The 144179-nt window shown below is 42.4% G+C and overlaps 4 protein-coding genes across 4 annotated transcripts; 1 reads left to right on the top strand and 3 right to left on the bottom strand.

The window, feature by feature from the left end:
* The first annotated feature begins 11672 nt into the window (after positions 1-11672).
* Positions 11673-19056, top strand: DYNLT3 (dynein light chain Tctex-type 3). The gene is made up of 5 exons (XM_084226290.1): positions 11673-11776; positions 12788-12829; positions 14640-14763; positions 15691-15768; positions 16844-19056. The coding sequence occupies exons 1-5, from the start codon at positions 11747-11749 to the stop codon at positions 16918-16920; spliced, it is 351 nt and encodes a 116-aa protein (XP_084082416.1). The 5' UTR covers positions 11673-11746; the 3' UTR covers positions 16921-19056.
* Positions 19057-30206: 11150 nt separating this feature from the next.
* Positions 30207-51621, bottom strand: CYBB (cytochrome b-245 beta chain; the record flags this gene model as incomplete). The annotated part of the gene is made up of 13 exons (XM_084224086.1): positions 30207-32307; positions 33020-33144; positions 34333-34479; positions 35296-35458; positions 35741-35994; positions 37348-37440; positions 38342-38471; positions 42007-42197; positions 42974-43119; positions 44057-44141; positions 47598-47708; positions 49108-49203; positions 51577-51621. 13 exons carry the CDS (start codon positions 51619-51621, stop codon positions 32181-32183), a joined length of 1713 nt encoding a protein of 570 aa, XP_084080212.1. The 3' UTR covers positions 30207-32180.
* An 11511-nt stretch (positions 51622-63132) lies between these two features.
* On the bottom strand, positions 63133-77709 carry XK (X-linked Kx blood group antigen, Kell and VPS13A binding protein; the record flags this gene model as incomplete). Its single annotated transcript, XM_084226400.1, has 3 exons — positions 63133-63990; positions 68988-69250; positions 77465-77709. The coding sequence occupies 3 exons, from the start codon at positions 77707-77709 to the stop codon at positions 63164-63166; spliced, it is 1335 nt and encodes a 444-aa protein (XP_084082526.1). The 3' UTR covers positions 63133-63163.
* An 8177-nt stretch (positions 77710-85886) lies between these two features.
* On the bottom strand, positions 85887-117225 carry LANCL3 (LanC like family member 3; the record flags this gene model as incomplete). Its single annotated transcript, XM_084226197.1, has 5 exons — positions 85887-86095; positions 87133-87340; positions 88285-88482; positions 89255-89378; positions 116680-117225. 5 exons carry the CDS (start codon positions 117223-117225, stop codon positions 85936-85938), a joined length of 1236 nt encoding a protein of 411 aa, XP_084082323.1. The 3' UTR covers positions 85887-85935.
* Positions 117226-144179: the final 26954 nt, after the last annotated feature.

Consider the following 144179-nt stretch of genomic DNA (forward strand, 5'->3'; position numbering starts at 1 on the left):
CATGCCTTTGAATGGCTTTCAATTAAACAATTTTTTTTTAATATTTTTTCACTCTCCATGGCATGTCTCTCATATCTTCCCCTCAAAGTTGTGTCTTCTTCCATGTATTTTCTCCTGATTTTGCAGCATCAGTTAGCATATTTTTGGCATCTTTTGGCCCTTTGCACTGCACGGCATGTCATCCTGGTCCTTTTGCCCATAGTCACCAAGTTTTAAAATTTTCTCTTTTTCTTTCTTGAATTGCATTTTCTTAAGTGATTGCTCCATTCCAGAGCATTTGTAAGTCCTTCTTTTTTGTTTCCAGGCTTTCAATGGGGTCCAATTTTGGCAAGCCGTGCTCTATGTTCCTGCACTTGATGGCATCCCATGCCTTTGAATGGCTTTCACTTAAGCAACAATTTTTTTAAAAATTTTTTTTACCCTCCATGGCATGTCTCTCATATCTTCCCCTCAAAGTTGTGTCTTCCTCCTTGACATTTTTCCTGATTTTGCAGCATCTGTGATCTCAGCTTTGCATATTTTGGTCCTTTGTGCTGCACCTCATTTCCTTCCAGAGCATTTCCTGGTACTCACTAAATGTCCCAATTTTTGGATTTTTGGGGTTTTTTTCGGGTGCACTTCATTTGATGCTATCTCCTTTGCAGAGTGTTTGTGAGCCTTTCTTTTGAGGTTCACAACCCTGGAGTGCTCTGATGATTTTTTCCCCCTCTTTTTTTTAGTAGGAGTCTTGGCGGCAATTTAAAATTATGCTATTAATTATCATTTTTATGAAACGTCTTAATCTTTAGAAGCATGGGAAGTTTTCGCTTGGAATTAAATTAAAAATATTAAAAAACCCTATTTTCTGCTGAGAAACTGGTTAGTTGTTATCAATTTTTAAATACCAGCAAGACAAAAGTCTTTCTGGGTTTTTGTGCTTTTTTCCCTCAGGTGAATGGAATGAGTGTTCACTGGCACACATCACTGTTCAACATTTTTGTCAGTGGCAGTGTGGCTTTCTTGAATTTACTGCTGGAGCACGGAGCCAACCTATAACCACCCTGTGACCTGGCATCCCCCATCTACGAAGCTGGTAAGAGAGGTAACCCCACAGGCATCAGCCTTCCTTTCCATGCTGCTAGCAGCGTGTTGAAGTGGAGGAGAGAGATAAAGAAGATAATTTTCTTGGTTTGGGTCATGTAAAATATATTGCTAATTGGTCTTTACATGAGGGGTGCTGTTCTTCCCACCCCTGCTGCTCCTCAAGGGCAGGTCAGCTCAGCTGTCAGATCCTCTGAGTTCACCTGGAAGAGAATGCATTGTCCAAATCAGCTGCCTCCAACATGGACATTTGAGGGAGATGTCTGGCTAGCTTCAAAAGGAGTGGAGAGAAACATGGAGTGATTCATCTCATCTTCAGCAGACATCTGAAATGAGTCAGATAAAATGTGAGCCTGCGAGGCTTTAGCCTGCTGTGCTGAGCGTGGCTTTTCAGCTCCTGTTTTGCTGGCTGGATCCATTGGAGTGGATGAAAGTATTACACTACCACCTCTTGACAAAACATTGAATCTTTGCCAAACTACACTACTGCAACAGAGAATTTGCTGAAAAAAAAGCCTGATCTCTGTGAGTTGACTCTTCCTTTATCCCTTTTAAGGTCATGTGCAATGCATCGAACTCCTTGCGCCCCGTGGGGTAAATATAGATCACAACATCAAGCACCTGGGTACTCCACTTTATGTAGCATGTGAGAACCAGCAAGTGAACTGCACCAAGAAGCTGCTTAGTCAGATAAAAACAAAAATAAAGAATGGTGTGCTTTCGTTTCTTGCAACATCTATCTTTGGATTATCTTTGCATCAAAGATTTAAGGGAGCCCCTGCTTTGGGACCAGGGGATGTTTTACTCCTGATAGCAGCTCTGGTTAAATGTGGTAGCAGGGTGATCAGGGTTTTCTTAACCCAGGAATTCAGCTTGATAGCTCCCAACAAAATAATGGGTGATCCTGGATTTCACATGGCTGATTGTGCCTGGAACACGATATCGTTTCCAGTATCTGTTCATGTGATGCTGCATTAATTTGAAGTGAACAGGAAGAAATTTTATTTTTTAATTTGTTTTTTACCTCTTCTTTACCCAAAACAATTGACTCAGCCACTTTTATATAGTATTTCTGCAAACATGTTTTGATTTCCAATGAGTTCATAAAAAGTGGGAGACATTTACAACACAGAAGAAGGTTCAGCACTGTATCCTTTGCTGTAAGTCTAAATGCTTGGGTAGTTACACAAAACCACTTCTTGCTATCTACAGTAGTACAGGTCTTCTAGCCAAAGGGGCCATATAACCTAAAGTGGCCACATAGTTGGCACAAAAACGATGGATCAACAAAGTTACTTTAGAAAAAACAAGCAAAAATCATATACATCACATTATAGTAGGTCACTGTTTAGTACAATGACCTCTTTTGGGAAGAAGTCAAATACAAATTAATTGAAATATTTTTAATTTAATCTAAATTAAATGTTTGGCAACTATTTTATTTTTTCTGCTAAATTTTTCTGCTGCCTCCTGTATATGGGAAAGTGTACTGTAAAAACATTATAATTTTGAATTAGTTCTGCAGCTCACCTTTCTTAGGGTGTTTTAGGAGCCATTAATCCAGGGTAATGAATGGGAGAACCCTCATCAGGGGTGCTTATGCCCTCTTCTACCAAGGACCTCTAGAACTTTTCCATCATCTCGTTTTTTCCCACTTTGGCTTTTGGAAATCTCACCAGCTTACGCCTCCAGTACAGAGCATGTTGAAATCCTGACTTTATTTTAAGGGATGGGAAGCAGAGGTGGGACTACACTTCTGTCTTGCTCCAAGAAACCCTTGGGCTGGGCTGTGGGTGAAGCACCTCCTCATGCACCATTCCTCTGGGATCATTTTCTTATTCACAGCCCTGCTCCTCACAGTGAGAGCTGTGCTCGTGCAAGCGGCAGCACCAAGCCCCAGCGAGAGGGAGCCCAGCTCTGGGTGCAGGCCACAGCACCTGTGTGTTATTCAGAGAAACAGCAGCTGGGGCAGTGAATGGAAATGGGCTGCTGTGCTGTCATGGCTCTTCTCATTGTTGTTTGCCCCTCCTGTTGTTCAGGAGCAAACGTGAACAGCGGCAAGGGCCTGGACTCCCCCCTGCACTCGGCTGCCAGGAATTGCAGCGTGGAGCTGGTGAAGCTGCTGATGGACCATGGAGCAGACCTCTGGGTGAAGAATGCTGAAAACAAGAGGCCAGTGGAGCTGGCCCCACCTGGCTGCCCTCTGGGTCAACTGCTCCTGCAGAGAGAAGGTGCCCCTTAGAACCTGTTTTAGGGAAAACCCACACAGACTATTGCACAAGGCTGGGCTATTCCAGGCTGCTCGCACTAGAAAACTGGGAATAACTGAGCTTGCCTCCATTTGCTGACATAGGGACAGTTCAAGTGCCAGAATATAGTGGTGAACTAACAGTAATAAAGATAAGAAAAATAACCCATCCTGAACCTCCAGATTTTTAATCTTCTGCATCAGGAAGCAATCATCTTGAGCTTGCCATTTAATGCAAAATAGAGATTAGGGTGAATAAACAAGCAGAAGACACCTTAGAAATTAATGGTAGCTTTTTTTAATTGCCTAAAGCTTTGAATTTAGTGGGAATCTGTCAGTTCCCTTGTGTCAGACAGCAGTAGATCCAGGGGTGTCCCATGGAGGGGGCTGACAAATGCAGGCAGCACATCACCTCTGATGGGAATTGAGGCTTGGTAGGGAGGATGAGGTTTGGGATCTCTGGTTATACAATGGATGGTCAGGTTTGTCTCAGCACAAATGCATAAATGCAGATTTGCAATCCAAAAATATTTAATTACATCTAATTAATTAGATGTAATACTAAAAAAAGGCATATTGAACCTGGTTTTTCATTCTTTGTCCTTTACTTTTATTCTTGGGCCAAGCTTTTACATAGATGCAAAAGTATCTGTAAAATGAAAGGCTAAATTATTTTTTTTTATATTAAGGAAAATTGCATAGGAATTATATAAGGAATTATATATTTATATTCATTTATATACTAAACTTTCTCTAAAGACCAACCTTATGTGCTGAATAATAACAGCAGTATCAAACCATAAGCTTAAAATTTAGGAAGGGTCTGTTTCATACTTGTAAATTAAATAATTTCAGGTAATTTTATTTTTTTTTATTAATGATGAAATCTTTATTGAATTATGGAGAAAAATGTTACTTATTATTGAGGGAAATTAGAATAATATCCATAGTGTCTACTCATTTTTATATTTGTGTTCTTCCTTAGATTTTCTCAGTCAGTCAGCAAGCTATATAGATTACTAAATAATCTGGATTTTCATTGTTTTAAACAAATTGGTGATTTGTTTAAAACAGTTACACATTGATGAGATTGTTGCCATAGAAGGGTAAAATTGGAATAACAAAGTGATGAATCAAGCCTTGCTTGAAAAAGTAACACGAAAGTAGCATGGAAACAACTGTTCTGTGCATGTTATGCATAAGCAATGGATATTTGGTTTCCCAACCTAATCTATGGCACACAGAGCAGATATTTGAGTTCCAGTCCCTGCTGCATTCAGTTCCTGACTCCTGTGGCACTGCACGTGTCCTGTTTATTTGAGATAGAAAAACATTTCAGGCACGCCCCGTGGTGCTGGCCTGGAAACACTGCTCAGGCTGAGCTGACAGCATGGGCAGTGAGGAACTTATCCAAGTGAAATTCAGCAATCAAAATCAGAAACAATAAATGCCTGAGGGAATTTTACCTGTGGAATAGTGGTTTTTTTGATGTTCCCTAACACGCCCTTCTCTGAGGGGGGTCATGCCTGTGGACAGCTGATGTCTGGCTTCTTTGGCTGGCTGAACAATTGTCATCTAGCAGAGTGGCGCAGGAGCTGCTCTCCTGCCCTGCTCCCATGCAAGGCTCCTGTCCCCCAGAGCCAGCTGCTGGAGCCCTGCAGCCCACGGCCAGGCAGGCGGCAGGAGCGTGTTGGGCCACCAGAGATGGGTTGTGCTATGAGATGTGCTGTGAGATGTGAGTGTGCTGACCCAGGCACCCTCCCAGGACCAGCCCAGGGCACGTGTAGCACATATGGTGGTTCCCTTCCTAGCTGTTCACTGCTGCTGGACCATCATACCTGCTTACATCTCAGGGACAGTCCTGTGTGTGGGTGGGAGAACTAGAGAATGCTCCAAAAATGCCCTGTGTGCTTGTGTTTGCAAAATATTTTCCAGCATAGTGTCACTGCTTGTGTTTTGATAAGTCTTCATATTTTGGGTTTGGTTGTTTTTTCTTTTAATGGACGCTTTTGTTTTTTTAATGAGATGTTTGCAGGCAGAGCCTTTATCGGTGGGATCAGAGTCAGGCACAAGCGCAGCACAAGTGATACTGCAATAGTTCAGCTAGCTTGCCTTGTTTTGCACCCAAGAACAGGGTAACAACTCATATGCTGCCTCCTAGCAGAAGGGTGCAGCCCTCTGCACGGCCCTTGTGATAGCCCAGCAGCTTTCAGCCTTGCAGAGCTGCTGGAAATTTGGTGTCCTGCACGAGGGAAGTCTCAAAAGCTGATCAAAGCTGCCACCTCACCATGTTTTTGTTGCGGCCTCCCTTCCTTCCCTCTGCTCTCCTAAACCTCCCCTTCCTAGCTCGCTCACCTCCCTCTTGCTCTCTGCAGTGTCCCTTCTCATGTCCTCCCCATTCCCTGCATCCAGCCCCCTTGTTGGTGCCCATCTTCTTACCTGCCCTCCCCTAGCCCCTGCCCCCCTACACACTCATCACCCCTGTGCAGACAACGCTCTGCAGGGTTGAACACTGGTGGGTGCTGCAGGTAGAACTTCACATGGGACCTTCCTCTTCCTGAAAAGGATTTTCACTTAGATTTTTATAAAGTGACAAAGATTCTTCAACAGGGCTCCCATCTATCAATATGGGACTGGTTCAGCTGGAAGGTTTAAATAAAGAACTATAAAGTGCTTCTTTTGCTATGTGTTTGTTGTCACTGTTATGAAATATACCTCAAAAAAGCAGTGGACAGAAAACTTTGATCTCACTGGGGGAGTGAGAGGAGGGAAGGGCTTTTAAAGTAGCATCAATCATCTCTTCTCAGGCAGTACAAACATTTGTACAGCTTAAGAGGTAAAGGCTGATGCTGCTGATGCCAGCTGAGGAAGGACTAGGCATGTACTGGATTGCAGGTGGGCAGGTGTCCTTTGGGCAATGCAGGTTTGACTTGTCACTGCTGAGTGTGAAAACCTGGTGAGAGGTGGGTGGCAGGAGGTGGGTTGCACAGCTGCTGTTTCAGGTTTATAGTCTTGGCATTATGAAGCCATGTGTGTAACCTGTTCCCTGGATCTTTCTCAGGGCCACTGTTCTTGATGCAGCTGTGCCACCTGTGCATCATGAGGTGATTTGGATACCAGCAGCATCAAAAAAAACTGGACTTCTCCTCCCAGACGAAATGTTTCCTTCTCCACATTTGAGCCTTTTCATGTTCAAAATGGCACCTTTAATAACACAGCAAGGTTTGTTGATTTTTTTCATCACTAGTGTTGCCAGTTTTTGCCATGATAATTAATGGCAATTTTTGGTCTCCAGTAATGCCCAGGTCAAAGAAGCACAGGACTGACCAACTTGCTCAGTCCTCAGTGCCATCACCCCCACCAAATCCATTTGGAAAGAAACAATCCTGCATGGTTGCGTAGTGAAGCTTGGAAATGTGATGTGAGAGCCCCCTTGAAAGCACAGAAAATTAGCATAACAATTTAAAATAGATCTCCCGATTCTCTGGCACAATTTCAGAGGTCTTGTGGCTGACAACCCCTTACAAAGAAATCACATATCCCAGCAGTAACAGCATTTCATGTGAACATGAGGCACACCAGGAGAGCTGCAGAGAGCTTTCTCTGTAAGCAGTGCTCACGTGCCTGTCATCTGGGAGGGCTGTGCCCAGAGCACCACGAACAAGGGGAGGGAACCCAAGTGAACCCCGCTGCCAAGCTAGGAAGGCCCTCTGGCAGAAGTTAGTTATTTTCTAAGGATATATCACACTGCAGACAGATAAAGAACAATCATTTACATTTAGGCCGGGATCTGAAACAAGCATTTCTGCCCTGACAGCAAATAGGTCGCTGCTGATGGCAGCCCCATACAGTGCAATAATAGCGGGGCAAAAGTTTTTAATCATCCATTAAAGGCAATTACTCCTGATACTTTGAGACATAGAAGACACTTCAGAACTACCCATTTTTTCCTTGTAGCCTGTTAATTTTCAAGGACACAGGCTAACAGGCTATCTATCAGTAGCAAGCACTGAATGCTCTTCTTTTCTGCTCTGAAATTTAGGTGGTATTTCGTAAGCATTTTTCAGCATGCATCAGAAAAACAACAGCTTCTACACCCCTTCTCCACCCAAGAAAATATTAGGAGTGAGATAATATTTTTTTCTGAGAGAGTTGCTACCTCAGTCATAGCATTTTCCATGGGAGTGGTAAGAACGATGCCTCTAATGTGTGGTCATAAAACAAACAATGAAATCAAAGTCTGTTCCAAATTTAAAAGCGGTGGGCAGTGACTGCCCCCTGCTCAGTTGCTGGGCAGTTGACTCAGTGTATGACATATGTAGTTCTTATTCCACTGAGGTCATAAGAACAATTATTTCCAGCTAAACATTAACACTGGGCATTTTTCTTTCCCTTTCAGAAATGGGTCCTGCTGCCACAAACCAAAGCGCAGTTGTGACCACTCTGCTCCCTTGGGTGCTCCCCTGGGGATATCAGCTGCCTGATAGATTTGGGAGTAAGAATGCTGAGACTCCAGCTCTTCTTCCCATTGCCCTGTTTCCTTCTGAGTTCTAAACCAAAGTGCATCTGCATCACCTGGGAGCAGCAGCATGCCCAGCACCCTGAGGGGCTTCCATGTCACCCCTGAGCAAGGGGCAGCCACACACTTCAGTACTTCTGGAGATCCTTCTTCACTTCACTGTGGAGACTGTAAGAGTGGGCTGGGAGTGCAAAAACTGCTGGCATCACTAACACCTGTGATGTGAGATCTGCAATGAGAGATACAGAGGCCTCAGCTCAGAAGGGGAGGGACTGGCAGCCTTCAAATACATGAGGCTGATTCTGGTGTTCACCAATGTGCCAGTGTGAGCAGTGCCAGCCTGCCTTGTGCAAGTGGAAGGTTAGAGAGGAGAGGTCCAATGCTGCCTGGATGCTGGTATTTGATGTCAATCACAATGCAGATCCTTGTCTGCACAGTATGACTGCTGGCTATAGGTATCCAGTGTGATGGTTAGATTCCTTTGGGCTGACACATCACAGTTCTGTTGGGTTTGTGGGACACTAAATTTTACCCTAATGAGACAAAATGAAAAACACAGTTAGGTCTCTAACTCCTCTGGTGATAGAGACACTTGGGAATGTGTCACTTCTCTGACCCAACTCATCACACATACTCGAGCCATGTAAAAATCAACTGGCTGGTTTAAGATGGCCTTCTATATTGTTTTCCTCATGCCCAGGAAGAAGAGTAGACATCTGTTTTCACAGAGGTTAAATAAAAGCAGGTATCTGGGATGGGGAAGGTATATTCTTCTAAAATCACTGTCTTAGTTAAGCTGGATCTGCATTGAACAGGCAAGGAGTGGAGAATCAACCTAGTGCCTAACATCTGGACATTGAAGTGTGCTTTGGTGACACAGGGGAAAGCTGGAGATCCATCTCATTATATTCTAGATGATGAAGAAACATTTTTGTACATACTAATTTTACCTTTGCCCTTATGCATCTTATTTTGTAACTTCAGCCAATGGGTTTAAAGAACCAATTATATTACCAGGACAAAATTGCTCTGAGAGCCAGGTGAGGGTGTTGCTTCCAGTTTGCTTTTTTTATGAAAATTTCATGGTATGACTCTGTTTACTTGAATTTCTCTGCCCAAGTGGAATTAGGATGAATTCTGTATGCTCAGCTTGTATCATCTCAGTGTGTTTACTTATTTATTTTCATAAAAATTGTGGCCAACACTGGTGAATTACAGCTTCATGCATCAACACTTATCCAGTTACAAACTGTAAAAGTACAAGATGCAAATTGAATAAGCTCTTTATACGTGAGGTTTGGATTTTTTCTATATTTGAAACCATTCAAAAATGTAAAGCAGGACTTAAATGATTGTCAGGAATATATTTAATCACATTCTTTCCTATTTTTATGTTAACAGCTTAATGGTAGCTAAGCCACACAATTTTGTAGGATATTTTCTCAGAAATAAATATTTCGTACTCTTTTGCTTGTTAATGGGTTTTCATTCAGTTTTTAAATGATAGGCCTAATTTTGTGGATAGACTGATACTATGGAGTTTTGAATTTTAATTTCTTGCAATCCCAGCTGCAAGCAGGTAGTGAACAGAATATTTCCTTCAAATAAAACGATAGTAAATATGAGACTGAAATGCAAATACTGTACAAATCTTTTCTTTTGTTAATGTTTTAATGTAGAGCTGAACTCCTGAAATTCCTTCTTGGCTTACTTGAGGATTAGTGAAAAGGAGGTAGAAATTACACCAAGGAGGAAAAGATGTCATTTTAGATAGTCACTATCTTCAGCTTGGTTTTGGGTTTTTTGGGGTTTTAGGTTTTTATTTTTAATTGATTTGCATAAATCTATTTCTCCTGCCAGTTAAGCAGCAGGCACATGCAATGTTCTGGTGCTGTTGTGCGTTTGTACACAGCAGGAGCCCTTTACTGGAAGGGAGTGTGGAGGTGTCAGTGTGGCCAGAAGCCCAGCAGGTGTCTGTCAGTGCCCTGGGGTACGCTGTTGGCCGGGGAGGTGTGGAAGGACAGTGGTTCCCCCTCCATTGGATGCATCTCTGGAAGTCCCCGCCCTGAAAGACCAGCTCAAAGAGCGAGGACAGGGCCAGCAAATTGCTTTACAAGGTGTTTTTTCTGATGGATAGAGAACTGCTTATGGAAACTGTGGAACTAAAAACACCTCAACAAAAGAAAACCATGGATTTAAGCAAGACAGCGACCTTTTGTTTTATTGAAATATGTCTGGTGCAATAAATCTCTGCAGTTGCTGGGTGGGATCAGCCACATCCCAGGACACAGCTCTTCTTTCTGCAGTTGTGTGCAAAGGTCCACAGCTGTCCTGTGCATTTCTTGTTGTTTTATATTTTCTCTTAGCTGGAAACAAAAGACATGCAAATCTAGCAAATATAACATACAGCTTTGGAGCATATTCAGAGAATGTCCTCTCACCTGTCCACTGACATGAATCCTTTTGAAGATGACTAAGAAGGAAATAAATATTACTTTACTAGCTTAACCAAAATGGGACAGACTGGCTGAAAAATAGTAGGTTAGTGGTGAAAAAGAGAGTACTTCTATGCCTAATATGGGATATGCTCAATTCCCATCATGTCTCAGACCCAAGATTCTTAAGTTCTTGAGAATCTTGGGTCTGAGACATGATGCTCCTGAATCCACTTTTTCTTGCTTAACACATGCACTGTATTTGTCAAAATGGAGGCTGCCTTGCTCTGCAGTTCCAGCCTGAATCCTGCTGGCTGTGGATAAAAATTCCCAGGAGTTATTTCCATATATATTGAGCAATTATTGATGTATTTATATATATATGTGTGTGTGTGTGTGTGTATTGAGTGAAATAAAACTCAGGATCAATTCTCTGTAATGAAGTAGAATTTAAGGAACCAGAACTTAAATTAGCCTTTTTGTAACTTTGGTGGCAACATTATTGGTAACTAATGGTAACTTTGTGCCCGGAAAGTTGACACAAATTCATTCCGAGCAGAGGGAAAGGGGAACACAGAAGGCAGAGGGGTGTGACAGCTCCTCTGGAGTAGCCGCTTCTGGGGGAGTTTTTTGATGTCCAGTAAGGGATTTCCCAAGAGCAGCAACAGAACAGAGGAAAATTCTCGGCTGTTAGGAGGGACTGTGCTCACCCCGTGAGCGGTGGCGGTGCCTGTGCCGGGCTGCCCGGCGGCTGCCCGGCTGTCCCTTGTGCCCGGAGGATGAACCCGGGGAGGAGCACTCGCTCAGAGACAGGCACAGAATCATAAAATGCTTTGGGTTGGAAGGGACATTAAACACCATCTTGTTCCAACCCCCCTGCCACGGGCAGGGACACCTTCCACTAGCCCAGGTTGCTCGGAGCCCCATCCAGCCTGGCCCTCAACAGGGATGGGGCACCCACAGCTTCTCTGGGCAGCCTGTGCCAGAGCCTCACCAGCCGAGCAGGGAAGAATTTTTTTCCTAATATCTAATCTAAACCTGCCCTCTCCGTTTGAAATCATTCCTCCTTGTCCTGTCACCGCATGCTCTGTAAACAGTCTTGCCCCCTCTTTCCTTTAGGCTCCCTGCAGGCACTGGATGGCCGCCGTTGGCTCACCCCAAGCCTTCTCTTGTCCCGGCTGAGCAATCCCAACTCTCTCATCCTTTCCTCCCTTCCTTTGACCAACTTGTTGGCCGCCTCTGGAGTCGCTCCAACACGTTCCTGTCCTTGCTGTGTTGGGGACCTTTCCATTCCTTCCCTTCCCGGCTCGGCAGGGCCGCTCCCGGCCCCGCGCCGCGAGCGAGTCCGGCCCGCGGCGGAGCCCCGCCCGGCTCGGCCCGGCCCGGCCCGCCCGGTGGAGGCGGAGCCGCGCAGGACTCGCCGCTGCCGCCGCTGCCGGAACGGCTGCCGCCCGCGCCGGGGCCATGGAGGAGTTTCACCCCCACAACGATGAGGTAGGGCCGCCGCCTCGCCCGGCGCTGTGCCCGGGGCCCTCCGCCCGCCCGACCCGCCGTGCCTGAGGGGCCGGGGCCGAGCGGCGCTGCCCGGGGCCGCGGGGTGGATGTTCCCACCGGGAAGGAGCCGCGGCGCGGGGCGCTGCCGCTGGGGCTGTCAGACCGCGGCCATTTTTCCAGGGAAAAAACCGATTTCCAGGGGAAAATCCCGGGAAGTGCCGGGCCCGGTCAGCGCCCCGGGCTGGTCCTGCCTATTCGAGCGGAGGAGCCGATCCCTCTCCGGACACCGCTTCAGGGCTCTGGCCACCGGTTTTCATTGAAAAATCAACCAAAACTCCAAGCAACTTAAATATGAATGCCCTGGAGGTTTCTGCCCCTGCCCGAGTGTTGGGGGTTCATGGCTGTGGAGAGGCGGGTGGCACAAGGGAATGTGCCATGGGTCCGTAGTGGGCCAAGCCAAGAGCCCACGAGCAGGAAGGAGTAGAAAACAGCAGCAATTAAAACCTGCAAGCTTTTCCTGCGCTTGGGAAAGGTGCTTGGGTAAGGTAATGACTGTGCAAACCAGTCTTTCACATATTAGGTTTACAAAACAGTGTGTCGCCCTTGGGAAGCAAGATGTAACCCGTGGGTTAGCAAGTTTGTGGCTCCAGTAAAAACAGGGATCAAGACCCAGAGGGAAAAAAAAAGTCATTTAATTTTTCCTGGAGAATATTCCTGTGACAAGCATAGATATGGTGGAATTTAATCTTTACAGAAAACGTAAAGTGAACCTGTTTCAAAGTTCACTGAGGTCTGAGTTTTTGGCCCCCCCTCAAACATCACTAGAAAAGCAATGCTAAATAACAAATGTATGGAGGCGAGGAAAAAAAAGGAAGATTTAAAAATTATACTAACGGACTACAATGCAAATAACCAGACACAAGGCCTAATTGTTATGTGTGGCGTAGAGTAAAACTATAATTTGTTTACTTTTCTGGCAGAAATAATAATAATAATTAATTTCTATTGCAGATGATCTTCAATGCTGATGAGGCCCACAACATAGTTAAGGAGGTAGGTTTTTGTTAGCAGCTGTGTTTTGAAGAAATTCTTTACCATACCTTGCACAGTAGTAAAAGCAGTTATTTTCCTTGACCATCCCAGATAAATATAAACTTACATAGAAATAGTATTTATATAAAGGCAGAGTTTAACTTGGAGCTGCTTTAAGCTTCATCTAATTGATGCCTTCAACTACCTAAAGAGGAGGAGATAGATGAGAGGGGAGCCAGATTTGCCTTACAGTGGAAAGAGTCAGGGTAACAGTCACAAGCTGCAAGGGAAATTCCCTCCAATTTATTTTTTCCCCTTTATCCAGTTGGAGAGAAGCTAATCACTGGAGAGCTTGTAGGGGCAGCTTGCAAAGTCTCCATCCTTAGAGATTTTTAAAACTTGACTGGACAAGGCCTTGGACAATGCTATCAGACTTGGAAGTTAGCCTTGGCATGTGTGGGAGGTTGCACTCTATGAGCTCCTTGTTCTAGCTTTTAAAATACATTTTTTGCAGAGAAAGAATAGGATGAAACTGTGTAGTCTGATAGGGTAAATTAAATACCTAGTAACTAGAAAGTGATTAATGAGAAGCCTGTGGCTCACAGATGCTCTCAGGTTTTGTAGGGAAATTAGCGTTTTGAGATGGGGATTTCTAGAGGGACTCTGCAGGTCCTTTCCCACCTGCACTTTTTGAAGCTGCTCCAGTACACAGCAGCAAGCTCTGGATGTTAGATAAACAATAGTTCAGCCCTTTATGTAACTGCCCCCGCCCTGTAAAGCCAAATACAGTGTGACACAGTCTCCAGACACTGGGAGTAAAGCCAAGTGTTTCTACCTCTGATTGGAAGCTTAACCAGGGCCAAGAAGCTCCAGCACTGGGTACATCTCTGGAAGGACCAAAATCCCTGAGGGGTCTTGTCCCTCTTCTGTCTTCTACTGTGTTTTGCGACTGTTTCCACTGACTCACTCCTTTGGCCAGTTTTTTACAGAGCGTGGTCAGAATTAACTGGGCTTTTCAAAATCTGGGGCACAGGTCTCTTACACAGCCTGTTAGTGGGGGATTAGTGCACGGGATACCTCTTACTGAATCACAGAACACAGTTTTACTTCCCTTACCTTTTCCAGGTGTGTGTTTCTTAAGTGAGTTCCTCAGCTTTAAGAAGTATCCATCAGCACATAAGTTTCCCAAGAGCAGAGAATGCAATTTAAGGGTTACAATTTGAGAGAAGGATTTTTGTTCAATCCTTTCAAGTTTAAGGAAGTGTTTGCCAATCTGTAGCTGTGGGAGAACATCCAATTTTCCAACAGTTCAGCTGTTTCTTGTGCTGCAAGATATGACCCTTGAGTATCTTCCCCGTCTTTTAAGCAGGGATGTGCACTTTACTGTTGTCACTCTGTCTCTGAAGGTTTTGGACTTTTGGTTATATGCTCTGACAGGCTGGCCAGTCCAAGCTGATATTATTGATTTGAGAAGTGCCATCCCCATTACAGCAGCTTCTGAAAGCCAAACTGGAGCTGGCAGTCATTAGGAACAGTGGGATCTTTACTGGCAAAAAGATCCATTCACTTGGTACCTAAAACATATGGCTAAGGCCTTTCCTGCTAGAAATGTTTAGTCATTTTTATACCTGTAATATTGTGGTAAATAGATACTAAAAATAAATTTCCAAGAAGGGTAATTTACTTCCCATTCAGCAGCTGATACCTAATGAGCTTGAGTGATTCGAAGTAACCTAACTGCCAGAAAAATATCCCTCAGGTTATGCAGAACATATTATAATTCTACATTTTGAAGTGTGTTTACAGTAACTATTTTTCCCCTCTGTTCTAGTGCATAGAAAATGTTTTAGGCAAGGCAGATTATAATCACAACAAAGTCAACCAATGGACTGCTGCTATAGTGGAACAGTCATTGACCCATCTGGTGAAACTTGGGAAAACCTATAAGTACATTGGTAAGTACAAACAACTCTACTTGTAGCACTGGCAGTCACAATAAATAATTGCTGAGGTTCAGAGGAATGCTGTAAACAAAACAGAGCAGGTACCTGAACTCTTCTGTTACAGAGATTTTTAGAAATACCTGTGGTAAAGCTGTGGCAGTTTTACCTGGGCTAAGCACGCTGGCAACACTTAACACAGATTACATGTTTGGTCTTTCATGATTGTTAAGCAGCCCCAAGACAATTATATCAACCTTTTAGTATCAGTTCAGGAAAAAATTGCTATCTTTAATAAAATTTTCAATCAGATTAGGCCTCCTCTAGAGACATCTGGAAGACTTTAGTCTGTGTGCAAAGTCATGTCCCATTATATTTATGTGTATACATGTGGAAGGAAAAAGGTAAATAAGAAAATTTAACCCATTTTGGTCCTTTTGTGGAGTGTTAATGTAATAGCAAGTGTTTGCACTCTGTTCTGTTTTCCAAGTGTTGGCCTCAGGTTGTCAGAGGTTTTATGACCATTGCAGGTCAGTCTAGAAAAGCTGCACATTGATGGAGTGTGGTTTCAGAGAGGGGTCAACAAATATTTTTGGGACACAACTTTCATCAAACGTGACTTCTGCTGTACCTGTGAGGACAGCACCTGCAATCCCATTCTGAGAGGCACAAGCCTGTCTAAGTAGTTTAAAAGATAAAACCCATAATCCTATTAGCCAGCGTTTTGTTCAAGCTGTTGTCTTCATGTGAGTAAAAATAATCACGAAATGAGTAACAAGTTCTTGAGGAAAATACTGGGGCCAAAGGGGTTGTCAAAAAAGGTTTTGTCTTAGCTGAATGCCACGTGCCAGCCCTTTGGAAACATAATACAGGTTGCAGTTTGTAAATGATGAATGATTCACTTCTGCTTTAATTCTCTAGTTTTATGGGTGTATCTTGCAGTTACCTGTGCAGTGATGCAGAGGAGTGGAGCTGGTCTTCACACAGCAAGCTCATGCTTCTGGGATACCACAACTGATGGTAAATATCCCCATTCAAACAGAAAATTTGTAACAAGAGAAATGTTACTTCTTGCTCAGTTGTAGTCGTTGGGTTGAATGTTTTTGGGAATGGCAGTGGAAGCAGTAATTTTGAGAATGAGGCACTTGTTTACAATCCCAGCAAAAATGTTATCAGTCAGTGCAGGCATTGAGAGCAGTTGCTTTGTAAATTATGAGGAGCAGGAATAGAAAAGCCTTTCATTCTGAAACAGGGGTCAAAACATTTAATTCTCTCAGCTGAAGTGGCAGGAAATGTTGCTCACAGTAAATACATGTGGATAGCCCTAAACATATCTGCCTGCTGTGAGGGGACAGCTACTTTGGAGGAGAAAAGAACTTAGTAAAAAATAGAAATAGTTATACACATACTCACCATATGTGTTTCAGTGGTGTAACTGTCAACCAGGTTTTGGATGCATTATATTGCTTCAAAATTAGTTCTAAATAAATTTTTTCACAGGTTGAGACTATCACAGGGAAACAATATTAAAATAATTTGTTGTCTGTCACAGATCCAGAAAGGTCTTTTTAGAGGACTGAGCCAAGGTTTAAATTTAAAAATCAGAGAGGGCCTCAAAAAGTCAACCAAGTTTAAAAAATCAATCATAATATAAAGTTAAGTAAACACAGTTTAGTCTTCATATTTCTTTTGCTTGTAAGGCATGGATACAACAGAAGAGGAAGAAAGCAGAAAGTAAATACACTGGAATATATTTGATCCAGTTCCTTTTCTGATTTCTTGTCTGATTGTCATGCCAGTTTCAGTATGGGGATTTCAAGGATTTTTGCAAGTCCAACTTTTAAAGATACTGGAATAGTGTTTTCCTGTTAACTTTCTTAAGCTCACAAGTCTCATATTAGGTAGCAAACAATGTATAAGTTAATAAAAAGGTTTTGAGGATTTTGGTTTTTTTATAGTCTAGCTGACATACTACTATTTCCCTTAAATTGCAACTTAAATAATTCATACTAATCTGGCATCATTTACACTTCAATAAAGTGACTGTAGTAAAGACAATGGAATTCTATTTTAATTTTGCAATAATCTCTTCCAGGAACCTGCACAGTGAGATGGGAAAACCGAACCATGAACTGCATTGTCAATGTGTTTGCTGTTGCTATTATCCTGTAGCTGACTGGGAGAGAGATAGAAGCAACACCGAAGCCTTTAAAAAATAAATCATCCTAACTCATGGCTAAATATTTCAAACTATTATTTGTTTCTGTATGAGCAGCATACAGAAGTTCTCTACAGAGAGCATACAGTCTAAGCCAGTTCTCATAGATTAGTTATCTGAAAGCTAGCAAAAAAATTTAATATATATATAATATCTATCTATCTGAAAAGAAAATTTTAGTAATTTAAATATTTAGAAGTATGCTAATGAGAAGTTGCCTCAAAGATCAGTAGAATTTATGTCAAAGCTAATATCAAAGTTATTTTATTCCAGAGGAACAAAATGCATCAAAGGAAATGTCAAAGGGCAAGCAAGACCTCTCAGGATTATGGTGCCTTTAGGAAAAAATTATGAAACAATTCAGAGTGGATATTCTGTAAACAATACTGGTTCTCCATGCTTGGTTAAACAAAGCAAACTCTCCTTTGGAATGCAGGTGCTTGTGAAATTGCATGAGCATCACTTTTCTGTCAAGCATGAACGTTTACATGGACACTAAATCCAGGTAAGCTTTCCCCCTGGAGGCAGAGGAGGACTTTGCTGGGACAGAGGTGAAATATACCCAGTCTTAGCAGAATTCTAATTTGTCTTCAAATGAAGAGCATAATATTTTTTAGCAATTCAGGGAAACATGCTGGGGATCTGACACCAGCCCTTAATTCATCATTTATAAATCTGAAAACATTCTGAAGGTACTTAAATTTGATCTTATTCCATGATTACAGAATTTGTGACAAGCACTTTATTGATTCCTCATGCAGTAGCCAGGAGCCAGGGCACTATTACTGCACCCATACTCCAGGTAGGATTAAAGTGATCAGTGGGAAGGCACAGACATTTCTAGAGGCTCTTGTCAGCTTTGAAAGCATTTATCAAAGTAACATATCTATTCTTTATAGGAGTTCTCCTACATTCTCTAAGTCTTTAATTGGATCTTAGTCCTGTGAGATAAAACAGTTAAGTTTTCAGCACTAAGAATTCCCCTCCTTTAAAGATTTATGCAAGTTCTTAACTTTGCTCATCTGATGAGTCTTAACTTGAAATATTCCATATGGAAGAAAAGCATTTGCACACCTGCAAGTATTTGCTGGATTGGGGCCTACATTTTTGTTGATAAATGCACAAATTATATGATAAAGAGATGTATCAATACCAAAAATGCCTAAATGATTGCTGCCACTAAGTGGCAGCTGCATTAAGTTGTTTTCTCAGATGCTGCTTAAGGACAGAATTTTTTGTTTATACTGTATGTCTTTGAAAGAGACTGGTAACAGCCTAACAGTATTGTAGGGCTGTTTTGAATTTTAAGAAATGAATATTAAAGCACTATCATGCAGTTTTGTTTGGTTTGGGTTGTTTTTCAGATAACTATTTGGGTATGAGACAAGAGTCCTGTGCAAAGAGCAAGCTAAAGAATATTTTACTGCTTAAATTGTGTCTATGTGTAGCTGGTGTGACACTACAGAAGGAGCCCTGTGTATGTGCAGTTTACAATAATGTTCAAAGTATCTTGCTTTGCAGACAATTAAAATTCTGCTTTTACCGAAGTGCAAGTAAAATTAATACTGTAATGCTGCATTTGCCAAAGGCAAGTGTTGTGTGAAAATGTGTGTGTATGTTGTACTGACCTTCAAATGTAGATTAATAATTAAGCATTATTTGGGTTAGGATAGAAATTTCTGAATTAAGTTCCAGCATCCAAGAGCCAAATTGTGGAACTGACAAAAATACATTCATTTCACTCATATTTGGGATTGTGCAATGTGAAAAAACGTGGGGCAGCAACTAGAGAAAGGTTTGGTATTGTCAGTATGGTTCAAGAAGTGGGTGAGTAAAAACAGCAGTGGCTGTTGTGCCCCTGTCAAGGGTATTGAGGTGCAATGATCAGAAGAAATAATCCACATAGCTACTTGTAATCTCATTTGGTATTTTTGCTTTACTTGAAAACCAGATGCACTGAGTAGGACTATCAGCTTAATGAGGCTTGGTGAAGGTCCTCCTGCAGAAGAACCCTACGAAATACTGCTTAATTATATGACTGTTTAATTTTTCTTTCTACCAAAAAAAAATAAAGTTTTGCCTTAGTTGTATTTTTGCTTTGTGTTCTTTATCAATATAAAAAGTAACTGAGAAAAAAATTCCTCTTATTTCCTTTCACTTGTTTACAATAGTGAGAACTTGGGAAATACATTGAAGATGCCTTTTAGAGACAAAACTTTGTAGAAATCCTGTTCCAGGCTTGAAAGTTTCTTACACCTCTATTTCTCACACCTTTACCCTATTGTGAACCTTCATGGTACAAGTTAAAGCTTTTTTACTACGGAAAGATTATTATGAAACTCTGGGAAAAGTATTTTCATTCTGCATCATGTCCTAGTAAACTTAGCTTGTTTTCCGTTTTTCTTTTCCCCATCCTCTGTAGGTACACAGAGCTACTTTTAACTCTCCTAACAAATGCTGAACATTATCTGCTTTTCCAAGTAGTTTCAAGGATAAATCTATGAATTGCAGACCATGAAAGGCCACAACATTTCACTGGTATTTTCTATCAATACATATTTTCTTTGTTGTGGCAATCAGGGGTTTGAGTTATGGTTAACAATGGGGAATTTATTACCAGGACAGAAAGGTTTGTGTTAAGGTACAGCCCATGTAGAGGGCACTGTGTGTCCCCATGTATGATTTCATGATGAAAGACACCTGCTGTTCTTCCCACAAAGGTTTTGGTAATGTAAACAGAGAAGTGTGAAAATGGAAGTAGGGGAGCAGCTTTGTTACTTTCCTTATTGTCTGCTGGATGTCTGCCAGTCACTCGTTACCTTTCTGATGGCTGTGATCCCATTACACTCTATCTGTGCTACCAGTGCAAAGTCTGGTGTCTTCAGCTCAGATTCATGCAATCTAAGGCACTCACAGGAACCACTGAAATCCCAGCTTGCAGCTAAGCCACGTGGAGCTGGATGTGAATGTCAGCACACTGATATTTTAAATATAGCAAAAGAGAAACTGTTAGCTCCTGGTAGCCTGCATGCATCAGAGCAGTGGCTGCCATACAGAGACAGACAGGGTTTGCTCTGTTACAGAGAGTGGCTCCTGTAATGAGCAATTCTTACCTGATTATTGGGATGTGCCTTGCTGCCTCCTGTGCAGTCTGACCAGGTCATTTTGTTCCCATTTCATTTAGAGAGGGAGTTTTTAGCACAATCATGGTGCTGATAAATGCACAGAGCCAGCTGACACCCCCATCAGAATATCCCGAGTCAGGAAGTTCTGCCTGTGTGCTGCTGGATCTTCCCACCTCAAAGCCAGCACCAGTTGGTCTCTCAGGGAGTATCAGCTCAGAGATGATATCCTGCAAATGCAGCAATAAACCCAGCTGTACCATGGCTCCAAAGCCATGCAGTCACATTTATACTGTGCTGCCTGTGAGCTGCTCTGCCTGCTGGGTCCCTGCCAGGTAAGGGATCTGTGGGCATTGGTTGTGTATGGAATGGTTTCTCTCCCCCCTTCCTCGAAGAAAGCCGCAGCCAAACACCACATGACCACTGATGTCACTGCCATATTTTCTGGAAAAATCCCTTCACCAGGATTTCTTCTCCTGGGAAGCTGAGAAGCCTCAGATAAAAAGGAAAACAATCTTATCTCGTTTGCTTCTCCAATGTTTTGCTGTTTTGGAATGTGGTTGGAGATTGTTTATCCAACATGTGAATTGTTCTTACTTAATGACCAATCCTGGTCCAGTTGTGTTGGGACTCTGAAGCAGTCATGAGTTTTTCATTAGTATCTTGTTAAGCCTTCTGTAAGTTTCCTTTCTCTATTCTTTAGTATAGTTTTAGTATAGCATTCTTTAATACAATATAATACAATACCATAAAATAATAAATTAGCCTTCTAAGAACATGGAGTCAGATTCATTCCTTCCTTCTCCGTCTGGGGACCCTGAAAATACCACACACTGAGGGTGATTTTTCTATTTTGATGAATCTAAATCATCATTGAGTAACTGGGGGTTTTAGCTCCCATGTTCCACCAAGGATCTGTTTTCAGACTCAGGAAGCATATGTAGCAGGCAGCAGCTGTGTTTGTTACATAAAAGTTTTCTAAAAAGAAACAGGGTCTTGCTGGAATGACAGCTGCAAACACCACTAAAACTACCATCCGATGTCTGATCTAAAATGACTTGAAAAGGGGAATAAGAGTCACAGAAACACCTCCCTGGTCATTATGGTTTGTGTTTGCGCTTAGCCTCATGCAAAGGAGCTACTGGGGTTACAGAGCACAAGTTCTTGAAGCAGAAGAGATGGAAAGGCAAGTTTTGTAGTGACACTGACATCTTGAAATGCTACAGTTTTACTATAGGTACAGTTTTACAGTTTTACCAATATGTAAATTACTATTAGAGTTTGTAATCTATGCTTATGAGGCTTCACAGCATAGACAGAGTTCAGAATCAAAGCCATCAAAATGCCCCATGCAGAGAGGATGGTGGTGAGATGGACTGAACTGGCTCAGCTGCAACACATTCAAATTGCTTTCTAGTCAGCAGGTTCTCTTCCTCACAGGCCTAGGCTGGATGTAAATTAGAACAATTTCTGAACAGCACCTCCTGGAGTATGAAACATTATCATCCTAACTGCAAAACATCCACACATGGAATCACCTTAGGAAGAAATCAAACATCCCCTTCTCTATGATTTTGTAGAGTTTACTGCAATTGTTGAGGCATCTGTTATTCAGTGTTTATTCACAACCAGCTGGGTAAAATTAGAGGTTGGGGGAAGAGGATGAATAAAATTAGGTCCTTATTTGACAAAAAAGTAGCTATGGAACTTTCATACGCACACATATATATATTTCTAAATGTGTTCATTCCTTTTTTATTTATCCATATTTCTAACAATTTTGAGTCTAATTTTTTTTTAATTTAAAATTTCGTCTCTTGTTGCTTATTTCCACTTCACTAATGTCTATGTGTCAAGACAAGGACTTCAACAGTGCTCCTACAAACGAATATCCAAAGAGAGATAATACAATTCAGCATTTAGATATTAGCCAGCAGAAGTGAGAGGGGGAGGTAACAGCAAGTTTGTGGCTGTTTTTACTGGTGCTCATAGCACTCTGCTCCAAGCAGTCATGACTTTATCCAACCTCTGTCAGTAACTCTGGGGTTTTTTTTTTTTTCCTCTGTGTGGGCTTCTACAGCAGCTGTTGAAAGTAGTCTGGCCAAATCTCACAAGAATCTACTGAAGGGTTTCAAGTGAGGTCATTTGTTAGTCTGAAATATATTCATGACTATGTAAGAACCTCACAGATGAATGCTGTAATAGCTGTAAAGTGTCCATGCCTGAGTTAAATGTTTCAGGAAATTAAACAGTAGGCACAGTAGTAGCTGGGTGGTCTGGTGATGTGAGCAAATTATAGTTCCCTATTTCATGGCACTCATTACAGGTCCTCTGAGTAGTAGTTGAAATTAATTTTTTGTAGGGAAAAACTTTGCAAAAGCTGGCTTTAGAAAGGAAAGAATTGAGAAGATTTAATTTTAAGTTTATGTCTGGATCAGCTGAGGCTTAGGGATCAGAGCTGAGATCTTCCAAGCTCATCTCTTTGTAGCATTGCTTTGATATCATAAGCAACTTACACAGCTGCCTTTGGGGTGTGTGTGTGTCTGTGTGAAGTTTAGGCTTTGTTTGAATAGCAAGTGGAAAATGCATGCTTTTCTGTTTGCTCTCCAAGGGCTGCTCCACATGAAGCAAGCCCAGACCTCTCTGAACAGGCAGTCCTGCTGCTGCTGGTTCCAGGACAGCTGCAGCAGTGAGCAGTGGGCTGGGGTGGCTGGTGGTGGGTGAGCCAAGGGTGAAAATGCCCTGCCTGCAGGCTTAGAAGTCGTAGTTATGGCACATAACAGAAATTTGTTACACAATAGCCAGGGGCAATTATGGTTGTGCCATTCTTCTTTGAAACCCTTATTTTCTTAGAAACTGTCACAGCCTCCAGGAAACACTAGGCTGCCAACTGCCTGTCTTTGCTGGCTGGCAGGTATCCCACAGATGCTCCTCTTTTTCCCCACTGGCAATTCCAGAGTCAGGGCATAGCTGTGAGCTGGCTGTGACAGTCACCCACCCATCTTCTGACTTGGGCTGGTTTGGCATTACCTGTTGGGCTCAGTTGAAGGAAATCTTTGTACTCATGCTTAACATACTTTTAATATCAGCGTTGCAACTACTTAAAATGCCTTCCCTTGAGAAGAGACACAGGACTGACATGGGTTAGATCACAAGAATGAGATCTACTGATACTGAACAGATGTCAGTGTATTAAATATAAAGTCGGTGTTACATCTTGCCAGCCTCCTCCATTCATCCACTGCAGCTGGTCAAGAGGCTGTGCAATCTCCTAATTACTTTCTCTTTTATAAGCAAACTTGAAACTGAGGAAAGCAAAGCAGAGAGGCAGTAAGAAGGGGCAAGAAAAACACCAACAGCTGAAACAGAAACTGAAGAAAGAATTGAGCTTCCAATTTACTTCTTATTTTCCACACTCCAACCATAGAGCCAACCCTGACATACATCTGAATTTACAAAACCTGGTCTCTATCCCTCCCTTTTCCAGTAATCTGTTCATTCCCTCAGCTCCTGTCTCATTTCTTTAGGAAAACAGATTAAACAAATAAGCCTAATTTGGAAATCAACCTTGGGTCTTGCTCAAACTGTAGCCACTGCAATGTGTGTGTTTCTGGCTCTCCAGAACAGTAGTAGCAGTAGCAGTAGTATTGTTATTCTCACAGTATTATTACTGCATCATCCAGAAGCACCAGGTTTGAAACAATGCCCAGCTTTGCTGGATGTTATTCAAACATTAAAGAAAATCCCAACTACAGTCTCAAAGCCATTCAGCTTGACTGTGGAGAGGGAACTGCAATGGATGGACACAAGAAGTCCTAGGAACACAAAGTAATATCAGGTACTCCAAATCCAGCAGTCCTAGAATGGAATTTGTGCCCAACAGGTGTCTCAGGATGAGGACAGAGATGAAGCCTCTGAGGAAGGTCATTGCTGAACATGTGAATTGTTTTTACTTAATGACCAGTCATGGTCCAGTCGTGTTGGGACACCGAAGCAGTCATGAGATTTTCATTAGTATCTTGGTGCTGGCTGTTGGGAGGAAAATAATGGAGGGGTAGGGACTTTCCTACTTAGAAACTTTACTCACAGCACTGAGTCACATTGAGCTAGAAGTCAGAGAGAAGAAAGTTGAAAGATGAAAATGAAAAGTTGAAATGATGAAAATGAAAAGTTGAAATGATGAAAATGAAAATAACAACATTATAAAATATTTTTTCAGGTATGGATGGAAGAGAAGAAAGTTTGATAATTGTATTAGCAAGAAATTGTTTCTATTAGCTTTTTAAAAGATGAGAGCATTCTTGAGTTGGGTGGAGAACAAAACAATGAGGTGAAAGGTTCCCTTTGTTGCATGTGTGACATTTACAAGGTGTGCAAAGTCCTGGGCAACCTTTCCCATGCACACTTTCCTCAGCAGCAGTGAATACTTGGCATGTAAGGCAGCTCTTTGCCAGCTCGCCCTGCCAGTATTTTCTCTGCTGATACTGTTCCTTATGCAATTGCAAAATGCAAAAACTGTCCCCATTACCTGGCAATGAACAGTGTTTTCATTCTTTGGTAGGGGAAGAGCCAGTAGCTTGAAAGAAATAAAAGGGCTGTGGGCACTACCTAAATAAGGAGGGAACATCTGTTACTTCTAAAGGGGAAGTGGCATCTTAATGGGTTACAGCTTAGTCTTTGTAAATGGCTTGAAAGTGACATGAAGGCTTTCATAATTTTCTTGGGTTTGGGGCTGGTTTCTGTTGCTTACATAAATGCAAGTGTGTCTGGTAAATTTTCCTAGTAGTCAGTTGCCTGTATCTATCACCCTCTGACTCATCTGAGAAATGCAGATTTTTCATGCAGTGTGAACAGTTGGGGGATGCTGGTTTTTCCACCCAGTCTCAGAAGCTCAGACTCATACAGTGTCTGACATCATGTCAGCCACAGCCTGGGCTGCATCAACAGCACCATGGGCAGCAGGTGAGGGAAGGGATTCTGCTCCTCTGCTCTGCAGTGCTGAGACCCCATCTGCAGTGCTGAGTCCAGCACTGGGGGTTCCAGCATAGGAAGGACATCACAGAATTCACAGAATTCACAGAATCACTGGGTTGGAAGAGACCTTCAAGATCATCAAGTCCAACCCAGCCCTAACATCTCAACTAAACCCTGGCACACAGTGCCACACCAATCTTTATTTAAACACATCTAGGGACGGTGACCCCACCACCTCCCCAGGCAGACAATTCCAGAACTTTATCACTCTTTCTGTAAAAAAACCTTTTCCTGATATCCAACCTGTATTTCCCTTGGCACAGCTTGAGACTGTGTCCTCTGGTTCTGTCAGTGCTGCTGGAGAAAGAGCCCAGCCCCAGGTGACTGCAGCCACCGTTCAGGGAGCTGTAGAGAGTGATAAGGTCACCCCTGAGTCTCCTTTACTCCAGGCTGAGCACCCCCAGCTCCCTCAGAGGTTCCTCACAGGGTTTGTGTTCCCAGCCCCTCTCCAGCCTCGCTGCCTCCTCTGGATGTGCTCCAGTGTCCCGAGGTCCTTCCCAACCCGAGGGGCCAGAGCTGGGCACAGCACTCAGGGTGTGCCCTGAGCAGTGCCCAGGGCAGGGGAAGGGTGACCTCCCTGCTCCTGCTGGCCACACTGTTCCTGACACAGGCCAGGAGCCCTTGGCCTTCTTGGCCACCAGGGCACACACACTGACCTTGGAGAGAGCCCAGAGGAGGCCACTAGGATGATCCAGGGGAATGGAGCAGCTCTGCTGTGAGGAAAGGCTGAGAGAACTGGGATTGTGCAGCCTGGAGAGGAGAAGGATTTGGGGTGACCTAATTGTGGCCCTCCAGTATCTGTAGGGAGCTGACAAGAAAGATGGAGCAAGACTCTTCCCAAGAGCTGGAGCGACAGGACAAGGGGAATGGGTTCAAACTGACAGACAGGTTTAGATTAGCTATAAAGGAGAAACTCTTTACAGTGAGGGTGGTAAGATACTGGGACAAGTTGTCAGAGAAGCTGTGGCTGCCCCATCCCTGGAAGTGTTCAAGGTAAGGCTGGACTGGACTCTGAGCAACCTGGTCCAGTGAAAATTGTCCCTGACCATGACAGGAGGGTTGGAGTGAGATGATCTTCAAGGTCCTCTTCCAACCCAAACCATTCTGTAATCCTCGCACTTCAAGATCTTTCCCCAGATGTTTCTACAAAGAAACTAATCTACTAATCTGTCACTGCTGCCTGTACCCTGCTCACTCACAGTTCAGCACCCCATCCCCACGGGAGGTTTTTGAGCATTAAGCACTTATAGGGGGCAGCAGTGCATAAAGGGCTTTAATAGGATATTGTCTTTTTGCAGGCTACAAACAAGGAACAGTGGGAAATGCTGTAAATACACGGCTCTATTTGCTTTGTGCTGCAATGCTCAGGCCAACACCCACATCACTGTGGTTACCCAGGAGGAGACCTTGGGGGGTTCAGAGTGTTTGCTTGGGCAAAAGCTGCTGGAATGCCCCAGGCAGTGGTGGGAGGCTGCACAACAAACCTGCAGTCCCCAGACAGTCAGTTCATTCCATGTGATGGCTTTTACAGTGGTACCAGCTGATCATCCAACAGATTCATGCAAATACAGGCAATGGGACATTCATTAAATTACCAACAACAATGACTACCTTGATGCAAGGTTCCTGGCTAAGTTTGCAACACAGACCCAGCTGCCTGCCTCAGAGGATGTGAAATGGCAGGGAAGTGGCTCCTTTCCAGGTGCAGCAACAACTGTAGCAGAGACTGTAACCTTCAGAGGCTTCCTATAAAGTGAATACAAGCTAATACTGGGACACTGAGCATCAACTCTGTAAGCAGAATTTCACTGCAGCTCATGTTGCTGTCCTGTACAAGCTGATTTTGTCATAATTTCTTCTGGCCTGTTGCCATAGGTCTTTGCTACAAAGTCCTTAATTTATCATGTGAGATGAACAAGAGTGGTGGACAGTGATCCACTTATTAACTTAACCATTTGCAGTCCTGTTAGAGTGAGAGTATTTTATGAATTGCTAACAGATGTTGAGAGAACTTTCATCATTTTGAGTCAGAAGATGGCTGCTCACAACCTACACGGTTCTTTTTCTGTCTCCTCAGGGGAATTTACTTTAGAAACTGTTTCTCACAGTTGGTTTGCAGTCTTTGCTGATTATTTCCTTTCTGCTCTCTGAGCAAGGGTAAGGTTTTAGAGGGCTTGAGTGAATTCACCACCTGAAGAGAGGCTTGAGCTAGCACTGGTTTTCTCAAATGAAAGGGAAGTATGAGAAAAAAGCAGAGAGGGTGAAAAAACCTCAGCAGCAATTGCCTTCATTAACTGTTCATGGGAACTGGTACAGCCTTGGGCTGTCCTGCAGGGATATTCACTTATGCCCTGGCTCCAGGGCATTGCAGGGTAGAAAACCCTTTGGTCTATAGAGGAAAAGAGCCTGTGATATGAAATGGGACAATTTCTGTGCCAAAATGCCCTGCTAGTTACACTGGTACTGCCAGCTACATTTTGGTCTGTTAACTGCAAGGAGATTACAGCAGTTGCCTTGTTCCAGTTCTTCCCTATGCCATTTCTGCACCCAGGAAAATTCCACCTGAATTTTATGAGTGTTCTCCATCATTCAGAGAGAATCTTACAGAGTCACAGTGCAGATCCCAGACCTTTGCAGGGTCCAGTCTAACTCACAGCAGTGTAAAAAGACAAAACCCACACAGGAAGTATCTACACTTCAAAGATGGCTTGGCCAAACATGTCTCTGCAACTTGTTTGTTCTGAAGGTCAGAAAACCTAGGCTGAATGGTATTTGCATTTTTTCTGGCCCTAAACCCTGCTGACCTACAAGTATAAAACAAAATCAACAAAAGAGTTACTTGCAGGACATTTTGCTTTATAGATTGCTTCAAGAATAAGAAAACATTTCTTCCAAGGCAGACAGATGGTCTGATTCTCCCTTCACTGTCCTTCCTTCCTCTATCCCTTCCTCCAGCTAATTATTTGCAAGGTGACTCAGTATTTTGGGGGGCAGTGAAGTGGGTTTTTTGGCCATGTCCCTCATTTCTGAACAATGAAAATTAAGTATAGGTCAATTGCAAGCCTTTTTTTGCAGGATAAATGTGCAAAAATTGACTCGCACATGCCAAAAAATCTAGAATAGAGCGGCTCATAAATGTCTTCATTTTAGAATTTAGCATTAAAATCATTAAGCAGAAGGAGAAAATACTATTGGAGAGGTCCAAAACAGTCTGATTTGTCAATCCAGAGGTGGCTCCTGGTCTGTTTGTAGTGATGGGGGCGTTACAGCAGAACCGTGTTTTGTGAGATGAGCGCTGCAGTGGTTGGAGCTGGGGTGAAGCCCTCATGCCTCTCCCTGAGCTTGCATTAGGCACAAGCACTTAAAAAACTGGCAAAAACATCATGGGAGCTGGAAATTGAGAGGAAATTTTCAGAGACTGGGAGAAGGAAGGAATGGGAAGTGAAGCTGGAGCAGCAGCAATAGGTAGAAGAAATGGACAGAGAGAAATCAGTGGTGGTTGTCTGGGCAGAAAGTTTGCCAGGCAGAAGAGTACCAGAGGAGAGGAGGGAATGGGGTCTGCAGACGTGCAGAGTGGGACTGGAAAGCATTTGTAATCTTTCACTGAATCTTTCAACAATTTTCCACTCCACTGCGATTAGTTCTGCTGTTAGTCTGGGCTGGTTTGTGTGTGGTGAATATAAATGAGACCAGTAGTTGCTAAGGTCTGTACCAAATGCAAAACTGAGTGTCTGGTTCATGACAAGTAACTGCTCTGGCTTGTGCCTGTGCAACTGATGCTGTTTTACACAGTCAGGCATGAGGATCATGATCCTGCCAATGTTTACAACTGTAGCATCTTAATACATGCTCCTAAATTCCTTTGAGCATACATAACTATGTGTTCAGACATTTGGCTCTGCATTCTACAAGGAACTCATTGAAACATTAAAAATTATAAACAGTCAACATTAACTTGCTAAGAGCATTCCAAAACAGAGCAGGATCCTCAGAAAAAGTGCCACAACGAGACTTGAACATTTTTGGTTTTTTGTTCAAAAATACCTTGTATTTCACAGCTTTTTTTTGTTAGTTTTTGTTTCTTTCCATTTATAATTTTGTTTAACCCATGATCTGAGAACTGAAAGGCAGAAAATCCCCACCCAGCAGGAAAGTCTTGCAAGACTTTGAAGAGGAACACCTATTTTGCAGCTGGGCTGGTTTCCCACCACGATGGTGAGCAACAGGCACAGCAGCACTTTTTTTTTTAGCCTGAAACTTAGGAAAACTTGGATTTCATTTGCCCATATTTACATTTGGCAAGTAGGGTGCAGAGAAGAAAGTAGGGGTAGATGAGACCCACTCATATCAAGTTCTTGCTTGAATACATCATCTGAGCATGGCCCAGTTCCTCTCCTCTCCTTCCAGTTTCCAAAGAAAAGCTGAGGCCAGTGGGAGCCAGAGCTGCCCAGTGCCCCAGAGGGTCACAGCCCTTTAATGTAAGGCCAACTACAGTGGATTGGAGAGTGAGGATATTGAGGAATTAACTAAGTGCTGATTTCAGATGACTACCTATGGGAAGGCAGAGAAAATATAAGGGAAGAAAAACATCCTAGGCTGAGGCCATAAGTGAACTTTGAATTTATCTCCTAATTGCTTCCATTAGTTGAAACAGTTATTTTAATAATCCAGCAACTGGCTTTTCTTGCCCTCAGCAGAACACTTGTCATTTGAGTAGGTAAGTTTTTGGCACTGAAGCAGAGATCAAACTTTAGTACACTTCATAATACACAGAAGGAGGAATTTTTCAGCCAGAGGCCCAGTCAGTAGCAATGGTCAAATTGCAAGCAGTGGCATTTGGCCACAAAAAATGAGTGTCCTTGAAACTTACCTGTAGCCCATGACTCAAACTAGTTTGTTTCTTATATTTGTATTTCACTGCTATTTATTTCACTCTTATGTCCTAGGCTTAAGAAAATATTCATATTCAGACCATGACTGATTGTGCATGGCTTGCTATTTAAGCAGGATCAATATAACTCACTTTTGAAAAAAACTGAGAAACTCTCACTTATTCTTTCATATGTTTTAGGAAGACAATGATTTATTAATAAACACAGAATTACTGTTTCTGAGTTCAAGTTGACAAGCCCTGGTACAAGTGTGCAGCTGGTCAGGAAATGTCACTGCAACTGACTGAATAAAGAAAGATCCCTGATGTTTTAAGAACAAATATGTCAATGTATAGAAAATTAATAGTGAATTAAAATACACCCATCCAAGACTCTACTTATGATAAATATGCTGTCTCCATGTGACCCCTTGCAATTCCTCTTTGCTCACTTTATAAGATTATAAAAGCCTGATCACATTTCCAGTAAAATCAAGGGCAAATAGTTCAGTGCTCTTTGCTCAGAATGGGACCCTTATTATATTTTAGTAGCAATATTTATTCCACATAAGAAGTTTCTTTGGCTATACTTATGTTCTATTATGATTCAATAGATGTGTTTCAGACAGAATTATATGGATTTGAATATGGCTCTTCTGAGGGAAAGAACTGGAAAATTCCCCACCAAGAGTTGATCTTTGCCAACATTTGTTGTTAACTGACAATAATAAATAGGAACTGGTAGGCTGTCTTTCTGAAGTAGCATTCAGAGCCTGAATAACATTTTAAAATGCTGTAAAGGGAGAACACATATCCTGTCTGGCAAGCTGAGGTGTAAAATATGCTACATGCAACCAGATGGCTGCACAAAGCTGTCTGAAATTGCAGAAGGAGACCACAGCTTTCTTCTGTGGCTGCAAGAACCTGCCAGGAAGGTCTTGTGCTGAGCAGGAGCTACTGCAGGGCTTGGCTGTGGAGTTTAAAAGTCACAAAGCAGACAACTGGGATGAATGAAAGACATGGTATACTAAACTGTGGCTTTATCAAGGGTTTTTGCGCCTGCTTTTTCTATTTTTTTTTCCTATGCTGCTGGCTTTAATAGTTGGTTTTTTTTCCTCTCTTGCCAGTATTAAAAGTTTTGGTTCCCTTTTTTTGTTTAAGAACCTGCTACCTGTATGTGCACACAGAGGCACTGGGCTGTGTGTGGGAGTCTTGTGCACATCAGAAACTACCCACAGCTATTCCATAACTGAATTAAGTCACCATTGCTTTCTCAAAGCCAGTTTCACCTCAAAGAGCAACAGCTGAGCAATAGGGCCAAAGGCTCGGTTTGCATCTAAGAGTGCTTCAGAAAGTACCCATTAAACCATTCAGCAACAGCTTTTTTCAGCCTTGGACACCAGAAATGGCAGTCCTGGAAACACAGAACCTCTTCTTGTATGGCTCCCTGCGCCGTGAGCCTGAAGATGTGAAAGTGAGGGTGTCCAAAGCAGCAGTGACTCACACACCAGCTGTGGGACTTGAATCTGTCCTTGTCACCCCTCTGCGGCTGGGCTGCTTCTCAGAAGCCCAGGGGGTTCCTTTTCAGTTCTTCACTTTCCTGAGGAGAAGCAGCTTCATTTCAGCTGCATGTGTTCTCTCTGGGAGAGGATGTTTAAGGCTTATGTTGGAAGCCTGGAAGGCGTTGGTGTACAAAGGAGTTTTACTCTTGTAAGGAACTAACTTTCCCAGCCCCCCTTTTCCAACTCCCCTTGTTCCAGGGACTGACTGCAGCCAGGATAAGCTGCCTCCTAATAGCAAGCATTATGCTAGAATGCTTTATTGTTTAATAGCACTGAGCTTTATGGGTGTGAATTGGCTCCCAAAAGCAAATGACAGCCTCCACTCTTCAGCCGTAGTGGAAAATAATAGGAGGATAAAGGCAGTTAATTGAGGGGAAATCCCCTCACACAGACTAAGAGAACAGATTTATACTAAATAGCCAGCACACAGAGGGCAATTAAAACTTCCCTAAGGTAAAACTCGACTCTCTTATTCTACCACAGAGCCAAAATCATTCCCAAGATGCAAAGGGACCTGCGTTAGTGTAGCTGAAATTTAGAAGCTGGGCTATCCTGCCCAGACTCCAAACAGAAAAATAGATTCAGTCTTTAGACTTTGCTTTTAATGACTCCCACTTGCTTCAGAGTTAGAAATTTTCTTTGTTAAAAATGAAGTGTACTCCTCGTGGATCAGCTTCTGAGTTGCTGATGCTCTGCTTGTTGAGTGTGTCAGCCAGGCCCTCAGGACCACAGAGAAAAACACCTATTCTGGAGCTGTTAAGAAAATGAAAATATGGTCAGAAATTGGTATGGAGCAGCTGGATATTCTCCATGTAAATCATTTTTATGTTCTATAGATGCAAGGTTTTTTCCCAATTACAGGAGCTGAAGTAGAACTGGACATCTATCCCCTAAACCTGATAACCCCTTCAAACTTATTGCTGCTTCTAAAACAAATGCTGGGCTAAATCTCAGCTCAGCCTTAGTTAGTGAAGACAGGTCTATTGACCTCACTGAATCAAAGAAATGGAGATTCAAAGAGCTTATGGCACAAATTCTTGAGAGGAGCTATTCTGTTTTCTTCCTGCAAATTTTGGGTGGTTAGCTAAAGGTCATCCATATTCAGGTTTGGTTTCTAGAGGTAGAAAGTGGTTTTTGAGGTCTTTAGACACCATCTGATACTCCTACTTACTTCAGCTGGAAGGATAGGGTTAGTTTTTTCCTAAATCTTCTGCTAGTAATTAGACAATCCAAGAAGTATCTTGTGGAAAAGGAATTACTTATAAAAAATTGTAGGCCAAAATAATTTGTTCAAGATCATAGATCATGTCAATGGCTGAAAAAAGAATAGAAAATATCTGGAGATAGGCAGGGTAAAAAATGCCCCTGAAACTTTATCAGCCAAAGGAACAAGATTGTGCTGTATGGCGTGTATGGCCATTAAAAGAAGGAAGTCCACAGACACCATAAATTTGCAGAATTTTACCCAGGATGCTTCCCCGCAATTGTTTTGAACTCATTTTCCCAGTTAGGTCTTCCATACAAAGTTTTCTGTTTCAGTCCTGTAATCACATCTTTCTCTTCCTCATGATGCACTGCAAAGTGAGTGGCCTGTGTGAAATGAAAGACAAGGGACTGATAAATACTGCAGTATTGTGTTCTGGTTAAAAAAAAAAAAAAAAAAAAGTCAATACTGACTGAATTATTTCCCTAATGAGATTATGGAATTTATGGTGTTTTGCAAGGAAAGCTAAGACTGATAAAATCCTGACTTTCAGTGTCTACCCCTTCCTTCTCCCCAGACTGGGTGATCTCAAGAGTTAAAGCTGTGAAACACTGAACACAGCAATTAATTGTAGAGTTTTTTTCAATGAACAGGTTTAGTCTAAAAACTCTAACATAGGACTGCAAATTTAAAAACTCCTTTCCCTTCAAATACAATAGCATGACTCCCTTGACCATAATGAATCCTGCCAGTTTGTTCCTGGAAGGTTTGATCCATATGAGGAAGTCTTGCCTGTATAACTTCCAGGCAGACCAGCTAAGTCAAGAAAAGCAAGGAAGAGAAGATGTGGTAAAAGGCATAAGCTCAGGCCTTACAGAGTTCTGTAGCCCTTTCATATGAGACAAAAAAGTTCCAGGTAACTTTATCCCCAGGGAAAAAAATGTGGAACTTTTCTTATTTCCTTTCTCTCTTTTTTTTTGATGCTGCATATGTGATAACTTCCTTGCTGCTCCCCCTGCCTGTTTATCTAGCTGAGCTACAGCACTTTGGGCACGTGGTGAATTTTGCAATGGTGGGATAAATGTAATATAAAGCATCACTGAAAGTAACAGTGAGAGCCCTTCCTGACTCAATCCCACATTCTCAAGTGTCTGCTCCTCTGCATCCCCACAACAACCTACCAGCACAGGACCAGAGATCTGATGAGTACTGAAACAAAAATGCTGCTATGGATCAAGCTTTGTGCATTGGCTTCCCTGGTTCCTAAAGCTCTTAACTGCATGCTTGAGGCAGCACCAGCTGTTTTAGAGACTCGTACATGGTCAGCTGAGGTTGCTCCTGTGAACAAAGCCTGCTTCCCACAGAGCACAGCCAGAGGAAACCAGAAAGGAAATCAGCATACATGAACAGCTGATCCCATGTAACTTCTGATGGATAACACCTGTCTGCACTCCAAACCTCTGGGAGCCAGATGGATGCCCAGGATAAAAGACCATTTGAATAGTTATGAGAACAAATTTTCTAAGATCAACCTCAGTTTTATGGCAGTGATATTCCCCCCACTGTGTGGTTACCTGAGTTTCATCCCAGCCTGTAAGGTAGATGTTATAGCTCAGAAATTCTGCATTATTCCTCTCCTGCATTTGAGCTTCCAGAGATTGCAAGAGGTCAGCAAACCATTCAAAGGCATGAGTGTCCCTGCAAAGCCAGTAAAAATAAATCTGGAAGAGACAAGAATGAGCTGTCAGGGGACACAGGCACCTTATGTTTTCCAGGTTTATGTCTGCTGACAGAGAGAGGATTATAGAGTTCTGGTAAAAAATGTCCTGAACACTTCAGTAGATGGGTATGATGGTATTGAAGCTATTCAGGAATTTTGATGCTGAGAAGGTTATAAAGCTGAATGACTGACTGCAAGAACAAGGAAATATCTTCCTTTTTCTCTTCCACATTTTTAGTTCACAATGCTTCCCCACTTAACTCCTTGTAAAACAGTTTCTTAGGACATAAATAAATGATTTAGAGGTGAACTCTGCTGACAGGCAAGATCAAATAGGTAAGAAAACCAGTTCTGTTCTCTGAATATGACCATAACTGCAAAGTGTGACCTCACACCTCTGCACAGGGAATTTCCAGGGGCTGGAGGGGACAGGAGGAGGCTTCCATTGCTCTTCTACTTATGTAAAGCCTTTCTTTTTGGGCTGGAGGAAGGAATGCAATATTTGCCCAGGCTGTATTAGTGCCTTGAACTTTATGTTTCTCAAGCAGATGAACACCATTTCCACTGCAACTGGAAATCCCCAGGGCCACAGTCAGGATTAGCATGCGTGATTTGGCTTTTAGGCTATTTCTCCTTTCATTATATTTTTGTTTTAGATCCTCCTGCTTTCCTCCTGCTAACCTTGGGAGGCAACTGAACTCTTCCTTCTTTTAGGACTCATGCATGCCTGGAGACAGATCACATTTGCTGTGTCTGCTTTGATTTGGGCCCTTGGCCCCTGAACAGTTACAGGGGTCTGGGAAAGAGGACACAATACCTTCTTGAGCTTCAGGTTGGTGGCATCATGGCAGTATTTGTACCAGACAGACTTGAGGACAGATGCAAAGGGGGTGACCCCTATTCCAGCTCCAACCAGCATCACAGTTTCATAACTGAACACATCCTCACTTGCTGTTCCAAAGGGGCCATCCACAGCTATCCTGGAATTGAAAGTATGCTTATTAAATCAGCAGTGAATATTTGTTGACACCATTTAAAATGACGGTTAAAAGGTATTTGTCTGCTAGAATGCATATTTGGACTGAATACTAGCCAGCAACAGGAAAGGTGGAGTTGATAGAAAAAACTGTAAAGAAGCACCTAGGACCCACATCTGTGTCACCATTCAATGTTTGTATCACTGGTGCCATCATATTGCTTGAGCAATATTTAAACTGCCAGAGGTGCTTTTTGACTTTACCATGGAGACTCCTTGTACATACTTGGGCAACTTCCATGCCTCCTGGAATTCTTGTTTATCACAGCCACAGGCGTTGAACAAGCCCTCTGTCCAGTCTCCTACGATACGAACGTGAATGCTGAAGTAATCCTCTTCTGGAGCAGAAGTCAGTGTAAATGGATGCCATTCCAGTTTAGACACTGCTGGACATTTGACAAAAATGTACTGTCCAACCTCCATCTTGAAGCCTTTTTTCATCATCTGGAGCTCAATTGTCTTGAAGGGATGAATGACCACCTACAGAAGGGCAATGGGAAAAATAAGAATAAGAAAATGTCTGTCTTCACTGATCACTGATGTATCTCACTGATGTATTTACATCCACCCTCACTGGCATCATCCTCTGCTATGAGAGCAAGGAAAGCAGGTGAAACTTTCTTCCCAGTAGAACTGAGAGTGAGCAACAGCACCTGACAGGCAGAGGAAAGCCTGCAGTGGATGCTGATGTTTTGCTTGAAGTATTTTCTCTCACCACACTTGCAGCCACTCCAAAGGGGACAGGCCAGGCTGGTACAACTTGTAATGTATCACCAGATCTGTGTGAGCACATTATTAATTTCAGATCAATCTTACCCAGTGGCACAGAGCACAGAGTTAATGGGCCTGACTGTAAATATAGGGGCAAAAACACAGGGCTATCCTGCAGATATTGGATAGGTAGTATCAATGGAAATGGATGTTTTCTGGTTTTAGTGGGGTGGGACATTGGCTATTCTTTAGAAACAATATTCTAGAAGTAAAACCAGTAATTCTGTCACTCAAATTTTTAATCCCAAAGTTGTCTGCCAAAATTATTTTCATTTTTCAAAAGAGATTTGCAAGAGGGAGAATCAAGTCTCTCTCTGTCTGTTAATTCAGGTATTAACTGTGGTGTTTAGGATGGTGAAGGAAATTTTCTGCCAACAGGGCACAAAACAGACACCATAGAAATATAGTGGAGAAATGGCTCACAGGATATTTTGGTAAAATTACCAAAAGCACACAAATATTTAGGAGCCTTCCAATGTGTCAGCATCATTATAGAGCACAATAGAAACACCTAATGTCATCCCCCAAGCCCTGCTATGATTTCAATGGGATGTGTCCTCAGGATGCAGCACAGTGCCATGTAAGGAAATTACGCTGGGAAAGGCCAGGATAGTTTTCATAAGTTTGAGCTTAGTTCTGTGCTAATTCAGCTGTCAGAATTTCAGGATGAGTGTTAAAAATCTGTGCGACACACCATGGGAATGGAAGCTCAATGTTACATTTGGATACATAAAATAAACATGCTCTGAACTTGTGTTCAGGGGTCATTTGTTCTGTGTCTTAAATTAGTCTCAAGTCTATGGAATTTCTGTACTGTGGAATTTTTCACCTAATACAAAGAAAATTAATTTCTTTCCTAAGATTCAGTCCTGTGCCTTAGCTAACTTCCTCCTCTTGCTCATTTTTAGGGGCTTCCTTTGGATGTTAGATGTTGGCATCATGGCACAGCCAGAACAATTCTTCCACTGATAACTTGGGTATGTAGGAGCCTCTGCCTTTGCTGCACCATTTGGAGAAGAAGGTGATGCTCTGCCTGGTGTTAAGTGCAGCATCAGCACTTACCTTTGTGATAACAACCTTCTGCTGTGACCTCCAAAACCGCACCAGCCGCTCACACAGGTACAGGAACATGGGACCTACCACCCACTTCCATGTCTGTAGGCAGAAGAAAACAAGTCAGATGATGAAGATCACAGAATCATAGAAAGGTTTGGGTTGGGAGAGATCTTAGACATAATCTAGTTCCAACCCCCCTGCTGTGGACAGGGACACCTTCCACTAGATGAGACGGCAACTTAGATCAAAGCAAATTCAGGAAATTCTATAAGCAGACATGAAGTTCAAGTAATCTGTGTTCTTTATTAACCAGATTAGGGAATCCTTGATATATGACAGCTTCAAAATTCTGGTCAGAAGGGGAATTTCTTTCTCTGTTGAGTGTTGCAGCTGGCTTTTTAGTTTCTACGAGTTACAGCAAGGTGTTTTCCTGCAAGTAATTTTGTCTCTGTCTAAAAAGAGAATGTAACAAAGTGAAATGTGGTATTAAGATATTATTGACTCAGGTCTGTATTACTACAGGAAAAGATGTGGTTTCTGTTAACAGATCAGTCTGAAATGTGAACGAAAAAACAGCCTGGTTAGTCAATAAAAGCTGAAGTTTCAAATTCACATTTCCAGGGGTGTTATTTTCTTACTAATGATCATTAGTCCATTAATAATGTTAAACTATTTATTATGAGAATTACAGCACTTTCTAGATATCCCCAGGGGACATCACTTTGCAGTTTACTTTTTGGTTAATAAGTTCTTGGATACCAATCGCTCTTTTGCTTTGTCTGCCAGCTGTGCTTATTTGACAGCACGCTGGAAGTGTGTAGTCTGTCTAGAGTCCATTTCTGCTTACAACCCACAGTGCCCAAATCTCTTGCTTCATGCAAAGAAAGCTGCCACTGAAGAGTGCTGAGGGTTATATGGCTGGTTCTCTATGTAATTTAAGAAAAAATAGAAAACTGTAAACATTTCCAATTGCATTTACACACAAACCAGCTGTTCTTACCATAGGAGGATTCCCTGCAAACTGGGGGATCGGACAAGCCTCAGTCTTGCCCCAGAGAGTGAAGTTCTTGTAGCAAATCTCTGGGTTGTGTTCAGCCAGGCTTTCAGCTGTCTGTCCCCGTACAATACGACTGGGAAAAAAGTAAAGCAATGAAATGAAAATGAATCTGTTCATTATTGTTATTCTATTTATGTACTACCCTGTTTATAAGGAGTTGTTGATTTCTGCACTGCTACTTTGGAACAGATTTACTGCTCTAATCTCCCCACAAAGTTACCAATAAAGAAATAAAAAAAGGGAGGGAAGTTTGTGGGATAAAATCCTGATTTCAAGGTTAGGTGAGGAACTGAGAGTTATGCCCATTACCACTTCCAGGATGTGGTCACAATTAGAAAGCTTAATTCTTTTCTGAGTTATCCTACTTTTTTCTTCAATTAAAAAAAAAAAAAAAAAAAAACAACCTGACCAAAAGAAAAAATAAGAAACAAAAAAACCAAAACCCAAAACCTGGAATGGACAAGCAATCAATTTGCTACTGATCACTACAGAGATTATTTCTGGTGTTTATTTTAGAAATTTGGAGATCCCTTTCCAATACATTTTCTACCTTTGGCCCTTCCTCTAATGCTGTGGAGCAGCTGTTCAGGTGCTATGGCACAAGCAGCTATTGCAGCTATAGCACCTTGTGTCAGCTGATTATCTGGCCTCAACTCTCTTGCTTGCTTGGTTATTTGTTTATTTATTTGTTGTTGTTTGTTTTAGTAACAAATGAAGAATCCTGAATGATCCAGTACAGCTGTATTTCTAGTAGCAGAACTGGTGCAGAGAGGTTAATTTCAGTTTCAAGGGGCAAAAGCCTATTCTTTTTCACTATTTCCTGTCTCTGTCTGGAGTTCTGCCGACCTCAGGATCCTAGTAGAAAAATTCAGATTAAGATCTGTTGAATTTTCCCTAGAAACAGTCTGCTTCTGATCAGGCTGGTCAGTTTTATGCCAATGTGATTCTTTGATATCATCTCCCCATGACTTCTCTTTCTGCTTTTCTAGCTCAGTGTCTGTGAACTAGACAACATTTCTGATATTTCAAAAATCCCCATGGTATCAAAGCCATACGCATACCTAGCTTTGTGAGACAGATTTTTCAGAGGATTATTACAAAACCTCTGCACAGGGTTGAGGGATAAGATATTGCTCATAAATATTACTAATGAACCTCTTCTTCATTAAATGTTTGATTAATATCCTGTCTGAAAAATAAAGGGAAGCAGTGTCAGTGTCCCAACAGCATCATGAGTTGCAATTTGCAGGAACATCAGAAGTTACACTTCACTTCCCCACTAATGACAAGGGCTTCAGCTGAGCCACCTCTGGGATCAGTTACGGGAACAGGAGGAGCCCATTTCCTCCACTGCCCACCCCATTGCTTAAGGGAAAGGGTTCCTGGGGATTTTTGCCTTGCCCTATGCTTTGTTCAAGGTTTGACAATGTCAGTACCCTGTACAAGAGCAAAAAAAAAGTTTATTTCCCCTTATCAGTCAGTGTAAATGCTCTTTCTAGTACTGTAATTAATCCACAGACTTATAGCGACTTCTTTTTTGGCTGAAGGTTTTTCTTTAACTCCAAAAGAGTGAACTGCACCTCTATACCCACTCCTCTTTACATTTACTGTGTTGGGAAGTTTGGGACATTTGTCTGTGACACAGAGCTCAAAAAACATCAGGGTTTTAAAAGTGCTGTTAACAGCTTGTAACAGACAAGAATTATTGTAGAGTCAGAGAATGAAATCATACAATGGCTTGGGTTGGAAGGGACCTTAAGGATCATCCAGTCCCAACCCCCCTGCTGTAGGCAGGGACAACTTTCACTGGACCTCAGAGTCCAGTCCAGCCTGGCCTTGAACAATGGCAGGGACGGGGCAGCCACAGCTTCTCTGGGCAACCTGTGCCAGTGCCTCAACACCCTCACAGTAAAGAATTTCTCCCTAATATCTGATCTAAACCTCCTCTCAGTTTGAAGCATTCCCCCCTGTCTGTCACTCTGTGCTCCTGTAAATAGTGTCTCTCCATCTTTCTTGACCCTGCCCTTTGATGCTATCAATAACCTTTGACTCAGCTTTCTGTATATACAAAGATGTGTGTTTGTAGACATTAATGAGAATATGTGTGACAGCCTTCTGTCCCCTGAGATAAACTGGCATTTATGTCTCTTCCTAGCATGTTGCTTTGAGACTGTCAGTTCATACTCATTCCATGACATCCATCTGTGCACATTTGAGATGCCTCCCATGAGTGTAACAAGCCCATCTCATATTTCTCAGTGTATTTTCTCTGAACTCAAAATGTCATTATTATCTTGAAGGCCAAATAAGTGAGGTGCCTGAGTTCACAGCTGGAAAGCATCCTTCTCTCTTCAGATGAGAATATTCCTATTTATGTCTGCTTCCAAAGGATAGCTGAACTTCACTGACAACCACAGCTGCCCAAACTCTTGCCTTTTCATTCCAGTACAATTAAGATGGTGGGAGTACAGTGAACACTGAAGTAAATAAAAATTCAGCTTTTATAAAATATATGCTCTCCACTGACCTCTGGAAAGGGCAATGCTTGCTTTCTGATAGCATTGTGTAGTAATTACTGGCAAGTTTGGACATTGTGTCAGTAACTATACAATGTTTGCTGCAGAAAACAAGAACCACTTGTTTTTTTTCCTTCCACAAGTTTTGCTCAAACTGTTTCCTTGTTATGAAAGTTGGAATGAACAAATATGCTGGGGGTGATTCCCATCTGCCTTCTATTTTTGTTCTTCCTGTTTTACTTTGATTTCTGTCTTTTTAATGGCACTAATGGACTGTAAGGAAGTGGTTTTGAATAGGCATTTTTTGCTGGGCATTTTTAAAGCACACTTTCTATTTCATGTAGGACTTCCTTTAAAATGGGCAATATAGTGTAATTATGAACCATTTATATGTAGTTTGGATACTTGAGTCTTTTTTCTTTATTCACCTGTTCTTTGGTTTTACAAAACGGATCTAAAGTTCATTTTTCTAAGTGCTAAAATTGTGTTTGTGCAGTGCTAAAACTGCTTCATTAGGCTTTTCAGCTCTTTCAGAAGAAGATATGAAATGAAGCAACAGCAGAAAAGGATTTTTGGCATTTGAAAGGTAGAAAACTTTACAAATACCTATTTCTAAGTTGATACAGCTAAAAATCTATTCTTAAATGCTGCTGATATTACAAGTTCATCCAAGCCTGAAAAATAAAACTATATTACTATAGTCTTCATTACTCAATAAAATTGTAGACTCAATGTAATTTTTATACTGAGATCTCCTTACATGAATGTGTGTGATGCAATTCCTTTTAGGAGAGGAAGGAAAATTAACAGTTAAAACCAGAAACCTTGGAAAAGAGTTTTGCAATTAAGATATCAGAAGACGAGTGATAGCGAGCTTAAGTATGCCAAAGTCACATGAAACCTCCTGTGTGAGGACAGCTTGTTGCAAGTATCAGTGAGAGCTTCTTGACTCTCAGAGCCTCTACTGTCCCATCACTGCCATCAAAAACAGCTGATGCTCAGTGACAGAAATCTCTGTACTCAAGTGTGAAGGGGGCTTTAAATAAAGATTCAGTGATTATCAGATATTTTGTGATAAGTGCAAATACTCACCCAGCACCATGGATGACAAGGCCAATAAAGAAGATGACAAAGAGATGGTGGGTGTACCAAAATACTTCAAAATATGACCTCCGGATGGTTTTGGTGGATGAGGTGATGATGAGGATGAGGGCCAGTGTGATGACAACCCCAGTGATGCCAGCCAAGTATGTGAAAGCCACATAGAGACCCCCAATGGGATTCTGTGAAACAATTGCACACCTTGGTCTAAGGAAGGGGCTGCACCAAAGCAGAGCCAGTTGAACCATCCCTCACCAAAGCCTTTACTTTGTCCTTAAGCCATCTAATGCCAAAATCCCAGTTCATTTTTGTTGCACTGCACGTTTACCTTTATTAAGGTAATTGGAAGTAGACAGAATGCTTTTTCCAAGAATCAACATACCAAACATGGTTTCTTACTCTGCCCTGGCTCAGCAGGACTGCTTTGGGGAAGGTGAATACATTTGCACAGCTCTGGTGTTCAGAGCTGGAGTCCTACATCCATATTTCGGGAGCTAAATGAAAACTCTCCTTTCCTCTGGTGTTGCACAGCTATGAGACTCATAACTCATGCAGAGTTTGGATGCTCAGTGCTCTTCTGAGAAGTAGGGGAGTACACTCTTTTCTTTTTCCCCACTGAACAGAGCTTAAACCACCCAACTTCAAAACTCTTGCCTTTACTTCTGTGTACCTTTCTGAGAGCCATGTTTAAGTCAGAACACTGCTTTACAGGGTATGTTTTTACATAATGCTTTAAAACTACTTTGAAATCCTCAGGTGAAAAAGTTTAAAGTACTATCCGAGCTCAGCAATGATATTACTGGCAAATATAGAAAAATGAATTCTACAAGGTTTTTCTGCAAGATGGCCCAAACCCAGACTGTGGACACCAGAAACAGGTAGGCACTCTGCTCAAATGCTTTTATATGATCCCCTTCACAAATGTAATGATGACCCTTTGGAGTCTGGTGTCACTTACAGCAATGGTTTGCCTGAAGAAGTTGACATAGCTTTCCTTTGGTTTGTCTCCAAGGCCAGAAAGCACAGCTGCCAGGGTGCCTTTCTCTTCAACACGGGCTTGCACACTCCACTCCACATTGAATAAGTGTGCAATGGTGTGAATTGCTAGGAGGGACAGGAGAGGAATAATCAGCATTGACCACAAGTACTCGGCAGTTTGGGGTAACATCTGAAACTTTGTCACATTTGTCAACTGCTGCTTAGGAGCTCTGCTGCTCTTGCCATCTTCATCACAATTGCAGATCAGTGATGTGTTTTACTGTTAAAATTTTATCACCTGAATTTTGCAGGTTTTGGGTGAGGGAGGGAAAGAAGTAATGGGAAATTTTCAGTATATTTTTGTTCAACAAAGGCTTTCAATAATACAAGTACCCTAACAAATGGGGTACTGAAACATGGAATGGCTTAAATTATTTTTTAGGATCATCCTCATCCAGGACTTCTGTAAAAGAGCCAATAACTGAATTTGGATTTATTTGGGGTCACATTTGTTAGTGCTGCTTTGTTCTGCAGTTTTGCTAATAATCGTTAGTAATAGTCTCACTGAGCTGAATGAATCCAAAAACCTAAACCAGCTGAGGTGTTCACATGAATTCCACTACAGGTTTTTGTAGGGTAAAATTGCACAATGCTTTTCAAAATTTGAACCACCTCCTATAAATAGATACTTATTTATCTTCAAAACAGGTCCAAGCTTTTTACATCCTTTTTTAAAAAGAATTTCTATTATTTATTTTAGATGGTAGATAAGAAGTAAATCCAAACAAGAATTAAAGCCAGCATATCTGGTTCTCAGGACATTGCTAAACTCCCTTTATTAAACTATCATAAACAGTACTGACAGTTCAAAATAAAGGTATCTTTCTTATCTTTTGCTCTCTGACAGTTGGCACATATCTGGAAACTGATTTAAGCCTTGGCACACACTGACTCCTTTAATGAAATCACGTCTCTGCCCATATCCTTAAGAACTTTGATACCACCTGGATTCCACATAAAATACACAGGAAAGCAATAAACAAAGAAACATTAGAGTACCAACCAGTGTGAAGGGCAATCATCCAGGCCACCATTTTGTGAAAGGTGAGGTTTCTGTCCAGCTGTCGCCTGATACGGGTAGAGCAGCACTTTGGGTAGAAAGAAGAAGATATTTGAAGATTATTTGTGTTGTCTGTGCACACTTTTTAAAGGCAAGGATAAAACCAGAAAACCTGAGCACATCAGTGGCATTGCTATGAAAAATTTAGAATTCCAGAATATGGACAAAAATATTTCCCCCTGTCTTTCAGAAAACAGGAATTCCAGATTATATTTTAACACACCCCCCTGAAACCAAGTATTTGATAAGGAGAAAAAATTTAACATCAAGTGTGAAAATGGAATACATCTTATCTGTTTTAAATTGTACATTATAAACAAAATGAGGGATCACAGTCTGCCATGGCAGAGTGGCTGCTTTGGTAGCACCAGGATCCTATTGTGGTTCGCAATCTAGAAACAAGATAGAAACTTTGGGTGCAACTGTCTCAGGGAGCTCCCACCCAAAATCATATCACCTATGGCAGTGATATGAAGACATTCCTTCTCCAGAATACTGGATTTACTTCCCAGGCATTCACTTACAACTTGATTTTGGAGTTACCCCCCCCCCCAAAAAAAAACCAAAAAACCAGAAAAAATCTCTGCAGATACAAACCAAAGAAATTAATTCTCAAGAAACACAGAATGATATTTTCATTACTAATGATGATGGGTTCATAACAGACCCCATATGAACTCTAATGCAGTCCCTGGGAGTTTCCCTAAAACCTTAAGTGCCTGTAAAGCTGACATTTGCTGTCTCCACACAGTAGAAGGCATGACTGTCATGTGCTGTATGTTTGCATTGTGTTTGCTGACCAGATAAAGGAACAAAACACTGTGCAAACTACCACAAGTATTTCCTCACAAGAGGCAAACACTCTGGGGCTGCCAAAATCACTTCAGACTATAATAACAACCAGGAGAAATTTGGCCTTTTTGTATCACCTATAATGAGAAACAATAAAAAATACCATAGAATAAAATGCAGCATAGTGAGGCAGTGCTTGACTCCCTTGCAAACACCACTTGAACCAAGAAGTGAAGCAATGGCAGAGGGCTCCAGCTGCTTTCAGTCATGTGGGTCATTAAAAACAGTGAATGTAGCAATGATGGACATGCAAAAAACAATACAGCTATCTTTTCAATTAAAACCAAATAACTTTGTGATTTCTGGGTGGCAGGATGGAGAGGGCAAGACTTTTCAGTACTGTCCCTTTGAACTCTGTTTTTGAACAATTCTCTCCTCTTCTTGACCCCAATGACATTGCTGTTGGGAAGGTCACTTCTCTTCCAATAAGTTATTTGACATTTAAATGATTTTTCTTATAGACCCTCACAGTTTTACCTGCAGAGCATAGAGGCAGGTAACACATAGAGGCAGGTAACATAGAGGCAACAGCACAACAAGCATAAGCCCCTGTCCCCCTGTGCTAAGGCCACCACAGCACTGCCACTGCCAGGGGCTCACTGGGCCGTGTGTGTTTTTGCTTAAGATCTAAAATTACATCTTTCCTGAGGTGTAGCTTTACTGCAAAAAACCAGCTGGAGCCAAACAAACACCAGCTGTCTAAGAGTTCTATTCTATGCCCCTCCCTGCCCTCCTTGCTCACCCTCAGAGCCCTTTGCTTCCTCATTCCCAGCCAACAGCCAGAGAGCGTGCTGCCAGCAGGAATGGAACGGTGTCTCCCTGCCTGGGACTCACTTTTATCTGGGTGTAGCCTGAGTGACTCTGCCACAGTGCCCAAGGCACAAGGACTGACTCTGTAGTTTGAGTACATAGAGGGACATTTCCCAAGAACTTGGTTAGAAAAGTTAGGTTATGCATGCTAGGAGAGGAGCACAAAGTCCCAGCTGGAAAACAATTCTCAACACCCAGAATCAGGTTTTGGCCTTCCAGCAGTCTGCATGTGTACACCCAGCTCTTTCACTGCTTTGAGCTCAAAAGACCTCTGCTCAGCCTGCTTTCACCTGTGCAATCTCAAAAATGCCTTATACGATCATGGGCTCATCATTATTTTCCAGTGTCATTCATCCATAGCAACGTTAATTCTTTCTAAATTTATGTTCATTATTGACTTCTGCAGCCAGAGGAGTCAGCTCTGGATTTTGGCTGATACTTGCTGATCTGCATGGGGAGTAACAACTTTAACCCTACAGTTTTTTTTAATATCCTTTCACCTTTTACATGAATGGAGGGTATGGCTGGCTGTTTTGTAGCATCTCAGGATCTGAAGGAGTTTAAGAAAAGACTGAAAACCTGACATGTATTTCCAATTTTATATTCCTAAGTGTTATTCCTTAGAAAGGCTAGAGCACTGGCCTTGCTCATAAATGTAATTAAAGAGTTTAATGTGGCAGGCACATCTCATTTATTCAGCCACACTTATTGTGAGGATGCATGATGTACTTCTATGTACTAGATGGAAGTACAGCCTATTTTGTCTCTGGTTATTTTCTTATTGCTTCATATCCCACTTTCTTCCTTTATGAAGGACTGTTGAAACACTGCATCTATTTTATCACTTCCTCTTCTGCTCTGCCTTTCCAGCCCCTGCAGGCTGTATCATTTGCATAAGGAAATTTAGACTGAGTTTAGAGACGAAAAACAACTTCTGGGAACTGGTTTTGTTCATCCTGTTTATGTTAAAAGTGTCCAGAAAGAAAGGAAGAATCATTTTACATTTGGAAGGACAATTCATGAACTTGAGGAGCATATTGAAAGGAAGAATCATTATACATTTGGAAGGACAATTCATGAACTTGAGGAGCATATTGCTTTTTCACTGGACCACGGCCTGCATTGTCTGCATTATTTCTGCTGTAATAGCCAGAAATCAAGATTTTGGCAGTGGGATAGAGTCAGTACTATCATAGGAAGCCTCTCCAGCTGCCACTTAGGATAAGTTGTCCTTTCCTTAGTGTCAGCTCCTCAGTTTTGTGTATAACATTTGTATTTGGGAGCTCAAAAAAGTCAAAAGGCATGTGAACTATTTCATCTGAGATGAAAATGCACTTCAGACAAGATAGAATGTAATTTATGAGCCAGCTGAAAGAAAGTCCCATACTGAAAGTCTGTAAAAGACTACATTTATCTTAAGAACTGAGCATGCAAAGACAGACAGGGGCTAATATTTCTCTCTCTGAGTGGGTGTAGCATCAGTGACAAACAGTGGATGTATGTGAACATCAACAGCTTCTGCCAGCCAAAAGAGGGACTTTGCATCCAGGGCAGGACCATGCCCAGGAGGCAGCTGAAAAGGGAGGACTCAAAGGAGACTAATTCAAAGCTAAACTCTCAACAGAGCTCTAGATACCCCATGGGCATTACACCTCAGTCTTGCTCATAGCCTGCTCCAGGCTTATCTGCTTCTCATAAAAGGACATCCTCAAAATATGTAGATTTGGGGAACTTGGACACAGTTTCTTGGTATACTTGCAAGTCTGTTTAGGTATGAAAGATACTATCTTTCATAAATTTTGAAATTCTTTCTTCATCTTACCGCACTTGATCCTCTGAGGAAGGAGAGCAGGTTTCGACATACTGGCAGCAGAATCAGCATGCAATTGAAATTCAGGCAGGCTGCAGGGGCCCTTGCAAGAGCCAGAGCACGCTGTAATTAGAGGGATGCTGTTATTAATTGCATTACCTAAGACATTATCCAGGGCATGGACAGGCACAGATTTCATTTATGTATTATATCATAACTGGTAGAGAGTGTGAGATCTAGAGTTCACATTTACACCATGAATATTCAATGGAATCATGCTCTGGTCAAGTCAGAAACACATGTGCAGGCAGAACACATGCTCCTGCAGACAAACAGACACCTTCTGTTTTCATTTTTGAATTTACATGGTTGTACAAAAAGCTCTTTATCATGCCTGGCATTCAACAGGCAAACACGGGTGCAAATCTAAGCCATGAGTAGAGTTTTCTGTCCCAAGGCTGCAAAGAGTCTGTGGTTTCAGTTGGTGGGGGTTATGGAGCTTACAAGAGAAGTGGCTTAAATTCTCTGTCAGTAAAAGAGTCTAGGGAAGTTCATTGCCTCAGCTTTTAGGAATCTGTTTCCTTAACGTTGGTCTTTGCACCCTTAATTATTTAATATTTTTGAACTGTTTGAAATGAAGGAAAAATGACCATATTAATCAAAATGCAATGAAGGGAAGAAAAATAATGTTTGCTCTCCTTGCATGGAGACCCTTTCAGGTTTTAGAGCACAGCTCTTTGGGTTCACACTGAACTCTACTTATCCAAGCATGAGTCTCTGTGACTTCAAAGGCAACTGCATCCTGATTGCAAAGGGCAGGATTTGATCCACAGACCAGAAGCCATATGCAGAATGGGATTTCAGGCTTTGTAGAATTAAACCATGGCTTTGCAAACCTTCAGCAAAGTGCTGTACTCTGTAATCTGAAGCTTAGGCTGATCTTTATGCCTGTGATCAGGGTTTTAAAATATGTGAACAAATTAATTTTCCCTGTCAATTGGTCATGACCTGTGATAGCTTTGGAAGCAAGTTTGTAGGACACTCAATGCTGCATTAACCAGTTGGATTACATAGAACAGCCCAGGATCCAGGATCACTTCACTACCTGGCTACCACTCACATTCTTGATGAATATATGAATGGTGACTGCTTTTCAGAGCCAATATCTTTATAAACTATTCATGCTCTGAAAAATAATTGCAAGGAGAAATAACTGCACAACAGTTCAACGGCAATATTTTATTCATCTCTTACTTAATAAAGTAGCCAAAATTAATGCTTAATTTAATTACCAGGAGCATAATAGTTAACTGAAAACATCTTTAGAATGGGATCTCTCTATTTTGTGCACCAGCCTTCTGTTAAGAAGCACTGAACATCTGCCTGCATTCAGTTATCTGCTTGCATGTGACTTCTACATGATTCTGCTGCTCCAGCCACTAGATCCAGTCTGGATCAGCTAAAACTATTCAAAACTGCTCTGTGCTCTGTCTGTGCCAAAATAATAATGTCTTGTACTTACGCCAAGGAGCACTCTGGTGTAGAAGAATTTTGGTGGGACATCATACACAAGATAGTACCACCAAAAGAGGAAGACATTTAAGCCCAGCCACACAAGCTGAAAGAGAATTAAACAGGAAGCTTACAGTTTGTTGTTAGAAATAATCCATCTGCATTTACACAGTTCAGATAACAGTCACTTCCCTGTGCACCTGTTTGCACAGAGAGATGTACTGCAGGGTATAAAGTTTTCAGCAAGGGTGATAGAAATCTTTCTGGTGTAAACAGGCTCTGATTTGTGAACACAGGGTACAGGAGTGGCAATAGACCAAAACACAGCAATGTGCAGCTGAAATGTTTTCGCAGGTCAAGGAGTTGAGGGCTGGTTGTATCAGGACTGTCATATTACAGTTGTTTAATTCTGAGTCCAGTTCAAATCTCTACCATTAAAGGTTAGGGACTCTTCCAAATGTCAGTTCCACAGGCACATTAACCTATGTGAGAGGAAGACTTGGTAGCTGTGACAAAGAAGCTTGAGATCTAAATTTAGATGGGCTAAATTACACATAGGGCTGAATTTAAGAAGAGGGTTTGAAATCAGCCAGCAGGGAATATGCAAAACAGGTCCTTTGGTAGCATGTAGTCTACCCCAAACCAGGCTTTGTAGCTGTACTGCAGAATTTTCTCACACTTACACATCCTGAGGAGCATGTTATTAGCTCAGGCAGCTACAAGTCCATCTGGCAAAAAAGATCATAATGAATCTGGATATTTGCCCTCCTAGAGCTGGTTGGCTGATTTCACATCCCATATTGAAACATATCTGTAACACTGCACTCAGTCTAAGTAGTTTTACTAAGTGGTGCAGGAAAACAGAGAAAAAGTCTGAGAACTGGGAGAAAGCCCAGAAGAGGTGATATTACAGCTCCTCACCCCTTCTAACCCATACATTTTGCTAGTTCTTTGGCTCAAATAACACTGTAAAAAAAAACTGGGTTTATTTCAGATCATGAAAATGTAAATAAATACTGGGAAATGAAGGGATTTCCATCAGGATAAGGTAGTATATAGGAAATCCCCAAGTCCTCATTAAAACACCAAGCTCATCTCAGGATTAAGTGCTTAGGACACTTATTAAAAGTGACAGTGCCACACTCGGCAGTGTGTTTCTGTTTTGTTGAGGTACATCAGCAGGAATTGTGTCCATCCTGTTTCTGTCAAGCACTAGACAGCCCTGTGCCTGCTCAGTGTGCAGTAAAGATGGAGAGGCTAAAGCAGAACACTTGGGTAGGGTTTCCAGTGGTCTGTCCTTTTGGCTGGTTTCTTCATGTCTCTTAGTTTCCTTTCCTATTACCCTGACCTTGCTATAGCTTTGAGGTCCAGAATCCGAAGTCCTTATTTGAGCAAAATAAAGGCCTCTTACTTAATTCTTTTAATATTTCAGTTCTGGTGAGGTCAAAAAAAAAGGCAAAAAGAAAGCCAGAATTCACCTCTTGGCAGTTTCAACTTCCTCAAGTCACTGAAGGTGACAGCACATGCAGTCACTCCCTTTCAAAACACTGAAGTGCCACAGCTATGGAATTATGTTCCTAAATTATAAGGGCATACACAAGTACTGATTGCTTATAGCAGCAGAAATACGTCTTGGAATAAAGATTCTCATATGTCAGTCACCAAAAAGAAACAAATTCTATGCCTTCTTTTTCTTCCTCTCAATATTTACATCTACTAACAAAAGGTAGCCACAGTACCTGAACTGCTCTTACGTTTTGGTTTTGTATGTTTTTAATACATATATGTATATGTACATAATAAATGTATACAGGATACCTTTAGCCCTTGTATCACAATGTGAAGTAAAAAAAACCCACTAGAATACAAACTTAGTTTTCTCCAAGGACGACTGCCCTGCTTACTCTTTAGCTCTGTAAATGCAACTGGGATTTTCCATACTTTTAAATCTTGCTCAGAACTAATCTGACCTACTTTCACAGCCACTCTATGCAAACTGTAAACAAATTCATTTCAAATAGTAGTTGTCTTAATAAAGGATTAATGAATCTCTGCTCTAAATCTCTGCTCTCTTCTCCCTTGAATCTGACACTAATAAATATTTTATACCATCAAGACACTGTGCTTTCAGTTAGACACACTTCAGTTCATAAAAGTGCAAGAAAGGGCGATTGTTTTAATTGCTTTCTCTGTTGAAGTGCATGTACTTAAGTGCGTTTTAAAGTTGTTTTGCTCAACTAAAATATTTCTAACAAAGCAAAGTTAATACACAATCATTTCTCAGTTAACAATGAAGCCTACAGCAACTGAAATACCAGAGAGCTCCTTAAAAATTATTCCCTTGAAGCATTTCCCTGCATTTGCTGCTCCAGTTTCAGCATAATTAGGTGCATCTTTCACTGGCACAGTGATAACTGCTCAGCACAGCTTTCTGCAGAACTTTTCACTGGACACAAATGCCAACAAAAATTGTACTTACAACGACGAAGATGGACAGTCCTTCATTCTCCACCCAGTTCCCCATGGCTGCCTGAGATGTGTGTGCACAGCAGCCCAGCTCTCTCTGGGACAGCCTCTATGTCTTCTCTCATGAGGAAGTGAGAGCAAAAGGTTGCAGCACCCTGTTTCCTTTCTCATTCATTTGGGAAATAAGTTAACCATTTAATCATGACCCCAGTTCTGTTTCAAATACGTTTCTATCATCTCTACATGTAACATTTCATAACTCAAATACAAATAAACTGTTGAAATAGACTTTTTCATTGTGATACAAAGGATAGAATAAATTATACAAATAAATTATACAACTGGTCAGGTTTTCTGCTAAAAAACGTATTGCCACTTTATATAACTTAATGCTGAAGTGTAACATAGAAAGCACAGAAGAGTTACCTCTGCCCAGACCTCTCTCTTTTTAATCACTTCAGGACTGAGATGCAGTCCATGCTGACCTTTAATGATAAATAATCACTATTACTATTTCTCTTCCAGTAATTCAATGTCCACAGAAACTTCAAAGTGTAATCTAACATTCCTCGTCTGGTACATTCAAACCTCACTAAATTCCTTCCAAAATTCCTCTCTGTTCTGGCCAAAACTGAGGAGAAATGTCACTGGATAGGCTTTTTTTCATGGCTTTGAGTCTCACAGGATCCCCTTTGATGGCCATCCCAAATGGATCACAGAATTACAGAATGTTAGAATGCTTGGGCTGGAAGGAACTTAAAAGATCACTTACTTCCAGCCCCCTGCCAGCAGGGAGGCCACCCACTAACTCAGGCTGCTCAGGGTCCCAGCCAACCTGACCTTGGATGCTTTCAGGGATGGAGTAACACTTCCAGGGATGCTGGATGTCATCAGAGGGTCTGGTGCCCATATTTTTGTTTCTGGAGGTAGCCTCTGGAAGTTAAACAGTTGGAGTGGCTGGGAAGGAAAGGAGGGGGGCAGTTCTGATTTGTGAATGTCCATTCTTGCAGTGAAGACAAACCTTCTTTCCCTGACCAGCAATGGCAATGTTCTCACTGCCTTTTCCTTCTCCCTAGCTCAGGGTAAGTTATTTGTGCCTTCACTGGGGTGAGCCAGTGCAGGTATTCAGGATGCTCTGACCTTCAGCAGCTTTACCTTGCCTGGAAGCTCCTCAGGCACCATAGCCCCTGAAACTTGGATTTATTGGCTCAGGAGGTTTCTGGCAGGCTACAAACCCAGAAGGGGCTGATCTTGGATCAGTCACAACAGTTGCAAAGTCTGAGGTCCTTCTGACAGCCTGAACACAGACCATGAAACAGAGTATATTTCAGCTGCTTTCAGCCTAGCAATTATTAAATGCAGTAACTGATTTCACTGCCTGAACTCAAAAGAAAGGGCAGAGGTGCAGGGCCCTTCCACAGCTGGTGAGTTCTGCTGCTCCCTGATGCCTCTGAGCTTTCTGTTACCTCTGAAAGTGACATGACAAGCACAGCCTGTTGCCACAAGTGACAAATTTGACTAGAAATGGTACCAAAACCACCCACTCATCGTCCCTGATTTAATTCTCATTGTTTCACCTTCTAAATGAATGAAACATTTTTGCTATTACAAAAACCTGAATGGTTTATACTTTGTACGTATTTGGAAAATGCATCCTGCACAAGAAAAAAACATGTTGTCAGCTGTGTATTAATTATGTAGGAGTGTACTGAAACTGAACTATGGAAAAAATTAAATGCTATCTCACTCTGTTTAAACATTTTTTTTCAAGCTGCTTGATTACACAAAGCATTTTTCATCCTTCTTTGTACTCAAAAGTTCAGTCAACGCTGATCCTTTTTCAGAATGACAGTATTGTAATAGTATTCATGTCTCAGGGTTCTTCCTTTCCTCACAGTCATTTTACCTCATTGCTTAGGAATTAATTTAGCTCCTCTCCTGCTCTTCACAATTATGGTCTGTGTATTGCTGCACAAATTTAATGCCAGGTGTTTGCAATAGGCCTAGGGGTTTCACACATGTCCCTAAAAGGGACAGTGGAAAATTCTGCAAGTAAAAACCCCAAAAGAGAGAGTGATGTGAAGAACAGAGTGAGAGATCCAGCTCCTCCTTCTCATGCAGCAGGGGGAAAGCCAAGTAGAGACCTTGATTAACCTCTTCTATTTTGTAGCCTGAAGTCTTTATTTTGAATGCTGTGCAATCACTGTTTACCAACCTTCCCTTGATTCTGCACCAAAGAGGAGGAAGCAAACAAGGGACTTGTCACATTGTCTTCCCTGAAAGGACTATTCACATGAAGCCTGAGGCTCTCACTCTGTGTGCTTGCTTTCACTCCAGGGAATGACATAGCCTGAACCTTCTGCTCTTTCTGGTTTGTTTACAAAAGAAGTGATTCCAAGCTGAGAGAGTAGAAAAGGGGATCAATAAGAGCCAGGGAAAAAAATGTCAATGAGACTCCAATGACTGGCAGATCCTTCTAGGTCCCCCCTTTACACTATAACTCTCAATGCAATTCCCTGCTCCAGTACTTCCCCACACTGTCTTTTGCAGACATCATGAGAGACCCATGCGCTGTATTGAAAAAAAATCCATGTCTGCTCCAGATGCTGCTTGCCACACCAGTCTTGGCTTGAAGTCAAGCAGCACCACCACAAAATGGGCCAGAATGGCTGCACACTGCTGTGTTATTGAAAGGAAGAGACACCATCAGCAACATGTCCTAAGTACAGACAGAAATTTCATCTCAGTAAGTAGTCAGTAGTTTCCAGAAGAGCTGGACTAAAGCTGCAACAGCATAGCCTCCCATGCATAAAGGCAGAGGTAGAATTAACCTGCCTTAGCATAGGACTGAAGGAGAGGGGAGCCCAGATGGCATCCTTTGAGCAGGGTACCAGCTTTACCATCTGCTAATGTGGCTCTGGAACACAACCATCATCTCTTTGCGAGACTTCTTTTCTCAGAGCTGCAGATCCACTTTGTTTACTCGTGCTGGTGATAGCCCAGGAGAAAAGGACTCCACCAGCGATTTCCCGCTCAAGAACAAACCTCGAAAGATGTGAGAAGAGGAGCGGCTGTCTCTCCTGTGCCCGTCTCGCCCGGTCGGTGGTTCAGCAGCCCCGCGGTGCCACCCGCTGGCAGCGCCGGCCCTGCACCGCTCTCGGAGGAAGGAACTGGAATCCTGCTCATCCATCCCGGACCTTCCCTCCGTATGCACCTGCCCTCGTGTCTCCTTTCCTGCTGCATCCCTGCTCAAAACCACCTTCCTGCTTTTCCCTTCTTTCAGCGCCAGGCTCTCAAATCCCGTTTCTAATTAGCAGCTCCTGATCACAGTCTGGGAAAGGACTTCCAGAGCTCCTTAGCTCACTTTGTTCTTCCTTATAGGATCTGCTGCAGCTGTATTACTCCTGACACATTTGCATCCTCATTCCACAACCAGAAATAAAGGAGGTGCCTCTCAGCCTGCTAGAGCTCTGCTGTGATAGCTCATGAAGTATTCCAGCATCCCCCTTCATGCCCAGGAACAGCCCCCAGGTGTGAACACTTCAGTGCCCAAACCCTGCAACACAGGGCAACGCTACAGGTCTTCACAATGCTGCGGTTTGTCTTGTGAAATACAAAGGAGTGCTGTGATAATTCTTTTGCTGATTTTTCTCCCCCCCGATCCTCAGTGTGGAGGTGCAGGGGTGACCCAGCTCTGTCAGCAGATGACTGTCCACAACCAGACACCTGACAGACACAGCCTTGGTTTTATGTTCATTTTCAGTGATATCAACAGAGGAAACACTGAGGAATGATGTCATATTTAATGGATGTGTCTAAGCAAGATAACATGATACAATAAATAATGGCACCAAGGATGAGGCTTTTGCTTTAAAATTATCCTTCAGCTAGATTACTAAAAGAGAGTTCATCCTTGTGCCAAGATTCAGCATGAAGCCTATATGCTGCTAAATCATACCTAAATTGCCTCTTATTATAGAATTACACTGCTCCAGCCACACAATTGCTGGATTTATATGTTTCCCTTCACTCATTTGTCTTGATAAAGCTTTTTTACTTCTGGATTTACCCTGAAAACTTGGACACTTGCCTGAGGCTATCTCACAAACCCCTATCTGGTTTAAGTTACACCCAAGAGAAGTTTGGAAGCATCCATCCATCTCTTTGGGAAACTTAATGAAGACACAAGTTCCTGATAATTTGTGGGTCCATAATGTAGGCTTTGAACTTGGATGAATTTCTTCCAGGTTAAATTACCACTGGATGAGTAGTTATTAAAGCCTCCTGTTGTAAGACTGCTTAGAGCATTTTATTCATATACACAACCCCCTCCCTCCTGGCATTTTTACCACTTCCAAAGAAATCACTATGAAAAACAAAATTTCAATGAGTGGCTTAGGTTAGGGACTACAATTTCCACAATATTATTTATTAATTTGATTTCTTGTATTTATGAGTTCTTAAGTTTTGATGGTTTAATAATATTCTGCTATTTTCACTGCTCAGGCTTTTAGGGGAGCAGCAATAAGCTGGAGGTACTTCATTTCTTCCTCTACTGGATTTAGAGATCCTCTCACACAGTTTTCTGCCAAAGCTCGAGGAGCTGTGTCTACCTTGATCAAAATCAGAGCCCTTGACTGCTAATTACAGTGACTTACGACACTTTCTTTTGTATTAAGGGACACAATGCCATCTCACTGAGATTTTTGCTACCTGGCAGGGAGAGTCTGCTAAATCATACTTCAATCCTGTATCAGTATTTTTTTCCCCATACAAATACACTCCTACACATGCTAAAATTGCATTTAGTTTTCTATTACACTAAAATTTCTTTTGAATGAGTGATACACTTAAGACTATAAACAGTTTGTTGTTTTTAATTTTAGATCTCCCACTAATAAAACTTTTCCTAGTGATTTTTTTTTTCTTTTCTTGCTTGAAGAGACAACTGCTGTTGTGCCCTGGGAAGAACAGTAGTATATGGGTTATTAAGACAGCAGCTTAAACACATAAGCCCTTGACAGCTAAAGGACATTACAGGGCAATAATTGATGGTTAATGGTTTCCTGCTCGGTGCCCTTGGGGGCTTCCATTGCATTTTGGGGAAATGGTAAATTATGGTGAAGAGTCAGCTGTCACTGGCATTTGAGTTGTCTGATGAGTTAATGCTACAGCATTCTGCAGCCCTCTCTGAATTGGTCTTGCCATCAATCCTCATGGCACAGCACCCACATCCTTGCTGAGGCCCATATTCCATGGCTAGGCAGAAGTAATTTTTCACTTATTACATTCCTTGCCTGTTCTCACCTGTCTCCTGTAAACTTTTCCCTTTTCCTTTCCTCTGAATCTGAAGAAGGTTCATTTCTGATCCACACAGCCAAATCACCATGAACAAGGCTTAGCACAGCCAGTGTCCTAGGTTTCTCCAATCAATTATCTTTTATCTTTCTGTAAAGAACAGAAAGGCTTTTTCAGCACATCACATCTTTTCAGCTGATGAAGAAAACCAGATCAAAGCAGGAACCATCCAGGAACCATGTGGTTTAGAAAACTACCTGACATTGCATGGTCCATTGTTTTTCTTCTCATGCATAAGGAAGGTGGAATTGTGTAAGCAAACTGCAAAGATGATGTCAGTGGTAACATTGCTGTTCTGACCATTAGCATTTTGCCTGTTTGTGCTCAGGTGCAGAATCAGACTAATGTGTGTACTACAACACATATACATAAAAAATATATGTAACTAATATTTTTAATATTGACATATATAATTAATATTATTAATATTTTAATATGATAAATAAAATATACCTGATAAACATGGCTGTGTTTATATGTATTACATATATAAAATACATATAATATACAAATAATATAAATATAATTAAGACTGCTGGTATTGAAGTAGTCAAACAAAAAAGATAGATAATGATTTTTTTAACATGGCACAATGTCCTAGATCACAATGACCTTCACAGTTTCTGCCTCACTGTTCCTGGATTCCTTCCTGGGGTTTTCACTATGCCTCTCCAAGAGCATCAGTGGAGAAATCAAGGCTTACTCTCAATGCAATGTTTGTGAGTTGCCACACGCATTTCCATGGCTCTGCAGTGACTTTTTTTTTTTTTCATAAAATATTTCTTTCTCCTGTTTAGTATTTTTTCTTCTTGTTGCTTAAAAAAAATAAGAAGGGCAGGGAAGACCACAATAAACATACTGAAAAAAAGTTTAAACACTTAATTATTGTGCTTTTGTAGGGCTCTGTTACTTTCCTTGTAGCTCCAAAGTTGTTGCTCCTTCTTTTAGAAAACTCCATTTCCCCTCTAATTTTTTAAAATGACACCTGGATGTTTTTGAGTTACTGCACTGCCCATTATTATTAAAATATTTAAAATGGCAATGAAGTATTGATGCATTCCATGAGTTCAGCCCTTTTCATTGCCAGGAATTTTTGTCTCCAAAAGAGCAACCCTACTAAAAAATCTGCTTGAGCATTTTACGGTGCCTTGTTTCTCCATTTCTATTCAAAATTACCCCCATGAAGCAGCAGAGAGGGAGGAGGAGCAGCCAGGACACCCATTCTGAAGAATGTAACTGGTGATGTGAGGGCCAGCAAAGGCAGAACTGAAGCAATCACAAGCTCTCTTCTTTTTGCTGTCAAGTCCAACACACAACTTACTCCATTTACAAGAACTGTGAATCCATGCATAAACACACCAAAATGCAATGCTGTCACCTTGTCTCTAAGGCGCTGGCCTATTGGTTTGGACATTTACTTCCCACTCTAGAAGGCAGATGTGAATTAATCTTCACCTTGACTACCTCTGGCGTCCCTCTCCATCTAAATCTGCTCCTGATCATTTTCCAGAAAGTGTCTGTGGGTGATTAAAGCTCTGTACTGACAGGGCACATTAATCAGATGAAATAAGTAGCTGATGAGAGGCATTTCAGAAGTTAAAATATGTAACATTTATCCGCTGCCATTCTGTGTGCTCTGTCAAAATAGGAATTTCAGCAATTATGAACATGAAGGCACATACCCTATTTAAGACAGGCTCTTCCTAGTTCATTAAATCAATCAGGTCTCACCTTCAGGGCCAAAAAGTTCAACTGTGATGTTATTCCAGAAGAATCTCAGTAAATTAGCATCCATCCTCTGCTTAGGTGTGCTTTCCCATTAATGCTAGTCTGTGATTAGAAGCCTTTACACACAGATGCATTCACATCTGATTTCTCACCTGAAAGGCAAAATTTTCATACCTGAATACAGACATTCACCATTTCCATAAAACTTTATTTCAGTGGCAAGAGGTTTTCCTTGTAAATGCATGTAATAAAAAATTTTATAAAAAGGATTAAACTGTCCTTTTTTTCCAGGATATGAAGTTGTTAATTCAGAACAGAAATTCAGTAAGCTTTCATATTTGTAATTTTGAAACACTTACCTTTCATTCTTAGTCTAATTTTGGGGTGGCCCCAAGATCTAACAGTTTTATGATACATTTTTTTCTTGGTCAGTAGGAAATTACATAATCTTTAATACATCTTACTTTTCAAGTAAATCAAACTTACCATCTCCGCCATATTACTGTAAGTTCATGTTTCTGTGATGATTCCCAAGTGAGTTGAGGCACTCACCACAACTTCATTTTAAAACACAAGATTATGATGATGTCTTGCAAACACCTGTTTTCTTTGCTACATAAGACCTTCAAATAGGTAAAAAGTGATAGAAAATGGTTCTTTGTTTTAGGCTAGATATTATCAGCTACTATGGGGAAAAAGTAAAGGAACTACTTGTAAATGAAAAAACCAAAAACATTAAAATTGCAGTTTAACAGTCCCAAGTATCCATCAATTCTGTCACAGGGAGTGCAGCTCTTACTAGCACACAGCAGTGTCAATCACCACCAGGACTTCTAAAACCTTTTCTCAGTGCTCATGCAAGCGATGTACACACATTACAATTTGTCACAATGTATCTAATTACACCCATATTTACAAAATATATGTCCATTTTATCTATTTAAATTTAGAAACACACACGTGTTGCAGTTTTCATGTAGTCCTATCCCTCCACAAATTCCTCAGTAATGATTTTGGTAGATACTCCCAGGGTCAGATATAAGTACATGGTAAATCCAGATGAATGCAAAACAAGTGTGTAGAGAAGTTAAAATATTTTTTATAAGGTAACAATTTCCTCCCAGTTCTCAATGTAAACCAGCAAATATTCTCACAATGACAATGAATAAGCTATACTCATCTTGTTCCATACAACACTGGCCGCTTAAACTGCCTCCCTCTTACAAAATGTTCTTCTAAACAGCAATGGAAGCATAGGGGTAAAGAGCTCCTAAATCAATCACAGATTAATTATTCTGTCAGGTCTTCTTGAAAACATTTCTGCGGTATATGGTGACAGATGACAGTGTGCTCTGTTATCTTTACTCTGAATTTCTTGAAGCAGCACACTAAGAACTGACACCGACACAACTTGAGGGATAGTTTCAACATTTTAATTGGTGCTGTTTTACAAGTATAAAAGAAAACCCATGTATCAGCTCGTATACTCTTATACACACAAATAATCCTTGCTGAGCCATCCTTTGTGTGACTCAGGACTACTCAAAAGAGTAGAGTTTTCAGCAGTAGCCCTAAACCCTTCCATGGAACACACAGGCCCCTCTAACATTCATAGAGGAGAGTAAAAGCACAGTGAACTTGCAGCAAGAGATCACTCATTCATACACAGACAGACTTTGTACTCATACTCTCATATCTCGTCTTCTCCATGCAGCCACTGGGTGCACTGACAACAACACCCTCCAGACCGTCATTATCTGGAGAAAACCTGCCTCTTCCTGCTTTACAGCACACTTCAGAAAAAGCAGCTGTTCCCTTCAAGCCCTGATCTAACACAGCATTCTTGTGTCTCCCTCCTTCACCTTTCCACCAGCAGTGGTAGCACAGCTGGATAAACCACCATGGGCCATGGTGACACCAGGCACTGCACAGGCAACAGCCCCTCATGCTGGAGGAGTGTTTGAACTGTATTTGGTTATTCTGCACAACTAAGGCAAAACCATAGGACAGTAAGAGAACCCATATAAATTATTTTTTTTTCCTCTCATAACAGTGATTTAAATATTCAGCTCCTTATGCATGCACTTCAGGAGACTGGTATAAAAACAAGAAGTAATATGACACTTTAAATATGCATATACAGTCTGATGTGAGGTTTAATGGTACTCACTGGGTATTCATCCTGGGCTCCTGGCTCTGTAACTCTCCTACATTTGCCTTCACTGTAGCACCAACCTGGCTGAGGTTTCTGAAGCTTTCACTGTTTCCAAATGGCACAATCACAACTGCACCACCACTTACAGTGTCTAAATTCTGCTTTAAGCCCTCTCTTTAGACATGAACTACTACTACATATGAAGCTACTTTTAAAATTTTCCCCCAAAGACTAATGTTTCTGACCTGGGTACATCTGTAGATAGGCAGCCACTGTAATTCCCTGATTATTGATATTGATGAGTCTCCAGCTATAAAGACAGATACTCAGTTTTAGCTAAGAACACTGGAAAATTTGAGCCTGTGGGCTGAACTCCACAGGTTTGGAAGAAAAGGTTACATTCTCCCTTGCACCTTTAACTCTCTACTGAAAAAGAAAAAGCAATAATCTTTTACATCTAGAAAAGCACAGAGAAATCCTATACTGTACTTTTACATACAAAGCTACAGAGAAACACTGTCGTGTCTTCAAAGAGTCACTTCACTATTCTATTCTCCTCTCCTCAGAGAAATTAGAATGGAGGTGTTTGGTGTCTTCCCCAGATATGAGGTACATTCCCATGGTAAAATCAGGCCAAAAATCGCATTACCACCCACCAATAATTTAATGACATCTACATACACATACCATACACAGACATATATTAAGCAAAATGAAAAGATAACTCCATAATAAAACTGAAATATGAAGACATTCATTTACACTGTAGTAAAGAAAATAATAAAAGCAGGTAATGTCTTTGCAGCACTGCAGGTGACATATTTCATTAAAAATGACCCCAGACCTGAGTTTGAGACACTTCTAAAACAATTATGCTGATGTCATCCCTATTAAGAGCTTCACATCCTGCATGGGGACAGAATGGAGGCTAAGCCTCAAGCACTGGGAGATGCTTTGGTCATCAATTATTTGTTTCCATGAGCAGCCATAATATGTAACACTCAAAAGAAATGTTAGGAAGGTGCTAAGCAAACAAAGTGCAAAATGCTTTCACTTAATTTGTGAAAATACATACGGGTCTGTGTATTTTCACGAAATTCTTGTGTGTTTATCTGCTAAAGCTTTCTCAGAAATTTGAAAAAGACAGAAACACTTTTATTTGTGGTGATGTATTGCTGAGAACAAAAAGTCAGTGACTTCCATTTTCTCTTTCAGACTTCAGTATCAGGGTTGTGATACTTCTGAGGTAAAGAAGTCAGAGGGTTTTGAATTAATCATATTGAACTAATCATAACAAATCACAGCCCAAAAAGAAGGAACCAGTGTCTTCTATCCAAATACAAAAAGTCACTGAGCTGCCTACTTGGTGCACTACCAAACCCCTGATGATCAGGGTAGTGCTCATCTCTCTAACTTCAGCCATCTAAAAGTCAGATGGGCAGTCAGAATTAATTGTGAAGGCATCTGGTTAACACTGAGTAACAGATCTCCACAGAGTTATTCAAATCACCTACATTTTGAGATGAGGTGAGTCACTCCCTGGAGATGTACACTGGAGAGCACCTACATGACTGGTACACACTGTCTGCCCAGCCTCTAGATATTTATATAAAGTGAACACCACCCTGACACTAGAACATCACAAAGTATTAAAGAAATAATAATGAAAGAAAAATGAGCTATTCCAGAACATCACAATTAATATGTTAAATTTACTTCCCTTACTAACAAGCAGTAAGCATGAAGGGTGAAACAGTGCAAAGTCAATAACCCCTCTGTCCATCCATCACATTTCTGTGTCAGTGCTGGCTAATTGGCTGTTTCATGGCAACCCAGACTACAGTGCATTGTGCAAGCCCAATTCTTCTACCACTGAGAGAAGTATTATCTTATTACACTGATTAGAGTGTAAAATAGTCTGCAATTTGATCAAAGCAGACCACAGCTACAGTCCATACATAGTCCAGGTCTAAGCTCTGTTTCCATGCTAGGGTGGCATGCCATGGGACATCCTATCTGAAATAAAAGTCATTGCCTTCCATCCTCAGACTTCCTGAGTAAGGTGAGCATCAGGACAGTTTCTGAACGATGTCTCCAATAGTGACTTAAAATAAGCATGTGACAATAAACTTATGTGCAAAAAGGCTTTGAAATAGAAATCTACACACAACGATTGCTCTCTGTACACAAACACAAATACTCATACACTGCTCTCCACGAAAACAGGCATGTCAGCCATCATGCAGTGCTACATCTGCAAGAAAGAAATCCTACCCACAAGACACAATGTCTAAGATACACAATGTTCCCAGCAGGTGATCTGCCACCTTCTAAAGGCACCTACTTGCTTCCAGTTGTACTAGGCATTGGAAGAAACACTTTCATGAATATTCCTGTTTTGAGAATCTATTGTCTTGCTACTGCCCCGCGCCTCATCATTATTTTCAGGAGATTTCATCGCCACCTTGCCTGTCAGTAGAGTGGATTTGTGATGCTGGCAAATAAAATAGAGGATCTTGAAACAGGACAGCAAAGCTTCAGTAATGCTGGAGGAAAAAAGTTTTTTGCACGGGTGACAGAACTGGTAGAACACCAACATGAAGAAGACGCCCATGCAGTAACCTATCAGGAGCTGCAGGAACAACATTGGGGCACAGACATAGAGGTAGAAGTCTGTTCTGTAAATGTACCACATCAGCAGGAGGAAGGCGTTCTCTATCAGCCGCATGATGTAGTACACGGTCATGCGGTACCAGTTCTGGGATTTGCTGATCAGGTCAGGGTCACTGAGCTCCACCTGCGCTGCCGACCAGCAGAACATGTTAATGCCAGCATACAGGAACGTGAGAAGGCACAGGACGATGGTAGTGCCCAACCTGCTCAATTCCTTCTCTATGTTCTCAGGAAATGGCGACTTGCTAAGCCAGAAGAGAATCCAGGGGTAGAGGAAGAAACATAAGAAATTCAGTAGCACAACGACAAAAACCCAGATTTGAAGGACTGAACCGAAAAGCACCAGCACGGTGACCCGCGTGGCGATCTCAAAGCTCCTCCACATGAATATGCAGAGGTAGGCAGCAGGTTTCACACGGATATTGTAATCGTCGTACTTTATCTTAATGGCCAGGATGTTGCAGCGTAAGGCGCCGTAAACGATCGACAGGAGAGAAAGCACCATAAAAATACCTACAAAGAGAAAAGACAAATCAGGATCTTCAGCATAGCAGTGGACATTGCATCAGGGAGTGCAGGTGCAGTCACTGTCACTGCACTCCTGGGGATTCCCAGCAGGGTGCAATGCTGCGGGAGCCATTCCCAGCCCATAGTTGTGCGAAGGAAATGAACTCTACCCCAGTCAAACCCAGCACATTACTCTAATCCTACCTCCTATTTTGGTCCCTGTTTGATATTATTCAGGAAACTGGTAAGAAAAAGAAGGCACTTAGCAGTCATAAGTGTCTGTCCCTCCTCCCCCTGCCCAGGGCTGTTGATACACAGGCTGTCCTTGGTAAGTTCACAGCTCACTCATTACAGTATCCAATTTGCTCCCAAACTCCTACAGTATTCCACAAGGCACAGGGGTGCTACTCCCTTTCCATACAGATGAAAAACTGCAAAATAGAAGCTGAAACTTTGGAGTAACTTGGACATGCAGATAACTTGGTGCTTGTGAAGTTCTGTGTCAAAGCAAATCACAAGAAAAGTATGTGATACAGTTCAAAATTGAAAGCTGAAGGAATTTACACCCAACACTGTCCCTATTGTCTCTGGCTGTGTAGAGATGTACTTACTCACCTGCATGCACTGTGTTTTCCTATACATCAATTTTCTTTATACACTAATCTGTGTCATGCATTAAGAGAAAAACACTCCTGTCTTTAAATTCAGATCAATTTTCAGTACCTCCCACCTACCCAGAATCCCTGAAAGGAAGGTTTCACATTTAAATTCTGCAGAAAGTGAAGGCAGAGACCAGATGTTACCTGGCACTGCAGGAGGGCATCCTGTCTTGCTGTATTAAGTAGGTAAAAATGTACATAAATACTGGACAGAGAGAATAAACAAAGTGCTAATTGCCCACAGGTTTTTTGTATTTGCATGCACTATTCTATAAATATTTATTCACAATTTTTACTAACATGTTGAATAGCTGATATTGCCTCAGATATAATAATTAGAGTTTGGAATTCCTAATTATGTTAATTACATTTGCAATGCTTAGCAACCAGTGTTTTCTGCAGCCTTCAATTAGTTTGTGTGTCAATATCCTACAAATAAACATTTGTATCCTATAAATAAACTGGATTCCCAGTTTTGCTGTAGCTATGGCCAAAATTATCAGGGTTTGGGCTTTTTTTCTAATTATAAATCACTAATTTCTAAGCAATCCTTTGAAAGAAACAAGTGTACTTTAAGACCTCTAACAACTTCCTAAGATAATTTTCTCTACCATTTCAGCTAATCTCATTACGATCCACAGACACCTCTGAATTACTTTGGAAAATAATTAAGTCTTTTTATCTAATTTTCCAAGGCCCTCAGTAAGGTGAAAAGCATTTATCATTTTATATAGTAATTTTGTACATGCCAGTTTGGTGGTGCATATATTCTCTGAAACTGTTTATGTTGAAATTGTTTGTAGGAAGTCAGTAGTTTTTACATCTTTCTTACACCACTGAATAATGTCTCTGATAATGACTTAAAATAACCATGTGACAATAAACCTATCTGCAAAAGACACATAAAGTTGGGCATTTTTAATTGTTATGTCTTGGAAAAACATCAGGGGAAAGCAGAAGAGCAGGTGAGTTCAGTCAGGAATATGCTTGATGTCCTACAGCTTTTTACAAAATCTTTCCTGTAGTTTTGAGCTGTGAAAGAACATAAATTCCAGCAGCTCATGAAGAAAAAGAATGTTCTCAGAGTTAAAGGAACATAAAGATGTACCCACTGGGGACTGAATGCTGCTGTGCTGGAACTCTGCTTGCTTTCTGCTTTGACAAGCTGAAACATTGATCTTATTCCCCATTTTCACTTTAGGGAATCTATATTAATCTCAAACCTATCTTATAAACTCAAGCCTTCAAAAGAGGCATTTCTCCATTGATAGAAAATAAGTCACGCTGACTCTGGTTTAACACACTAGTCCAGTCCTACTCCTTTCCTAAAAGCTCATCATTGTCACCAAACCTTCAGTTCAAACATAATTTATAACTCTGTGAGAAAGATGGTTTGAATTACCACAAAGGGAAATACCACAGGGTGACACTGTTGCTTTCACTCATCCTGAGCAGGCAAAGAAATGTAAATTTAAAAGGCAAAGTATTTTGCCCTGGAACATTTCCAAATCCTCCAACAGTCCTTATAAAGGTGGCCTTTCTTTTCTTCCTTCCTCTTCCCAAAAGGCTTTTTCTTCCAAATCAGAAGTGGACACTCACAGAGTCATCCAGGGAGGCACTGATTCGCTTTGTTGTGTTTTGGTATTACATCTGAAGTCCTTTCACAACCTGGTCCTTCCCACTTCAGAAACTGCTAAGACAGTGAATTCTGCTCTAGATGAGCTACCTCACAAGTACCACTGAAATCTATTATAACTGTAGTTATATGTATACAAAATAGAACAAGGACTCAAATTAGGCTAATACATGTGGATTTCCAATGTTGTATTACATCCAATATTTTTACACTTTTCATGATAAACAGTCACCAAAGGTTTATGTTGCTCATCACTAACCTCAAAGGTTGGTCCTGCTTTTGCAGCTTTCTGGTTGTCTTGATCTTACATTCTTGGCAGACTGTGAAATGACAATTTTGAAGAATGCCAGACACTGGCAAGACCCCAATAATCCAGAAGAAAACATCCAGAGAAATTAACGAATGCCATGAAATACACAAGAAACTTGCAGCATGGCTCTGGCTGACAAAGGGCTAGGCAAGGATGCATGCTCTTTTCAGAAGTGTTCAAGCCAACACTGGAAGCAATAAGGAGTTTCAAACAGATTTGAAAGGGACATACCATGCCCCCAGCATGATGGCAAACAGCTTCAGGTTCTCAGGTGATACTGACCTCATTACCCTGAACAAGCAGAATTTACACAGAATGATAGGATATGTAGGAATCCAGAAAAATATCAATGAGGAGACAAGACAAAACACATGGAAATCAAAATACAAGACAGTAATAATTATAACAGATGCAAATGGAGAAGAGCCTGAAATTTGGAGGACCAGTGTCAAAGAACAGGGAAGCTGAAGACATGTGAAATGTGGAATAAGAACTGGGCAGGATGAAGAGATTGCAGACGGTTTCAGTGTATCAGCAGCTAAGATACAAGAATATGGCTAGGACTCTTGTTTTTCTGATGAATGAGCTCTAACAGACATTGACACCATTCCTTTTTTTTTCTTTGCATTTCTGTACTTTAGAATTACATCTGTATGGAGATGCTCCTGGGAAGCATGAAATAACTGCTGCATTTGCAATTGGGGTTACCAAACTCTCTGGTGAGCCAGCTTATCTTTGGTCATTTCACCCAAGGAATGTCACTTACCAGCTTGTGATTACAACTTATCTCAGCAGAGATAAGCTAGAAGCAATAGAACATTACAAATGATTATTGAATATGCAATTCTCTGATCATCTAGAACACAGGACTTATCTTTGGAAATAATGACCAGTAAGGTCAAAACCAGTAATAAAAGAAAGACAATAAAAAGGTGACTTTTCTCAAGTAAATGCCATCTATATCAAATTGACTTGAGATTTTGCTAATTGCACAGTTCAGCAAAGGATTCAATCACATTGTCTCCATCCCACATCACAAGTGCCATGGTTATTTGAAGGACCTACCGAAGTTATGAAGAACTCAGGGACTCGAAGGAGTAATGTCTAACCCAGAAACTGGAAGGAGAAATGTCTTCCAAGAAACTGCTGCTATGATGTTTGATTTTGGCTGGGGTAGAGTTAATTTTTTTCCTAGTAGCTGATACAGTGCTGAGTTTGGATTCAGTATGAGAATAATGCTGATAACACACTGTTTTAATTGTTGCTCAGCAGTGCTTTAAGTCAAGGACTTTTCAGTTTCCCATGCTCTGCCAGTGAAAAAGTACACAAGAAGCTGTGAAGAAGCACAGCCAGAACAGATGACCCAAACTATCCAGAGGGATATTCCACATCATTGGTATCATACTCAGTGTATTAACTGGGGAGAGTTGTCTGGGAGGAGCCAATCGATGCTGGGGGATGGTTTGTGCATCACTTGTCTTTCATGGGCTTTATTCTTTTCCCTCTCTCTCCCTCCATCCCTCTCACTCCTCTCTATCCCCTTCATTACTACTACTATTATGATTATTGTTGTTATTATTATTATCATTATTATTACCATTATTTTTGACTTTATTTCAATTAGTAACTTGCACCTTAGCCTCAGCCTCTCTAGGTGTGTAAAGATCCTCTCAGGGCCTTAGAGATACAAGAGCTATTTAGTGTTTCAGTGAAAATGCACCTTCAAGTTCACACAGGTGCCAAAGTCCTTTCTCACACTGAAAAGCTGTTTGTCCCATGATGGCTCTCCATTTAGCAGACCACATCATGGAAGCAAGATGCAGAGTTCCACAGTAAGACAGATGTGTCCTGGTAAGCCCATGTTGGTGAAGGCTTAACAGCTTGGGTCCAGAGATGAGATGACCACAGTTGCATAGCCGTTTCCTGAGTCCTGCCATTTGATTCCAGAATCAGAGTCTGGCACAAGTAAAGACAGTTCATGTTCTCAGTTCATACTGCAAAATGCTTTCCTGACAGTATATCTTCCCTAAGGCAGCATGACAAAACATGCTCTGCGGTGTACCCCAAGGAATTTTCCAGAAAGTTTTGCTCAAAAACCAAAATGGAACAGAGGTAATTAAAAAAATTCTTTATGAAGACAGCTCAGTCCCTCCAGCTGCCTCCCTCTCATACCATAATGGCCACTTTTTCAAATCAGTTTTTTTACAGCAACCCAAGTGTACTACAGAAGGTGTCATAGCCTAAAACATGACAATATAAACTTGAAAGCAACATCACCATCAAAAGCTATCAGGGAGATGAAACCCACTGCAGAATTCTTGGTTCTTGTGCAGGGCAGCTACAACTGACTGCCCTCCCACCCAAACACCAAAAAGGTCATAGCAACAGCTCCACCTACTTCTGGCCACCGTGATCTCCTGCTGCAGGACACAGATGTAGAGCTGGAACGTGAGCTGGGGCGCTGAGCCGAGGAAGGCCTGGATGACAGAGGCCCTGCTGAACGCAGACCTGTGTGTGCGCAGCTTGCCTTCAGCCTGTCCCACTTCCTTCTCTACTTCTTCTGAGTACCCATCCTTGGGAATCTGCCTCTTCTTTGTGATGCTGACATAGGGATCTTCAACCCTGCCAGCACGGAAGTAAATATAAAGGGCTTCCACACACCTACAAGCAAACAAGTAGAAGTAACAGGGTAAAATGAAAGAATGAAAGGTCTCCCCACTTCCTGGTATTCTAAGCAGACACATACCAAGTCCTAAGCCATTGTTTCATAGAGCAAAGCCTGTAGGTTTTCTCCTCCTGGTGAACTTGGAATATGACAGATTTCATTCTTTAAAACAGGAATTACATGTTACTAGAAGGCAGGAACCTGGCAGTGCCCTTTGGGCTGCTTGTAGTACTCAGACTTGGGAGGAGGTTTAATTATTTTCTATGAGCTGTCCTTGCTCTCTGGTGTCCCAATAAAGTCCTTAAACTGCTCATCCACTACAAGGATGCCAAACCCAGGACCCAAACTGGAAGTGTGTTTCTTCAGATTCTCATGTCTTTTTCTTCTTGTTATCGATACATCTGTGACATGCTAATGGGATGTGGCAATAAACCCATTTTTCATACCTTTGCCTTAAAACATCTGAAGGGAGAAGCTCAGGGTACAAGCAGGTGCACACACCTCCAAACTTTACCAATCAATGGTTCAAAACACCAGTAACATGCCAGACCAGTGAAAAGGAGCAGCTTTGAGCCTCAAAACCCTTGAAGTCAACGTCAGTTTTTTTTAAAAGGCACAAGAATAGGAGCTTTAGTTCTTAAGTGTGCTTATGTTTACTGTACTCATAAAGAAATATCAAACATAATCTAGAAAAAAAGATTTTAACTAAGAAGATGCAGTGTTTCCAGTTGCTGCAGCTCTTCATAATTTAAACACAGTGGGAGCAAACCCTCTTGTTTATACAGGTCTAACTTACTGCCAACTAACTCCCAAGGAACAAACTGGTGCTAGCACATACACTTCTACACATAAATTACATATTGTTACACTATTTGCTGCCTTCACCCACACACAGAGACAAATCCATAAATTTGGGAGAGAACAGAAAAGGTTGTCTCCAGAAAATGCTGCAACAACAAGGACAATCTGGCTTCTGGAAGATAAGAGAAGATAACAGCCCCAGAGAAATATGTGCAAGGAAAGAACATCTTCCGCAACTTCCTTCCAATGATTGTTTTTTAACTGGCTAAAACTTTATGAAAACTAGTTCATAGTTTTCATAAAGTTTACTCATGAAGAGTAGTTCTCTTCTAAGAGAACTGCTTGGGTATGAAGGTGTCAAGGGCAGGCTTGGGCATCAAGCATGACCCAAAACACACCGGGAAATAATCACCCTTGTATAGGAGGTAATAACAAGGAAGGAACAGGTGAAATCCCAAGATGAGGGGGAAGGGAGAAGAAAAAAAAATTTTCTTCTGTTTATTTTAATAAATTTTACTTCATTTTTTCCTCTAATTGGACCACTAGCAAGTTTCACACACTCTAGATGAAGAGCAGTTTTGGCATTGCCTAGTACTATTCCTGATTCACTAGGCTTCAGCAATCATTATGACTAAAGCTACTAAACATTCCTGCTGCTCTGAATGCTCCATTCACAGAGGTGACTTTCTGTCTTCCCCTCGTTAATCTTTTCACTCCCTGTCAATCTTGTTCCACATGAAAGAATCCATACAGCCAAAAATAAAGTGAGAAAAATTAATAAAGCACTGTGGCTTTAGGAAGCCAGCATAGATTCTGAAACCAACAAATCGATTTTATTCCAAAAAGAAAGATCCCAGACCATTTTGGTCTCATTTAGTATTCACAGCCATGCATTCACCCTGAGCTGAGGGCAAGTCTGAGTATATTATGGAAAACTGGATCTCAGCATCAGGCTCAGAACTCTTGCTGTGTGTGATTAGAAGCAGATATAGTCTAGGGACCCATAAAAAAAAAATGTAGTGATCCCATTAAGGAGATCAGATTTATGAGACTACTGACAATAGCAAACACTATAACCAGTCAAACCCTGAGTTTTGTAGCAAGCGTTTGATTTTTTTTTTATTAGCTGGGTATTAAGTAGCAGTATATTGTTTGTGATGGGGATTTTTTGACCGTACAGAAAAGCAAACATAACGTGAAATGGTCTGATGAGCAAACCTTAGAGCTAAATGGGGCTTTTACCGCCACAACAGAGTAATAAAAAATGCTATATGCAAGCATTCAGATTACATTGATAATGATGCCCATTTTCTCCCAGGCCCTGCCAGTACCATGCAAGAGTGTTTCTGGAAGTCAAGCCTTCTGGGACAAATAACAAATGCACTCAGGATTCCAGCTGGTGCCACTGCCCAAGCAACTGCTTCCAGCAGGAGCAGACTGGCAGCTGACACACTAGAAAGAACAAGCACCAATCTAAAAGTTTAAGGATTAGAGTGTGGGAGGGGCACAGGCACTCGAATGACCATGCAGGTGAGCAGGGTCCAGAACTGTGATGAAGAATCAATGCAGATCATGTTGCTGTGTCAGACTGTGACTTTGCCTAAGAAGTACACGCTGAGGGGTTGGGTATCTTGTCTTTAAATGAACTACCTGCCTTGCTCTTTTTTAGCATGAAATACAACTAAGAGACAATGCAAGAAGGGGATTGCTTCATGGCAGCTTTCCCCCACAGTTACAAGCTCCTACAGCATGGTGGATTCCACAGAAGCCCTCATTGCTGCTCTGCTCCAGAGGGGCAGGAGTAAAAGATCCCAACTTCTGCACAATCCATCTCCTGCAATGATGTTTAGGGCCACTTTGAGCCCTCCACATGGTGTCAAGAGCAGAAGGCAAGCAGCCGGCTGTGTCCTCTGCATGTAAGGCACTAACAACCACAGCACTGGCTGTGAAGGAACTAAAATTGCTCTGAGGAAAAGAAGTCAGATCTACTTTCTAGAGTGAAAGTTAAGAGGTAAGAAAAGGATGGTGCTGCTTTCTCCCCTGCTGCCATATCCTGGCAGAAAGAAGAGCCATACTTTTCCAGGGATCCTGATGGTGCCCACGAAGAGTGATTCAGCCCCAACACATTTGTCTTCTACACAGTAAGTAGGATGAATAATCCTACCCTTATATACTTGCTGAGAGTGAGCACCTCATTCCCTCTTTTAATCATGGATGCGTGGGATTGGAACACAGGCAAAATAATGGTGGTGTGAAGAGGGAGAAGGCAATGAAAACAGGGAACTCTCCACACCCAACCAGCACTCCAAGAACAAATGGCTATTTGAGACCTATCCAAACACACCCTCTGTAAATGTACAAGTAGATTTCTCTGATACATAATTTTCACTAATTTCTTCTCTTTAGAGAAGTGTGCAAAAGACTTATCAGTCCTGCAGATTTACTTACCTGCTCCAGGCAAAGATCTGCTCCTCACTCATTGCTCAACCTTTTACCTGCACTGACTTCCTGTTCACCTCACTGTGGACACCTAACACATCTGCTCAAGAATAAAGGAAAGAAAATAACCTGAAGAGAGTCCAAATATACTCTTTCCATCTGGGAAAGAGGGAGGCACATCAAGAGTTGTAAAGTTTAAAGCTAGGAGGATCTCCTACAGTAAGGTCTGCTGATGAAGTCCTACAAGGAAGGGAAGTTTTTAGACCTGCTCTATTTTGAACTTTTAAGCAGGTCACTAGCAAAGACAGACTACTCACAAGGGACAAGGTTTCTGCACAATGTCACTGAAACAGTACCTGCACCATTAGAGCTTATTAGATTTCAAACTGCAGAATTAGATGCCCAAAACATGAATGATTGTAAAAAAAATTGGGGGTTTTGTTTTTTCTCTTTTTTTTACTTCCTGCAGCTGACAGAATCAAACTTTGTCCATAAGAAAGCAGCTCCTCTGGCAGTCAGATCAAGCTTCCTCCTGCATCTGCTGTGCTGCTGTCTGTATGGTACATGTAATTGTTTCTCCTTATGCCTTGAGAAACAAAGCCTGATACCATTAAAAAAAAAAAAAGTCTATTGTTTATATCCTTGTCCTATTATAACCTGAGGAAAACAGTCATTAGTGTTCTATACAGGGGGCCTGTTATATTTACTTGAGATTTGTTTTGCAAGAGTTCATCCTTCTGCTGACCCAGCCCTCCCCTGATTGCATCTCCTCACACAAAACAAGCTGGGCTCACACTGCACTAACAGAGCACCAGGGAACAGAGTTCCAAAGACACCTGCAGTCACTCAAACTTCCCTCTCCATGAAGCTGGTACCAGAAGGAAGCACTGCCAGGTTCACACCAGTTGGTTTTGATGATGCCAGTTCAGTACAGTCTTCAGTAAATCAGGTGAGAGGGGTCCCTGCATCCAGCAGACTCATGGTCCCAGCATCACCAACATCCCCAGTGTGTGACTGTAAGCCCCGACCAGCCAAGTCAGTTTGTTGGAAATCTGTACTTCAGCTCTTGACCTTTTTATTCCTTGAAGAACTGAAAAGGGCAAGCAAGTTAACAGGGGGTTCTCTGGTGCCTATTATGAAGGGTAAGGACAAAAGGAGGCTCAGGGGGAACATTATTGCACTCTACATCTCCTCAGGAGGTTGTACTGAGGTGGGGATCAGTCTCTGCTCTCAAGATAACAAGAGACAGGACAAGAAGAAATGGAGTAAAGTTGATCCAGGGGAGGTTCAGGGTGGATATTCATAGAGATTTTTTTCACTGAAAGGGCAGTCGGGCAGTGGAATAAGCTGCCCAGGGAAGTGGTGGAATCACCATGCCTAGGAATGTTCAAAAGGATGTGGTGTTCATGGACATGGTTTAGTGGTGAACAAAGTGGTGCTGGGTCATCAGTTGAACTCAGTGATCTTAGAGGTCTTTTCCAACATAAACAATTCCCTGATTTTCTGAGGAGGTATTTACACTTAGAAGAAATCCTTAAGTGTAGAGAAGTACACCAGCAAAATGACATCCAGTAATTATGTATTGGAATTGTAGCAGTGCTTAAAATCTCAAGGTGACTTTGGTGCTAAAAGTGCCACCCAAATGAAGGGAACAAAGAGACAACAAACCCTAGCACAGGAGCAGCCTGAGCCAAAAAAGCTCATCATAACCTTCCCTAGAGAAAAGACAAAAGTAATAAACCTCTCATTGACACTGGCTACTGTGTTATATATTTTTTTTCTGTTATAATTTACTTAGTATGGTAAAAGAATCTTCTTTTGCAAAAAAAAAAAAAAAAACACCACCAAAACAAAAACCCAAAACAAAACAAACCCAAACAAACAAAAACCAAACCAACAAACAAAAAAACCCCAATCCAAACCTACTGAAATAAATCTTTTAAGCATCCAGACAAGTGCATTCATAAGGAGTGGCATTGACCTGAAATACTGCAGGAATCCCCATGATGACCAGAAACCTGCAGTCACTTTGTTCCAGCCAAGTCTCTGCAGAGCCTCTGGCATGCCTGCATCCTAAGGATCACAGCCAGACCACTAAGGGGAATAGGAATTTTGCTCTACAAATTGCTCTGAATTTATAGAGAAACTCCTAGGGAGTGGGAGAAGAAATTAAAAAAGGGTACATGAACAGTACACCAAAAGTCCTCTCTGGGAAGAGGGATGCTGCCTAATTTTAGTCCTTCCAGTGGCAGCAGCAGGACAGTGAGTGCCTCCTGAACAGGTGGAGTGTGGGTGTTTGGGGAAGGTGGTGGCATGCAAAAAGGTTCTGTGAGAGAAAGTACTTTTTTTACATTGCTCAGATGATTCAAAATAGGCTGAATCATTTGGCTTGCAAGGCTAAATACCCTCCTTCCCTGCCAAGATATTCCCAAACCATTCCCCAAATCTAAAGGAGTTTTTTTGAAGGAAAAAAGGAAGGGGGAAAAAAACAATCTAGATTTTAAGATGAAGAAAAACTCACACAACACATATGGGCTGATGGTAAAGCAGTGCACTGATATCTGAGTTTTTAAGTCTGACCAGTGAAATCCTGACTGTGCTGTATCAAACAGAGATAGTCAAAAAGTTGTTGTTAAGTTTCTCTTAAAGCCCTCCAAAGCTGCCAGCCCTCTGTTGCAGCATGTCATCACACACAGCCTCAAGGTTCTTAAATGTTTCATTCCCCTGCCACAAGCAGACAGAGCCTGGGGAGGCTCTACTTTCTGTGTCCTATTTAACCTAATTTGACCCAGCCCTTCCTAAGCAGCCCTGAGCTGTGCTGGGGAGGCACAAGAGTCCCAGCAGAGAGGATGGAGCCAGGCTTCACACAAGGGAAGCAATGACTGAGAGCAGCAGAATTCTCTGGAGCAAAGGAGCAGAAGTTTGCCTACAAGGATGGAGTAAAATGCCTCCAAGGACAATGGTCCTTTTTAGCTTACAAAAAGTAAAAGTCACAGTGCAGAGATGATACAACCAAAATCTACTTTGCCTTCTAGCTATCACCCAAACCTTGTGTGTATGCCAGTTCACACAGGGCAGAAAGCCTCCAGTACAAAGCAGGGAAAGGAAAGGTATTTTGTGTGCTGAAAACACAACAACATTTACAGTGCAGAGCTATATCTGACAGGAAACAATCAGTTTCCTCTTCTGACAGATATTGCAATCTTTAGTTGCAGGAAGGCAAGGAAGGAAAAAAAACCTAAACCCCAAAACCCTTTACTGTCTGTGTCAGATCATTCTGACTTCCCAGACATTTGTGCTGTATCCTACAAACTGATACAATTCCCTAAAAGTAAAGAGAGCTTGGTTTGTATGAAACTTTTAATTTGTACAGTCCTTCCAGCCTTTAGCAGAAAATAAGTTTTTCAGGTGGTATGAATGTACTACTCTATTTAATTAGTAATTATAATTCCAGTTATCCTGGGTTTCGACAGAGGTGAACATACATCACTTTGTCATGCATAAATGATGCCATGGGGACTATGGCATCATAGTTACTTGTGCTGTTGGCACAGCACATCCAGAACATCTCAAACCTCCTGGAAATGCTAAGTATGTAAATCTTTGAGAAAGGAAAAAGTGCAGAGTTGGCAGCACACTAGAGGAGAGGAGAGGGCTTCCATATGCTCACTAGTTTTACAGCAGTGGCTGCAGCTGGGAGGTTACCAGAGAGCAGGAACTGCGTTCTGTACAAGATAAGATTTGTGTTGTACACTGAAAACTTGATGTTGATATAGAAACAGAAAGTCAAGTAATGCTTCGTGGTTGAGGTCAAAATATAAATCTATGTTTCTTTCATATAATTAAAAAGAAAATCCTTCAATTTCTTCTTGATCAAATCCTTTGTCTGCTTCCTCACATATTCTGGCTTGACATTAGATTCTTTCCTTGTCTTACCTCAATAAATTGATTTAGAATAACAAAAGTCATGTACTTAATTTTTGATCGTTTCTTTCTCTTTGGTTCCTTTCTCGTTTTCCAAAAATGTGGAAGCATTTTGTTCTTAGCTTTTAGAAAATCAGAGCCCTTTCAGAATTGTTCAGCCACAACCTAAACATCCTTAAAATATTAACAAAGCAAGCAAAAAAAAAAAAAATCCATGCATAGTTAAAGAAGAAGTCAATGTTTTTGAAGAATTGAAAAGGGTAAGATATTTTGCAACATTCAAACTGTTCACCTATCCTTAGCGAGAACAAATCTTTCTTTTGCACACTATTGAGGAATTTCAAAAAGTTGGTGATACTTCTCTTAGCCTCTACTACATACAGACTGCATTTAATTATCTTTCTTTTTAAATAAAAAAAATAGTATAAATTTAAAATCAATGCCCCCCAGAAACATTTTGTCTTGGAGTTGCACATTGCTGTAACTTTTCATCAATTTTTTTTTTCCCCCCGATAGGTATTTTCAGTGAGACACTGAACTGGAATAGAAAAAATCTCCAAATCAATTTGGGGTGGGAAGCTCACGTTTGGAAGGAAAAGACAAACTAGAGCATCACTCATGTTCCAAGACGCATGGATGGGATGGGTACTATCGCTGTTTTTAACTCGCAACCGAGTGGAAGAACCTCCCGTTCTCTCTTGGAAGTGATCTGAGAGCAGAGCGCTGTGGATGAGGCAGCAGCGGGCAGACACAGCCATCTGCAAGAAGCCACAGGGATGCAAACGCAGCGCAGAGCGGGACGCGGAGGGGCTCTCGCGGCTCCCCGCGGCCCGGCAGGACTGAGCCCCTTTCCCCGGGGTCACCCGCAGGTTTGTGCCCGAGGCATTCCCAAAGGACCGTTCCTCCCGCAGCTGCGGCAGGACGCGGGAGCGGCTCCCGGCCGTGCAGAGCGGGAGCGGCCCCGCCCGCACCGCGCAAAGGCCGGGGGGCTCCGGGCGCCCCCGGGCTCGGCCCCGGCCCGCCGGAGGCGGCGCGGACTCACCCACCTGACGAGCGGCCCCAGCTGCAGCAGGTGCAGCAGCAGCACCAGCGGGCGGTCGCGGCTCACGTCGCGGTGGATGAAGACCAGGCTGAGCTGCACCAGCGCGCAGGGAAAGAGGGCGAAGAGCAGCGTCAGCGCCTGCCACATGCGGTCCCCCGTGTCGCGGTACTCCGTGCTCAGGCACAGCGCGGCCACCGTCTCGGACATGAAGAGGACGAGGGAGACGAGGACGGAGCCCGGGAATTTCATCGCAGCGGCCGCCCAAGTCCGGCCCACCCAGCCGCCGCCGTCGCGCACCGGGGCCCAGTCCCCGGCAGAGGGAGCGCCGCTCTCGCCGCTGGCCCGCGGCCTCTGCAGCCCGGCGCTGGATCCGGGCCGGGGCTCGATCCCGTCCGGGCCTGGATCCTGCCCGGCGCTGGATCCGGGCCGGGGCTCGATCCCGTCCGGGCCTGGATCCTGCCCGGTGCTGGATCCTGGCCGGGGCTGGACCCTGTCTGGGCTGGAAGCGGAGGGAGGTTCCCCGGCGGTGCACGGGGAGCTCCCCCTCATCGTGTCTCCTTCAGCCGTCAGACTCGGAGCTGAACTGGGGGTTGGTGGGAGGGGGCGAGCGGGTGCCCTGAGGGCACTTGGTCCGGCTGGGGGGATCGCACGGCCACGGCATCGCTCAGGCCGGAGAAGAACCACACCGTGGCACTGAGTGCCACGTCCAGGCTTTGCTGAAGCACCTTCAGGGACAGTGACTCCACCGCCTCCCTGGGCAGCCAGTTTCAATGTCTAATCATCCTTTCTGTGAAGAAATTCCTCCTATTGTCCAACCTAAACCTCCCCTGGTGCAGCTTAAGATCATGTCCTTTAGTCCTATCACTGTTTGCCTGTGACCGACCCCACCTGGCTACACCCTCCTGTCAGGGACTTGTAGAGAGTGATAAAATACAGATCTGAAAGGAAAACACAAGGGCTTTTCTTCCTTCTGTACCAGGAAGAAAAGAACCCTGTGCAACAATAAAGGCTGAGAGATGATTTAATTAATAAACAAACTCCACATCAAAACCAAACAAAGGCAGAAAAGGAGTTGTGAGTACAGGAGAGGCTCCGCTGATGCACCCAGCTCAGAGTCCCTGATCAGGGCAGTGTGGCAGTGTCAGAGGTGCCCTTTTAGCCTGGTGGCTCTTCTCTTGCTTGCCAGACCTTTTCCTTCAAAAGTTCCCTGGGCCACAGAACCCTAAGCCCTGCTGTGATGTCAGCTGTTGACCTGCAGCGTTTGCCTGCTGTCTCTGGGCCTTTCCCCCTCACCAGCAGGATCCTTTCTCCCTCGCCACCAAAATTCTGGAGTCCTTCTGGAGGTGTGTATGGTCACCCCAGCAGTGTCACTGATGCCTGCATGGATGAGCAGCACAAGGTGACAGCCTGACGAAAAGACAACCCTTTTTAATCCCTCCATTAAATCCTGAACCTGAGTACCTGGCAAGAAACAAAACTGAGGTACCAAACCAGGCTGGCAGATGGTGCCTGTGTCCTGCACAGGAGTCTCCAGACATTACTTTTCTCCTCCTCTTGGTGCAGGTACTTGGTTCGTGCTCAGCTGGCTCTGGTGATAGATCTTGTTTCTTCCTGCCTGTTCCCAGGTAACTGCTGATCCCCTTGTGGGGGTTAGCTACAGACCTGGGACCTACAGGAGCACAAGAGGAAAGCAAGACAAGAAGTCTGAGATACTGTTAATGGCATAACACTACTGGCTACTTCTGCTTATCTGCCTACTGTTCTTTAATGCAAGTTAGGGCGTCACCAGATTTTCACAGAAAGTGCCAATAAACACTTGGCCATTTCTTTAACTACTGCACTGGTAAATCTGGAGTCCCATTGCTCAGTTCAAATTGAGCTAAGCTCATGATGATAAAGATGGAAACCTTGTGGGCAGGCCAAGGTGAATTTAATGCTTGTATTCCTCACTGGGAATGGAGGGTCTTTCTGGAAAGGGAAAGAGGCTATGGAAACTGAGATTTAAGCAGACAGCCAATAAATACCTGAAAATAAATACCTGGAGTGGGAAACTTTAATCTACAGGCAAAAAGCAACCTGTCTTGTCTTGTGGGAAACTTCCATAAGGTGTTTTACCTAAGCACTGTGTGTAGCCTGGATGATTTATCTCATTCTAAAATTATTTATTTTACTTTTGATAACCACTGAAAAGCTTCAGAGCACTGAGTCATGACTATTCAGGAAGGAAGTATTGCCAGCACTATGAAAGGTAAGGACAGAAATAAACAAGCCAATGCAAAATCATATTCTTCAAGGTTGGACTTTTATTTAAGGCAAAATATAATCACAGCTTTAATATTCATAATATGGATATACACAGTTTGTTCTGCCACTATGAAGCTTAGTATTATCACTGCTTTTAAAAAGCTATAAAATCTAGTTTCTATCATAATCTACAATACAAAACTAATACAATAAACACATTCTGAAAGATCACAGTGTTTAAAATATTAGAAAAGCAGGGGTCCTGCTTTCAAACAATAAGGTGCATCTCTAAAGAATCAAATCAGCCTTGATTCTACAGGCCTGTACCACATCATGGCTGTGAATGGCTGTAACACTGAGAAACCAATCTAGGGTGTGGCACATATTCAAGGAATGAACATCACACACTGGAATATACTGAATAATCAAGGGTCACCAACACAAACTAGACATTAAATAATGCCATTTAAGTTCCCTGTACTTTTTTTTTTGTATTGGTAGTCATGTATATTGCAGAGATATCGAGATAAAATGTGTATAAATTGCCATCAAACAGGGCCCTGCATATGCAAACACCTGTGCTTTCCTCATACTATGCAAACAAGCCTTACTAATTCCATGGGACTCATGTGTAAAGGAAAGTTTGTAGGCCTGGGGTCTGGAATGACATAGTTTTACCCCTCTTTCACACATGTGGAAGGAGCTACCTTACATGCCTGGAATCAAGCAGAGGTTCACCACAGAATCAGCAGGTGGCCTATCAGGCTCTTAAAATGAGTGCAGGAGGCCAATTTAGTGGCAAAACCAGACCATTGTTAAAGGACATCCTTCTCTCTTGTGTGGTCATGCTAATGAAGACAGAAGCAGAATTAAATTTCTGGTCAGACAGCCTTTCTCTTCTATATGACATAAAAATATATGTTGGACTAGAATATGTTTTCTATTCCCTATAGGATATAATTGACTTAAGGACTTCTACATAGTCATACAATGCTGTTGCTGGATATCAGTACACTATAAAATCTCTTGTATTCAAATATCATTATACCACTTGGCAAAATAAGCTTTGAATTAATTTTCTGCCATTCTAGTTGGTATTGCTGTATTTGACCTAAATGCCTCCATCTTCTCTTTCAGTCATGCCATGAACAAAGTCAAGGGACTCCCTTCTAAGCATTAAAAATAAATATGGCCTTATGTATTTTCAAGCAGATTGCTATTTATGAAGTTTTTTTTGAGAGCATGATGTAGAATTTCCAATATACGAGATGTAGGACCAACGGTGACAGTACAAATTAGCCAAGTGTAATAATTCAAAGGCAGATTGAAAAGTCAGTGCTATTGGCTTCTTGAATGTATTTTTTTAAACTGCCTTCTCATGGATAGTGCACATCATTTCTGTTCCATTAAAAGATAGGAATAGGCAGTAGGTTCAGCTACAGGCAACTCCTTCACAGGCAAATGTTTTTTAACATTTGATGACTTGGCTGTAATGGCAATGGAGTGCTGTTCAAGGCAGCTGAAACATGCACAGTGCTTACTGTACCACTACCTGTGCCATGAAACACTGTGCTATTCCTTTGGAAAATGCCTATTCACATCCCTAAATTGCTGTATTGTTTTGTGGGCCCTGAGCATTTTTGGCTTATGGCTTTGAAGTATGTTCCCCTCATAGTGGGATTTTTGGTCATTTTCTTATTTCTTTTCAATTTAGCTTTCTGCTGTTAGTCTTAGACATATTTATATAAACTAAAATGTCTTCTCAGAGCAGTCCAGGCTGTGCTCCCAGCCAGCAATTTTTAGCTCTTTAGAGCAAGATTACTCTTTGAAAATCAATCTCGCAATTTTAGTCCTGATATACTAATCTTCCTACAGATTAGAATATGCACTCATGCCAGTGAATATTCAAGGTATGTAGAAGATTACTGCACCTGAGATTTACTTGGCAGACCTCAGAGATTCAAAGAACAAGGATATATTCTCAAAATGCATGCATACACTAAAATAGGTCACTGTTGGCATAAAACATGCAATATGTTGGCAGATGTTGTAACTGTATATGCAGAAAACTATATGACTACAAAAACTTGATTGCTTATCAAAGTTTCCATTTGCACATATTGCCCCTTCATGTTTCTGAATACAGCAGATACCTATGGTTCATTTTTTTCCACAGTATTAAAAAAACCAATCAATATTCCTGTCACATTCTTTTCATGTCCATATATAATCAGTATTAGAACATCAAAGTGGCATTACTTAATTTGACAGAGTAGCAATAGAGGTGATCCCTTTACTTGCATTCCCTTATGTATATTTCCCAGAACTACTTGAAAGTGAATTTTGGAATGTTTAGCCATTTCACTTGGTTTCAGTTGTCCTGACAGAACTGAAACACTGAAGCATGGAGAAGTGACCACGCTCCCTAGAAAGTCTCTGTTTTATTTAATGAAGTAAAACACCAGTGACAGTTGTTATAAAGGATAATGATTTTTCCTTAGCAGGTGGGAAATGGCACAGCCAGGGAGAAGAGACCATCTGGGAGCATAAAATAATGTAATGCAAGTTAGTAGAACACCATGCTTAAGCAAAATCAATCTTATTTTCAAGAACAAAAGACCTGGGCTGCTTCTTCAGCCTCCTCAAGTTATTCAAAGGTTGGGAAACAAAGGCAGGGAAATTGAAGGCAACAATGATGCAATCAAAGCAGATATTGAAAGCAGTGGCACAAAATAAACATGTTACTATGATGAGAAGTTGTGAGTAGCAATTAAAAATAAAGATATATTTGTTAGAACTGTACTGCTGATAAAACTTACTGCATCCGGTTCTGTGAATCCTAAAATCAATAAATCTGGACACTACAGATCTAGCTTCCCTCATACTTATTCCCTGACAGTAATCTATGGATGGCAGGCTAAAAGTCATGAACAGTATATAGCTCCTTAAACTGATGTGTAATCTACAGCTTTACTCACAAATAGCACCACACAAACACAGGTACATCACAAGTAAGCACCAATACCCACATAATGCATCCTCTTTGCTTTAACAGCATAATCAGAAATACTATTGTATCACTTAAATTCCTATTGCCTACACTTTAGAAACTAAACACAACCAAGAAACTAATGTGCAAACATGACGTAGTTTCTGTGTTTTACACCCTGAAAGAGGCTTCTCGAGTTTCCCACAACAGTCTTGTCACAGCACCAGGGCAGAATCTGTTCAGGAATACATTTTCCAGTCCATAAGGGCCCAATTTGGGAGCAGGAGAAGACAGCATTCCATGGAGAATGTCTAGCAAAGGTTGCAAGGTTGATTTCTCAAAGCAGGAAGAAGGGTACACAGAGGACCTTACTTTTTATTACACTGAAAAGTGCTGACAGCTCTACTCAGGTTGCTGTTTTGTCAATGTCTTAAAAGCAACAAATAAAGATTGCAACAGCATGTTTGTAACAGCATATATAGTACAGAGAAAAAATCAGGTAAGACAATTAGGAGGGGAAAGATGAAAAAACCCTGCTGATTTAATGAGTCACATTTTCCCAAGAGCCCTGGGATGTATTTGCACTGTGTTCAGAAGCTGTGACTGCAGCACATCTAGAAGCCACCTTAACCCAGCCAGGTCAGGTAAGAAAAGCCACAAATCTCTGAGAGTGAGCTCAACTGCCGTGTCTGATGAAAGATGAACGAATGTGTTCTAAGATTTTTACCAGATGTATCCCATGAGATTGGATGTTTGTGTGCTGCCTTTGCCAGAGTCAGTGCTGAATTCACATAACCTGCAGAGATGTTTGGGACCTAGATTTCAAACACTGGGTGGTTCCTGGAGTTTTCTCATTGCTGAATGGGCTAACTCTTACTCAAATAACTGTTTTGTCTCTCCAAAACATGTGGCTTCATATACAGAGAATGGTTGTGGGGACAGGAGATCTGTTTTGAGTGTGCTGTTGATCACAACACAGAGAAGATCAGAGTCTCCTCTGAATGTGAATTAGAAGAACTTCTACAAAGAGAGACACACAGGAAAAACCACTAGGAAACTGACACTGAGCTCAATGTTTATTCCCTGGTATTTGTGAAGAATCACATTTAGAAGTGGATAGGCCAAGTTTTATCTTCCCTAAACTTTTCTTTAAGAAGGCTCCAGTTATGAAATATAGGAGCCAAATGTGTCACAGGAACCAACCTGATAAAAAATCCTAATGGATTTGGGATCTTCACTACTGACAGCTGGCTCAGCTCTGATCTAACACGAGCATTTCCACAGGGCTGGGCAGAGCACACTCCCATATCCATTGATTTTTTGATTCAGCCTCATGTGCACATCCTCCCTATGGAATTCATCCCTCTGTGTGCACACATCTCACTGCTCAGAGTAACCAAGAAAGTGACGTTAGTGGCTTTCTTAAAAGACCATACAGCCTTTTAACTTATGTGTTTTAATAAACACATAACAAATGTATATTGAATTTTAACATTTTCATTCACTAAAAGATACCTAAATTCTTGACAAACTGATACAGAACTGCATTGCTTTATTCACCAGTTAACTATGGTTATTTCTATGATTAAGTAATTAATTAGAGCTGCACAGTGCAAGACAGAGTAACAGAAATCCTTATCTGCAGCTCATACTAATGTAAGCCATCTCATTAAAATAACAGTGGCAAGAGCAGGAAGGGATTATTATATTAAAATGTGGGAGGATTTCAAGACCCTGCTCCATCTTATAGCCTGATCAAAGCCCACTGAAATGAAATGGGAACTTTAATCCATTAGGCATTAAAAATAAAGAAATTGTAATCTCCTCCAGCTGAGAATGCAGGAAGAGAGACTGCATTGTTTGGCAGTGCATGTACAGCAGCTTTTTCTCTCCAACTTCAGTTTTTGACATATTGGTCTTCCCGATTTGTCTCTATATATATTATTAACATATAAATAAAAATAAATAAATAGTAAATAGATTTTAAATACAGATATTAATTTTCTATTTTTTAGTACAAATCTATGTTAGTGTTTTCCTTAGCTTTCAAGTACCATTTCATCATATCTATAATACATAGAAAACAGCATATATTTGCAGCTATATGTGCTAGTGCAACTAGTATTGAGCAACCCATTTATTTCTACCTAAATTATTTTCTAGCTAAAAATCATTTGGGCATATACATTATCTTGCTAACTAGGAAAAAAAGCAATTTTGAGGTTTTTTTTATCAGGTTTTTTCTGAGGATCAGTATGCCACCCCATGATTGTATGCACTTTGCAGGGTTTGTAGTGAAGAATTCATCAAGGAAAATAGGTTTTCCATCATCTGAAAAACTTAGGGTACTGTTCAGAAATGCTGCTGTAAGTAATTAATTTTTAAAGGAAGCTTTTGTATGTCTGAACAATACTTATCTAGCAATGCTGTATCATGAAGAAAGCATCTGCCTGCTGTATCTTTGCTACAGAACTTTTCAATCCAAGTCTTCTCCATGGCTCCACCCATCTTCCATGTGACTGGGAAAATACTGACAGGACATGACACGGTTACAGTAGATCAGAAAGGAGACCAGCTCCTTGCCACAGATTGAGCTTTAAAAGGAAGGGTCCAATTCAGTGCTCATTTACACACATGAGACCCCACTTGCTGAAATGAACTGCGAAACTGCAGCCTGAACACTCAGCTATCTACAGAACTGCCATTATAGGAGGACCAAAGAGCTCAAAGATTCCTAATACATGTTACTAAAACTAGCAGATGTGGTTTAGGGTAAAAAAGTCCCAGATTTTGCCTTTGTGCAGTGCAGTGACACATCTACAACACCCTCCCCAATTAGTGAATTGCTCCATGAATGGTTTTTGCAGTACTCTTTTAAAAACCTACTGGGTGCATCACTGTTTCTTCTTTGCATGTCTCTGCAATTTTAGCTTGCCTTTATTTCACCAAATTAAAAGTTTGATAATGCCCCTTTCTCTCTCACTTGAAGAATTAGATAAATATCTACAACATCAATCAGCTCCCCCATTTTTTTTCCCCACTGACCCATTTATTTTGATCACACACTTCCCCACCCCCCAAGCCCCAGTGCGTGTTGTTTTTGATCTGACTCCCAGCTACATTAAGGCTAGCATTAGTGGTACCCCAGCTCGTTTTGTACATAGCCTGTCTGGAAAAGTAAGTGGAACTGCAGGTGCCCTCTCCCACTACCTCCAGGACATGGCCCTGGAGAACATCAGTCTTTAGACAAAGACACTGAAGAGAGGAAACTCGGCTTGGTTGGGTTGCAGCAAGTCAGTCAGGAAACACACAGTTCCTGAAAAACCTTCATACAGGCTATATACACTTTCTAGTGCCCGGGAACCAGACTTAAATTCTTCTGTAAATAAGAACTCTGCAAACCTAAGAGAGAAAAAAAAGAGTTTGTTATTACTTTATGTTCCTCTCTGTCTACTTGTTTGGAAGCACCATTTCAATAACACTCAGTAATTAAAGAAAGTACAATGATAAGTATTTAACCTTTTCTGCAAATTCTACACTATCCAATTTCCACAAGAAACTGCGGTTCATTAGATCCAGAAGAGACCAACCTTTGTAACCTGTGTGTGCATTATGCTTGTTTAAGAGCTAGAATCTTCTGATTTCTGCAAGATGTATCATTAAACAAATACGTTCTGATAACTTTTAGGATACAAGCAATGTTTCACATCAATGCAACAAATTTTGTAATGCTAAAATAGCTACACAAATTTTAAAAATAAGCAAAGGGCTGAAAATCAGTCATCTTAATTACTACACCACTTCCCCTTGTTATTCTGTGCTGTAAGGAAAACAGTAACAAACATGGAATAGTATGTTTTTAAACAGGTAGAGTAAACTAGAGATACATAGTTAAAGATAATTGCAGCACCATGACAGAATTTTTACTAGACCACATGTGCTTGCACTCAGACAAAACAGAATTAACCCCAATAGCTAAGCTAAAGGTGAGAATGAGAAATGAAAAAAAAACCCAAAAAAAACTTCGCACCACATCCTATACTTTTCACTTCTAATAACATGGAATAGTGTTAAATGCTCTGAAAAAAATCCTAACAAATCATGTTTTACTCTACTCCTGGATTTGGGTATACAGCTTGTGTGAGTTCTGCCATCACATCAGGATGAGACCTGGATGCATGTTAACCCCTCCCCATCCAGCCCAGTTCCCTCTGTAGGAACCAGGCTCCTGGGCAGGGAGGGAGCCTGGGAGAACCCAGGCAGCCTGGAAGGAGACTGCAGAGATCCCACAGAGTGCACTCACCCCAGAACTCACAGCCAGAATGGATCTTGACCCTAAACACTCGGGTTACATCCGAGGGTGGTGATCACAGACTCTGCTTTATTGATGTTCCTGAAACTTTTGGTATTACCTAAATCCAGAAGACAGGAATGCTCACCTCTGTGCCCTGTATATGTATTTGGAGTTCCCAGTGAGCCTGTACAGCAGCAGGAACACATAAGCACTACCAGCCACCCCGTGGCATATGCCAGGGCCCTTCTTCAGGAGGCCTTTCTGCCAGGTGAGCTCTCCACAGCGGATACAAGTGTCCAGATACTGAGGCTTCTTGGAAACCAGGTAAGCTTTGGCAAACAGATATGCAATGCCTAGGAAAAGAGCAGTGAGACTGTCTTTTGTAATAAGCACACCAAGGGTTTCGAAGAACACCTAAGACAATAAAGATTAAAACACTAAAAATCTGCAGGCTCGTGCTCTACACATGTCAGTGTAGCCTCTAAATGCTCCGTGGGGGGGGGGGAGTATCTGCTATGCCAAAAACACACAGTAATTATCCACCCCTGTGACAATACCACTTGCAATCTTTTCAAGGCATTACTGAATTTCAGGGTTTTCTCCAACATTCCCAGATTTTTATAATTTTAAAAGAATAGTCACATTTTTGCCTTTAAACACTAAACACTTAGCACTGTCTTCTATTGGCTCCAAATCCCCATTCACCTCACCTGCTTACATTGACAGAAACACAAAGATGGGCAAAGTAATTTCTTACACTGGCAACAGATACAAACTTTTACTAAATAAGAAAAAAACTCCCTTTTTTTTCCCAATAAGGAATGCACTGCTTTATACTAGTTATACACAGTTATGCATGCTAACTTCTGCTAAAAAAAGCTATTTGGCTTATTTTTAGAGGAGATTTAAATAAATTAATCATAATCATCACCAGAGCACTGCACAGCTTAGTTCACAGTAACCTTATGGGAATGCACATGACACATAACCAACTCAAGTGCCTAAGGAAATGTTTAGCTGACTTGTGGTCTGAATTTAACAAACACTGGAGTAGCTGAAGTGTTCTTGTCAATCTGTGTTATTACCCAAGAACAGTGATGGGATACAGGTTTTTCTGGGGAAGAACAATAGCAATTAATGAATTTCCCCACCTCAATGTGTAACTTCTTTATGTCCTTTGGGTTTTTTTTTCACTTTGGTCAAATTTAACCTGTGATTATCTTCTGCATGGAATCACCTAATGTGGAAAAGCAATGTGGTCAGCATCTGGCTGTGCATAGATCAATGGGAAAAGAACCTGGAGCTCCATGGCACCAGTGCACCAGCTCGTTCTCCCTCTCGATGGTCTCCCCCAGCTCAGGGGGCCAGTTGCTGTTCTGCTCCTGGTCCATCAGGAAATCCACACTCTGCCACACCAGCTCCTGATCTGCTGGCTGCAGGTACTCATAATAGGAGAGCAACATCTGCAGGATTGAGGAAAGCCCATGTGCTGCACCTGGAAAGAACAGAAACAATTACATTAGAGGGTGAGTTTAGGTCCTGTCTGCACCTCATTGCAACTTACCCTTGGGATAGATTTCCTTGTCAAGAGCATGGCTCCTTCATCTTTTTCATTAATACTGGAATAGTGCTTGGAATAAAAGATTTCTAGGTGTCTAACACCATATTTTACTACTTCTGTCATTTCTAGTTCCTCTAGCTTTGCAATTTATATGTATGAATTCCTTCTGCTCTCACTCTGATATGACTGAAACTCACTGTAGGAAGTTAAACTGAACCTGAACTGAATTCTGTTTCAAGGTGTTACTCTTAACACACTGCTGAATCTGGGCCATATATTTGCATTTGCTGAATGCAAATTGAAATGGGGCCATAAATGGATATTTCCAGTTACTGACTGACAGTATCAGTGAGCTAACACCTAAATTTCAGGGCAAGAACTGTCTGTACTTACCAGGGTCTGTGGAACACCCAAGTCAGTGACTGCCCTCTCTGCTCCCCTGGCAGGGAACTGTGAACCAGTCTCACACTTTCTGCAGTGATTCTGTGCCTTGAGAAGCCCACAAGTGCCCTGCTCAGTGGCCTTTCACCTCTGCTCCAGGTGAGCTCCAGCCCAGCTGCCCATGAGGAGGAGGAGGGTGGAAGGTCCCAGCTGGTTCAGGAGAAATCCCACACGAGATTTTATGTATTTTATTCCTGAAGTGCCTACTAGCTCAATGCTGAGCACACACAGCACACTCTCAGAGGTGTTGGTGTGTTTTACTCACCAAGATACTCTGTTCCATAGTAGGAATACATCAGTGGGACTGGTTTCCTCTTCTTCACTGCATACTGTTTTCCTGATTCTAGTATGGCCAGGCAAATTGATTTAATTTGTGCTGCAGTCAGCACCTAAACAGAAACATCAAACAAACACCAAGTCTATTATAATTATTTCATTTTTAAGACATTTTTCAGGAGTCTGCTTTTTTGCCAGTGCACAGGATGCAGTACTGCCTTTAATCTTATAAATATGCTCTAAGGTACATCATTATTAGGAGTTCCTTACATAACACAGCTGATTTACATAATGTTTCTCAAAACCAGAGTTTCATCCTGTCTCAGGAAGTGAATGTCAAATCTTTAGCTGCACAGATGAGGTGAAAGGAGGCCCTGTAAGAGTCTTTCCTTCCCAGAAATCCTTCAGTCTGATGGAAGCTGACAACAAGCAGCAGGCAAGCTGCAGAACAGCAGCCTCCAGACTGAGGGAGGAGGCATTAGGAGAAGACAAAGGAAAAATGAAAGAAGTAAATATTACAGGCTTTATTGGGACACACCAACCCAGATTTTTCTACAGACAAGATTAAAAAAAAAAAAAAAAGGAAGAAAGGAAGAGTTACTAAATTGTTACTAAATCACTACTACATATGAGGGCTCAGAAACCTCTTAGTAAAAGAATCAGACTTTCTTAATGCAAAAAAAATGCTAAGAAAAATGAAGTGCAAGAGAGGCTTCTATGAAGATAGGCTAGCTACGCTTGTGGGACTTTAGCATCACAAACAGGTTAATGCAGTCCCTAAAAATGACTAATGACTTACTCTTAGAGGTGTCAGAAGTAAGACTGACAAATCACACATTTCACCAGACATGAACTCTTCCATGTTAATGATCTAAAGCATTCAGTGAGAGATCAGTTTGACAGGGTTTAACTACAACTCTAATTACAAGCAATTCACGGCAATCATCAGCACAGTCCTGTGTCAGCCACACCTGGACTTCACTGACCAACACCTTGGACAATTAAATAATTTGACCAAAGTACTGTTTTAGCTTTAGGGGACAGCCCATATGGCAGCAGTACTTTGAAGAAATATATTTCAACTTGTGAAAAGAGAACTGAGAAAGCTAAAAGGAAAAATGACACAGAAAAGAAAAAGGAAAAGGCTGCACAAATAGTCTTAACAAGATAAACAGCGATCCTAAAATTAACTACAATATCAGAAAATAACGTCTTTGAAATGTTTCTGAACACATTTGGGTTTGCTATAATTTGTATTATCATAGGATTGACAACTACGTCTTCAAGTTTAAAAAATACTGATAGGTTTAATATGGAGACAACATCTGTTATAAAATATATTTTCTCATTTGGACTGTAAAAGATGCTACAGATAATTAATGTCACTTAAAACTTGACTGAAAAATAAAGGCTGAAAGACCTTGTTTGTGTGTCTCACCTTGCTCCATGATAACAAGGGATTTTATTACAGCTGCTCCAAATGACTCTGGTATTTGTACAACCTGCAGAACAACCTAGTTCTCATCTTGATTAGTGTTCTTTAATGTCACTGCAGTAGAATTAAACAAGCCATTAACATCTGGAGACTTCACTCATTTCCAGTCATTTTTAAATTAATTGTCTAAACTTCACAGAATTTAAAGAGATGGTTTGAATCTTAGCAAATGTGTAGAGCAAAGACACGGTGAGAAATACTGAATTCTCTCCAGAGTTCTCATTTCACTGTCTTGAAATTTGGGACCTACTCCTCTGAATTCCATACCTTGTAAAGGCATTAATAAGTTCATCCCTTAAAAATAAATGTGAATGATAAGTTCTTCTAATTGTAATTCTGAAAGGCATGTGGGTTAGAAAAATCTTAATCAGTTCATTTTCTGTATTAATGATTCCTTCACTAAATATTATTCAACTAGCTTTCAATACAAACCATGTTTTGCTCAGCTTATTTTTATGTTCAGCACAGTTAATTTTTAAATTGAACTAATGACTGTTTTAGAATGCTGATTGTGTATTGTAAATGGATATAAACTTCTATCTAGATCCAGCCTTCCAAAATGCTGCATAAAGTATCAGCTACATAAGAATGCACTGTTCACTGTTTTTTAATATAAAGTAAGTGTAAAAAGACAAAACACTTGAGCACTATGAATAACTAAGTCTATACATTAGTGCAGTATAGACTTTTGGCTGGCATAATTAAATATGCTAATGAATGTCACCTCTTTTTCAGAATGCAAAAAGCAGCCCATATGCCAAGACAGATGAAAAACAGTATTTAAAAACATGAATGAATGGTAGAAGTCAACCCACCTGATCCACTTCCACATGACCAAAGAAAATGGGAAAGAAAATGACCTGTGTATCTTGAACACAGCCTTATTTCTGGCCTCCTGGACTGATGTGTGGGCTTACACCAGGTAGAGGTGTCCTAACTAACAGCTAAATAAATAAATATTTATGTTGACTACAAATACCTCTTACCAAGTTATTCAATTTACAGTCATTGTAGGGTTGCTGCTTGTTTCCCAAAACATTTAACTATGAAGGATTTGCATTTGCTCCTTATTCTGGGAAATGGCTGACTGGAACAGAAACTCTCACTTACCATCATTATTAGTGGCCTGCCAAAGGCTGAATAATCAGCAATCACATTTAAGATCTCCATTGGTTTGACACATTTTACTTCAATCAATTTTGTGTTAAAATCTCCTTAGATTTCTGTCACCTTACAAGAAAAAAATAAAATCTGTGGTTTGTCTCTGTATGCTCCCTCACAGTGTCTTTAAAAAACCAGCTAAATCTTATGGCCAAAACAACAATCATAAAATACATTAATCATAACCACAGACAGTGCAACTGTGGTTTTACAAACTTCATTTTCATTCTAGTGCAGTTGCAATGCTTCCATGCCCCAGGAATTACTGAAGTAATGTTTAATTAGGGACAGAAAAGAAACAGACTGATCATCCTCAGACTTTGAAGGGATAAATCCTATATTGATATCATGTCCTCTAGAGCCATCAGATGCTTTGATGCAGAATAAAGCCAATATGAGAATATGCTACCTAGAAAAAAAAATTCATACTTGAGATAAGATACATATTTTGAGAAAATTTTTGAATGTCACTTAATATGAGCATGGGTAAAATAATTCTTTATCATATCAGTACTTGAATGGAAGTCTAATGACACTGAGATATATAGCTAGTGCTTTAAAATTTCACCTAATTCCTTTTTGTATTCTGGAAGACATCACAACCTGTTCTACCACAGAATTACAGAATGGTTTGGGTTGAAGGCACCTTAAAGACCATTTAGTCCAAGCCCCCCACCATGGGTAGGGACACCTTCTTCTAGACCAGGCTGCTCAAAGCCCTGTCCACCCTGCCTTTGAACAACTTCTCCAGAACAACCTGTTCCAGTGTCTCACCACCCTCACAGCAAGGAATTCCTTCCCAATGTTTAGATGTGAGCTGCCTTCTTTCAGTCTAAAGCCATTCCCCATTGTCCTGTCACTACATGCCCATGTAAAAAGCCCCTCTTAATCTTTCAGCTATTGATCAAACCCACATATCATACATGTTTCCTTTTCCTGGTTAAGTAGAGGTGGCTTGCCACTTTATTCAAAAGAGGTGATTTTGTCTCAGTTGATGTTAGAAATGTTCATTTTAGCTTCCTCACTCGACTGAAGCTTGGAATACATGCATTCCACATTCTCCCTGCAATTTCTGTATCAATTGGTCGCTGGAGCTCTTTATTTTCTGTTTTACATCATTGTCCAGTGATGCTGAGTGCTGCCAAATAATTGCTCCACTCACACTGGTGACAGCTGCATTCCCATATACCTGTTACTTTAAGCACAACACATAGGCAGCACTTTAATACTTTCTATTTGTACCACTGTCTGTGTCTAGGAGCCTGACTTGCAGTAAAAAAAGCCGCTGTGATTGTTCATAAAGTCTCTCCATTTTTCTCTGGTGCCACTGCAGACAATATGTCTTTTCCCATAAAGGCACTCCACAATTTTGTGAATTATTTAAGGCAGGTCATTTTTTCAGTAAATCCCTGTTAAAAGGCAGCCAGGAAGTGCTATGACTACAGCAATCACAGAGCATCATTCTGCTTTTTGTTAGCAATCTCTCACCCTGAACTTGTTTAGTTGGAAGTCAATAATTTCACAACTCCTTTTAATCTACTAAAAGAGATTTTGCAATTATTGGTTATGACAGTGCTAAGCTCCATGTATGTATTTTGAAAACTGCAGACAGAAATCTTGACCTTGAGGATTAGGCAGAAAGCAGCAGGATGAGCTGTTCTGATCAGAGTAACATTTTCAGCACTTTTTCATTCTTCTGAATGCTTGTACAAACCCCTTGGCTCATTTTGAAAACCACTGCTACATCAAACTGCATACCTTATGGAGTGTATTTGATGACTGTAAGCTTTAAATTCTTTTAACAGGTTTGTATTTATTTCCTTAGAGCTCTTTCCTGTGACAGAAGGCATTACTGAAATCAAGTATCATGATCTTTTGATAGATGCATGAGCACTTTCAGGAGGTAACAGCTAGTTATATTATTGTGTAAAAAACCTTCTATGTACATAAAAACATTTTAATATGCATCTAACACATCCAATCTCTCTCTGTTATACTTCTAACAAGCCATTTACATGAATTTGATTGTACACTATTTCTGATGCTGTACAAAGTGTCAAAATAAGCTGAAGAAAATGGGTCAGTCTGCAAATAACATCACAGGAGCTTTGCCATTGCTCTCCTATGCTGGGAGCCCAGCAGAGGGAGCCTGTGAATTAGTTATAATAACTCAAAATGCTGCAAAAAATGATATACATATTTGTGTTCAGCAAGACAGCAGACACTGGTAATTTCACGATACTTACTGCAGCACATGGTATTTCAGTTCATTCCTTAAACTTGATCTTTTCCTGCCAAAGACAGGGACTGGCATTGTTCAGGAACCTTTTCATGCAATGTCACAGCCAGGTTTTCTCTTTCAGATGATGGTAACACCTGAAGCCATGGAAGAGCAGCAGGTACAATAACAAGATCTGCCTCCCATTAGTGCTATTCCAGTTTGATTGATGTACCTCTCCTTTGGCACAGCTCCAAGTACATGGACACAGAAGCTCATGAGTCTGCTTCCCTCACGAGCATTGTCAAGTACACACTTCTTTTAAAGATAAAAGATATATGGTTTTATATCTCCTGAAAACTTTGGTCAATAAATTGGATTAGTTTCAGAAGTACTGTTCCTAATGCAGTCTGTTTGATGCTGTAACAGCACCATGTATTGTCTTGAGAGTGTACTTCACCAGATTTCTCACAATACACAACTGACAGTGACAATGTGGCCAGACTCAGAACAATTGTGGGAATCCATAAAATCAGAGGGGTTTGGGAACCCCTGCAAAAGACAGGCCTCAGAGACAGCAGAACTGTGGTTAGAGCTAAGCAGTAGCCATGAGATACATCAGCAGAAAAATTACGTAAAAAGTAGAAAAGTAAGGACAAATAGAACAATGGTGTGTGTATTAACACTTGTCTAGAATAACTCCCTGAGCTGTAGAAAAGTATATCTAGTGAGATATTAGGAAGTTCTAAGCTTAAAAATGGAGCTCTTGCATTGTGTTTTAAGGCTTACAAGCAGGTGCTGTATTCAAAATAAGCAAACATTGTTTTAACCAAAGGTACGTGTGCTTATAGGGTTGGACGGAATACTGTCAATATGCTTTTGCTTTGTGTGATTGGTCAAAAAGCTTATAAAGTAAGTTGTAACATTAAATTCTTTGTCTACTGGCTGAGATGTGAGCTGATGGCATCTTCCCATTGTCATAACCATGTAATGAGACTGATGCTGGAAAATAAAACAGCTCAAAGCACATTCCTAGCAGTCCTGTACCATTTGTGATTTGTACATAGCCAGTGATAAACAACTACTGCTATGATTCTGCCAGTTCACTAGAAAATGGTGCTGACTTACTCAAGACTGCAATCTTGAGTAAGTCAGACTTCCCTATAGATCCCATTGGCACTGCTTGTTTTTAACATGTGAATTTGGGTGGTTTTGAGCCTTGCTCTTTGCCTCAGCACTATGGGCCAGAAAAGCCAGTCCTGTCCCGTTTTGTGGGTCACTGATCATGACTCCAATCAGAAACTAAAGGCTGTCTTTATTCCTGATGAATCAGGTTACTGGTAAATAAGACAATACAGAAGTTTTGTTACATTAACAAAGTACAAAGCTTCCACAGGTCCTACTTGCCATGACTGTGTAGCACTGAACCCATCAAATTCTGCTGTTAAACCTGTCCTTCAGAAGGGGAACATGAAGTGTTGCAGAAAAGGATGGAGCACAACTGCCACTGTAGACAGGTGGCTGGCTCAGAGCAGCTGGTGCTGCTACACAGTTGGCCAAATGCAATGAGCATCTCAACTCCTTATGTCTCCACTTAAAAATTGAGAGAGTTTCAAAGCAAAACAATTGGCCCTTTGTGTGGCATTCACATTCTCTGAACATGATTCCTTCGCCCAGGGTTTTTTTCCTGGGATGCTGAAAGGCAGTGAGAGGCCTCAGAGAAAAGAAAAACAACTCTTGTCTCATTTGCTTCTCCTGTGTTGTGCCCATGTGGAATGTGTTTGGAGATTGTTTACCCACTGGTGATTGTCTGATTGGATTCTGCTGTGAGTTGTTTTCACTCTTTGGCCAATTATGGCCAAGCTGTGTCAGGACTCTGGAAAGAGTCACAAGTTTTCATGATTATCTTTTTAGCATTCTGTAAGTATCCTGTCTGTACTCTTTACTATAGTATAGTATTCTTTAATATGATACAGTATAATAAAGTAATGAATTAGCCTTCTGACAACATGGAGTTAGATGCTTTGTTCTTCCCCACCACAGGGCTTGCCATGAATTTACAATACCTTTGTGGTGGGTGACAACATTTGGGGCCTTTGTGTGCACTGTCCACACACACTTCTCTCCCTTGTGACTGCTGCTGATGGGCATTTTCATTTGTCCTCAGGTAAGAACACCAGGAGGAACTGGAGGAGTGCCCAGCTGGCCCAACCTCCTGCAGCATTTTACCCCCTTCTGCAGGCTGATGTGCCCCACAGTCAGGGGCAGTAATCACAATTTCCCCCATGCTGGAATGCACTCAGCTCCCTGGCAGGAGGGTGCAGCCAGGTGGGCATTGGCCTCTTCTCCCAGGTAATCAGGGACAGGACAAGAGGACAGAGTCTGAAGCTGTGCCAGGGGAGGTTTAGCTTCAACATCAGGAAGAATTTATTCACAGAAAGGGTGATTAGACATTGGAACAGACTTCCCAGGGAGTCACTGTCCCTGGAGGTGTTTAAGGGAAGACTGGATGCAGTGCCACGGTCTGATTGACACGTTGGTGTTCAGTCACAGGTTGAATCTGATGATCCCAGAGGTCTTTTCCAACCTGATTGTTTCTGGGATTCTGTGATTATGCAAGCAATCACACAGTTCCTCCTGCATTCTTTTCTTAGGACATTTCTCCCTAGGTGTTCTCATCTTAGGACAAATGACAATGCCCAGCAGACACAAGGGGAAGGAAGCACAAGAAGACCTGAGTATCTTTTGTTGCTGCTGCACTTTTCTTCAAACTCCCCCTACCCTGGGTCAATGAAGAGAGAGGGAATCATGAGTTTCTCTCAGTTACACTCAGGCTCCCAACACCTCTTACTCTGCTGCACCAGGGTGTGGCTGGATACACCTATCAAGCAGTAAAACAGTGGCTCTCCCAGATCCTGGGAAGGAAAAAACACTTCTCCATCACTATCATTACTTGAAGAAAGTAGGGAAGCACCAGCTCCCTGCTCTCTGCTGCTGGAGAAATGAAGCGGGGAGGATGCCAAGGAACAGATCCCAGATCAGAACAGTTCAGATAATCACCATGATTGAGGAGGTTATCAGTCTGCCCACTGAGAGCTGAGGTCCTGCTCAGCAGCACAGCCAGCAGGGCATTTCTCAGGAGGACAAGTCCAATCACAGGGGAAGGGAGGTATCCCGGGATGCACTCCTGTGCTGAGGCTTTTGAACAGCAGCTGCCTGCACCCCAGCTGCATTCCTCTGCTGCCTAGTCGAGGGTTAGAGTTACCACAGAGCACAGAGAGCCAACAATTTAATTTCAAGCATCTCTCCCTAGAATTGCACCCAAATTCAAGAGCATGAATTGAAAAGCGTGTTTAAAAACATTAAAAAGATTTGCAAATTAAGTGAGAAACAAACCCAGCACTGCTTGGAGAGGCTTTTTCTTACATTACAGAATTCTACCCCAACCTTTTTCAACAGATAAGTAAAATCCTTTTTTTTTTTTCCCTTTTTCACTGTTATTATTGACTAGCCACATAATGCACTGCTGAGCAATTATGGGGCCACAGACCCTGGGAACTGGCAAAAATGGATGTATCAGAGATCACCTTTCTGCAATCCAGATTCTTGTTTGGAGCTCCTGTGTATCAACCACTCCTTCACCAGACCCAGGAGCAGTTTATAAGAGCTGCAAATAAGCAGAAGATTACTGCTGCAGGGATACTGCTTTCCTTTCCATTCTCCCCTCACAGGTAGGAATAGGATTATCCATGCATAAACTGGGAAATCCTTTGACTCTGTTTAGTCTCAGTCAGAAAGTAAATCAGTGCATGAGCTCTGTAATTGGTTCATGCCAAAAACACAGCAGAGTTGTCGATTCCTGATGGGACATTTATCCTTCTGCACTCCAGACAGGTGTCCCTGACAGGGCTGCATGATGATGACAAACACCTTCCAAGCTGGGCCCCTTGCACTCCTGTAGGGGTAACAGTGTGCTGTAGCTGTGCTGCCCCAGGATGCCATCCCATTTATAACACTACCAAGCAAGGAACATCTGCTCTCCCTGCGTATATTGGATCAGCTTACTGCCCCTAACAGCAGCTCTGCTGGTTCTCTGGAAGTGATTCCATGCCTTCAGTTGTTCCACAGACATTTCCTGCGGTAGCAAAGCTGTCCTGATACTTGGACTGGTCCATGTAAAGGCATGAGTAGTACTGTCCATTCTTCTAGTTCCAGAGCAGCAGAAAACAGGATTCATGAAACCGTCCTTGCAAGAGACAAAATCTTTGTAACTGGCAATGAGAGACCCCCCCCCCCCCCCCAAAACATTGCATTAACCCACGGCTTTAGTCTGAATTCAAAAATGATGCAAGTCCAGTTCATTTGGGCACTATCATTTGCTACTAGGAACTCAGGCAGGCTGCTCCTTGGGAAAAGCATTTATTACTGTTTGTACACATCTGCAGGTCAGCACGAGATGGGCAGAACTCAATTTCAAGTTAGTCAGTAAAGGCAACATTAGTCAAAAGGAAACTGACCTAGGCTTAGAGTTCTACAAATGAAAATGACAACTCTACCTAGAAACCAAAGAAAGTTGATGAGCCATTTCTGATGATTGAAGGTCTCCAGAAAGAACTGGACACTTCTGTTTCTTCATTCTTTTACTTAATCAGTACGAGGTATGCGATCCAAAAAACCCCAAATTAAACTAAGAGATTATACTTAAAAGCAACTATGTAATAGAACAAATTAAAAGTAGAGGATGAGGACAGAGAAAGATTGATTGCTAATTCCTTGAGAATATTTCTAAGGAAGCTCATAATTCAATTCATCTTAAGTAACAACATATCTTAATCACTGCCAGTAATGGAAAAGAGCCTTCTCAGCCTCATGCAGCACTTTATTTTTTCAATTTGTCAAAGTCACTTCAACTATTAGATCATTCTTATGGCTTTTAATATCAAAGTCCTCATTGACCTGAATGGGTCCTGACCATGGAGACTGCTACTCCTGGCAAGTATCATGTAAGAAATGCCGAAAATTTTACAAGTTTGTTAGGGTTTCTGTATCTTGCTAGTAACACCAAAGGGCTGGGGACTGATAATTCTGTCCAAGGTAGCCCTTAAAGACTGAGACTTCAGGAACATGAATTACTTGAGAGAGTAAAATGCTGACCTCACTTGCAGAAGTTGAGTAGAGACAATTAACAGATACAGTTGAGGAAATGTCCAACTCTTCCAACATTGATCCTACTCTCATTTCAGTCAGTTTGGAGAGAACTGACTAGCCCATGCACTGTCATTCACTGCTCTAAACCAATGTGGAGTGCACGGTTAGTGGCAATAAAAAATATTAGGCTTTTAAAATAACTTTTTTCCAAGGCTGTGCATACTTCATGCCTACTGAAAAAAACCTGCTTTTATAAGCAACAATTCTCCCTCAGACTCTCAAAGAACTGTCAACAAATATTCTCAAGAAGACTGTCTCCTGTGATGAGCCAGGCAACATGTCTTCTGCCTCTAAATGAAAGAGACTAAAAATTGCAGTTGAGGTATGAGGCATGACTCCCCTGAAGCCAGAAATCCAAATAATGTATTTTCTGTGGAGGCAGAGCTCAAGCTCTACTTGTGCTATAGATCTTCTTTGCTACCACAAATAAATTGTTTGAAGAGTTAAAATAAAATTATTAAAATTAAGAAGTTTGAAAAAATAAAATAAAGGATTGGAGTTTATATACACACTAGCAAATTGCATTGGATCAAATTATCTCTCATCTTTCTTGATAGCCAGTTTAACAAGAATTCACTTGCCTTTCAAAATAATATCCCAGGTCATGGTTCACAGACACAGCTGAGACTATCAGACATTTACAGTTTTCCATGGAGAATTTTTTTTCTGCCAGGACTGCAGGATTTGGCCTGGATTACACCTGTTATCATTATATTGCAAAGGTTCCATATTGCTGGAGCTTTGTACCTCTGATGTTTCTCGTAGGCAGCTCCTCTAAGCACTGACTCTTCCTTCTTTTCACAGCAGCCAACTGACTCCAGCTCCCCCTCAACCACCCAACCCACTCTTTCATAACACTCTTCTTCTTCTTCTTGGCTACAGCTGCAGCCTGTTAGAGTCAGGCCTGTTCCTAATCTCAAATAATTGGCTCAGCTGCAACTCCTTAGGGGTAAGATTGCTTTCTATATTACCTTTAATGTCTTATATTGTATCACCCTACATTACACCTGTCAAAAACATTTCACCACTTTTCAACGAATCAAATATTACAATGTAAGCACTTGTACATCCACTTAATTGTACATATAAAGTTGCTGGGTGTCATAGGTTCATTCTTTCTTCTTTTTTTTGACTTCCTTGGAGTTTTGTTCAGTATTGTTGACACAGTTGCAACTCTCAAAATATATCAGGGACATTTGAAATGCAGAAAACAGAGACTTCATTCTATACATTGTTAGGCAGCCTTATATTTTTTCCCCTCTTTATGTTAAAATTACTGCATAATTCATCTGTCCCTATCATCCAGTCTTTTTATCTTCCTCATGTAAGAACTCCCAGTCTACTTCCAGTGCCTGCAGGCTTCTTTTGGGACTGTTCAGACCTACTCCTCCTGTACGTGCGTCATCCACAGGCTCACCAAACTAAATAAGAAAACAGAAACGTCTCCTCATCCTCAAAACCTCGTGCCAGAAGTGCTGGAACCAAAAAAAAAAAAATTATGGAGGAGGAGAGGCTGCAGAAAGCAGCATTTGGAAAACTATCCATAAAAGACTGTACAGCTTGTTACTGTTAAAACTTGCAGAAATTAACTACTACCATTCCTTCGTTTGTTTGAAATTAAGGCTCAGAAAGAGAACACAGCTGCTGCCAGCATCAGAGGCTCCTACCTACAACGCCTTCGATGCACTGGGGTTTTTTCCACATTTAAAATGAATAAAAGCTTGGGCTTCCATGCTGCCTAGGGATGCACAGAACGCCCCCTGTATAATCCAGGTACAGCTGTAAGAGCTCAGCACCTCAGAGGAGTCCCTGACCTGCGGGAAATGCGACACTCAGGGAGGAGAAGACCTAAACTGCGTGTGACAATTCTGTCAGAGCTGACAGCAGGGCTGCTATCTCTGCTCCGTGTATTGCAGAAAGCAAACAGAAAGTGTTGGGATGCACGAGAATAACACTGAAATGATTATTTAACAGCTACTTTAGCACTGATTGCTCTGTTCTTTCTTAGGATAATTCGCCGGGTCTGTTCTCCCACTATCGAAATAAACAAAACAAACAAGAAGTCAAGCAGAAACAAGTACTTTAGAGGTAATTAAGAAATCCTTCTAAGTGAAGCTAACATCTGTTTTCTGGACAGGAGATAATGTGGTAAAGGAGATAATGTATTAAAGAACACAAAAAATAACTTTATCTTGCAATGTATGAACAAAATGGTGGTTTATGAAAAGCTGCAAATTTAAAGGCAGAATATCTCTCTGCTCTCCCAAGACTCAAGTAAGCTGGGGAACTTGTGCAAAATTTACCTGAGTCCACTCACATTGTGGAATTTTAACAAACCAACTGAACTTTTCCATAATTGAGAATTTTTAGAAAGATCTTTGGCTTGGCTGCTAGAAGTGCCGCACTGCTCCAACCGAATTAAATTTGAATTCTTCAGAGCCCATGTTGTGTAAATAAATAATTTAACACCTTTCAACTCATCCAATATTACAATGTAAGAACATTTATTCCTGACTGTGAGAGACTGGGATGTTAATAGTTAATGACTCCAACAATTTCCCATTTGTGCTTTGCACCCCCTGAGGGGCAGGGAATGAGTTTTTGGGTGTGTGGTGGTGAAGCCTCTCCATAAGACCAAGGGTGTGAGCACCCAGCACCAAGGGCTACAAGCCAGGCCTTGAGCCAGGTAAGATCCTGCAAGGTGGGATGGTGCTTTTTATCCTGCCAGTTGTCCTCCCTCAGCTGTAAAACTCCCCCTGCTACCCCAGGGAAAGGTCCTGAGGGTGTTCATCCCCTCTGATGGAGCATAACTGGCTCAAATGGGTTGATGTGAGAGGCAAGAAGGGCTCTTAAACCATCCAGGCTCATTTCTGAGGCTTCCCCCCAAAGGACTGAAAGTTCCCCATCTAGGAAAGGTACCTGGGCATTCTCTCAAGCCTAAGCATACATTAACCCATTGAACTTCGTGTTTTGGGGGCTTCCCCCACCCCCAGTGCATCAAGACTGTGACCATCACTTTGACCAATGGAAATCAAAAGTGCATCAAGTCTCACTGCAGGATTCATTAGTGGGATATCTTTCCACTCTTATGCTTTTTTTTTCCCCTTGTACATTTACTTGAGTGTTATTTTTATGCTTTTATATTCTATATTACTAAAGATAATGGTAACCAAAATTATTATTTTATGGCCACATAGCTGCTCTCCTTTGCAACCAAACTGTTCCAAAATAAACCCTATGTATATATATTTACAGACACCAATCATTCAGTGTTGTTTCATTCTACTCTGCCCCAAGGGATCCATTAACAAGACGCTGGGTTACTCTTGCCTCCAGGGATGGGTCACAACACTGCCAAATGTTGCAAGGCCAAGTCACAGAATCAACTCCCAGAAGTTAGCCAATCAATTCTGGAAGAAAAATGAACCCTTGTGTTTCAGAGAATAAAGCCAGTCGTTAAAGAAAGCAGGTTAGGCATGTTACAGACAACATTTCAGAATCACTTTCCACAGACATTTGTGTAGCTGAGTCAGCCAGCACTGGTACAAGACATTAAACCAGATGGAGCACTAGAAACAAATCTTGAAGGAGAAAGATTTGTTTATACACTATAGTGCTCCTCACTGCAATCAAGTGGAAGCATCCAACTGTCCATGCTGTGCTGTGTGTGAAACAGTCTGAAAACTGTTATTTAAACCTGTTGTGCAGTTACTGTGCCTCTGCCATGCTGCAAGCAACAGTTTCATCCCTTGCTGCCACTTCAGGTGACAAAGACAGCGTCTGGGGCACTTCCCTCAGGCTGTGCTCTGAAGAATGTTCGAGTATTAAACGGGAGTAATTTCAATCAGAGGTGCAATGAGATGCTCCAGCCATCAGCACTCTCTGCTGAGAGGCATCAGCTGAAATCACTGCACTGTGTCAGAAAGAGAAGGGAGGGGAATTTGAATTGCCAGGTCTGTGATGAAATCTCAAGGTTATTATATATAAAAAGGAAGACCCCCCCCACTTGCACTGTAATTTGCTCAGAGCCCATTTGGTCTTAACATCTGTAAGGGCGACAAGAGGTGAACACATTCTGCCCTTGCTACTGGGAAAAGATGTGATGCCAAATTTACTTTTACTCCACAGCAGGTCAGACCCTTGGGGCACTGTGAGAAGAGCCCTTCCAGCAAACTGGGAGGGATGAGCTATGTGGGATGTGCTCCCCAGCTGCAGCTTTACAGCCTCCTTTGGAGGATGCAGAGATGAGTTATGGCAGGTGAGATGGAGTGCAAACTGCCACTACCTGTGGGAAAACTGGAAGGAGTTGCATAAATACCATGGAGAAAAGACAGCACCATAAATCTGTACCAGAGCTCCACAGATGGTGAGTGATGCAGCTGCTGGCCTATGAATTTTGGCATGGCTTATGTGACACCCAACACAGCACTCTCAGGATTTGCATGCCTATCAAGAGATGACTAGAGGATTTCCAGGGCACAAATCAGGTGCCTTGGATATTTAAGGGTATCCAACCTTATCCTCCAGCCTGGGAAAGTTTTGACTACAAAACTTTTGATGTTTTGGCATCCCAGGTGAGTTTTAGGCACTGGAAGGATCTGAGGAGTCACAGAGAATGAATACATGATATGTTGGATGGTACAGCTGTGTAAGGAGTCCAAAATGGCACTGACCTTGTGGATGCCATGTTGTGATAATGAAAACTGGTTATGGCTTTTCATTGCTATTAACTGTTCATTCCCATGGAGAATAAATGCAAAGAAATGTAAGGAGAATTAACATTAAAGTAAGTGTTGAACTCTGATGTGCTCAGGCCTTGTCATGTCCACCTCACTTAAATCTCATTTTCTTCCTACCATACAGGGTAAGTATTGCAGATATTTCTTTGCAGATACGTGTGCTTACACTAAAAAATAAACTTGTTTCAGCTCATTTTTTAATCTCTTGGGCTGTTCTCATACTTTCCCTCTGCCTGTGCATAATGTCTGGCACTTGCTTCAGTTTAAATGCCAAAGCAATTCTTATCCAGATATCTGCCTCTTCTGGATCATTAATGAATATAATAAATAAGGCTGGTTCCTACATCAGTCCCTTATTAGTACTTATGATTAGCTTTGCTTGTGGTTCTTCCAGCCAAATCCAAATCCACAATGTCCCATCCAAGCCAGCATGAATTAAGTTTTCAAAGAAGATTATCTTTGACACTGCATTAAAAGACCTATCCAAATGTAAACAAGGTATTGGCTACTTTCATCAGCCCCTAATTTTATAATTCTGTTGTTTACAACAAGTGATCTTGCTTGTCTCAAAAGACTTTATTCCATGTCATGCTGCTTTATATGCACAGTTCTACTATGCAGATGGATGGAAGTATGCCTAAATATTTGCTGCTGAAGAACAATGTGGCTACCTGTGAAATTAGTTAAATGAGGTAAATGATACAACAGCATCATTCAGAGGCTAACTAAGGCATAAATTAGTCACTTGAAAGCAGCACCAGCACTGCCTTCAAGCAGGGGGAATTCTAGAGAACTCCATGCTGGCATCATGCCACTTTTACTTTGTGTGATGATCTGCAATTTGTGCCATGCCAATAAGCCACCGAATAGAAATATCAACTTAAGCTACAGGAAGAATGCTGACAACATAATGCAGGAAAACCCGATGAAGGTGATCCAGTCCTCTGAGTCATCTGAATTTTACTCTATCCTTAGACTGTGGTAGCAGCCTGATGTAGTAAAAATCCTGATGTTCTGTGTGTGGCTCCCAGATACTCCAGGGCACATCGATAAGATGGCTCTGAAGCAAAGGAAAGTCACAAAAGAGTTTCCAGGGACATGCAGTGCCATTAGTGTTGCCTGGAAATATGCCCACAACTCCAAACACAATCCAAGTCATATTTCAAATACAGTCACTTATAATTCCACACTGCCACATTTCAAGGGCAGAGTAAGAGTCATGGGATTTATTGGAGGAAGTGTGGAATACTGTGCTCTTTAAAACGTAGCCTACTTGGTAAGTAATGGGATTACTATCTGTACTTTCCTCCTAGTTGCAAGATTGCCATTTGGTACTATAATAGAATTAGGAACATTTTATCTCTCTTCCCTTTGTGCTACTTTTTCTCAGTTCTCAGTAAACCAAGTAGACTTTGGAAAAAGAGATTGCTGTGTCAGAAGGCACAGTTTAGATTACTCTTAGAGTTTGAACCTCACACAGAAAGGAGGAAGAATAAGAGCCATGAGACAAATCACATCACTACCAATAGTAATAAAGAAATATTCACAGCACTTGGCCATTAGCTTGCATGTAATTAACTAACAGGAAATACAATTCCTCATGTTACAGATGACACACAGTCCCCTGGGAGCACTCAATGCCATCTTCTCTTTTGCTGGATTTGTCATTTTACATGATTGTTCTGTGCAGCCCCACAGGAGGAACTTAGCAAACTGAGAGAGACAGGAGGGCCCCACACAGCTTTTTCTGGACCTACAGATCACAAAGTGTGTTTTCCAAGGCAAGCTTGTTAAGCCAAAATACATGTATGTAAAACTCTTTACCAGATGCCTTTCATACCCTATTTTCTGTGCTTAACATTCTGATGCCCTTGGAATAAAACAGCTTCACTTCAAGGGCCTGGAAGGACACTGAAGTCTTCTGATGTCTGTCATGCAGAATCTGAAAGAGGTTCCACAAAAATAACAACAGGAAAAGAACCTCTCTCATAGCCCCTATGCTTGAGGGGTGTCCTGGCCATCTGCAGACCCTGAAAGAATGTTTTATCATCCCCTGGCCTGTAATTCAGCCTGCAGAAAAAGGTTTTGTCTTTTTCCCCTGCTGCATCCGTGGCTCCTCACACACCACACGGGACAGGGAACTCTTCCCCCTCCACTGGCAAACAGCACCTGAGGTTTTGATGAACTCAGTCAGCAGATAATGTTCCTGCAGCGCAGGGCCACAGGCACTTCTAGGGTATTTTTTGTCTTCTTTCAATGGTAGGGCATGGTCTGCCTCCTACAATCACGCAGGCATTGTCACTGACATTCAGAGCTGCAGGGCTGTGAGGCCCTTGAGAAACCCTCGAGCTGCAGCATGCACTAAACCAGAGAAAAAAGAAATCTTTATACCTAAACTTTTCAGATCCACAACCTTCCCAACTACCTGCCAGAACCAGGAATGATTTTGTCCAACCTTAATATTTAGCTACTAAGAGAAGATTCTGCCCTTCCTTGGTACAGGAAAGACTGACAAGAAGACCATGGTGCTGAGTGGGTCCTTTTGACCCTTCTGAACTTCCCTGCTGGCACCTGCAAGTGAAAAAAAACTTGCAATCCTTCACCCATTCAAGGTACTGGAGGAAGTCAGAGGAGGTGGGATGGCATGGTGAGGCTGCTTTTGGGGAAAGGAGGCAAAAGGAGCAGGAACAACCGTGTTCTTTCTATGTACAAATTCCAGGATAGCTCAGCCTGGAGAGGAGAGCAGAGGACACAGAGCCAGGATCTTCCTACCAGTTCCCACTGACAGAAAATTCTACTTAAATTTAAAAAGAAAACCTTTTTCTCTAAGGGTGGCCAAGCACAGGAACAGGCTGCCTAGGAAAGGCATAGACAGAGATATTCAAAACTGGGCAATCTGCTCTTGTGGACCCTGCCCAGCTGTGGCCATGCTTTGACCCTACAACTGAGCCAAATCCAAATCTGAGTAAGCTCATCCACTGTTCAGATAGATGGTGTAGATTTTATTCATTTCCAGACCTTTAGATTCAAGTGCAAGTTTGACTCAGCTTACCTGTGCGTTGTTGTCTTTTTTTAAAAATATTTGTTTTACCAAAATAAGTTAGCAGTCCCACAGCGCTTAGAGAATAAAATCAAAATAGGACAAGTGCATTCACACTACAACTCTGTCTATGTTTTGTGTCCTGGATGTGTAGGAGTTAAATTAGCATTATTTCCAGGCATTTTTGATAGCATAATAGAAAAACGTGTATGGATGAAAATGGGAGCCTGGCATAAGAAAGCTCATGATTGATTCAGCTCTGCAAGACCAAAGACAAACAAATCAATATTTATTTAAAGAGCCTGAACAAGTTTCATTTTCTGTTCTACTGCTAAGAATTTTCCCCAAGTTCATATTTGACCAACTTAGCTCTGATCAAATTTAAACAGCTCCATGTGGAGTATGTATCTTGCAGTCCATTGCTATTATAACTGGAATTTTGACTGCTTCATCACTGGCTTAGACCCAGAAAACTAAAGCAAGTATAGCATTAGCCATTTCACAGATGGCAAAGAAGAGACAACACTGAGCTCTATCTTTACATTAGCAACTAAAGTAAATCACAAGAACAGACTAAATTTAACCTCCAAACACTTCAGATTTCACTTACTCCTTGATTTCTAACGGGGACAAAATAATTGACTTAATACAGCCCTCTCAAATAGGTTGTTCCAAGTGTACTTCCACAAAAGAACTCTCATCACTTCACAGATATCCCCTGGATATGCACTGGCACACCTCAAGGTACAACACAGAATGACATATTCCCAGCTTTATTCAGGGAACAAAGGAAAAGAGATTCTCTAGCTGGCATTAATGACACAAAGCTCCTTCAGGTGAAGCAGCTTCTAATCTTGCACATCTCAGCACAGTTCCATGATTCCCTGCCACCACACGACCCCTACCTACCTCATTTGTTCAGAGACTTTTCCTGAAGAATACCTGTCCATGAGCTGCAGCCCATTAAAAAGCTGCTGGATAATGGCAGGTCATGAGTTGGAGGGGAGTCAGTGTCAGGCTGGTGTGAGATGCAAACACCTTACTCAGCTGTGTATATGGGAAAAAGACCTGGAAGGAACAGAGAAAGGCCTTTGCCAGAACCACCTGTCCGACTTCTGGCCCTCTTCAGGAAAGGCTGGAGGGACACTGGCAGAGTGCAATGGGAATGGCCAGAGACAAAGGAAACATGAAACACATGGGAAGACTGGAAGGAATAGGATTGTTTAGAGAAGAAAAAAAATATGGGTAAAAAATTGTAACAGTCTTGAAATGATAATATAAAGAGCTTCTGCAGAGAGGAACAGAGTTTTTTGCTATTTCTCAATGGAGAGGACAAGAAAATCAGACTTAAATTACAGCAGGATTCGGATTAGTCTTAAGGCTGGACTTTGTAACAAAGCAGTGTGTCAGACAGCCAGGGCAGACTGCAGATCCCTCACCACTGACTGGGGGTATGAAGAGTAAGTCAGGGAGGGGCTGTAAGGAATGACAGGCACAGGTACACCTTCCTGTGGGCTGGATGGCAGCCTAAATTACCTCCCAAAGTCCTTGTCAGCTCTCTGACTGTGGTAGGATGTTACCTGGTTGTCAGGACTGATACAAACTGCAGAATGCCACCAGTATGAATGAAACAATAATTACCATCTTCCAATTCTGCACTGACCCACCAGCACAGAGCTGCTTTGTCCTCTGCTGCTTCTAGACCCAGGCCCACACACTTTTAAGAGCAGCCTTCTTTTAAGAGCAGCCTAAATATGATCAGAATATGCCAAATTTATAATCCTCAACCATGCTAATATTGCACCAATGGGAGACTGGAAGCATCCTGTGAAGATTAGCCACACAAAATAACTAAATGCCTTGGACAGATAGAAGGTATATTTATCTGCCACATTCTTTTTCCTGCCAGATAATTCACTGCTATCAGACATTCCTTCCATCTCACTCATGATCCACTGCTCTTCAACAAGAGATACCAAGCCATTAAAATGAAGAATTCAGGAATGCTGATCTACTGCAAAAATAGATTTATGGTTCTTCTCTCAGACATCAAAATATACTGAGCTGAGAAACACCAAATGACTCAGCCACAGCTTGGACTGCTATTAAAATACTTTTTGATCCTGTTTGCCTAAAATGAAGCAGCTATTTTAATTATTTTGCCTTGGTACTCCAGCTCAGTAACTATCAATTGAAAATAAGCCTACAACATAGATAAGAAATAACTGGTTTTGACAGGATATTGTCCCTGAATTCTTCTGTAATGGAGTGGACAGAAGGTTACACAACACCACTCAGTGCTTAATCTCATGCTTGTCAATGGTCAAAGAACTCCCTGCCATGACAGACACAAAGACATGTTTTGACAGATCATCTCATCAAAAACAGTGACCTGATTGCATATCTCAAATTCAGTTTCTTTTTTAAAAAAGGGTAGAATAGAGAAGTTGGGCGGCAGCAGGACCACGGGACTTACCCATTTCAATTGATCCTCTCAACAGAGCTTCACTACTGCTCAGAGGCAAGGCTGAGAACCTGCTCTGCAATCTTTACCCAGCCTGCTCTAGGTTGATTTTAAGACTGTCCAGCTGAATTAACATAGAAAAGTAGGATCTACTGCTTTAATGAAGGTGAGACAAAAGAAGAGGATCTTTTTTACATCTGCACCCTGACAGTTGTGGTGTATAGCTGTGCTACATCTTTAGGTAAAAACCTGTATGTTCTAACAATGTGTGTTAAATGGCTACAGAGGAACTTACAGTTTACTTTCATCCCTCCATTCCAGTGCTGTGAAGTGCTGAGGATGCTACACTTTTACAGAGTAATTGTTGTTAGCCTGGTGCTCTTTTCTTTCTCCCTGGAGCAGCTCAGTCCTTCATAGTCCTGCTTCTTTAGCCTGGTGCCACAGTAAAGTTTACTAACAGCATCACTGTTTAGGTCACACACTGATTTATAGTATTATATCCATATAACAGGAAAATGTCAGTGTCAGAAGTACAGCAGTGTTCATGAAAATGCCTTTATTTGCTTCCAGACATCAGTAGTTCTCTCAGTTATTCCTTAAAGAAAATATGGAATATAACATATAAGGCTGTGCTCTGATTTGCAAGCACTGAATGTGATGACAGCTAATTCTGTAAATGCATGAGTGTATGCAAAGAGAATATGGGGACAGAATGGATGACAAACAAAAACCAAGCAGACAAAAGGAGTAATTTCCCCAACAAAATGTAGCTTACTCCTCTGTCTGTCCTCTTATCTCTGTGTTTACTGTTCTGTTGAAACTTTTACCTTTTTCTAAATTGAGTACTTGGCCAAATTGAGTAATTGGCCATCAAATCTCCCCCAGTCTGTCAAAGAACCTGATTTTAGTTTTAAATCTCCCCTGCTTTGGCGACTATGTAATTTCTTTCCTTTTTCCCTTCATCCTTGAATTCTGCTACCCTCTACACCTTTCCATTTTTCTGTTTTTGCCAGCAATTAATTCTTTTGCTTTTAAAATAATTTTTAAATTGTCTCTTTCTTTGCCTGTCTGTTTTCAGCCTCTGTCAAATGTCACTTTCCCCATGCCTGCCTGTCTGCCTCCACATACTCCAGCACATTAGCATGTTTGATACACACCCTCTTCTTTTCTGCTGTGTCATCCAGTGCTACCTGTGAGTTAACACAGTTAACTGTGGATTTTGGTCCTGTCTAAGAACCAGGGGGAGAAAAACATCAACATCAAATATTCCTACCTGTAGAAACACAGCATGGTAACAAAGTTCTTTGGTGTACACATAAAACACAACACACAAAAATCTGAAAACCCTTTAAGATTTAAGGACCCTGTGCCACCAAAGTGACCCCAAGGAAGTAATGCTGTGAAATACAGCAGCTCCCAGCCAGCCCTGCACCCTGTGCCAGAGAGATCCCCTGCTCCTCTGCTTCAGACACTGATGGCTCCAGATGCTCCAGAGGTTCAGACACCAGACACACTCCACAGGTCCAAGGAACCGCCCAGCACCTCTCTACCAGCACGCCCTCACTGCAGCTCCTGGGTTTTGCTGCCACCTCCAAGGCAGAGGCAGCCCTGCAGAGGGCAGGGACACTGCCTGGAACACCTCTGCCCCCAAACAGCACCCACAAACTCCAGAGGGTGACCTCAAAGCTCTCCATAGGGATAATGAGGAAGGTGACTGAACTAAAAAAGTTTAAGAGTTAAATGCTGGCATATGAAATTTAAAGGAGTCAGGAGAAGGATGGAGAAGTGGAAAACAATTCTGGACACAAAAGATGCATCGCATAAATAGATTTCCTCTTTTTTTTTTTTTTTTTTTGTTAAAATCTCTTATTATAACATCAGTATTACTTTTTGGGCTGCCTTTTCAGCAGAAAGATGCTGCTGCATAGGCAAATATTCTTCCAACAGCACAAAGAGGTACAGAGATACAGCAATGCTTTTGTACAGAACTGTCTTTTTAATACCACTCTTCAGCTCTAAGCGGTTGAAATCCGTATTTCTGCAGCAGAATACATAACTCATGTCACTAAATTTGTGTCAATCAGACCTCCAATTCCAGCAGGATCCAGTCTGTATTACAGTGCTTTTTTGCTGGATGGTAAACAGTGCACTTGAAATTCAACATTTTGTACCTCCAGTTTTCTATTTTGACTCTATAGCTGAATATTCAGAGTCCTCTGCATTGAACTGAATCCAGCCATTATCAAGATGTCCCCATCTCTCACTCTGAAGGCTGTTAAAATAAAAAGGACTTGCATTGCCTTGTTGAAGAGAAACAGGAAAATTCTGAAATGTATACCAAATTTATTTTAGATTCCTTAAAAATAAAAACATCCAGATGCAAATAATTCCCTGTGTTTACCTGTTTACTTTAGAAAAAGCTGGTTTTCAAATTCTGGTTTAAATCCATCAATTTAAGGAAACTAATGCAAAATTTATCCCCTGTGTGTAATTTTGAAAACCATGGCTAGGAGACTGTATATTTAAAAGAAGCAGGCTAGGATGAAAAGATTTTATCTTTACTGCTAACTCATTTTTACTGTTAACTCTGGCAAAAAAAGAGATCCTGGCTGTGTAGTGGCCTGTGTGAAATGAAATAATGAAATCAGCACAGTCCCAGCTAGCACCATATCTGACATTTAAAACACCACAACGTTTCACATAAACTGGCAAATTCTTCCACAGAGAGAAAGGACTTTAATGGCCACAGTGGAGGAAGGAAATCTCACCTCAAAGGCCAACCCTCCCCTTTCAGGCACAGGTGAGAATTAAAGCCTGACACGGGGATTCTGCACTACAGCACTTGGAGGAGCATCCGTTTTGTGGGTATTTTACAGAGCTCCCTTCAAAGATCTTTAATTTGTATGTCTTTCAGAAACACTATGTTCAGCATTAATACATTCCACACTGCAAATGAACATGTTCTAGGTGGGACTCAGGAAGATTCTTCCTCTCACATTTTCCATTTTTTCATAAGGGATTGAGAAAAAAGAAAAAAGTGGAGCAAAGTAGCTTACAAGAGTCTTTAAACACTCACTATCTGGAGGGAAGGCTCTAAGGAACCAATAACATCATCTAGAATTGTCTGAGGAGCTGAAACAAAATAGTTTTCATTTATTTGTATCTTCTCTCCCAGAATATTACAAAACACACACTGCCTGGACCCGTCAGGTTCCCCACACTGCACATCCATCTGTTCCACTGCCTGTTAAAATATCACCTGACACTTCCATGCTCGGGCAGCCAGACCCCAGACATCCCACGGCAGAGCTGGTCCTGCTTTCCACATGCCAGGTGACTCATTCAGCTTGGTCTGCAATCTCCTGAGGACCAAGACAAAAGAGGCTCTGGTGATAGACAGCAGCCAGGATAAGAATGGCTCTCAGTAGGGCCCTGCACTCAAAGAGGTCCTGCTGGAAAGACCATGGCCCTTTCTGGGCAGGCCCTGGCAGAATAGAATTGTACCCACTCTGCCAGGATAACACCCCTGGACACACACACCAAGTCATGACCTAGCACTGGCTGGAAAAGGAAATTGGGATGCTCCACTGTGGCACTGGAGAGCCTCTGCAGGCTCTCAAGTCTCCCAGTGCCTCAGTCCCTGAGCAAACAGGTTTGGCTACACTGCTGCCAGTGTGCTGGTTCCCCTTGTCACCTCTCATGGGGTCCCCAAAGTCTTTTGAAAGCAGGGTCTCCAATGAAATCACAGCCCCAGGCCGTGCCAAATGCTGCCCTGTCTCCTACGGGCACCACTGCTGTCCGTGCTGCTGCTGCAACCCTGAGCCAGTGGAAGTCAGTGGAGCCCATCCACAGAGTCAGTTATTAAAAGATAACCCAAGCTGTGCTAAAAGGCAGCAACATCTTTAGCAGATGGTAATACAAGGAGCCACTTGAACTTCTGTACCTTTCCCATCATCTGACAGTTACATTGCCAGAAGGGAGTGCATCGACCCAGGCACACCATGCTCCATCAACCACGAAATGGGACTGAAGCATCAGGGAGAAAAATTGAGGAGAGGATAAGATATCATCCAAACAGAGGGATAGGACCACCATTTTAATGGTGTCTTACTGCTCTTTGCCCAAGCAGAGAGTGAGTGAAGGTAATTAAAAGCAGGACTGACAGATTTCCCCAATGACACACAATGAACCAACACTACAAGAATTAGAAAAAGATGTACTTAAGAGAGAATAAAACAATTTTTCCCCCCTGAATGGTGAAAACACAGCAGTTAAGGACAGCTGAAGAACACACACCTTATACAAATGACACACTGTTTCTGCCAAAACAGTATTTTACCTATCTCTGTCTGGGAAGCACTGACTGCAATATAATGGAAATTAAAGAAGTGATGAAAATAAACATCTTTCCTAATGCACAGTGCATCATGAAAGTCAAATCCTGTTAAGCCTTGACTGTTGAAGTAATCCTTACTCATGCAAAAAATCCCAATTAATTAATCAGGGAAAAATGCTGTATTAGCCTAAAAATCTGAGATCCAGCTGAATGCAAATGCCTTCTTCACATGAGGTCAGTGTTATCCAACAGACTGGATCCTTCAGGACAGTCCATTAACTTCATGAAGAACATGTGGAGCTTAAAGACACCAGGACTCTTTAGCAAGAAATTGAAGTATTGGGGCACAGCAGCTGAGCTAAATGCGTGTCTGCTGAAATAAAGCTGTCACCTTCCGTCCCTGCTTGGATTAAACAGAAAACAAATACAAGACATAAATTATAAAATTCCCTCAAAAGGCTTTTTTCAAGGACAAGTGATTTCTTGTATGTAGGTCACCATTTGACTCCTTCAGAGGAAAAAACCATGCGGGCAGCAGCGGCTGGGTTTCAACGTGAGGAATGTATTTCACTTTGTGCTGGAAATATTTGCACAGTGTCCTCAAAAAAAAAAAAAAAAGGAAAAAAAAGAACGTGGGTAACAAGAAAACATGCTGCAATGAGCCATGTGAGGCTGTGCACAATCAAATTACAGGAGGTAGCATTTTCCAGCGGTTCGAATCACAAGATATTGCTTCTATTCTGGGATGTACCTGGCTTACAGTTTGACCTTGGGTAATAAATGACATGCACTCTCTCTGGGCATCTCTTTGTAAAAAGATGCAAGGTTTGGCCTGGCAAGGTACTAATTAAAATAATTCTGTACTAGGCTGGGAATATTTATCGAAGGACACAAATTTTGCTCAAGCTTGAGCACATATAGGCTAGAAATCATAATTCTCCTCGCAAAGAAGCAAAATATTTCAGTTGCAAGTTTTTAAAATATTTTTTAAAATTAAAAAAATAATTTTATTTTATTAATGATTAGTGGTGTGCTTTGTTTCTTGCACTATGCATTTAAAATTACAATGTATTTGACAGAAGAAATAATACTACAGAAGGACGTTAGCTCATCAATGAAAACATCAGCAAGGGGTCACAGGATATGTTTTATTGGCAAAACAGCAATTAACCCACCTGCTAAATAGATTCCACAAGAAGTGCACACCTGTGCTTTTCTGTGGGGATGTGTAAATCTCTACAGCTCCCTTTAGTACAATTTGTCACCAAGCAAGCAAATAGAGTAGAGCTCTCCCACTGCTCACGCTGCCTGTGAGAGGTGACTGCACCCACTCTCCCAACTGTTCAGCAATTCTCAGGGATGTAAGGCAAATGGAAATAGCATTAAATAAAGCAGTGGAGTGCAGGGTGCCACCTCCTTCTGCTGGAATGTCACAACACCATCATAAGCACTGACATGGGTGCTGGACACACTCCCCCAGTGCAAACTGAACCAAGAGGGATGGTTTATTTCTCCATGAGAAACCATCCCTTCAGGCAGGTGCTGCTGCACAATGGATTGTGACATGTCTACAAAACTTTCCTGTAAAGGGAAAGACTACCAAATGAAAAATTTGGTTATGTTATGGTTACAAATAATGTAACCATGTTTATGGTTATGATTGTCAGACAATCCTGTACAAAGAAACAGCAGGTTTGGTATGCTACTTGAAAGAAATGCTTAGTGTGGTTAGGAATTCTAGTTCAAGGCAATCACAGTATTTAACATTCTTCCTGGCTTCTCTGGATACCCTCGAGCCTCCTGAGACCTCCATTAAGTGAATCTCCTCAGACTCCAGTTGCAGTGACTGGTATTAGATGGGGCAGAGCCACTAGTTTTACATCATTTATTTACTTATAAATAAACCTTGCTTCCTCTCCTGGGAGGGAAGAAAGCCAGAAGCATATGAACTTGCAAATCAGTGATTAACAGAGGAAACACAGATTGGACCTGACAAGAGGACAGGGGGGAAAAAAAATCTACCAACTGCCTGCTCAGATACCACACTGACCACTTAGTAACAATCACCACAGCAAACACAATCAGTTGCAATAATTATTATGCCATAATCAGTGGAAGCTCTGAATTATCAGTTGAATTGTACTGACAATGACAATGTCCCGGGGTAAAGTCCCGACTACTGAAACCAATAGTAATGTTGAACCATAACCACATCTCACTTTCCCGGCAAAAACTCCCAGCTCTCATTCATGAAAAGCACCAAAATACACGGCCAGATTTCCGAAAGTCTGTATGCTGGGGTTAGCAAGACCAAATGCCTCTGAAAATCTGGTTCCTTGCTTAAAAATTACAGCACAGCACCGCTTGGTATTACAGCGTTCCTAGCTCTGTTTTACTCAACCTTATTTCTTTTCTCACCCACTTCATTTTACGGAAATACTCTTGAAAAGCCCGGGGTGGCTTCTGCCAACTAATTCACCATCCGGCAACCAACAGCTGATGCTCTCGGCGTGCCCCGGGATGCAGCGCTCCGCTCCACAGCCGGGACCCCATCCCGCTCCCTCTGCCCAAAGCCGCATCTTTTCATTTCGGGGAGGAGCGCTGAAGGGAACAGCTCCCAGGGACTCGCTCCCCGGGGCTCTGAATCTGCACCCCGAAAGTGCAAGCTGCAGACAGCGGCCGCACCGCCGCATTCCCCTCTAGCACCGAGGGCACCGTCCCGGCCCGGAGAGGCGCCCCCGGCCCGCCCTTACCTCCATGCCCAGCCGCTGCTTCAGCACCAGCGCGGCGCACAGGTACCCGGCGCGGCCCACGAACAGCTCGTCCGAGCCGCACTCGAGGAAGGAGAGCGGGGCGCACACCTCGCTCAGCTCCCTGAACTTGCCCAGCGGCCGCGCGTACTCGGGCAGCCCCAGGGCGCGGTAGACCAGCGCGGCCACCGCGTACACCCCGGCGCCGCCCAGCAGGAAGGCGGCGCGGGTGTCGGCGTCGGCCTCGCCGCATCCCTCCTGGTAGCGCAGGCAGGCGTCCACGACGCGGCGGGCGGCCCGCAGGTACGAGTCCCGCGACGGCGCGAACAGCGGGCACTGCGCGACGTGGTACAGCATGTAGGCCACGCCGGCCACGCCGCCGTACAGCCCGCCCGGGCAGCCGCGGGGGCCGCCCAGGGGCGGCAGCTCCCGCAGGATGCGCTCGATGGTGGCCGTCACCAGCGGCACCGCCGCCTCCCTGTCCGGCGCCGCCGCGGGGCTGCCCGGGTAGTCATCGAAGCGGTTGGCGAAGCAGCGCTGGCTCTCCATCCCCCGCCGGCGCGGCCGCTCTGCGCAGCGGGGAGCGGCGGGCGGGAGCTGCCGGCCGAGGGGGCGGAGGGAGCGCGGGGGAGGCGGGCGGGAGGCAGCGGAGAGGCGGGAAAGGGGCGCTCCCGCCGCCCGCTGCTGCCGGACGGGGCGGGCGAGGCGCTGCTGCCGAGGCGGGGGCGATGCCGGGGCGAGGGTTGCGGGCGATGCCGGACGGGAGCGATGGGCGATGCCGGCCCGGAGCCTCGGCGGAGCCGGTCCGGATCCGGTACAGCGCGTTCAGTGCCCGCCCAGTGCCTCTCGCCCGCCGCCGCCCCACCTGCGCTCGGCGAGCGCTTCTCGGTGGCCGCCCGGGGTGGCTGTGGCCGGCCCGGGTCTCCGGACCGCCGGGCCGATACACGCGAGGGGCTGACCCTGTTCTGGTGTCCGGCACCTCTTGCAGTGGGGCTCTTCCTTCACGCAGGGTCGGGCATCACCTTTGTCCGATCCGGCTGTGCATCCCCGAGGAAAGGGGTTAATTGGTCTGCTGGAGAGATCCAGGGGCTGGAAGGGTGGCCGGAGAGCTGCTGAGTTATTCCTGGCTGTGGAACGGCCCCTCGGGGGCTGCTGCAGCCACAGCTGAAGGATGGAGCCAAATCCAAACGAGGGCAGCCCCAGGCCAGTTTACGTGGGAAGCTAAGCAAGTCTCCAGCAGACCAGTGGTGGCACAAGGCCATCTTTGGCCCCCTTCCTTCATGCATGAGCCAAGCAGAGCTTAGGAGGAGCAGAAAATTTAGGTCAGTGAATGGATTCCGGTAAAAAGAAAGAATAAAAAAAGGAAAGTCTTGAAGTAGAGATTAAGAGCAACTCTTTCATGATGCAAATGTACATAGTTGTCACTTCTGCCGCTGATGATGTGAACTTCTGCAGCATAAGTGAATTTCTCGTCAAAGACCTGTGACTTATGGGCACCTGGGAATCCCTGGTATTTTCTCTGGACATGCAGCCTCAGTAATTGAGGACCTTTCCAAAGAGACATGGAAGGAGCAGCTTGCTGGAGCTCCAAGTAGTAACTAGCAGCTGACCCAGCAGTAGCAAGCACCAGAGCTCTGTCCTTTGCATGTTGAAAAGACCTTTCTGAAGTTGTGGCTGGCTTCTCTCAGCTTTGTTCTGGCGACTTGTTTCAGCCATTTCCTTCAAGCCTGTGCAGCTCCTCACTTGCACTTTCACACCCTGTTTTTGATTCAACTGATCTGTCCTTTCTCTTTCCTTCTTGTTTCTGTGGTTTATTATCTGCTCAGAGATATTTGCTTTCACCCCCTGATTTTGGTTTCTTCACTTCTCTTCAGTGCCATTTTGCCTTGTTTACATTCCAGATACCCTCATACCAGTCTGTGTTTGTACTGTGTTCTTTAAAGCCCCATCTTCTGGCTCATTCACAATTGTACCATATGTGGTTTCTACCACACAGACCTTGGCAGTCTAGAGCATTGAAAATGTGAAAATGCCCTGCAAATGGCTAGGACATCTCATTCATATGTTATTTTCTGTCATAAACTGGCTTCTCTTGGTGCCCATTGATAGGGTTGACAGTGTAGCTAAAGATTTTCCAGCAGAATTTCTGTTGGTTCTAGAAAAGTGTACTCCCTAAATGCCTTTTTAAGTTAAAATTTGTGTGTTTTATTTTTTATTCTGACATAATTTATTTGACATTTTGGGGGTGCTTCCTTCATCTATTCAGTCTTCAAATTAAAAAGGCTCTCTTATTTTGAGAACCTCAGCAAAGGGAACTGGATCTCTGACAGTTTAAGCAGCAATGGATTTAAGAAAAATACAGATTTTATTATTATTTCATCTCAAATTATTTTTCAGCTCAAAAGCTGAATTTTATTATTCAGCTCAAGAAAATGAGCTGAATTAGTGACATTTTTCTACATAAGAGTCAAAAGGGAGTCAGTAATGACATGCCAAGAAGGAACACCTTCTGTGCTCTGAGGAGTCTTCTGTTGAAAGAAGGAGAGCTTAGCAAATGCCACAGAGCAATCGAGCAAGAAATGAGGCTGACAGTTTCTGCTGTACTTCTTTTGTATGAGGATTAAACCACCAATGCCAAAGGGAGAGATACATTGAAGAAACACATGCTTCTTGTAGCTGCAAACACCCCAAATGTTAAACTGCCCCAGCGTTCATGTACAAAAGTTTTATGCTTTCAGGTTGTGCTCTGTGTATTTTTTTCTCAAACAAAGCACAAGTGCAGTTCTAATACAACTGGAGGAGAAGTTGGGCTGATTCTCAGGTGTAGTTCATGGGTTTCTCTTTCTCACCAGATCATTTGAGGTTTTCCTTCCTCTTCAGAGCAAAAGTGGGCCTCCAGTGAGGGTCTTTAGCTTGACAAAAAATGTGAATTCCCCCCCTCACTCTGCAGCTCCTTGGTTTGTTTGCTTTGGGCATGCTGTGCCTCCTCTTTGCTCTATAAATCTGATGCCAGAAACCAAGGATTGTGAAAAAAGTATGGATTATACAAGGAAGGGATATGATCCTGGTGTGATGGGTAGAGGAGGGAACTGAAGCCTTAAAGCTGTTTGTTCTGTATTAGTAAATCCACCATTATTCTGGAGATTTGCTTATTGATAAAATGTCTAATTGATAAATGCTTATTGCATATTGATAAAATGTCTAATCATAGAATAAAGAGGCTTGGGAGGAAATTTAGGATCTAGTTCAACCCACGCTCAAAGTGGCACCTATTGGTGTATTTGTTCATGTATGCTGGTTCATTTCTAGTTTATTTACAGATTCCTTCAAGGAATGCAGTGCCTGATATCTCCAAGAAAACACAATTGTCTCTCTTCAGTTGTTGTGTAGGGACTGGAGGCATCTCCAAACAAATGTCTTATGGATTGATCTGTCATTTGTCTTTTATAGCTTTTAGTGATGTACCAGTTTTGTATGCCTTCAGGATTTTGGGATATCCCTGTGGCTGCAGTTTTGTTCTCACACAGGATTCCACATCTCTCCTGAGCTGAAGGAGAGCACTGGCCTCCATGCACAGGCTGAGCTTCAGCAACAGAGTTGTGTTAAATAGTGTGAACACATCAGCAGGGTTGTGCTACAGGCTTTTCAAGGCTGGTTTGAGCAAACCTGCTAATAAATCCAAACTCAGTTCCTATGCTACCTATCAGTATCAGCCCTTGGTTCTTTACTCCCCAGTGCTGCTCTTCCCTCCCCAGAGAGTTTTGCTACTGCAGGTCAGATTTGCAGTTAGCTCCTTTCCTGCCTGGATGGGCTTTGTCCCAGGAATCCACGCTCCTGTCCTAGAGGCTCTGGGTTTACAGCCCAGCCCTGCAGTCAGTTCACTTTTGATGGGCAGCTGACTCTGGGGCATTTGGCAGAAAGGAATTAATTAGGCCAAGCTGTTTCATGCCTACATCAGAAAATAAGTATTTATATTTCCAGTATTCTCTGTTGAGGGCTCTTTGTGGGGGCAAGGGGGGTGGGGGTGGATGGAATTCTCACTGCACTGCACAGACCATGCTAGTAGCCAATATTTGAAATAGTCTGAGCAGTAGTCATGCAGTGGAGGCAGCCCCAAAGGTTTCATAGCATTGTTATTTGATAGCCAAATTGTCCCAGCAGTTTCTGGTTGCTCAGTATATTCTAGTTTCTTATCATAAGTATTTTTTTTATTTCTCAGGTTGAGCTATCCTGTTCTGTATGGACTCCACTTACAAAGCTACACAAAAGGTTTTGTGGTTTTTGTTCCATAGCAATCATTTGGCAGTGATATGAACACCTGTTATGAAAATGAAATGTTCTTGGCATTGCTCAACAAAATCTCTTTTCCTGAGTCAACCTTGTCTCCTGTAACTTGTGTGTGATAATACAAGTTGATAATACAAATACAATTTCTGCATAACCTAAGTTTTGGTGCATGCATTGCCATTTTATCACAGTGATAATTACACATCAGAAAACAGGGCTGCACTGAATTACTTTTTGCTTCAAGAGCGCGCTGAATTTTTGTGCACTACTCAGATTGATAAAATTTGGTAATTTAACAGGAGTTTAATTTCTTTGAGACTGTCTTAATTACCAAATGTGGTAGAAATTGGTCAACATGAGAAATTATGGGATACTGGGAAATGCTGAATAGGTACTTGTACAGTCATGCATGTCTCTTCCTTATGAGACAAGACCAAAAGTTGTTTTGGTTTGTTTCTTGTTTTGTGGCAACTTACATATTTTTGTAATGAGATACTGAAAGCATGGGCAGATGTACTCATTGCTTACAGAACTGATTTTTATTACAAAATGTCACATTTTCCATTTGGAGAGGTAGGATGATTTTGGTAAGGGTTTCAGCTTAGGTAGACACATAACAGCTGTTACAGAGTCTCTGAAGAGAATATTGCATTTTTCAGTATCTTTATGTAGAACTACCTGTGACGCGTGAATCACTCTTCAGCTGTTCACAAATGCCAGGGCTTTCTGCGGAACAGGAAGTTTGAAATTCAGAGATTTGGCTTAGCTGGTAAAACTCTAACTTTAAAATAGTAGTACCTTGACCCTATCTGGAACTTTTTTTCCATAGGTTTTGTTATCCCTGTTTTTCCTTCCCTTGCCTTGAGCCTGTTCAGATTAACAGGATGGTGGAACTCTTCTCAGACATGTCACAATTAACAGTTTCTTTGTCCAGCAGGTTATCCAATTTTTTAATGTTCAAAGTGATTTCTACTGAACACAAGTACTCTTGTGTGCTTGGAGAGCAGTCATTCATCTGCAGTTCTCTGCATGGCTCTGGCATTGTCTGGTAGAATAAGGAAGCAAAGAATCCCACTGGGCACTCTACTGTTGATATTTAAACCAAACCCTTCTTTTTGTCTCATTAATTAGTCTGTCACTACAAAATATATTGTAAATTCTAAATTTCCTTAAGTGCATCTTTTCTACAATAGATGTCAGTGTGATATCCAAGATTTTAATTGTAACATTTTTGTCACAGCCGGAATTTGGAAGCATTTCAAAGTACAGGAACAAAAATCAATATAGGAAGTCAACTAGTACATTTTGCTATTGCCTTGGTGTTAGCTGATCTCAATAATTGCTGTAATGGGAATAATAGACTTGCATTAACAAACTGTGCTTCTACTTGCCAGGGCAGGGACCTCACCAGGAGGAGTCCCTGCCTGGTGATGAAGGGAGCTGGGACAGTGACTGGGCCTTGGGCACAGCCACAGGCACTGAGGAATGATGCAAATTGCTGGGATTTCAGGCTGCAACACTGAGTGTGATAAGAAAATATCATGGAGTCTTACATGCAGCTAATGATGATAATGATAATAGTGGTTTTATGTCCTTCAGGAAGACTAGCATCTGCAGAAACAAGTTATCCTTTAGCGATATGCTAAGGAAGTTAGATAATGGAAATGGAAGATTTCCAGCTTCTGAATCATCAAAACTAGTGCAGTGTTTGACCTTCTTTAAAATTTCCATTTTGGCCATGCTTTGACCAGGTTTGGGTCTCTTAGTTTGAATATTTCATAGTGCCTTGTGATAATGTTGTGTGTTACAAGATGAGTACACACACACAGAGTCACCCACAAATACAACACTGTCCATAAGCAAAACCTCTCCCAGGTGTTTTGGTGTTTGCTTGATTGTTTTGGTGGGGTGGGTGGTTTTTTTGGGTTTTTGGTTTTTCTTTTTTTTTTTTTTTTTGATTGTGGGTTTCTTTTGTTTTTTTGGGGATTTATGGTTTTTTTGGCAGATTAACAAAACTGTAAGACAAGGCTGGGTTTACAAAAATGAAAACTTTAATACAAGACTTTTCCTGAAAACCTTCTAGCCCACTTGTTTCCAGTTTTCCCTAAGAAGTAAGCAGCATAGGTTAGGGAGCACAGAGTCATGCGAATTCACCCAGGTCCAGCTTTGTGCACCTGAGAGCAGCCTGGTCTACATGTTTTTAGAAGTCTGCAGAATACTGACTGCTCTCCATGGGGTGCTGATGCATTATCACTTACAGCTGCAAACCTAGGAAAGCATAAAATAACCAGACCTTGGGTGTATAGTTCTTGTCCACTGAAAGAATGAACTAACTAACATTGAAAAGGAATGAGGTTGATTCTCAAGATACTGCAGTCTCCTCAAGAATTTTTATTTTTTAATTGACACATTTTAAAGCTCAGTTCACTATACAGGATGACAGAATGGCTGAGGTTGGAAGTGGTCCAGCCTCACTCTGGTCCAGCTCCCCCCCCTTCTCAAGCAGGTCACTTAGGGTGAGCTGCCCAGAGCTGTGTCTGGGTGCCTTTGGAATATCTGAGCACAGAGACTCCACGACATCCCTGGACAACCTGTGCCAGTGCTCAGACACCCTCACAGTAAAAAGGTGTTTCGTGATGTTCAGACAGAACTGTGTTTCTGTTTGTGCCTTTTGCATCTGGTGCTGTCACTGGGCACAACTTAGAAAATCCTGGCTCTGTCCTGATTGCACTTTCCCTCCAGGTGTTCCTCTGCACTGATGAGGTCCCTCCCTCAGTCTCCTCTTCTCCAAGGCATGCAGTCACAAATCTCTCAGCCTTTCCTTGTGGAAGAGGTGTTTCAGGCCCTTTAAAATCATTGTGACCCTTTGCTGGACTCTCTCCAGTAGCTCCATGTCTGTCTTGGGGAGCCCAGAAGTAGACATGGTGCTCAAGTACAATTCTTGTTTTACTTAAGTTTGACAATCCATACAAGTTTGCTTGGTTTTTATGTAAATGTTGCAGCTGCACTGAAAATAGGTCTCAGAAGAGAAAATAATTAAGGAGGTCAGAGTTTATTCTTAATAATCCTGAAACAATGCATGGAATGCTTCTCTTTAAATACAGTGATAATATTTTCTTGGGAAAGTGCCAAGAACATTTCAAAATCAATTTCTCTTCACATTCATTCACAGCTCTTGCACTTATTGCACCGTCTGTCTTCATTTCACTGCTCTCTACTACTCTGATGGGATGCATAGAGCTCTGCTAAACTGTGCTAAAGATCCATCTGTGGAAGTTTATGCTGTTTTGCTTGTTAAGCATCCAAGAGGGAGGTAACAGAAATATTAAAGGTACTGTACTCTGTTTTGGGTTTTTTTAATAGGAGCAGGTTTCATGGATGTTTTCAAGTTACAAATTAATATAATGAGAAGTATTATTATTGGAATTTGAACAATATTTTGCTTTGTTTTTGCACCCTCAAGTGTGTAAGCTATGATCAAGGAAATATTTACATCTAGGATTTATCTTGGATGTGTGAATAGTCCCTCACTGCTCTCCATGATGTTCACAACATCATGGTCTATGTTTGTTTCTGAACACTGTTAAGCATTTTTATTTTTCTATTGTTTGGTTTTCAAACAACTTTCTTAAAAAATAGAGGCAGAGGATATATGAAAAATAATTCACAGCTTCATGAATTATGCAGGGCAACATTCTAGTTGGTAAGGCAAAATGTTCAGGTACTAAGATATAAATTTGGATGGGATATTATAAAATTAGTCTCTGATTCAGTAAACCATATGGGTCAGAATTATTGCTTACAGACAGACTTGATATAAAAAGCTCACGCTTGAGTGGATCAGACCAATACTGCTCAGGAACAAGATTCCCCCCGCCCCCGCCTTCCAGTTTTCTGTAAGTTGAGATTTCTCTGAAGTAAGCAGAATTAAGAGTGTTTAAAGGGCATTTTAAGCCATTTAAGGCTTCACAAAGTGATACTAGTGAGTGGCTGAAAAGAGCCCACTGTATTTCCCATACAAACATGGTTATTAAAACTTCTCTGTGTAAGGCAGATGATTCAAATTCTTTAATGATGAAAAAGGCAATGTAGATAAAGGAAATTATATTTATTATATTTATGTAATATTTATACACAAACTTACCTTTATACATGAATGTATGCATGTATGTATAAGGTCAAATTTGAACATAAAACTTGTGGTGTGTCTGAAAATAATTTTTAAAAGCAGCCCTTACTTTCTCTGATTATTACTTTTCTTACTGCACCTCATTAAAAACAAATTAATCCAGTTATGCACTTATGTGCTTGGCTTATTTGCAGGTTTCCACCATGCTGTTTGTAAAGCCAGCCTTTGTCATGGCACAGCATTGTTTTGATCATTTGTGCAAAGAAGAAGCTCAACAGTACTTTTTAGAATCACAGCGAGTTCAGAAGGGCTTGCCTGCATTTGCTGCCTTCTCTTCCTGCTCTGTTCCCCTATGTCAGAGCCAAATTCTGAAGCAAAGCCATCAGCTCTCCTAGTCAGGCACTGACACACAGTTGGATGAGAGGCATCTCCTTGCAAAGGGCTGCTGGGCTCGGTCAGTAGTCACTGCAGTAGAAGCTTTGTGCTTGGAGTGCAGCTGCTGATGCTGGCAGGGCTGGACTGCTGCCTCTCTGGATGCCCCCATTTGGATGTTTGTTATTCACTGCACAGTGACTTTCACAGATGTTGGTGTTTGTTACCTGCTGGGGAGAAATTCAACCTCTGCATGTTGGCCGGTGTACAAACTGTTCCCTCTCTTTGATGTCACTTCCCTTCCAGCCCATGCTGGCTCTGAGGCTCCAAGGCCCAGTTGGGGTGCTCAGTCACATGTTCCCATATCTGTGGAAACCCAGGGCACTGGGAATATTTCTCTGTCTGCTCTGGGGTGCCCTGACCCCCAGGGGAGCACTGACTTTGACCCTCATTCATGGAGAAAGTTTCCTAAACTCCAGAATAGACTGGAATCCACAAAAGTGTGAAATAGATCATAGAGAGTAGTGTAGGTGTTTCACTTGGTGAGAAATTTAAGTTTTGGGATTTTTAGTACATTGTGGATGGAAACAAGATGGAGAGCACAGGGTGTCATCCTGGGTTTCTTCTTCATGCTTCTTCTTCCTTCTTCTCCATGGGTTTGGGTGGCATTTTGTAATTGGGCAGAAAAGTCCTCATTGCAGCTCTTTGGGATCAGTTATTGGGTTAAAAGGGAAAATAATCTAGGTGTCCTTTCTTCATTGGAGAGTTCAGTTTTGAAATACTTTGGAACAAGAGATTGTTGGCCATTTTGTGCCTTGTAATGAAAATCTGCCAAACTCATGGTTGTGAGACTGCTTTACTGATAAGAAATAATAAACACCTGAGTCTGAACATGAACTACTGTCTCAAGTGCCTTCAATCCAAACCCAGAGAAACCCACACCTGGGACCCCCACAAATATCCACCTTTGGGTTTAGACATTGTTGTGCTCAGGAGATGGAGTTAGCTTTCAAATATTTCTTCTGATTAGAACAATCCCATCTCAGCAGGCCATCAACCTGATGTTTTCAGTGGCTCCCATTTGCATGAAGGTCCTGATCTCCTGTTTACATCAAGGTCCCGTTCTTGCATAATGTTTCCTGAAGCTGTGTTTGGATTAGCCTTGACTGTCACTCCAGTTGCTTTTCACTGCTTGGGTAGTTTAAAAAGATGGAAAACCTAGTATATCTGACCTCATTATGCACAGGAATTTTCCACTGGCATTCTCCCCACCACTGCACAGAGAAAGGGTGAGAGAGGATGTTTTCCAAGCGCTTTATGGCCCAGTGATGACCTGTTCCTAAAATAGCAGCTAAGTAACCTCTGGAACAAGGTAATGAACCTCTTACACTTCCAGCCCCATATCCCTGGCACACAAATCCTGGAGAGCGTGGACACTCCTTGCTGGCAGGCTGGAAGTGGGCTGGGAAAGGAGCTCTGTGGAACTCGAGCAACATTTTGCTGCTGGCATTGTATGCCCTTGGATCCCTGCTCTTCACCCTATGACCCACAGACCTGACTGTTAAACATGTGAGGTTGGGACAGATGATTACATCTGTGTGTAATATTATTAGTTATTTCTTTGTAGCTCCCACTTTAATCCTTGGCTGAAGGTTTCTGAAAATCCATCTCTGGATTAAAGGTGACTTGCCAGCTACAATTTTTTCCATCACTAAAACCTCTCCCTGCCTTGCTTTTTTAAAAGTTTCCCCTCTTTGGTGCTTGTCTTGCAGGCCCAGAAAGCTCAGGTTTTTCTTCTCCCAAGGAGTTCCAAGCAGAGGAGGAGCAGGCACTCTGATCACAGGGCAGAAGGGGTGGGACAGGAGCCAGGAAACTCTGCTGTGAAGTGCTACTGCCTCAAATAGTTTATTTTCTCCTCCCTTGTCGTGTAGGGTGGAAGAATGAGGGATGGTAGCTGGAGCAGCTGGCAGTTTCTGGGGTAGGTTGCATCTAGAAAGAAGGAAGACATGGTAAAGCATGGCAGAGAAAAGACATGCAGCCACGGGCAGGGGCAATGTGCCATTATCTGAGTGTATCTGTGTCACACTCAGTGTGTGACATTTGACAGGTCTTTCACATCAGAGGCACAAGGACATGTGTAGCTTTGGAGCCTATCCCTTAGGGCAGCATAAGCAGGATTAAGGACTTAAAATTGAGCCCTTTTTTCTTTTCAAATAAATTCAAAACACGCTTCCTTCTTCCAGCACTTTCTCCTCTGCATAAATTGGGATTTTATGATTTTAGGAATTAGTAATATCCCTTTCAGCACGTGATATAACTGAGATCAGAATTCATAAATGCATTTGGAACAAACAAGTCCATGTACTGAAAATAAGATCAGTTACGTGATTAAAATGAACGCAATCAAATTTGAAACTTTAGGCACTGCAGCTAAACAAACATATCTCTAATCAGCAAATTATGTCCTTCTAAGGAGCATCATCATTTCAAAATGGAGAAACTGCATTAAAACTGTCTTCTTTAGCGAAGGAATGATGATGCAGCGATATTTGCAGTCACAGAAAGCGCCTGTTAAGGGAATCCGCGGGGATTTTCCCGAGCCGTCGGCACCCGGCTCCGGTACAAGGGCGACCTCTCGCGGGCAGGGCCCGCCATGGCCGTGCGGTTCCTCAAGGAGCCTGGGAAATAAAAAAACCTGGGAAAAGCCCGCCTGCTCCCTCGGCAATTGAGCATTGCAGTATTTCTACTATTGGCCTCAGGGACTTAGAGAACTGGGGAAGGGAAGAGGCAAGGGAACGGGGAAAGAAAAAGCAACAAGGACGTATAAAAAGATGATTTACATATTACATTTTATGCTTCTCTTTAACATTTGCACACACAAGCAGTTTTTAATAAATTTTACAAGTTCACGAAACCAAAGAACCATTAGGGTTAGTAGGGACCTCTGGAAATCACCCAGTCCAATCCTCTTGCCCAAAGCCATTGTCACCTGGAGCAGATGACACAGGAGCACATCCAGGTGGGTTTTGAATGGCTCCTGAGAGGAGACTCATGACCATCCTCCTGTTTCAGTGCCCTGCCAGCTTTGGCATAAACTTCTTCCTCGTGTTGAGGTAGAACTCCTTGTGTTTTAGTTTATGGCCATGGCTCCTCATTCTGTCACTGGGCCACTATAAAATGTCTGGCACATTCTCTTGGCACCTGCTTTTGAGATATTTATATGCATTGATGAGATCCCCTCTCAGTCTACTCCTCTCCAGATGGAAGATGCCCAGCTCCTACAGTCTCTCCTCTCAAGAGAGATGCTCCAGACCCCTCCTCATCGCTGTGGCCTCTGCTGGGCCATCTCCCATAGCTCCTTGTCTCTCCTGTACTGAGGAGCCCAGACCTGCACACAGCACTCCAGGTGTGGCCTCTGCAGGGCTGAGCAGGGGGAAAGGATCCCCTCCCTGACCTGCTGCCCACACTCTTCAGAGTGCACCCCATGATCCCATTGCCTCTCCTGGCCCCAAGGACCCACTGGCAGCTCAGGGTCAATTTGTCACCCACCAAGACTTGCTGGTCCTTCTCTGCAGAGCTGCTCTCCAGCAGGTCAGCCCCCAACCTGTGCTGGTACCTGGGGCTGTTCCTCCCCAGGTGCAGGACCCTACACTTGCCTTTGTTGAACCTCATTAAGTTTCTCTCTGTTCCACTCTCCAGCCTATCAAGGTCTCACAGAATGGCAGTACAGCCTTCAGGTGGATTGGCCAACTCCTCCCAGTTCTGAATTGTCAGTAAACTTGCTTAGGGTGCATTCAATCTCTTCATCCAGTGTTCTTTTGAGGAATATTAATAAATTTATAGGGTAGTGACACTCTCCAAGAATTAAAATTGCATATTGTGCTTTGTTTACAGGCTGACATGTGAAATGCTCTCATACAATCTCTGTATGTCTTGAAATTTGCTATGTTGAATGGGGAGAGGAGTGAAAATAATTTGTGTTTTATTGTGCAGCTTACCTGTACAGTAGTGCACAGGGAACTGGAATGCCTAATTTCAGGACTGACATCCATGAAAATGACCATGAGACCATACTCCTGTCCCTTGACACATGAAACTATAAACGTTTAAAACTTTATTAAATACATGAAAAGATAATAATACTTGATTGTCATGTCAATTTAGTCCTGGAAGCATTTATTTGGAAATGACATTTTCACTAGGGATTCCTCCTCCTCACTGTCCCTCACTGTTCCTTCCTCCCTCCTCACTCCCCCTTGCAGCATTTTCCCTCTCCTCCCAGGCCTCCCCTGCAGCCCCACTACTGCCAGGCTTGGACACCTGGGACAAAGACACAGCTCTGCCTGAGTGATTTCGCAGCAGCCTGGCAGACACAGGCAGTGCTCCCACTCTGGGAGTGCAGGGAGAAAAGCAGGAGGTCTGTGTGCACAAGGGGGGTCACCCAGCACCCATCAAACTGTGTCCAGAGGTGGCTGAGGCTTCAGCTGTGGGTCGAGATCTGATGATCAGAAATAGGTGGCACAATGGCCTTTGCAGGGCTTTTGGTGTTCCAGTTGGTGGAACAACCATTCTATAAAGAACAGCTTGAGGAAAAGACCCTATGATGGAGCTGCTGATCTCAGCAGAATCTTTTGAAGCCAGTTCAGAGGTATTCCAGGGCATGGGAAAGATGCTGGGAGGAGGAGACAGCAAGAACCCCAGGAGGAGAGAAGACAGGGAGGTGCAAATTGTATAAGCACAAGTGTAACCACTGCAAACGTTCATGGGAGCACTAACTTAATGTCTTTGTTACAGAGGGGAAATGGAGCCACCTCCCAACACAGTCTTGCTCAGACCCTCACAGACATAGGATTTCTCAAAGCAAATCATCAATTTTATTAACAGATGGACAGGGGGGAAATCACTTCTGCATCTCCTGGCAGGGGGATCATCACAATTGGGGCCATTTGCAGAAGCTGTGGTGGAAGCAGGAATTTGGACTCTGCCTCCTCAGGTGGGAGAGGAGGAAGCACGGCACCTTCTGTGGCTGCTGCTCTCCATGGCTGCAGTGGTATCAGCAGATCTTGCCCAGTGCCCAGCTCTGGTGGGAAAAGTGCACAGTGGTTGGTCTCAGGGTGGTCAGTGATGTCCTTGCAGGTGCTCAGGGCTTTGTAGGCACTGCCAGCTCCCATAGCTGGATGCAGCTGTCAGAACATTGTCTGTGGGAAGGAAAAGGCAAAAGCAGCGGAGTTCCCTACCTTATCCAAGGGCCTGTTCTCCTCCATCCGCTCCCGGGCACTGCAGGTGGTTTTCTCTGGGCTGCCACTGCCAGAACCTGCTCTCTTCTTACAGGGCATCCAGTAGATCCCAAAGAGTGTGAGGATCAATTCAACACAATTCCAGAACCATGACTGCTGGCAGACTGAGTGGAGCGTGCTTTCCTGGGTGGGTCTGCTCTGCTCCTGCATCCTCTGCTCCATCTTCTGCAGCTTGGCCATCTCCTGGCTGCGCTGCTCCTCGTGCTGCTTCAGGAGCTCTTCTGTGACCTTCACTGCTGGGAGATCCACGCTCAGTGCGTATTGGAAGATGCCAGCCACCATCAGGATTTTGGTGAGTCTTCCAGCCATGGCCTGGAGGAGGAAGAGGGAGAGAAGGGGCTCAACAGGTCTGGGTGACAGAGATGTGGTAGCTGAGGCAGTGGGAGCAGGAGATGGAGGGCCCAGGTATGGGTGGGAAAGGGAGTGCAGGAGCCTTGAGGCAGCCAGAAAGTTGGGGAACTCCTTGGGGATGGGGGCACATCCCCACAGGCACTGGCTGTAGCTGGCAGCCCTGTGCCCCTCTGTGCCTGCCCTTCCCAAAACTATCTCTACAGCCCCTGCACCCTTTCCCCAGCTTTAAAAGTTCCCCTGGGTGCTGGTGCTTCTTGTCTGTCCCTCAACCCAGCCTTCCCCCAGCCTGCCCCACTCACTGCTGCCTCAAGCAGTGACATTGCCACATGAGATATCTAGGGATGTGTCCCCCTCCTCTCATGTCAGACACACTGGAGCCCCACAGCAACACCCTGCCCAGCCAGCTGGAGCTTTGGATGGAACTTATATGGAGCCAGAGATTTTATTACCTTTGGAAGAAGGGGCAGCCACTCAGGAGCACTGCACAGCTGTGGTGGGGTTGTGCAGGGAGAAAATCAGAAGGGCCAAAGCCCAAACAGAACTGAATCTGGTTTTATATTAACTGCCATACAAGAGAATAAAAATGTTTCTATAAATTCATTAGCAACAAAAGGAGAGCTCAGAGGAATCTCCATCCTTTACAGGATGGGGATGAAATATAGTGAGATAGAATGAGGAATCAGCTGAGATATTTAATGCCTTCTTTGCCTCAGTCTTTAGGTAAGGCCAGTTGTTCTCCGTGTACCCTGGCCTCTGAACTGGAAAACAGAGATGAGGAGCAGGCAGGAAACAACAGCTGGGCAGAGACACTTTAAACTCAGCCCATGCTAGAGGATCACTGCCCTGCTGTTCACAGAGAATAACCAGGAATTATATAACCAGGAGTGGAATAACCAGGAGTTATTCCCAGCTGCCCAGTCACTTGAGTGATTTACAGTCTTTCTCACCAGCCAGCTCATCTCCTGGTTGCGCTGTTCCTCGTGCTGTGTCAGAACCTCTTCCGTGGCCTTCACTGCCTGGGCATCCACCCTCAGCCCGTACTGGAGGATGGCCAGCACCAGCAGGATTTTGGTGATCTTTCCAGCCATGGCCTGGAGGAGGAAGAGGGACAGAAGGGGCTCAGTGGGGTAAGGTAGCAGGGACAGGGTGGCTGGGGCAGTGGGGACAGGAAGCGCAGGGCCCAGGGACAGGGCCCTCGCCCCAGAGGTGGCACCTGCCCTGCCCAGGGACAGGGCCCTCACCCCAGAGGGGGCACCTGCCCTGCCCAGGGACAGGGCCCTCGCCCCAGAGGTGGCACCTGCCCTGCCCAGGGACAGGGCCCTTGCCCCAGAGGTGGCACTGTCCCCACCCGAGGTGTTCTCCACACCCCTGTCCCCGGCCCGGGGCGCTCCTGGCCTGGCCCTCGCCCAGCCCGGCCTTGCCCCTGCCTGCCGCCCTCACCGCCGCCTCAGCCGCACTGCAGCACCGGCCCTGCCGCCTGCGGTGTCTGGGGACGTGTCCCCCTGATGTCACAGACACCGGGGCTCCATGGTCACACCCTGCCCCCCAGCTGGGCCCTGGATGGAACTGAGGTGGAATTCAGATGGAACCAGGGAGTTTATGGCCTTTGGAGAAGGGATCACTACACAGCCTTCATGGCGTTGTGCAGGGGGAAAATCAGAAGGGCCAAAGGCTGACTGGAAGTTAATTTCGCCCTAAAAGAGCCCTAAAAGATGATAAAAACTGTTTCCATAAGTACATTGGTAACAAAAGGAGGGCTCAGGAGAATCCCCAGCCTTTAATGGATGATGAGAAACACAGTGACAAAGGAGAAGGAAGATCTGAGGTACTTAATGTAAGGCCTGCTACACTACCCTGATCTCTTCCCAGGACAAGCTGACCCACTCAGCAGATGAGGGAGAGTTTGTGGGTCCTGATTCCCTGGAGTTTAGTAGAGCCTTAGACACCATTTCCCTCAATATTCTCCTGGAGATGGCTCATGGCCTGGATGAGTGTGCTCTTTGCTGGGTAAAACACAGGCCCAGAGAAGGTGGGGAATGGAGTCACATCCAGCTGGGGACGAACACCAGGGATGTTCCCCAGGGCTCAGCCCTGGGGCCAGTTCTGTTTTTATGAGAATTCACCGAGTCACCAGGTTGGAAAAGACCTTCAAGATCATCAAGTCCAACGCATGCCCTAATACCTCTACTAAACCATGGCACCAAGTGACATATCCAGTCCTTTTTAAACATATCCAGGGATGGTGACTCCACCACCTCCCCAGACAGGCCATTCCAGAGAAGCAACTGATAGAGCTGGGGATGTCTAACCTGGAGAAATAGGGACTTGGGGCAGACCTTGTCACTCTCTACACTTACCTATAAGGAGGCTCTAGGCAGGTGGGATGTGATATCTTCTCCAAAGTAACAGGCGACTGGACAAAATGAAATGGCCTCAAGTTGTGCTAGGGGAGCTTTAGACTGGATATCAGGAAAATTTTCTTCACCAAAAGTGTTGTCACGCATTAAAACAGGAAGAGTCCAGGGAAGAGGCTGAGTCACCATCCCTGAAGGTAAATAAAATACACGTAGATATTTCACTTAGGGATATAGTGTAGTGCTTGACTTGGCATTGTGGGTTAACAACTCAATCTTAGGGGTTTTTCCAACCTAAATAAATCTTTGAGTCTGGGATTTTATTGTAGCAGTCTACAGTGATAACTAGGCTCAATGCAAATCCTCACTTCGTTTTCATTTGACAACTCCAGTCATTTTCCACTTATCTTCCTATGTATATATCTAAGTAAAAAAACCCCCAAACCATTGTGTGTCTTCTGGGTGGCTGCTGATTACTTTCAAAGTTGTTATTTCATCAACCAAAATTTGTCCAAACAAACTTTAAGTCTGTCAAATTCATCTTAAGGCTGTAGTATTGTCAGGATATGTGGCAAACCAAGGAAAAATGCCCTCAGAAACAAATATGCTACTGTGCACTGCCCTCCCATTTCAATTTCACCCTGCTATACTGTATTTTTGGCTTGTGTTGACAGAGTGCCTAAAACAATAGGTTTCAGCCCTCTGCTTGTACCTTCCTAGATTGTACTGCAGTGCACATTGTAAAGATTGAATATTTGCTCCTGGAATAAAAGTTACCTAATCAGGTGGTTGGGACACAGATTCACAAATCAGAGGATCTCATCTCAGTTCTTGCCTTAGCCAATAGTCTGCTGTGTGCCTTCAGTGTCTGTGGCAACTTCTCAGTTACAGGGTAGGGAGAGTAGGATGTGGTTTTCATCCTAAGAGGAGAACTGCTGTGAGAGGCTGAAATCCTGAAAGAGCTAATGTACACCTGAAAGAGTGTACCCAGTCTCAAATACCGGGCAGAGGAGAAAAGGAGTGTTACCATGCCAACAAGGTGAGGTGATGTTAGGAGAGAGGGTCTTGGAGGCAGGATAGCGCTTTTTGGAGACCACCCTCCTTATCTTGGGTAACTATCTCTAAAACCAGATATGGAGAGCATTGCAGTTGTGTTTCTGACAGAGGATTGAAACCGTGAGAAAACCCAATTCCATTCTGAAAAGTTTGGGAATAACAAAATGTGTCTGCACAAGGACTGTTCTGTAAATATCACTATTGAGGGGGCTGTGTGTGCACCCACCATCCACAGGAACCACACCAGAGATGGTGCTGGAACCCTGGGTGGTGTCATGGATCCTTTACCTCTAATTTTCATATCCTTCCTTCTTCATTTCTTCCTCTCCTTAAAACTTTAATGTGCTGCTTTTTCAGGCTGTTCAATGGAGCTTAACTTGATGATGCTGCAGGCTGTTCAGAAATTTTAAGTTGCTGCTGACATGGACTGTTCAACCTATCAGAAGGTTTAAAAGTTTAAATTGCTGCTTCCATAGCTAAAGCTTTCTAGTTGGTTGTTTGGCATTGTTTTGCCTTAGTTTAGTCCAAGGGTATCCTCAACATCAGCTGCCCCAAAGGAGGCAGTCCAGGCCTGCCCTCTCCAGATTCAACATTTTGCTGTCCCAGAGCAGGAGGCCCAGGATCTCCCTCATGGGACCTGACAGCTGCTCAGGTGAAAAGTATTCTGAAATCTTGTTGGGATTTCATTATATTTGAACTTCCCATGATAAAGAGCAATAATATCTCTAAATTAAAAGTGAAATATTATTGAGACATATAAAAACCATATTTTATTTTTTGCAAGTAAACTAGGGCTTATTTGAATTCCTCTGACTTGGTATTAAGCTTTTTCAAATGAGATATAAATCTACCACTTTCAGTTGCATATTTGACTTTTTTAACACCACTGAGTAATGGCTGAAGCAACTAAAGAATGAGATGTCACAGTTATATTTTATGTATTTATTGCAAGGAATGCAAATATTAAGAATTAGAACTATAAATGAACTTTAAATAAATGTTTATTTATAAATTTATAATATAAATTTTATATTTTATTTATTTTCATTTATCATGTTTGTCAAACACATACACCCATAGGCAAACTGGGTTTTAAAATTTCTGTAGGACTGAATAAATGCAAAAAACTGTTTGGAAAATGAGACAAAGGTAAACAAAAGAACCAAGATAAAATGCTTATTTTCATATCTTTTACAATTATTTAATCACTCCAGAATAATTTCTTTAGACATTGTTCTCTTCACAACCTCAGATAGTGCAGCACATTTTTTTCAGCTCACAGGCAAAAGCTGAACCATTACTGTTCTTTTTATTCTGTATAAGGGAGATGAATTAATATTTCTTCTTTGAGGAGAGTTCTGCATCCTATGGAGAAAGCCATCAGAATGATCAAATTCAACAGCAAAAAATAAAACAAAAACAAAACAAAAAAACAACCTCACCTGAAAAATAGAAAAGAAAATTTTTGCCATATTCCTCTTGTCTATTAATTGAAAGCTACCTGAGAGTTTCTAATCACTCATGTTTTTCAAATGATTGATTTCTCACTAAAGTGGCCAAACAATGAAAATATTGCAAATCAACCCGACCTCCCTGTATTTTTGACCACAGAAAAATGGAAATACAGTTTGCTTTCAGGCACTTTTCATTACTTGATTAATAGAGCTGATTCAGATTTGGGTCAGTGCTTGTTCTCTCTCAAAGGACTGTTTACTCCCCACCATTGTAAAAGTTACAAAGCAAGGGCAAGCATCACCATTGCTGCTTGTTCCTGGTGAAATAAATCAATTCTTTGGCCAGAATTAGGGCATAAGCACACCTACAGATGACCTGCTGACAGAAAACGAGTTTGAGTCATTATGTCTATTAGTTTTTAGATATTTTATATAAACTTGGCAGCCTCAGTGAGAATTTTCAAGGCCAGTTTCTGCAGCAGTGTGCATGGAAGAACACACCTACTGCCTTCAATTTCTTTCTCACTCCCTGCAAACCTTACAGCTCAAATTGAGGCCAGCTCCCAATCATCTGTCATGGGAATTGTGCCAAGTGAACCCAAACTACCTTTTCAGTTCATAAAATATTCATTCAGTCCCAGCTGGGACTGTAAAATATGAATGCTTGGTTATGATGTTGGTAGCATGCCCTTTTCATTCTCTTACATATGTATAAGGGAAATAGCTATACACTACTCACAAGTACAGCTATATGATAAATTAGTGCTCTAAAAAACCCCAAACTTCTCCATCTCACTCTGCTGGAAGCCTATTTGACACTACAATCCTCTGTCTAATCCAAATGATGGCCATTACAAAAATGTTTCAGATTTTACCCTGCCATAAATTTCTACCTTCTCCCTTCATATCCATCTGCCCTCTGGGAAATTTGAGCTTCTCCATATTACATTCTCCTGGCAGTCAATATTCCATGTTGGACAAGTATTTATTAATGCAATGCAATTCAGAGATAAAATGCTAATGAGCAAAGAGCTTTGGAGTCTCCCAGATTGTATATCCACTAGTTTAGAGAACTGAGAGTGCTCAGATATACAGCTTTAATCATAGAGGAGCCTCGTGCATAGAAGAATATTTTAAGACAAATTTGAGAAATTTTACCTGTCTTGATCTTGAATTTTCTTTCTCATTTGTTTTACAGAGAAGGATTAATAAAAATCTTTACACTTAGTGGGATTAAAATAATCACCTCCCAAAGCACTGTTCACATAATCAAAAAAATTTTCAAAAATAATTTTTCATTAGAAAATAATATACACACACCTATCTGTACCAGATGTGTTTCTCTAAGTGTGAATTTGTGTCATGACATAGTGCTTAGGGCTATTTGCAAGAGTTGGGATGAATGTCTTGTCTTTGGAGCCCAAGCAACTGAACAAAAATGTTCAGAATGCCTTGTGCTAAGAAGCCCTAAGTGAAAAGATCTGAGATGAGTTTGCCTTGTGGGCCCAGTGCTGTGACTTGAACAAAAATGACAAAATATCAGACTTTTTGCAGATTTGAGTTGGAATTATAGCCAACCCTCTACAAAGAGAAAGAACCACAGTACTCTGCGAGCTGATTAAACTTTATTATTTGGTCTTTACTGGCATCTGACTTACACAGTTCAAAATATAAGGATTAGTGGAGACTGATGCCTTCTTCCCAGTCCTGAGGTTATGGTTGGTAGAAATCCTGCAGTGTTCATCCTCTGTTTGCTCTCTGTAAGCCAATAATGAAGTTTCACATCTTTTACTTCCCAGGAACCTACTTTTCTGTGAGGCAATGTAGCGGTGTATGGAATATCTGCCAGAAAGAGAAATCTCTCTCCTGTAGTCTGAACTCTGTGTTTCTGAGTGATGAGCCAGCAGAAAAGGGGGAAAGACCAATTGTTAAATGAAAGCAAATAAGGAGAAAACCAGTAAAAAAATAGTAGTCTTTGTGAGGGTAGGAAAAGAAGAAAGAAAAGAAGCTTCCTTTGGCTGGCAGATAATCAGTGATGACTGTGCTCATCTCATAATTATTCAGCTAAGCAGGAGGTACATCAGTTTGGATGTTGTTAGGGCTAAAAATCTTGTCTTGCATGTTCAGCTGTATGCACACCACAGTTTGCATGCTCATATGGACAAGCACTTGAAGGGAAACACAATCTGCTATAATGCCTATCTGCTACACAAAATGTGCATGATTAATTCCATATGGCTTTCCTCTCTGTAACAGTTGAGTTCCAAAGTGAGGAAAGGTTTCAAACAGAGGTGATGAAGTATTTCAAAATTGCAGTTCAGTAATAAGCTTAAGGGGGAATACTGGCCTTCAGTGGGATTTAAATATTAGTGTGCTTTGCTAAATAGAGGTGGCCTTAAACATTTCCTTAAAGACATATACACAGTAATAAGGCATGCCCATAGTAAGACATGGACATAGGAAGAAGTCATCCTGTTTTTGTGGTCTTTGAATCAACTTCCAAGTGATTTGCTGCATCAAGCTTCCAAAGAAGATACCTGCACTCTACATAAAACCAGTATCTGTTTGATGTCACTGTTGAGTCAGAGATAACACAGAGTTGTATCAAAAGGCAAATGCCTAGTTTGAGCCTCTTCTTTTATACCTTAGTTTGCTACAGGTAGACCTGATTGGCCATTTAATCAATACATTTCACTTCATTGGCTAATTAACAAGGTGCCCATTTGAAAACAACCTTATGAGAAAACCAGTAAAACAGATTGTTAAAAAACACCACTTGCAGATTGCTTTAATATTTGACTATCATTGTTTATCTCCAGCTCCCTAAAGCTTCCCAGGCTGATTCATGGGAGAACTTACCTAGCTTCCTCTTTCTCTGACCAAACTGTCAGATCCACAGTTTTCTAATGTAACATTTTCTCTTCCTGATGAGTTGCATTATCAAGTAGAAAAGTGCTAATGCTGTTCCTCTTCACACAGTCCCATTTTGGAGACTGATTCAGTACTTAGTGGAAGGAGCTGCCTAGTCTTGTATGTGCCTATTTCTACTATTGCAGAGGAGAGAGTCCTTTAGAGGACAAATCAGAAAATCCTGATGTTCCACTGAGTTTTAATGTAACTCAACAGTGACTTTTAAACAGTCCCTGACTTCTAGTTGCAGCTTTGATAAGTTTCTGGGTGAGTTTTTCTTTCTCCACACATCAGACAAAGGAAATGAAGTAGGACAGTCTCCCAGCTTAAATGTCTAAATTAGCTGCCTAATTTTAAGTGCTAATAGTAAGTGGCATTAATAACCTTTGTCAGACAGAATTTTTTAGAGGACATGGTTTCTATAGTCACTATTTGTCCCAAATGCAAGAAAGAAAACAAAGCTCTCTGTCCACTGTGGCTGTTTGCTTTCAGCAGCTGAGAGCACTTCAGCAGGCACCCAGCAGTGGGCTGTAGGAACCCAAAGAAGCAGCTGTGGCACAGCTGTTGTCAGCACCTGCCCTGCCCTGCCATCTGCAGGGGTGACTTGCTGGGGTGACAGTCACGCTGCACTGAAGACAGGAAAATCAGGCTTCCAGGTGGGAATGTCCAAAATCCAAACTGCTGAGCACAGCAGAGTTTTAAACTAGTCTTTGAGGGGACACCAAGGGAGCTAAACACTGATCTTTGATGCTTCCCTGGAGAAGGAGGGGCTCAGTGTCTGCAGTGTCTTGCCTGCTGTTTTCCATAACCAGGGATTACAAAACGGGCCCAGGAGGCTGATTCCCAAACCAGTATCACCCTTCCTGTCATTTGAACAAACGGCTCTGCATTACAGGAAAAGCTGCCAGTTCATGGAGGGCATTCTGCACAGAGGTGATTGTCACCCCTTCCTGAACTCAGACTGCTCTGCAGTCAGAAGTGTGAATTTGTGAGAGCAGAAGGGTCCCTGCAGGGGACTGGATCAGTTGTCTTGGCAGTAGGCACTTAGCCTGGGGAGGGACACTGTGTGGTTCCTTAGGCTACTGAGAAACTGGAAACACAGCACGTATAAAACAAAGAAACCTGCCCTAGAATAGGAGCCATAGTTCTGCCCCCAAGAAAACACAGAGCCCACTGAGCCCTGGGTCATGGCTGCTGCTGCTGCTGCTGCTGCAGTCCTGCCTTTCACAGTGGCCCCAGAGTAATGAGGACCATTCCCACCCCAAAAATGCAGCACCTGATATTCAGGGCATTTTTCTAATCTCAGGGTGGTGGAGGCTCAACTTTTGATGGGATTAGAAGAGCCTAGGATGCAGGTTTGGTGTTTCCTACAGCAGTGCTCTCTGTCATCAGTCAGATGTAGGGCATTGTGTTTTTTGACAAAGTCTTCTTAAGTGAGCTCCAGGAACGTTCAGACTTGTGAAATGAATTCTGAATTTGGTCAGGCCCCAAACAGCCTCACAAATCCAGCATAAGCCCAGCTGCTCAGCTCAGCTCAGCCTGAGCCTGTGCTGTGCCTGTTGGTGCTGCAGCAGGCTCTCAGGGGAGACTTTCCCTGGGGATTTAGGTGCATAAAACAAGAGAGGCAGCATTTCCCTCAGCTCCTTACAGCAGGGTAGGACAAGATCTTACCTTGATTCCTTCCCCGCTGGGAGTAAGCTGTTCCTTCCTGTTGTAAGCTGTTCCTCCTCCTCCTCCATCCCATGGTATTTACAAGTAGCACAGCCTGCATATGAAGTCATACCTGAATGCAGTTTTTAGAAAATTTTATTTCATAATAAAGAAATAAATGGCTCGTAACAAGGAATTGAACTGCTGTCACTTTTCCTCTCCCTCAGGAAGAGAACTCCCTGACAGCTTCCTTGCGTGCCACCAGGCACCTCCAGTCCTTGAACAGGGCTTTTCACAATGTACATTTTGGATATAGACACTTAAATTCTGCCTAAGCACCACTTTGCATATATAAATCTCTTTTTGGAACTGAGGATTAATCCCTGTCCTCACTTTGTCATCTGCAAAATGGAGAATTTTCTTACCTGACAAGAAAAGTGAGAGGATAAATATTTCAGAGACTATGAAGTACTCAGACAACTCAGTGCGGGTGACAAAAGTGCTTTGGCTAGACAGGAAAACGCTTCTTTAAAATTCCCAGAAAAGCAGGACAGAATAGAGATGAGATCCAGCATTGTGGGAGGCAATTGCAGCACTCTGTGTGATAGATGGCATCATTCCCAGCACACTAAAATGGATCTGTGCTCGACTTTCATCCCTGGTACGCTCCCTCCACTTCTGGCACGGGCTCATCCCCACTGTGTGCCACCCAATGGTGCTGTTCATCCTCCTGCTCTTTAATTCCTGTTTGGGACATCAAGTCCTGCAGAAAGAGATTTGGGATAGGAGTAGGACTGTATTTATGCTGCTTATTGTTGTGATGTTACAGGGCAATCCTTGCAATTCCTGCAGGGACAGGGCCTCGGAGCTGTGTCCTACAGAAATGCAGGAACAGAAGGTTTAGGGGGAAATGGAATATTTTATTTTCTAATGAAAAATTGTCTTTTAAATATTTTTTCGAATATGTGAACAGTGTTTTGGGAGGTGAATATTTTAATCCCGCTAAGTGTGAAGCGAGGCAGATTAAATATTTACATATTCGAGTAAATATTTACCACGAGCAGATCTCTGAGCACTCTCCCCCAGCAGGGCAGCCCTTGGCTGTCAGCTCGGGCCGCTGGAGCCCGGCAGTGACTCCGGGTTCAGCTCCGGAGCGTTCAGTGCTGTTTGCAGGCTCGTCCCACGAGAGGGCAATGCAGCAACATCCATCCCACTGCCTCCCTCGCAGGGAGGGACCGCGCTCCGCACCCGGGAATTCCGTGCTAAAACATATCTGTGGTATTTATAGAAAGAGCGTTTACTCTTTTAAAGGGTTGCTTATAGCAGTAAAATGTAATCAGTCTGCATGAAATTTCATCTAGCAGAAGCTAATATGGGCCTCTGCTGATAGGCAATCTAGGACACCTAAACATCCAAAGAAAACCATTTTTTCCTCGTATCTTGGACACTCTATCAGACAATTAAACCAGAGGCTCAGTGCTACAACTCATCCTCGGGGGGTAGCCTATTTATCAGCTGTTTTAATAGGACTGACAGTTTGAGTACAATACTATAGGTTTGTGTGTTCCTTTCGTTGACCTTTGTGCAATTAAATACCTTATTTTGTTTCTCACCCTAGGTCTGTAATCTCTTTTGTTTGGCTGACAAATGTCTGTGTCACCTCCTAACCTGGTTGATCCAAATAAGCTTTTTGAAAGCACCCCTGACAGCAAATCACTGGGGTCTATAAAAGGTTTATCTTTCACTTGACTGGAAATCGCTTACCATGTGCTAAACACTGTTGATAATGCCAACGAGAAATGCTTTTTTCCCCCACAGATTTCATATTCTGTCTCATATTCAAAAAAGACTGTGCATATGTTGCAGCTGTCTTATCAGATGCAGCTGAAATATTTTGTTCTGAGTGATTCAGTTATACACGACTGACTTCTTTTTGCTTTGCATTAGACACAAGTTACCGGCCAGCTGCAGGCTCTGGTAGTGATTTGCAGTGTCACCAGCCATTAGAAAGGAGAATGCAGAGTCGTTAAGCACATCTTGACAGGTAAATGAGAGAAGAACCACATCAGCAATGCTGTGAGGAGCGCTGTGAGAAGGAGGAAAAACATTCTTACAAGCAACTGCTTAAAAGGAGTGAATAAGTAAGGTGAGAGAAAGGACCTTGTGACTGTGCAGTTCGCAGCAGAAGGAGCAGCAGATGAGGAGGACAGGAAGGCAGGGGTGCAGGGAGGCCTGGCAGCCCTGGCTCCTCCAGCATCAGCCTGCAGCCAACTGTGCCAGCCTGAGCAGCCACCGGGCTGCAGGTTCTGCCAAGCCACGGCCTCAAAAGGGTCAACATTTTTTGCATGGCATAGACATTACTGCATGTGCTTCTCCCACATCTCTTGCTATTTAATTGCTATAAGCAGTTGGGCAGCTCTGTGGAATGGAGGAATTAAGTAGCTTGGTTAGTCACTGTTTGTGCAATTGTGGCTGCTGCACGTGTCCCTGCACAGCCTGCGCTAGGCAGGCACATGCGGCCGTCATTACCCGTGGAGATGAGGTGCCACCCTCCCAGGTAAGCAGTGAGGTGCTGGAAAGCAGAGTCATTTAGGCCACAGGGATTGCAGCAGTGCTGGGGTGGAAAGGGGAGTGTGAGAGACAACTCTGAAAATTTAAAAAGGTTTATTAAACCTTAACAAAAATACAACAAAAGGACTACATAAGGAAAAGGTGCAGGGCTGGGAACTGCCCTCGTGCACACCATGTGGCCAGTTTGTCTTCAAGGTGGATGCTCAGTCTTTTACAGCCCTGGGGGTTGCATCAGCCCTGGCCCCTCCCAAAGTCTGTCTGTCAGCTCTTCTTTGCATTTATCAGTGGAATCTGCTCTCTTGTACCTTGACTGGAGGTCAGGTGTTGCCATGCTCACCCCCTGAGCACCAAGCTTTGCCATCCCCAGTTGCCCCGTGCAAGGGACACACGTGCAGCCTTCTTTGTACCTGTCCTAGACAGCCCTGGCTGATGGTCACAATGCAGAGGGAAAAAGGAACTGTGGGGAGAACAGAGGGCAGCTAAACTACAATAACATAACCATACATCACTAAAGCTTCTCTTAATATTCACACAATAGTAATCTTTTAATTGCGAGAGCCAATCATCTCATTATCCACCTATAACATGAGCAAGCCTTAAAAGATTGGGAACAACTGTACTCAGAAAATTGCCTGGCTAAAGAACTTCTGTATTGATGAGGACAGATCAGTCCCTGATGATTCTGTGCCCTGCTGTGAGAAGTGGCTGTGCTGCCATCATGAAAAAATAAAAAAAAAAAATAAAAATCTCTGGTTTTGTTTTGCCTTCCTTTTGGACACCACAGGTGGTCAGAGAGCACTGTTACTGCCCAAAACTTTTCTGCTGGCTGGAGAGACACTGTACTCACATGAAGGAGACTGATGTGGTATCCTTCCCCACAAGGTGTATTTGAAAGGGTTCTTTAATAAGTCTGTAGTTTCCAAAGTGGCTTTGGGAAAGACACCAGGAAACTGTGCCCAGAAGAAGGTGAGGTGGGAGCAGTGCAGCCCAGGCTGGGCACAGCCCAGTGTGGAGAGCACAGAGCAGCTGCTGCTGCCTGCACGCATGGAGCACACTTAGTGCTGCCAGGAGA

Source organism: Fringilla coelebs, assembly GCF_963513975.1.
Source record: "Fringilla coelebs genome assembly, chromosome: 2".
NCBI lineage: Eukaryota > Metazoa > Chordata > Aves > Passeriformes > Fringillidae > Fringilla > Fringilla coelebs.

Bases quoted from the DNA above. Each gene is read 5' to 3' on its own strand.
- DYNLT3 (XM_084226290.1), top strand. From the start codon at position 11,747: ATGGAGGAGTTTCACCCCCACAACGATGAG. The intron at 11,777-12,787 runs GTAGGGCCGCCG...TTTCTATTGCAG, and splicing joins TTCACCCCCACAACGATGAG to ATGATCTTCAATGCTGATGA. The intron at 14,764-15,690 runs GTAAGTACAAAC...TGTATCTTGCAG, and splicing joins GAAAACCTATAAGTACATTG to TTACCTGTGCAGTGATGCAG.